Source organism: Dipteris shenzhenensis, chromosome 13 (genome assembly GCF_047967505.1).
Source record: "Dipteris shenzhenensis isolate YYH24624 ecotype China chromosome 13, Dip_SZ_1.0, whole genome shotgun sequence".
Classification (NCBI taxonomy): domain Eukaryota; kingdom Viridiplantae; phylum Streptophyta; class Polypodiopsida; order Gleicheniales; family Dipteridaceae; genus Dipteris; species Dipteris shenzhenensis.
The window spans coordinates 55,129,000-55,273,178 of NC_141608.1; the positions used below are offsets into that span (position 1 = coordinate 55,129,000).

Consider the following 144,179-nt stretch of genomic DNA (forward strand, 5'->3'; position numbering starts at 1 on the left):
AAGGACTTAGTCAAAGCACTGACTTTGTCCTAAAGGAACTTGGAGGAATCCAAGTGAAGGGGAATCGGACCCCAGTGGATTAAGTCCAAGGAACCAGATTATATTAAACGAGACTACCGGCCCAATGGATTGGCAGTAGCAATTCCAAAAACTCGGGAGAATACGGGAACCGGCCCAAGGGTTAGACTAGGTGATGGTGCTTAAAGAGTTGGCATGAGAATAACAAAATGCATGTAGCAACGTGTGTCAACCTCTCTGGTGTTCATGTATTAATAGGTGAAGAGCTCTGTGGAGTTCAGAACAAGGAGGCTTTTGACAAAATACATAGTGGTTGTGACATGGATGCTCATGGAGTAAATGCATCTAATGACATGTGTCGAGCTCGGTCGTGTTTAGAACTAAGAATTTTAACAAATTGTATGCCATTATTGCACAAGTGTGGCAATCATTACGCCCAAAAAAAATCCGACACGAGTGCACACCCGTCTTAAGTTCAAAATCTCACCCACCAACACGTAACGTTGTAGTCTCAAAAGTGCCCTCAAGATAGTTGTGTGATTGGCTTCGGTCACCTGAGAACCCAGTATTGACTTCGGTCAAGAGACATTGATCTTGGTCAAAGGGATTTGACCTTGTTCAATGGAATTGGAATGACCCACCAGTATATGTTTATGTTGTGTGCACGCATGTGGGCAATGGGGAGTTCCCTGGGATGTGAGCTGAGTTCTCTTGGAACATGCTGGTTTTTTTTAAAGCCAGCTTGTTTCTCTTTTCCCATTATCAGTGCCTATGGGATTGCTGATTTGTAGGATTGTATTGTGAAGCATCAATAGATGTCGGAGAAATGAACACATCTTGTTTTGAAAGTATACTTATTTTCAAAGGTGGAACTAGATCATCTTTCACATCTCCATTCTCAAACTGCTCTTGTTCACCTCTCTTGTTTGACCTCCGTGTATGTCACATTGATGTGAGAGCTTTGGCGTGGGCAAGGCAACATCATCATCTTCCTAAGCAATGTCACGGGCTGGAGGCTAGAGCAACTCCAGAATAGCCACAAGCAAACAATAGCCAGATTTTCATTGTCTACAAGCCAACTACACACAACCACTCTCCTTAACATAAAACTTCCAAATACCAAATATACTAGAAAAATGTTATTGATGGCTTGATGATTTGGAAAAGGAATGAGGAGTGCAATGGGGACGAAGATCAGTGGACAAATTTGCTCGAGGTATCTAAGATAATTATTGGTGTAAACAAAAGATTTGCATGTGCTACTACTACATTAAAGTATGTTTTATGAAATGTGGAGTCCCTCTTCTTTGTATGAACAAGCAATGGTTGAGCCATAGAAGAGGGTTAAATGTTCGACAATAGATGAATTTAGTCTCTTTCATAGAATGAAATTGTTACTTTTGGTTGAGGTCTAACCAACATAAAGGTGGCGTGGTCCATTACTAAGAGCTTCTCAATTCAGATAAGCACTGCAAATTGGAAGTAAGACCAAGCCTTTGGGAGATAGTAGACACAAGTGATGCTTGTCCAAGGATGCAACATAAATCATGCAATGATGATTTAATTGCGCCTTTTTCCATGCCTTACTTATTGAGCTTACATTGGCGTGTTGAGACTAAAATGAAATAATAAGTTTGGACTATGGTTTGATTAGCCTTCTCCCTTCAGTGCTAGCCTTCATTATGGCTGAGTCTGACCAGAACCTCCGTAGCTTTGTCAAAAACTCAGTATGTAGACTTTTGTATGAATGTATGCTCGTGTGTGTGTGTTAGAGCATATATTGATACAGAGTTCTACACCCACTACTGGGCGCTAATGACGTTAGTGGGGATGTCATGGTAACTAGTCCCTACTATGCATGATGGAGTTGATGGTTTATAATTGATTTGATGACTACCATGAAGTTATAAATTGCACTTCTTGTTTAAAATTTTTAATTTTCATGTGATGAGTTTGGGCATGTTCCTGAATTCATCTAGGGATATATTTTTGCCGTATTAGCGGACATTCAAATTTCCATTTGTGAAATTTTCGCCCAGGTTACGCATAAACTGTGTCTGCAAATTTTCAACAATATACTATATAGGGATACTAGTTGCATCTATCCCATCAACATATGCATTCTATTTTAGATTTTTATTTCTTCAACTACCCCTGTTGTTGTTTGCATTAGCATGCATTAGTGTAGACTTCTCTGTCCACCATTAGAGGCATAAACTGTGCTTTACAACTTGGTAATTGTCTACACCTTTCTCAATATTGTAGGAGCGTATGCACAATTTGATCTGTCCAGAAATTGTCTTTGTTTATGTTCTAACATGATAGATCAAGGAACCACCTATGCTACTCTCAAGCAAAATTTTCTTTTTTCTTTCTTTTTGGTGCAGCTACCCTTCTGTATTCGTTAATTCATATAGTAATGCTCCCTTCAGCAATTTCATGTAGTATTTACGGCTTTAGCTGATTTATAGGGGCGATACCCAAATCGCGTCTTTTGATCTCGAAAATGCTAATTCTTGGTTGCTCTCTAAAATTTGTGGCTTGCAATTACCTCTTGTCTCTTATGGAACTCATTTTGTCTCCTCTTTCAGTCTGAGATCCAACTTTACTATATAAGGCATACTTGCACAAACTGCTTGTCGACATGGACTATTCCGTTCTCGCTTACATTGGCTTAAATTCCCCAGCGTATTCAACAAACTGTTGTAGGCAGAAGTCAAGAAAAAAAAATGTGAACTTGATATGCCTATGGATCCGAAGCCTGTAGCTCTTTTCCAAAAAGTTCTCAATTTAGTTTTGTTCTTTTATGAATATCTCAATCTTGACATCATGGGTGCCACTCTATTAGTTTCTATGCAGCAAGAGTAACGTGATTATCAAACAGATGATTCCACATGCCAATTACAGACGACATCATCTTCAGCTGCATACACAATCGCATATGCTGACAATTATCCCAAACGTCACAAATTTGTGAACTTGCCTTATCTAATGGGAAAATCCGTTAAAACCAACAATGACGAGGTTATTTGCCCCAAGTCGAATCCATCTTTGCTCTGTACCAATTTCATATGTCGTCTGTGAGGATTATCAACGATTCTCTTTAGAGGGTGGAATTCAATAGCTCCGTAAACATTCCGTCTTCAGTCAACATATCTGGCCGGAAATCACATCGCAGACCCCATACACCACTGAATTTATTTCTTTTTGGCTAATCGGCAGATTGGAACAGCCGTACCCAAAACTATGTTGTGGAACTGCGGGCATATCAGGATCCTTTTCTCTCTTGCAAAATCGGGATCGTTTGCACTTTTGTGTTCTTACGCATCACAATAGTTCCTTCTCATAGGGAATACATGCATAAGGATCTTTCTTACTCTTCCCTGATCGACACAGGCAACCTGAAAAGAAGATCCCCAGAGCAAGCAAAAGAGAAAGAAATAACTCTAAATGCAAGCAAAGCTGCAACTGAACTGAGATCTTATCAAGGCCAATATTCAAGCAAATGGGTGGTTGAATGCCTCCACAAGGTGCAATGAAGAGTGCAAGGGAAAGGGGAGGAAAGCCAAGGATGGCTGAGGGAGAGGGGAACATAGAGAAGAAAGAAGAGGGAGAAGAGGAAAGGTATCGAGAAAGGGGTAGGAGATAGAGGTAGAGAGAGAACTGAAAAGGCGTAGAGGGAGAACTTTGTATCAATATATACTCTCAGACACACAAGCGCACAAGAGCATACATTCATACAAAGGTCTGCATATTGAATTTATGTCAAATCTCTGAAGGTTCTGGGCAGACTCGGCCACAATCGAACACTCCGACTCAGCTCAAACAAAGAAACATGGAACTCAGCAAAGTCAAAGAAGCCAGAAAAGCAGGAAAATGGGCTGCCTACCAGACTGTAGAAGCAATGATTAGGGATTTTATATCCAAGCCTAAAGACTCTCCATCTTAAACGGATCTAGAATGTAGATGGTGTTTTGCTATGTGATAAATAATCTCCAATTGAGTTGCCATGGGCACTCCTTGATTTTTTGGTTGTGCTTTTTGCCTCCTAGTCCCGCAACGGCTTTTGAAGTCATTAATCAGAGATTGTAAAGCTAAGCCTCACTGATATACAAAAGGCCACTCACTGATGAGCATAGATCATAGATTTCTTTTTTTAGTAAGCTGGAGAGGAGATGCAGTGGGCACCCCTATCACCTGAAAGTAGTTTAGTTTAGTGATGCTGTTTTTGTGCCATGGGCACCCCGAAGTGGATTGTAACTAGACTTTCTTATGTTTCTAGGTCTCATAGGTCATTTTGGCCTTTTGTAGATGTTACTAAATCATTTTCTCTCTCTCTCTCTCTCTCTCTCTCTCTCTCTCTCTCTATCTATATATATATATATATATATATATAAGAAAATTTACATGTGCAGAGAAAATTTACATGTGCAGGGTCAAACTCTGCAAAGACATGATACAAATGAATGTCCATTGGCTTGAAGGATGAATATTCAGCCCGTATCTTGTCCAGCATCCTGACCATCTCAATCTCACTAGCTCCACATCTTGGCCCGATACACCTCCTGCCCCTCTGGAACTCCAAGATGATACAAGACCACAACTGCTTGCAAGCTGTTCAATCGCTTCCCTGGCACTGTCACCGACTCCTAGAAATTTAAGAATACTTATCACCTATTGGAACCTCTCTCTCTCTCTCTCTCTCTCTCTCTCTCTCTCTCTCTCTCTCTCTCTCTCTCTATATATATATATATATATATATGCCAAAGAACACAAATACTTACATGTGGCGTAGAAAAAAATATAGAAAACTCTGTCTCACATGGGGGATGTCTTTCAGCATTTGATGGCAGATTTATTGAGATGACATACTCCAATCATTGAGAGAACTGTGACTCAGCTTGGAGGACTGGCAAAATGAAGCTGTCCCAAAGACCCCTTGTCATTAAATTCAGAACAGCAGCAAATAGAGTCACTCTTATGAGTATGAGAGGCAGTCTAAAAGGAACAAAAATATACCTAGATGATGATCTCACTTTAATGCAACAGGAGCATAAAAAGGAAGGCATGGCCGAAGTCATGGAGGCCAGAAATGCAGGGAAATGGGCTGTATACAGAAATGGGAAAATCATAATCCGAGTTAAGACAAGCAACAAGGGAGGCAAAGATCAGGAAGATCTAGCAGATGAGGGCAAAGCTCGAGAAGAGTCAGCAGATGGGGGTTTATGACGGTGTCAGCCTCCTGGTTTAGATGCACTGCGAGATTGAAAATGGCTGTCTGGAATTGCAATGGGACTTTACGGTCTGACACAGGAGGCTTCTCAGAGACTTCATACAGCAAAACTGTTCCCCTTTTCTCTTAGTTCTGTGCAGGCTCCTTCCCCTTTGTTTTGACGGGCCTCCCCCTTTTAGGCTGCCCCAGATAGCCTATTGCTGACTGGGTGCAGCAAGTACTGTTTACCAATGTATGCTATGCAAGAATTGCTATGAGCTTAGATGAGGAAATGACAGATGCCAAACAGTATGAATGCATTGGATACTTGGCAAATTGCTGAAGCATAATGCCTACACGAGGATCTTTAGAGGATGTATGGGGGAAACAAGCACTGGATAATGCAGTGAATACCTACTTGACAAGTGCACCACAAAGCAAAGAGTCGGAAGTCATTGCAAATCTTAACAGAATCATTATGGTTCTCATTGATAAGGTCGAAAGTCTAGAATCCACCAATATTATACGTATGGCTCAGAAGTCATCTGTAGATAAGGCCCTACAAGAAATGCGAAGACAAGGGACTAAAATGCGAAGGCCCTAAGTTCTCAACGCTCCAATCTTCCTGCTTCCAGGTTCAGCCTCCCGTGCTGCCCAGGCGACCTGTTCCAGGCCCAGTTGGTCCTGATTTCAGCTCCTTGCTCCTGGTCCTCGGTTGTCCTGGTTCTTGCCTCCTGCAGGCCAAGATCTACAGATCAAAGTTCATGGTTGGCATGCCCTGTAAGTGGCAATAGGTGCAGCTCGTTTTTTTTATAATCCAAACTAATTCGCATATACAGGGTCTTATGAGATCTGCCGTATGTAACGTCAGTTATGTGCATGTTGTGTGTGAAAAAACTACTCTGTGATCTATGCCTCCGAGAATTAAGAGTAATCATGCGTGACCTTTGGCTTTGACTTGCATAGGCAGGATTCACTCCTATGCTTATTCCGCACGTTTCCGGACCAGGATTCATGAAGCGATGTTCAATATGATCTAATTTTGGCATGCGTATGATGTTTATGGACGGTGGCCTGGATGATTCTCGTCGCTCGTCTGTTCTTTTTCAAGCACAATCCATGTTACGAAAACTTACCAGAAAAGTTAAAGGTATCGATAAGGGCCATAAACGGAGGCCACTGGTCTTCTTTCTTTTCTTCCTCGTGCTGCTGCTCCAAGCTCATCACGCACATGAAGTAGGAGGACCAGAGGCTCCCATGCTGAGTGGGTGGCCGGGTCTTGTAAGGAAGGAATGCGTTATCAGTGCCGGTCATCCTCAGTGATCTCAAGACAACCATCTCTCTCTCTCTCGCGCGCGCGCTTCCTACTCGCCTGCAAAAATGGCGTGAGTTAACATCCACCTCGTTTTTTTAGCCTTGGTCGTCGGATGGGTGTGAAGTCTGAACATTTGTGAAACATGCCTTACATTTAAGGTGTAGTGAAGTATTTTCTTTTTATGTGAGATTTAAGTCCCCATACATATTTAAGCTTTGGCCCATCTTTATTCACTTTCACTTGCTCTTTTCCTTCCCTTGAAATTTATATAATATTTATGGACGTTTGTTAAAAGCATGGCCATAGTGCTTTAGCCACCTTAGTGTTAAAGAAATGAAAATAACTTGTCATTCTAGATGCCACACATGGCATTATGCATGGCCATAGTGGTTTTAAGAAACAAAAATAATTTTTGTGATTTTTCAGGGCTCTCATCACTAATTTTTGCTAGACACCCGCACGTTGATATCATTGCCAAATTGTGTTGGATTCCGATTCTAGCTTGATTCGTGAAGGAAAAGAGGCAGTAATGGACATGAATTTTTGGGTGATGGACCATGCTCCTTTCTTCGATCCCATGTTTAGGAGCTCGACAACCTACTTGATACGAAGCTCAAAGTTGATGTATGTTGTATGCCTTCTAGATTGTTTGGCAGAAATGGGGGTTTCTTCAAGCCAGCCCCCATGTGGCAAGAATGTCATCAAATAGTCGAGATTCATCCTCTATGGTCTCCCTCTTGACATGTGTCTTATGCAACATACTCGTTCCTTCATTGTCAAGCTTGCACTTCCTGAAGTGGCTATTAAAATAGCCACTCTTCTCAAACTCTTCCATATATTTCTTTGCAAATACTACCCGTGCAAACACGATGGATTTGACTTGCTCAATAACACTAGGTTTAATTGCTTTGCATATGCCTTGGCAAAGGCAATCGTTACCTCCATGTTGGTAGAGCATTGTTTTTTGTAAACCTTATCGTGGAAAACCATGAAATCCTATACACTTCAAGGCGTACATTGCTTTTACATAGAGGGAATCCCTAGGTGTTTCAAAAATACCCCTTTCAAAGAGCTCAGTCTCCTTCAAGGTCTTAGGTAGGTTGTATTTTGGTCTAACTTATTGATAGGCACCATTGGAGTGTCATCCTCTAAGTTTGGTCCTTCCTTACTTAGCTCTTCATCGAGAATCTCTGTCATTGAATTAAGATGTCCATTCATCCAATCTAATAAGTCATGCCACGAAGTCGGGTTTCCCTTAAGCAATGAAGTAATCGGCATTTTGATTTCCATGGACAAGAATGCTACAAGTCCTGCAACATCTCTTGGTCCATCTGGCATTGTTATGCCATCAGATTGTCTTTTTATATCATCATGAAGGTTGTTTAGACCCTCATTTCTCAATCTTTCCATGATCGGATCTTCTTCAAATATACGATCTATCAACAAAGGACTTTCATTGGACAACATATCCTCATTCCTTTCTATAATAATGGAAGGTACTTTGATAGGTTGTCTTTGCATTGGGTACTTTTGATGTTGTGGCAATTTTATGTCAACTTGTGCCCTGCTTTCCACTTGCATGTCTTGACATTCTTGCACAAGAGCTTTGCCTTTCACTAGCTCCTCCTTTTCTTGGATGTGATTAGGATATTCGTGCACACATAAGAGCACATGTATATATGGTTGATGGCATTACAAAATTTAATTTCAACGTACAAGAATTGGAAAACACTTACTTGGAGCATCTTGTGCCAATCGTGGGACTTCAACCCGTATAGTTGCTCAATACCCCTTTTCTTAGTGGTTGTGAAGGCTCCCTTCAATGATCTCATGCATCCAAGCAAACACCCTATCTGCCTTTGTGGGCTCCATAAACTTTGCCTTTGAATTTGCATGCACCTTCAAGTCTTCCGAACATCAAAAAATTTCAAATCATTGCAAATTTATTCAAAATTTTGCATATTTAATCTAATCATGACAAGAATGTATAGCAAAAATTCCATTGATTCATATAACATGTACATATTTGGACACATTTGTCATGATATTTACATGAAACTGCATAAAATGTCAAGTTTCATTTTGTGAATGACGGATCCATGCGTATTTTCTTTGCAAGTCGAATATCTCTATTTAAAATAGTGACGCGCTTTGCATGGATTGCACACAATTGGGCGTCTTCAAAAAGGGATACCAATGCTTGCTCTGCACCTTCTTGCAAGCATGTGAGCGCTTGACTTGACATTCTTGCATCATCTTTGTAGGAATACAAAATTTCTTTTACTAGTCAGGTGAAAGGAGCCTTGAGAATCAGCAAATCCATGGACTTCTAGAACTTCCTGATTTCCAAAAGTGCTCTCCGCTTAGGCTTCATATGTTGCCTCCTTCTCTAGGGTGGATTGTCCCCTTCCCCACTCCCACTGTCACCGCTGCCACCTCCACATCGTTTGACACTCTTTCATGCATGTTGCTTCCACAGTCTAGCCTATTCTGTGGAGGCCCTCGTGCCTTCAAGAGGTAATCATTTTCCACCTGTGGTGGGCCTAGCACAGGGAAGATCGTGGGGATTGGCACCCCATGGCCTTGGAGATAGGCATGCTTCTTTCCTCACCTTGCGGCACTCTTCGGTATGCTTCTTTCTCTTCTTACTCTAACTCTCATGTGCATGAATACTCTCAGGTCTATTTTGTGAGGCCCCCTGTGCCTGTGCAAACTTAGCAGCCTACCTCCTTGCTACCATTGCTTGCTCTTCTATTTGTTGGGCTTGCCTTCATTGCTCTAGAAGGGTACGAATGGCTAGAGAGTGTGCGTAAGCAACCTCGATAATAGTGTTATGAATTGGTCGACCTGTTTGTTTAGTTCTTGCCATCCACGATTGTGACACTGATGTGTGAGGTGTTTGTCTTATATAGGTGTTAAAGGTTAAGTCCTTAGGTTTGAGGTTTAAAATGGCCCCTATATATAAGGCTTTTTACCTAAAGGTCTACCTTTTCATTAAAATCCAACAAATTAAAAAAGCACAAGTGTAAAAATAAAAACAAGTTCATATCATTCCCAAATGTAGAAACATTGCAATATCATCACAAGGATTTCTTGCAAAATTAAAATAAATTTATCTTCAAAAAATTGGTACATATTTATAATTGCAATTGCAAAAAAACAAGTGTCAACTAGGAGCTTGAGTCCATCTTTTTCCAGAGTGAACTGTTGTTGCTACCCATTGTTTAATTCTCTCTGAAGCACGTGAAGCTTTTTAGAAAATCCGCTTCTTGTTTTGATTTGCATCATTAATGGCTCGACCTAGTTGCTCTGCAAGGCTTTCTCCCTCTCAAGTGAGGAACCAATGATTACATGGTAAAACCATTCAAACATTTCATGCAGTGCATTGCTTCGAACCACACCACCACCGTGACATGTACTTCCAAAATATGCACATCTCGCGGTGTAATATGACTTTTCCATATCTTGTGCACTCCACACGTTCAAAGATCCATACTTTTCTGCAAACCATGGTGCGTGTGCAAAAAGAATATGTTGCATTGAAAAAAAGAAGACATGGGAGGTCAATACAACATTGCAACAAATAGTTTGAATTGAAGGTAAAGAGCTTGGTTTGCCTGACCATGTAATGTGTGATGTGAGTTACACCCCACTCCTCAACCATGGCTTGAGTGAACTCGACAAGAGCATCCTTAAGCAATTGCACGTCATCGTTGGTGATGGAATGTTGTCTCAATGACCCCAACCTATATTCTTTCGATTTCCTTCGTGATTGGATAAAAATCTTCATGCCTTTACACCACCCATGGATACTTTGGCGGGCAAATTTCCTGAAGCGCCTGATAGCTAAGCATCTTTTTGAAACTTCACGTTCCCTACATGCAAGCCAATACTAGACAAGAGTTCTTCTACCTTTGAAACACAAGATGCTTTCATATTCCAAACATACACCATGTGCAAAAAGAGCAATTTGTCCATCAAGTGCATCTCCACATGCCACACACAAAAGTGCACTCTTTCCAATGGGATGTTGAGAATTGCATCCCATTTCTCATCCAACTTGGCTTGATTTGGAGCAACAGGCTGATCACAACTCGTGACACCATTGGCCCATTCGTACATTCCATCAGCATCAAGCTTGTCAGCATGTCTCTTATTGTGCAAACATTGTGTCCACATGTAATAAATACATGGACGAGTTGCATTCGCACATGTCTCCACTCCAAACATGCACTTCAATGTTTTCAAATCCCTTGACATGTGCCACTCGATGTTGAAGGATCCAAATCCTTCAACATGAAGTAACTCTCAGTTTAATCGAGCATTTATAATATCAGGATCAGGGACCGCTCAAAAACCCACTTCAAGTTAGAGTGCGTCTCTTTGGGGACTTCAAATGCTACAAGCCACCATATGTGCTTTTTCGACTGAATGCTAAACTGCTCAACAATAGTGTTACCTTTTGTATGCTCTAAGGCCTTTATCTTCAACATGCATATACCAAGCTGGTGAGTATCAATTCAGCAGCTGTATATTTCTTCTCTCCTTCATTCTTCACTCTACTTGCATAATAAACCAGCCTCATATATCTAGAACTATTACCCTGCTGCATAAGTATGGCTCGAATGGCATCAGGCCATTGAAGGGTTCACATAAAAAAGCTTTGAAAAGTATGGAGCTTTCACACTTGACACTTGACTTAACAACTCCTTTACAACTGTAAACATGTCCTCACACTCATTAGTCCATTTTAAAGGATCATACTTAACTACTTGTTGAAGAGGAAACAACACTTGAGATAGCATACTGATAAACCGTGACAAATACTTCACCTTCTGAAGGAAAGTACGCAATTGGTTAGTATTTGTAGGAGAAGGCAACATCACTAATGCTTTAATCTTATCAGGATCATGGTCAATTCCATTTTCAGAAACAACATGCCCTGAAACCTTCATGCTATTCCTTGCCAAATGACTTTTCGCCTGCTTGAAGTACTTTTCGCGCTGTGGTTTCTGCTGCGAATTGTCCTCCTGCTATTCCCGAGTGAGCCTTGTCTAGGATGAGAATGAACTCATCTTCCCTGACGCATCTGCGCATCACTCCATCTTTTCCCTACTTATATAATTGTCTTGCAATTAGTTGATAAGGAGCAGCGTCCCTAATCAACCTTCTCGCTTTAGCCATATCTACAGGTGTATCTGTGGGTAACCCATTGGTTAGATAATGACATATTTGTTCCGCCCACTCTGGAACTAAATCCACTAGAAACAAAGGTGCATCTGGTAGATCGTTGTCCACACCAATTGGCTTTTCTCCGTTGGGAATTCGTGACATATGGTCGACAAGAACATGTGTTCTTCCCTTCCTAACTGCGACTGTGAAGTCAAACTCCATCAAAATCAACAGCCAACATGTAATCCTTCCCATCATGCAGGGTTTATTTACCAAGTACAGAAGTGCTTGGTGATCCACAAAAAATACAAATTTGTTTGCCAATAGGTAATGCCTGAATTTCTTCACCGCATATACCATCGACAAACCCTCTCTTTCTGTAGTAGTATAGTTTCTCTTTCGCCGGGTTGAGCTAACATACATCCTATTGCGAAGTTTGATGCGTCAATATGAATATGGAATATCACATCCCAGTTCGGTGATCGTAGGATTAGTGTTGATGCTAAAGCTCTTTTTAAGGCATCATATGCCTTCTGGCATTCATCTGTCCACGTAAAGTTAATTAACAATCGGTATAATGGTCAAGCTAGATCCGCGTACATATAGATGAATCTTTGGTAATACCCTGTGTGTCCGATGAATCGTTGAACACCTTTAAAGTTCGTTGGTGGGGGTAGTTTCAAGATCAACTTGATCTTATTGAAGTCTGTGGAGATTCCATTTCTGGACACCACATGACCTAGGATAACACCATGCTTTACCCAGAATTGACATTTCAGTGGCTTTAATGAAATCCTACATAATCTGCAACGATAAAAAACCATTCATAAATATTTTAAATGTTCTAGCCATCGCGAATAAATGCATAGGTCGTCTAGAAAGATCTCTAGCCAAATTCGCAAGTACTCTTTGAAGGCTGTACTCATAAGTCGTTGAAACATTGCTGGGGCGTTGGTTAAACAAACGGCATCTTTCGATACGTGAATACTCCCCATGTTGTGGCAAAGGCCGTCTTATGTTGGTCCTTGGGATCAATGGGCACTTGGTTGTATCCAAAGAATCCGTCCAAAAAACTATACGCTTCATGACCTGCCACCCTTTCGAGCACATGTTCTGTGAATGGCAAAGGGTAGTGATCCCTTATTGTGGCTGCATTGACCTTTTTGAGGTCAACACACACTCGTATTTTTCCATTCTTCTTCGTTACGATTACAATGGGGGATACCCATTCTGTATGCTCGATTTCATGTATGAATCCCGCATCTAGGAGTTTGTCAATCTCCTCTTTCACTATCGTTTTATACTTAGGATTCATGTCATAAAGGCGTTGTTGCACTGGCTTCGCATCATCACGTATGGGAATTGTGTGTTGCACCACTTCTGGTGGCACACCCTTCATATCCTCGTAAGACCAGGCAAAACAATCCTTATACTCCTTCAGTAAAGTGATCAAGTCACTTCCTTCCTCTTGTTGAGGTCCACTGACACAAAGACGGGTTTAGGCGTCTCTCTAGGCCCAGCTAGGTTGACTTCATTGACTTTTGCAAGCCCTTCATAGACTCCATTGTCATACGTGTCTGCTATATGCTTCGCTTTCCGACAAAATATGTCTCGGTCTTGAATAGTATAGGACTTGAAACGTCTCGGGACATCCTTGTGATCTTCTTCTTCCAGCGACTTAACCGAAGCTCGTTCTAATAAAGACGGTCGAGACTTCTTATTGTTCATGGGCATACTTTTATGTGTTGGTTTAGGCCATGTTTCACATTGTATCTTAGGTGAGGTTTCAATAGATTTCTTGGGTTTTCTAGCCTTCGGCGTTCTTTTCTCACCTCTATCTTCCTCCTCCTTTTGCTCTTTTGAAGACGAATCTTCTATCTTCAGGGACCCTACTGGAATCAGGATCTCTTCCATCCTTCTACCCCAATCTTCTGTAAACTCGTGATCAGCCGTGGTCGCCTGGACATATCTTAACCATTGAAGGTCAGATTCCACATGTGCTAACCCGTCGTCACCCATTTTAGTTGTGGTGTAGGAAGGAGTTGGTATTACCTTCCTTCGCTTAACATGCTGTAAGTTTGGCTTCACTGGTAGTGCACTCCTAAGCTTCTTCTCGTGTTTGACTAGGTTGATCATGCGGAGTGGGACTATCGTTCCCTCCGAGCCACTCTCATTCTTAACCATGTGAGTTCCTCGTTTCTCTGGTATATCTATGGTTGCAAGTAAATGCATCCAATTATGCGAGTACTCTGGCTCAGGTAGAGATGCATACCATGTTTCATCTGCATCACCTCCCGTTATCTTCTCATTCGCCGCTTCAAACTGATTGACAGTTGTGGTCCTAGCAGTTGTTTTTGATTTGGCAGCAAATAAGTTACCACCTAGTGGACGAGATTTCCACGTCGTTAAGTCCACTTTTGTCACTGAAGTATCCTTCCTGAGATAGAGCGTGTTGGATGACCAATCATGGATGACCAATCATGCACTACTCCTGCTGTTCTCAAGAACGGTCTTCCTAGGATAATGTCGTACGAGTCAATTGGGTTCTTAAAGTCCATGACTACAAACCACACGTGATAAGTGATACCAAAGGCTTTGACCTTTAAGTCCTTTACCACCCCCACCAGCCTTGTAGTGGTTCCCTCAGCCAACTTAACTACCAACGAGGTTTTCTCCATGAGCGAGCTTCCCCACTTTTCCCAACATTGTTTTGTCATTATGCTCACTCCGGCACTACCATCTAGGATGGCTTCCACCTTGCTTTGATGATAAGATATCAGAGTGACAGCATTAGAGTCGTCACTCTCAAAGTATTGGCCTAACTTATTGATAGGTACCATTGGCGTATCGTCTCCTAAGGTTGACTCCTCTTTCATCCAATTCTCCTCATGAGCTTCCGTCATTGAGTCGAGGTGTCCGTTCATCCAGTCCGACAAGTCATGCCATAATGTCGGGTTTCCTCTTAGCAATGAAGCGATAGGCATCTTGACTTCCATGGATAAGAATGCAGCAAGTCTTGTGACATCCCTAGGTCCACCTGGCACTGTAATGCCGTCAGACTATCTCTCTAGGTTATCATGAAGGTTGTGTAGACCTTCTCGTCTCAATCTTTTCATAGCCAGATCCTCGTCAAACATACGATCCATAAGCAGAGGTTCATCATTCGACATTCTGTCTTCATTCATTTCTGCTATGATGGAAGGTACTTTGATTGGTGCTCTACTAGTTGGGTATTTCTGAGTTGACGGGAATTTAATGTCCATTGGCGCTCTGGTTTCATCCTGTGTCACTTGACATTCTTCTACAAGAGCCTTGGCCTTCACCAAATTTTCCTTCTCATGAATTGGATAAGGGTATTCGTGAAATCCACTCGGTGTATTTGATCTGGGCTCTTTTGCTTCTTCTTCTCTTATACCTTTTTCTCCTTTACCTCTTTGGCTAGATCTGCCTTCTGAGCTTCCTGTGGTCTCTGAGGTTGCTACTGTGGCCGTGTCCTCGTCAGAACCACTCTGCACTATCACTTTATCCTTACCCTTACCCACTTTGATTGCTTGCTTTTTAGTTGGGTTGCTTTGAGGTTTTGGATTATGTGAAGTTCCATCTTGACCTTCTCTTTCTCTTTTATGCAATTCTCGCTTGATTGCCTTGGCTTGCATGTGAGTAATCGCGTTTAGGGACACTTGAGCAATGCGTCTGCGTTCAATCCCTAACAAGTTAAGACTTATTGTTCTTGGGTTTGAAGCATCAACAGGTGCTCGTCTCATTGAACAATCTATGTAGAAATGGTCTATACCACAGCCACTACACAACAGAACATTGGCAGCGACTGTAGTTGATCCACAAAATAAGATGTGCTTGGTGTCTCATGCGGTGGATTCACCGTTGGACAAGCTTGTGTGAATGTTGGTCCTACCGACACTAGGTTAAACCTAGGTGTCGGCCCTTGGTAAGCCATAGTCGTGATTGGTGGTCGTGCCATTGGAGGCCTATCTTGGAAATGCTGTACAGGTCTTAGTGGTTGAGGCATTTGTTGGGCATTTGCCTCCATCTGTTGTGTGTTCATATGTGATCTATAACTCCCCTGAGGATCAGATGGTCCCGCTTCCGAATCAAATCGAAATACTAGTCCACCGTCAACGTGTAGGTTCTAGGAATGTAGATCATGTTCGAAGGGTGATGTCATCACCCTCACCGTGTGTTTTGTAACATCAGGAAGTCATGAAGTCACTGTGTTTGTGTGAGCCAACAAATTAATGTCATCCGTATTCTCAAACAGTTGAACTCAGGGGTCAAACCTTCCAAAGAAATTGGTAATTCTTTCATAAATCCTATTGGAAGTTGACTGCGTAGGGGACTGAGTCCCTGTGTTCGGAGCAATGGAAAATTGAATTTCATTTTGATTGGACATGTTGTCCTCCATGCTCATCGTCTCGTCTGTACTTGTCTCGTATTCAAACAATGGTCCTAGTACAGATGACGTGCTGTTCAACGAAGATCCTTTTCTGGCAGTTAGACTTGAGCCCAAAATAGCCTCTAAGTCTACGTTTGAAGCACTATCTTCTGGAACGATTTCAGGTCCTAATGTGTGTCCGGACCTAAGGTGCATGTATATTTCTAAGGTTTGAGTTGGATTTGGGTTCAGCTGTCAATGTGTTCAGGTTGTCACAGTCAAATTCTGCAGATTTGGTGAAGGAAATTATTGCAGCGCCCTGACTTTTCTGGGTTTCTCACTCTCTTTGACTGGTCAGTGCACTTGTGCTCTGGAAATCTTAACTGATGATGGTTTGTTCACTATTGACTGATGCACTAAGATAATGCAGCGCTTTGCAATAACATTAATGCAGCGCCCTGATCAATTGGACTTCTGGCACACTTCTGAGTGATCACAACTATCTATTTTGACAAGGTGAAGTGACTAAAGGATCAATGCATACTCCGGAATTAATGCAGCGTGTTGCAATAATTAATGCAACGACTTGGAATTTTGACCTTGGTTGACCTTTGTTATGATTTTGACTGCAAACCCTTCATGCAAGCACTTCCAGTCCCTAAGGATAAGTCAGTTCACTTGGTCGCATTGCAATAATTATTGCAGCGCCGATGCAATAACATACTGACTGACAGGTTGGTGATTAATTAAATGTTCAAAGATTCGGGTTCACCGAATCAGGACTAATTTCAAAAAAGTCAACTTTAAGTTAATGCAGCACCGATACAATAAATGCTGACAGGCTGGTGCATTAAATTTTCTGACAGGTAGGTGCTGACAGCTGTCAGTGACTGTTGGGGCTTAATGCAGTGCCCTAGAACGCTAATGCAGCGTCCATGATTCCGACCTCAGTTTTGGCTGTTAGACCCATTTATTGGTGTTTTTTCCTATATGTGATTTGTGCACAGTGATGTGTAGGTGCTCTTTTAACTACTTGAAGCTAAAAAACACAAAAAACAACAACTTAAAAAACTCAAAATGAAGAAGATGGGTTTTTGACCTCACAAGCCTCTTCTTGGGTCATTTCTTGCCCAAAAGATGACTGTGATAAGTCCTTTTTCATGTAGAAGAACTACTTTTTCCAGATCTAAACTCAAAACAACAAAAAACAACAACTTGAAAACTCGTTTTTGCTTTTTTTAGCCCCATGGCCACTCTTCTTTCCCTACTCTCCTTTGCAACCAACTAACGGTTTAGAAAGGGTAAATGCAAGGAAAACAACAACAAGAACCTAAGCAAAGATGCCTACCTCCCCAGCAACGGCACCGAAGTTTGTTAAGTCCTCTTGAAGGAGACCAACGTGTCATGGGGATCTTGCAGATTGTCGCTTGAGAGTGCTCAACCTCCAAGCCACTTCCTTGTGAGAGCTGGTTCACTTAAAGTCGTCGTGGTATTGTCACAGGCACCGTCCTCGGATTCTAACTCACGCTACTACGCGATCCAAAGGAGGAGAGAGAATGAGAAGAGTAGAGGGGAGAATCCTGAGCATGGTGAATGGGAATCGATCGTATGTGTAGCAACAAATGAAAGCAAATGGAAGGAAGGAAGCAAGACACAACACAAGAGTGAAAGAAGCAATGCTCTCTATTCCACACCTTCAACAAGGAAGAATGAAGACCAAGGTCAACACCCTTGGCTTTTATACAATGACCTTTTGAAGGGAGGTTCGACCCTAAAATGGGGCCTAGCCCTCTAGTCCTTTCTCTCTTTGTTGGCCCATAGCCTATATTGAATGGAATACAAATGAATGGACTATGTTACTTGCATAACAATGCTCTTCTAGCACTCGTCAAATTCTTCACCAAGATCCCTCTACGCAGCTCCCTTCCGCTTCACTGTTGAACATCGATTCCCTTCAGCATATAGCAGACACGTATGACAATGGAGTCTATGAAGGGCTTGCAAAAGTCAATGAAGTCAACCTAGCTGGGCCTAGAGAGACGCCTAAACCCGTCTTTGTGTCAGTGGACCTCAACAAGAGGAAGGAAGTGACTTGATCACTTTACTGAAGGAGTATAAGGATTGTTTTGCCTGGTCTTACGAGGATATGAAGGGTGTGCCACCAGAAGTGGTGCAACACACAATTCCCATACGTGATGATGCGAAGCCAGTGCAACAACGCCTTTATGACATGAATCCTAAGTATAAAACGATAGTGAAAGAGGAGATTGACAAACTCCTAGATGCGGGATTCATACATGAAATCGAGCATACAGAATGGGTATCCCCCATTGTAATCGTAACGAAGAAGAATGGAAAAATACGAGTGTGTGTTGACCTCAAAAAGGTCAATGCAGCCACAATAAGGGATCACTACCCTTTGCCATTCACAGAACATGTGCTCGAAAGGGTGGCAGGTCATGAAGCGTATAGTTTTTTGGACGGATTCTTTGGATACAACCAAGTGTCCATTGATCCCAAGGACCAACATAAGACGGCCTTTGCCACAACATGGGGAGTATTCGCGTATCGAAAGATGCCGTTTGTTTAACCAACGCCCCAGCAATGTTTCAACGACTTATGAGTACAGCCTTCAAAGAGTACTTGCGAATTTGGCTAGAGATCTTTCTAGACGACCTATGCATTTATTCGCGATGGCTAGAACATTTAAAATATTTATGAATGGTTTTTTATCGTTGCAGATTATGTAGGATTTCATTAAAGCCACTGAAATGTCAATTCTGGGTAAAGCATGGTGTTATCCTAGGTCATGTGGTGTCCAGAAATGGAATCTCCACAGACTTCAATAAGATCAAGTTGATCTTGAAACTACCCCCACCAACGAACTTTAAAGGTGTTCAACGATTCATCGGACACACAGGGTATTACCAAAGATTCATCTATATGTACGCGGATCTAGCTTGACCATTATACCGATTGTTAATTAACTTTACGTGGACAGATGAATGCCAGAAGGCATATAATGCCTTAAAAAGAGCTTTAGCATCAACACTAATCCTACGATCACCGAACTGGGATGTGATATTCCATATTCATATTGACGCATCAAACTTCGCAATAGGATGTATGTTAGCTCAACCCGGCGAAAGAGAAACTATACTACTACAGAAAGAGAGGGTTTGTCGATGGTATATGCGGTGAAGAAATTCAGGCATTACCTATTGGCAAACAAATTTGTATTTTTTGTGGATCACCAAGCACTTCTGTACTTGGTAAATAAACCCTGCATGATGGGAAGGATTACATGTTGGCTGTTGATTTTGATGGAGTTTGACTTCACAGTCGCAGTCAGGAAGGGAAGAACACATGTTCTTGTCGACCATATGTCACGAATTCCCAACGGAGAAAAGCCAATTGGTGTGGACAACGATCTACCAGATGCACCTTTGTTTCTAGTGGATTTAGTTCCAGAGTGGGCGGAACAAATATGTCATTATCTAACCAATGGGTTACCCACAGATACACCTGTAGATATGGCTAAAGCGAGAAGGTTGATTAGGGACGCTGCTCCTTATCAACTAATTGCAAGACAATTATATAAGTAGGGAAAAGATGGAGTGATGCGCAGATGCGTCAGGGAAGATGAGTTCATTCTCATCCTAGACAAGGCTCACTCGGGAATAGCAGGAGGACAATTCGCAGCAGAAACCACAACGCGAAAAGTACTTCAAGCAGGCGAAAAGTCATTTGGCAAGGAATAGCATGAAGGTTTCAGGGCATGTTGTTTCTGAAAATGGAATTGACCATGATCCTGATAAGATTAAAGCATTAGTGATGTTGCCTTCTCCTACAAATACTAACCAATTGCGTACTTTCCTTCAGAAGGTGAAGTATTTGTCACGGTTTATCAGTATGCTATCTCAAGTGTTGTTTCCTCTTCAACAAGTAGTTAAGTATGATCCTTTAAAATGGACTAATGAGTGTGAGGACATGTTTACAGTTGTAAAGGAGTTGTTAAGTCAAGTGTCAAGTGTGAAAGCTCTAGACTTTTCAAAGCTTTTTTATGTGAACCCTTCAATGGCCTGATGCCATTCGAGCCATACTTATGCAGCAGGGTAATAGTTCTAGATATATGAGGCTGGTTTATTATGCAAGTAGAGTGAAGAATGAAGGAGATAAGAAATATACAGCTGCTGAATTGATACTCACCAGCTTGGTATATGCATGTTGAAGATAAAGGCCTTAGAGCATACAAAAGGTAACACTATTGTTGAGCAGTTTAGCATTCAGTCGAAAAAGCACATATGGTGGCTTGTAGCATTTGAAGTCCCCAAAGAGACGCACTCTAACTTGAAGTGGGTTTTTGAGCGGTCCCTGATCCTGATATTATAAATGCTCGATTAAACTGAGAGTTACTTCATGTTGAAGGATTTGGATCCTTCAACATCGAGTGGCACATGTCAAGGGATTTGAAAACATTGAAGTGCATGTTTGGAGTGGAGACATGTGCGAATGCAACTCGTCCATGTATTTATTACATGTGGACACAATGTTTGCACAATAAGAGACATGCTGACAAGCTTGATGCTGATGGAATGTACGAATGGGCCAATGGTGTCACGAGTTGTGATCAGCCTGTTGCTCCAAATCAAGCCAAGTTGGATGAGAAATGGGATGCAATTCTCAACATCCCATTGGAAAGAGTGCACTTTTGTGTGTGGCATGTGGAGATGCACTTGATGGACAAATTGCTCTTTTTGCACATGGTGTATGTTTGGAATATGAAAGCATCTTGTGTTTCAAAGGTAGAAGAACTCTTGTCTAGTATTGGCTTGCATGTAGGGAACGTGAAGTTTCAAAAAGATGCTTAGCTATCAGGCGCTTCAGGAAATTTGCCCGCCAAAGTATCCATGGGTGGTGTAAAGGCATGAAGATTTTTATCCAATCACGAAGGAAATCGAAAGAATATAGGTTGGGGTCATTGAGACAACATTCCATCACCAACGATGACGTGCAATTGCTTAAGGATGCTCTTGTCGAGTTCACTCAAGCCATGGTTGAGGAGTGGGGTGTAACTCACATCACACATTACATGGTCAGGCAAACCAAGCTCTTTACCTTCAATTCAAACTATTTGTTGCAATGTTGTATTGACCTCCCATGTCTTCTTTTTTTCAATGCAACATATTCTTTTTGCACACGCACCATGGTTTGCAGAAAAGTATGGATCTTTGAACGTGTGGAGTGCACAAGATATGGAAAAGTCATATTACACCGCGAGATGTGCATATTTTGGAAGTACATGTCACGGTGGTGGTGTGGTTCGAAGCAATGCACTGCATGAAATGTTTGAATGGTTTTACCATGTAATCATTGGTTCCTCACTTGAGAGGGAGAAAGCCTTGCAGAGCAACTAGGTCGAGCCATTAATGATGCAAATCAAAACAAGAAGCGGATTTTCTAAAAAGCTTCACGTGCTTCAGAGAGAATTAAACAATGGGTAGCAACAACAGTTCACTCTGGAAAAAGATGGACTCAAGCTCCTAGTTGACACTTGTTTTTTTGCAATTGCAATTATAAATATGTACCAATTTTTTGAAGATAAATTTATTTTAATTTTGCAAGAAATCCTTGTGATGATATTGCAATGTTTCTACATTTGGGAATGATATGAACTTGTTTTTATTTTTACACTTGTGCTTTTTTAATTTGTTGGATTTTAATGAAAAGGTAGACCTTTAGGTAAAAAGCCTTATATATAGGGGCCATTTTAAACCTCAAACCTAAGGACTTAACCTTTAACACCTATATAAGACAAACACCTCACACATCAGTGTCACAATCGTGGATGGCAAGAACTAAACAAACAGGTCGACCAATTCATAGCACTATTATCGAGGTTGCTTACGCACACTCTCTAGCCATTCGTACCCTTCTAGAGCAATGAAGGCAAGCCCAACAAATAGAAGAGCAAGCAATGGTAGCAAGGAGGTAGGCTGCTAAGTTTGCACAGGCACAGGGGGCCTCACAAAATAGACCTGAGAGTATTCATGCACATGAGAGTTAGAGTAAGAAGAGAAAGAAGCATACCGAAGAGTGCCGCAAGGTGAGGAAAGAAGCATGCCTATCTCCAAGGCCATGGGGTGCCAATCCCCACGATCTTCCTTGTGCTAGGCCCACCACAGGTGGAAAATGATTACCTCTTGAAGGCACGAGGGCCTCCACAGAATAGGCTAGACTGTGGAAGCAACATGCATGAAAGAGTGTCAAACGATGTGGAGGTGGCAGCGGTGACAGTGGGAGTGGGGAAGGGGACAATCCACCCTAGAGAAGGAGGCAACATATGAAGCCTAAGCGGAGAGCACTTTTGGAAATCAGGAAGTTCTAGAAGTCCATGGATTTGCTGATTCTCAAGGCTCCTTTCACCTGACTAGTAAAAGAAATTTTGTATTCCTACAAAGATGATGCAAGAATGTCAAGTCAAGCGCTCACATGCTTGCAAGAAGGTGCAGAGCAAGCATTGGTATCCCTTTTTGAAGACGCCCAATTGTGTGCAATCCATGCAAAGCGCGTCACTATTTTAAATAGAGATATTCGACTTGCAAAGAAAATACGCATGGATCCGTCATTCACAAAATGAAACTTGACATTTTATGCAGTTTCATGTAAATATCATGACAAATGTGTCCAAATATGTACATGTTATATGAATCAATGGAATTTTTGCTATACATTCTTGTCATGATTAGATTAAATATGCAAAATTTTGAATAAATTTGCAATGATTTGAAATTTTTTGATGTTCGGAAGACTTGAAGGTGCATGCAAATTCAAAGGCAAAGTTTATGGAGCCCACAAAGGCAGATAGGGTGTTTGCTTGGATGCATGAGATCATTGAAGGGAGCCTTCACAACCACTAAGAAAAGGGGTATTGAGCAACTATACGGGTTGAAGTCCCACGATTGGCACAAGATGCTCCAAGTAAGTGTTTTCCAATTCTTGTACGTTGAAATTAAATTTTGTAATGCCATCAACCATATATACATGTGCTCTTATGTGTGCACGAATATCCTAATCACATCCAAGAAAAGGAGGAGCTAGTGAAAGGCAAAGCTCTTGTGCAAGAATGTCAAGACATGCAAGTGGAAAGCAGGGCACAAGTTGACATAAAATTGCCACAACATCAAAAGTACCCAATGCAAAGACAACCTATCAAAGTACCTTCCATTATTATAGAAAGGAATGAGGATATGTTGTCCAATGAAAGTCCTTTGTTGATAGATCGTATATTTGAAGAAGATCCGATCATGGAAAGATTGAGAAATGAGGGTCTAAACAACCTTCATGATGATATAAAAAGACAATCTGATGGCATAACAATGCCAGATGGACCAAGAGATGTTGCAGGACTTGTAGCATTCTTGTCCATGGAAATCAAAATGCCGATTACTTCATTGCTTAAGGGAAACCCGACTTCGTGGCATGACTTATTAGATTGGATGAATGGACATCTTAATTCAATGACAGAGATTCTCGATGAAGAGCTAAGTAAGGAAGGACCAAACTTAGAGGATGACACTCCAATGGTGCCTATCAATAAGTTAGACCAAAATACAACCTACCTAAGACCTTGAAGGAGACTGAGCTCTTTGAAAGGGGTATTTTTGAAACACCTAGGGATTCCCTCTATGTAAAAGCAATGTACGCCTTGAAGTGTATAGGATTTCATGGTTTTCCACGATAAGGTTTACAAAAAACAATGCTCTACCAACATGGAGGTAACGATTGCCTTTGCCAAGGCATATGCAAAGCAATTAAACCTAGTGTTATTGAGCAAGTCAAATCCATCGTGTTTGCACGGGTAGTATTTGCAAAGAAATATATGGAAGAGTTTGAGAAGAGTGGCTATTTTAATAGCCACTTCAGGAAGTGCAAGCTTGACAATGAAGGAACGAGTATGTTGCATAAGACACATGTCAAGAGGGAGACCATAGAGGATGAATCTCGACTATTTGATGACATTCTTGCCACATGGGGGCTGGCTTGAAGAAACCCCCATTTCTGCCAAACAATCTAGAAGGCATACAACATACATCAACTTTGAGCTTCGTATCAAGTAGGTTGTCGAGCTCCTAAACATGGGATCGAAGAAAGGAGCATGGTCCATCACCCAAAAATTCATGTCCATTACTGCCTCTTTTCCTTCACGAATCAAGCTAGAATCGGAATCCAACACAATTTGGCAATGATATCAACGTGCGGGTGTCTAGCAAAAATTAGTGATGAGAGCCCTGAAAAATCACAAAAATTATTTTTGTTTCTTAAAACCACTATGGCCATGCATAATGCCATGTGTGGCATCTAGAATGACAAGTTATTTTCATTTCTTTAACACTAAGGTGGCTAAAGCACTATGGCCATGCTTTTAACAAACGTCCATAAATATTATATAAATTTCAAGGGAAGGAAAAGAGCAAGTGAAAGTGAATAAAGATGGGCCAAAGCTTAAATATGTATGGGGACTTAAATCTCACATAAAAAGAAAATACTTCACTACACCTTAAATGTAAGGCATGTTTCACAAATGTTCAGACTTCACACCCATCCGACGACCAAGGCTAAAAAAACGAGGTGGATGTTAACTCACGCCATTTTTGCAGGCGAGTAGGAAGCGCGCGCGCGAGAGAGAGAGAGATGGTTGTCTTGAGATCACTGAGGATGACCGGCACTGATAACGCATTCCTTCCTTACAAGACCCGGCCACCCACTCAGCATGGGAGCCTCTGGTCCTCCTACTTCATGTGCGTGATGAGCTTGGAGCAGCAGCACGAGGAAGAAAAGAAAGAAGACCAGTGGCCTCCGTTTATGGCCCTTATCGATACCTTTAACTTTTCTGGTAAGTTTTCGTAACATGGATTGTGCTTGAAAAAGAACAGACGAGCGACGAGAATCATCCAGGCCACCGTCCATAAACATCATACGCATGCCAAAATTAGATCATATTGAACATCGCTTCATGAATCCTGGTCCGGAAACGTGCGGAATAAGCATAGGAGTGAATCCTGCCTATGCAAGTCAAAGCCAAAGGTCACGCATGATTACTCTTAATTCTCGGAGGCATAGATCACAGAGTAGTTTTTTCACACACAACATGCACATAACTGACGTTACATACGGCAGATCTCATAAGACCCTGTATATGCGAATTAGTTTGGATTATAAAAAAAACGAGCTGCACCTATTGCCACTTACAGGGCATGCCAACCATGAACTTTGATCTGTAGATCTTGGCCTGCAGGAGGCAAGAACCAGGACAACCGAGGACCAGGAGCAAGGAGCTGAAATCAGGACCAACTGGGCCTGGAACAGGTCGCCTGGGCAGCACGGGAGGCTGAACCTGGAAGCAGGAAGATTGGAGCGTTGAGAACTTAGGGCCTTCGCATTTTAGTCCCTTGTCTTCGCATTTCTTGTAGGGCCTTATCTACAGATGACTTCTGAGCCATACGTATAATATTGGTGGATTCTAGACTTTCGACCTTATCAATGAGAACCATAATGATTCTGTTAAGATTTGCAATGACTTCCGCTCTTTGCTTTGTGGTGCATTTGTCAAGTAGGTATTCACTGCATTATCCAGTGCTTGTTTCCCCCATACATCCTCTAAAGATCCTCGTGTAGGCATTATGCTTCAGCAATTTGCCAAGTATCCAATGCATTCATACTGTTTGGCATCTGTCATTTCCTCATCTAAGCTCATAGCAATTCCTGCATAGCATACATTGGTAAACAGTACTTGCTGCACCCAGTCAGCAATAGGCTATCTGGGGCAGCCTAAAAGGGGGAGGCCCGTCAAAACAAAGGGGAAGGAGCCTGCACAGAACTAAGAGAAAAGGGGAACAGTTTTGCTGTATGAAGTCTCTGAGAAGCCTCCTGTGTCAGACCGTAAAGTCCCATTGCAATTCCAGACAGCCATTTTCAATCTCGCAGTGCATCTAAACCAGGAGGCTGACACCGTCATAAACCCCCATCTGCTGACTCTTCTCGAGCTTTGCCCTCATCTGCTAGATCTTCCTGATCTTTGCCTCCCTTGTTGCTTGTCTTAACTCGGATTATGATTTTCCCATTTCTGTATACAGCCCATTTCCCTGCATTTCTGGCCTCCATGACTTCGGCCATGCCTTCCTTTTTATGCTCCTGTTGCATTAAAGTGAGATCATCATCTAGGTATATTTTTGTTCCTTTTAGACTGCCTCTCATACTCATAAGAGTGACTCTATTTGCTGCTGTTCTGAATTTAATGACAAGGGGTCTTTGGGACAGCTTCATTTTGCCAGTCCTCCAAGCTGAGTCACAGTTCTCTCAATGATTGGAGTATGTCATCTCAATAAATCTGCCATCAAATGCTGTAAGACATCCCCCATGTGAGACAGAGTTTTCTATATTTTTTTCTACGCCACATGTAAGTATTTGTGTTCTTTGGCATATATATATAGAGAGAGAGAGAGAGAGAGAGAGAGAGAGAGAGAGAGAGAGAGAGAGAGAGAGGTTCCAATAGGTGATAAGTATTCTTAAATTTCTAGGAGTCGGTGACAGTGCCAGGGAAGCGATTGAAACAGCTTGCAAGCAGTTGTGGTCTTGTATCATCTTGGAGTTCCAGAGGGGCAGGAGGTGTATCGGGCCGAGATGTGGAGCTAGTGAGATTGAGATGGTCAGGATGCTGGACAAGATAAGGGCTGAATATTCATCCTTCAAGCCAATGGACATTCATTTGTATCATGTCTTTGCAGAGTTTGACCCTGCACATGTAAATTTTCTCTGCACATGTAAATTTTCTTTTATATATATATATATATAGAGAGAGAGAGAGAGAGAGAGAGAGAGAGAGAATGATTTAGTAACATCTACAAAAGGCCAAAATGACCTATGAGACCTAGAAACATAAGAAAGTCTAGTTACAATCCACTTCGGGGTGCCCATGGCACAAAAACAGCATCACTAAACTACTTTCAGGTGATAGGGGTGCCCACTGCATCTCCTCTCCAGCTTACTAAAAAAAAAAATCTATGATCTATGCTCATCAGTGAGTGGCCTTTTGTATATCAGTGAGGCTTAGCTTTACAATCTCTGATTAATGACTTCAAAAGCCGTTGCGGGACTAGGAGGCAAAAAGCACAACCAAAAAATCAAGGAGTGCCCATGGCAACTCAATTGGAGATTATTTATCACATAGCAAAACACCATCTACATTCTAGATCCTATTGTAGGGTGGCCTTCATTACATCAGTTTAAGATGGAGAGTCTTTAGGCTTGGATATAAAATCCCTAATCATTGCTTCTACAGTCTGGTAGGCAGCCCATTTTCCTGCTTTTCTGGCTTCTTTGACTTTGCTGAGTTCCATGTTTCTTTGTTTGAGCTGAGTCGGAGTGTTCGATTGTGGCCGAGTCTGCCCAGAACCTTCAGAGATTTGACATAAATTCAGTATGCAGACCTTTGTATGAATGTATGCTCTTGTGCGCTTGTGTGTCTGAGAGTATATATTGATACAAAGTTCTCCCTCTACGCCTTTTCAGTTCTCTCTCTACCTCTATCTCCTACCCCTTTCTCTATACCTTTCCTCTTCTCCCTCTTCTTTCTTCTCTATGTTCCCCTCTCCCTCAGCCATCCTTGGCTTTCCTCCCCTTTCCCTTGCACTCTTCATTGCACCTTGTGGAGGCATTCAACCACCCATTTGCTTGAATATTGGCCTTGATAAGATCTCAGTTCAGTTGCAGCTTTGCTTGCATTTAGAGTTATTTCTTTCTCTTTTGCTTGCTCTGGGGATCTTCTTTTCAGGTTGCCTGTGTCGATCAGGGAAGAGTAAGAAAGATCCTTATGCATGTATTCCCTATGAGAAGGAACTATTGTGATGCGTAAGAACACAAAAGTGCAAACGATCCCGATTCTGCAAGAGAGAAAAGGATCCTGATATGCCCGCAGTTGCACGACATAGTTTTGGGTACGGCAGTTCCAATCTGCCGATTAGCCAAAAAGAAATAAATTCAGTGGTGTATGGGGTCTGCGATGTGATTTCCGGCCAGATATGTTGACTGAAGACGGAATGTTTACGGAGCTATTGAATTCCACCCTCTAAAGAGAATCGTTGATAATCCTCACAGACGACATATGAAATTGGTACAGAGCAAAGATGGATTCGACTTGGGGCAAATAACCTCGTCATTGTTGGTTTTAACGGATTTTCCCATTAGATAAGGCAAGTTCACAAATTTGTGACGTTTGGGATAATTGTCAGCATATGCGATTGTGTACGCAGCTGAAGATGATGTCGTCTGTAATTGGCATGTGGAATCATCTGTTTGATAATCACGTTACTCTTGCTGCATAGAAACTAATAGAGTGGCACCCATGATGTCAAGATTGAGATATTCATAAAAGAACAAAACTAAATTGAGAACTTTTTGGAAAAGAGCTACAGGCTTCGGATCCATAGGCATATCAAGTTCACATTTTTTTTTCTTGACTTCTGCCTACAACAGTTTGTTGAATACGCTGGGGAATTTAAGCCAATGTAAGCGAGAACGGAATAGTCCATGTCGACAAGCAGTTTGTGCAAGTATGCCTTATATAGTAAAGTTGGATCTCAGACTGAAAGAGGAGACAAAATGAGTTCCATAAGAGACAAGAGTTAATTGCAAGCCACAAATTTTAGAGAGCAACCAAGAATTAGCATTTTCGAGATCAAAAGACGCGATTTGGGTATCGCCCCTATAAATCAGCTAAAGCCGTAAATACTACATGAAATTGCTGAAGGGAGCATTACTATATGAATTAACGAATACAGAAGGGTAGCTGCACCAAAAAGAAAGAAAAAAGAAAATTTTGCTTGAGAGTAGCATAGGTGGTTCCTTGATCTATCATGTTAGAACATAAACAAAGACAATTTCTGGACAGATCAAATTGTGCATACGTTCCTACAATATTGAGAAAGGTGTAGACAATTACCAAGTTGTAAAGCACAGTTTATGCCTCTAATGGTGGACAGAGAAGTCTGTTGAGACTGCCATCTCCAGGGTAGACTGGCCGACCAGCTCCCACGCAGCAGGGGGGCCAGAGGGGGTAGGCTGGCCGACCAGCCCTTGGCCGACCAGGTCCTGGCCGACCAGCCTCTGGCTGACCAGCTGGTCGGCCCAGTTGGCTGACCGACCAGGCTGGTCGGTCTAGGCTAACTGACCGACCCTCCTGGCCTTCCCTATATAAGGGCCCTCCCCCCTTCCTCATTTTAACCACTCCCTCCAGCAGCTCCTCAAGGCTCCAGTCTTCAAGCCTGCTCCTGGCAGTCCCTACCTGAGCCCCCCTCAGCTGCCCTGTTGGATGCCCACGCTCCCTCAGCAGATCCCTCCTCTTTCCGGGCTCCTGCCTCCTTGCTCCAGGCTTCTTCAGTCCCCTCGTTCCAAGGTTCCTGCCTCTTCGCCCCAGGCTCCTTCAGCCTCCTCATTTCTAGGCTCCTGCCTCCTCGGTTCAGGCTCCTCTAGCCTCCTCGCTCCCAGGCCCCTGCCTCCTCGCTTCAGGCTCCTCAAGCCTCCGTGCTCTCAGACTGCAGCCTCCTTGTGCCCTTTCCTCTGCTTCAGTTCAGCCCCTTCTGCAGCCTCCTTGTGCCCCCTTCCTCTGCTTCAGTGCAGCCCCTTCAGCAGCTCCTGTTTCTCATCCTGTTCAGGATACTTTGTATTTCAGTTGCTGCCCTGGTTTATGGGCTGAGTTACAGCAGATCTGTTTGTGGCACATCTTGTTGTCTCTAGTGTTCTCTGTGTGGTTCTGTAGCTTCAGTTTGTTTGCATCTTCCGCTGCCATTTTAATATGGTATCAGAGCACCAGAATACTCTCTGATCTTGGCGCTCCTGTATTGATGAAGTTGAAGAAGCTTGTCGGCAACTCTCTTTCCTGCTGACTACAGAGCTCTCTTCTTCCCCTATATTTTTTTTTTTGCTGCCTGTCGGCAGCCCCGTTCTAGATTTCGATCTGCTCACCAGCCCCGTTCTCTTCAGCCCTTGGTTGCTGTCCACTCCCTGGTTTCAGTCATGGCTGATGAAACAAAGGATTCTGCTCCGGATCTTCGCGTTCCCCCTATGTCCAGTTTCTTTCAAGAGTCTGACAAGCCTGTACGCATCCCCACTCTTCCTACATTTCCAGATGCTCGGCAGTTAGATGGGGCCAACTATTCCCTTTGGAAAATTCAGATGGCGTCTGTATTGGAATCTTATGATCTTGCCGAGTTTGTTGATCCCGGGATCCCTCGTCCGTCTCCTGAGGAGGATCCACATGCTTCTCTTATCTGGGACAAATTGAATGCTCGTGTACGCTCGTTCATCTTTCTCAATTGTCAACCTGGGGTTCTCAATCATATCAAGCACTTTACTTCTGCACGCTCTATTTGGGAATTCCTTGATGGCATGTACCTTCGCGTCACTCCCATGAAACGTATCTCCTTGGAAGTTCAGCTTCGCCACCTCGATCCGGCTACTTCCCCTTCCATACGGGACCACATCAATAAAATGCAGAGCATGCATCAGGACATCCTCCATGCAGGCAAGGCTATCTCCTCCGAAGATATGGCTATTACTCTCTTATCTCATGTTATTACTGACAGTCGATATGCAGCATTCTATTCTTCTCTTATTACCTCTGGCCGCCTCAGCACCATCACTTGGGAGGAACTTGTCCCCATGATGATGGATCAGGAGGAACAGTTCATTAAAACCTCTGATGGTTCTTCTGAGGCTCTTGTGGCCCACCGTCCCAAACCTCGATCCAAGAATGCCCCGTCCTCTGCCACTAACTCATTTTCTTCAGATCCCTCCAGTGACCGTCCTGCTCCCAAAGGTAACTGCAATCACTGTGGCACTCCTGGCCATTATTGGCGCAATTGTCCCTACCGCAAACACAAACGAGCTGACGCACCCATGGCCGCTGCGGCTGATGCTTCCCTTACCCCCACTCCTGCATTTGTTCACCTTGAGCTCTTGAATTCGGGACCCCTTCCTGCAGTAGAGTCATTGGCTCTCCATAGTTCCGATGCTCGTGAATGGATCGTTGATAGTGGGGCCTCTCGGCATATGACCCCCTCCTCCTCGCTGCTCCAGGATCTCACCCCTCATTCTGGTCGGGTCTGCATCGGCGACAAGCACTCTATTCCTGCTCATTCAGAGGGCTCTCTTGATATTATTCCTGATGGCAAAGGGGGTAAACACTCCTCTCGTGTTCTTTATGTTCCGTCTCTCGGCTTTCATCTCCTTTCGGTTCATCAGATTTGTCAAAACAATATGAAGGTTGAGTTTGAAGCGGCCTCTGTTACCATCCGCGATCGTGCTACTGGACAGCCGGTTTGGACCGGCCATTCTACTAATGGTATCTACAAGCTTGTCGCCCTTCCCTCCCTTACAGGCACCTCTCTTGGCGACCTTTGGCACTATCGGTTTGGTCATCTACACATTGATGCTCTCCATCGTGCTTTCCGTGATCAGCTTGTCATCGGCCTCCCTAACGTTGGCACTCGCCAAGGTCTCTGTCCCTCTTGTATATTGGGCAAACAACATCGCGAGCCGTTCGCCCATCATGCCTCTCGCCGTGCCACCGTTCCGCTTGGTCTTGTTCACCTCGACCTATGTGGCCCTATGCAGATTATGTCACTGGGGGGAGCCTCGTACTACATGCTCCTGGTTGATGACTTCAGTCGCTATTCTTGGATCTATTTTCTTTCCCACAAGGATCTGGCTTTCAGTCGTTTCCAGACCTGGCTGGCCCTGGTCGAAAAAGAATCCAACCACTCGCTCAAAATTCTTCGTGCTGATAAGGGTGGTGAGTTCACCTCTCTCGAGTTTGATCGGTTCTTGAGTAGTCATGGTGTCAAACGGGAATTTGCCAACACAGGTACCCCTTCTGATAATGGCGTGGTTGAACGTAAACATCGTACCGGCGGTGAAATGGCTCGGACCATGCTGACTCACAGTCAACTCCCTCAGTCCCTCTGGGCCGAGGCCATGATGACCGCGATCCATACTCTTAACCGCTCTCCGACATCAGCAGTTCCAGGCATGACCCCTTATCAGGCTTACTATGGATCTAAGCCCGATGTTTCCCATTTTCGGGTATTTGGCTGTGATGCTTATGTTCATATTCCTAAATCTGATCGTGGAAAGCTTGATCCTAAGTCCCACAAGCTCTTATTCGTAGGCTACAACTCCGTCTCCACTGGATATCGCCTATATGATTCTCGCCGCCGCATTATCTCCGTGAGCAGGGATGTCCTTTTCGACGAGCAGGTCCTTCCGCCATCCTCCGACTCTCCTCCTGTTCTTGGAGATCCGTCCGATGCCCCGAAGCCCTCGATCCCTCCACCTGCCTCGTCCCCCGTTACATCACCTCCTATTCTCTCTCCTCCGCCTCCTTCTCCGGCTCCACCCTCGTCTGCTCCTCCTTTGGAACCCCGCTCGGTACGTGTTCCGCGATGGCTCATTGATACTCTCCGCTCCTCCGGTCTTGAGGACCCCTACTCCGAACCACACCCTGATGATGGGCCTCGACGCTCTCATCGCCACCCCCCACCGTCCTCTTCTGATCCCCTCCATGTCAATTACGCCCTTATGTCTCGCATCCTCGCCACTCGCGAGCCCACTACCGTTCCTCAGGCTCTGGCCCAGCCTCATTGGAAACAGGCTATGGAAGCGGAAATTCATGCTCTTCTTCGGAACCATACCTGGGACCTTGTTCCTCGTCCCTCACACCGTTCCGTAATCGGTGTCCGGTGGATATTCAAAACAAAGTACGCCTCTGATGGTTCTGTCGACAAGTATAAAGCTCGGCTGGTGGCTAAAGGCTATGCCCAACGACCCGGCATCGACTATGGGGAGACCTTTGCACCTACCGCCCGGATGAGCACCATCCGAACGATCCTTGCTCTTGCAGCCCACCATCAGTGGCCCATTTTTCAAATGGACGTCAAATCTGCGTTTTTGAATGGTGATCTTCAAGAAGAGGTATATGTGGATCAGCCACCCGGCTTCATTAATTCTCGTTCTCCTTCCATGGTCTGTCGCCTTCGCAAAGCCCTCTACGGTCTCAAGCAAGCTCCTAGGGCCTGGAATCAGCGTATTGATACCTTCTTCTGCCGCCAAGGGCTTCATCGCTCTCTGGCTGATCCCAATCTTTATCTCTTTCATGAAGGACAGCTTCATACCTTCATCATTCTTTATGTGGATGATCTAATCCTGGGAGTCATACCAATCATGTCCTTGCCATTAAAGTTGCTCTTCAAACTGAATTTGAGATGACGGACATGGGCCTCCTCCATTTTTTCTTGGGTCTTGAGATTTGGCAGACCAAGAGGGGGTATTTTGTCTCTCAGCAGCGCTATGTTCACGAGCTCCTCGAAACTTTCCACATGGCTGACTGTCGGCCCATCACTTCTCCCATGGATCCCAACTCTAAACTCTCTGCTTCTGGGTCCACTGCTTATCCTGATGCCTCCCTCTATCGCCAGCTTGTTGGTTCTCTTATCTGGCTACTTAACACTCGACTGGATCTCGGCTTCTCTGTCGGCACCCTCAGTACCTTCATGCAAACCCCTTCGCTTTCTCATTGGCAGGCTGCTCGACGTCTCCTCCGCTATCTTCAGGGGACCTCTTCTTTCGGGCTCCTATATACTGCCGGTGGTTCCTCTCCTTCCCCGCTCACTCTCCAAGGTTGGAGTGACTCTGATTGGGCTGGTGACCCCGATTCTCGCCGCTCTACCACCGGCTATGTTTTCTCCTTTGGCTCTGCGGCTATCTCCTGGTCCAGTAAACGCCAACCCACGGTCGCCCTATCCTCCACCGAGGCTGAGTATCGTGCTATGTGTAGTGCCACCTGTGAGGCTGTGTGGCTTCGGCGCCTTCTTCTCGATTGTGGTTTTCAGCAACCCGCTCCCACCACACTTTTTTGTGACAATCAAAGCTGTATTGTCCTTGCTCGCAATCCGGTTTTCCATGCTCGGAAAAAACACATCGAAATTCAGTACCACTACACGCGAGAGAAGGTTCTTGACGGTACCATTTTGCTCCTCTTCAGCACCACTACCGACAACGTCGCCGACATTTTTACCAAACCTGTTTCCTCTCCCCTTCTCCAGTGTCATGCCAGCTCTCTGGGTCTTGTGCCACACCCTGGAGCTGAGAGGGGGTGTTGAGACTGCCATCTCCAGGGTAGACTGGCCGACCAGCTCCCACGCAGCAGGGGGGCCAGAGGGGGTAGGCTGGCCGACCAGCCCCTGGCCGACCAGGTCCTGGCCGACCAGCCTCTGGCCGACCAGGTCCTGGCCGACCAGCCTCTGGCCGACCAGCTGGTCGGCCCAGTTGGCTGACCGGCCAGGCTGGTCGGTCTAGGCTACCTGACCGACCCTCCTGGCCTTCCCTATATAAGGGCCCTCCCCCCTTCCTCATTTTAACCACTCCCTCCAGCAGCTCCTCAAGGCTCCAGTCTTCAAGCCTGCTCCTGGCAGTCCCTACCTGAGCCCCCCTCAGCTGCCCTGTTGGATGCCCACGCTCCCTCAGCAGATCCCTCCTCTTTCCGGGCTCCTGCCTCCTTGCTCCAGGCTTCTTCAGTCCCCTCGTTCCAAGGTTCCTGCCTCTTCGCCCCAGGCTCCTTCAGCCTCCTCATTTCTAGGCTCCTGCCTCCTCGGTTCAGGCTCCTCTAGCCTCCTCGCTCCCAGGCCCCTGCCTCCTCGCTTCAGGCTCCTCAAGCCTCCGTGCTCTCAGACTGCAGCCTCCTTGTGCCCTTTCCTCTGCTTCAGTTCAGCCCCTTCTGCAGCCTCCTTGTGCCCCCTTCCTCTCAGCAGCTCCTGTTTCTCATCCTGTTCAGGATACTTTCTATTTCAGTTGCTGCCCTGGTTTATGGGCTGAGTTACAGCAGATCTGTTTGTGGCACATCTTGTTGTCTCTAGTGTTCTCTGTGTGGTTCTGTAGCTTCAGTTTGTTTGCATCTTCCGCTGCCATTTTAATAAAGTCTACACTAATGCATGCTAATGCAAACAACAACAGGGGTAGTTGAAGAAATAAAAATCTAAAATAGAATGCATATGTTGATGGGATAGATGCAACTAGTATCCCTATTTAGTATATTGTTGAAAATTTGCAGACACAGTTTATGCGTAACTTGGGCGAAAATTTCACAAATGGAAATTTGAATGTCCGCTAATACGGCAAAAATATATCCCTAGATGAATTCAGGAACATGCCCAAACTCATCACATGAAAATTAAAAATTTTAAACAAGAAGTGCAATTTATAACTTCATGGTAGTCATCAAATCAATTATAAACCATCAACTCCATCATGCATAGTAGGGACTAGTTACCATGACATCCCCACTAACGTCATTAGCGCCCAGTAGTGGGTGTAGAACTCTGTATCAATATATGCTCTAACACACACACACGAGCATACATTCATACAAAAGTCTACATACTGAGTTTTTGACAAAGCTACGAAGGTTCTGGTCAGACTCAGCCATAATGAAGGCTAGCACTGAAGGGAGAAGGCTAATCAAACCATAGTCCAAACTTATTATTTCATTTTAGTCTCAACACGCCAATGTAAGCTCAATAAGTAAGGCATGGAAAAAGGCGCAATTAAATCATCATTGCATGATTTATGTTGCATCCTTGGACAAGCATCACTTGTGTCTACTATCTCCCAAAGGCTTGGTCTTACTTCCAATTTGCAGTGCTTATCTGAATTGAGAAGCTCTTAGTAATGGACCACGCCACCTTTATGTTGGTTAGACCTCAACCAAAAGTAACAATTTCATTCTATGAAAGAGACTAAATTCATCTATTGTCGAACATTTAACCCTCTTCTATGGCTCAACCATTGCTTGTTCATACAAAGAAGAGGGACTCCACATTTCATAAAACATACTTTAATGTAGTAGTAGCACATGCAAATCTTTTGTTTACACCAATAATTATCTTAGATACCTCGAGCAAATTTGTCCACTGATCGTCGTCCCCATTGCACTCCTCATTCCTTTTCCAAATCATCAAGCCATCAATAACATTTTTCTAGTATATTTGGTATTTGGAAGTTTTATGTTAAGGAGAGTGGTTGTGTGTAGTTGGCTTGTAGACAATGAAAATCTGGCTATTGTTTGCTTGTGGCTATTCTGGAGTTGCTCTAGCCTCCAGCCCGTGACATTGCTTAGGAAGATGATGATGTTGCCTTGCCCACGCCAAAGCTCTCACATCAATGTGACATACACGGAGGTCAAACAAGAGAGGTGAACAAGAGCAGTTTGAGAATGGAGATGTGAAAGATGATCTAGTTCCACCTTTGAAAATAAGTATACTTTCAAAACAAGATGTGTTCATTTCTCCGACATCTATTGATGCTTCACAATACAATCCTACAAATCAGCAATCCCATAGGCACTGATAATGGGAAAAGAGAAACAAGCTGGCTTTAAAAAAAACCAGCATGTTCCAAGAGAACTCAGCTCACATCCCAGGGAACTCCCCATTGCCCACATGCGTGCACACAACATAAACATATACTGGTGGGTCATTCCAATTCCATTGAACAAGGTCAAATCCCTTTGACCAAGATCAATGTCTCTTGACCGAAGTCAATACTGGGTTCTCAGGTGACCGAAGCCAATCACACAACTATCTTGAGGGCACTTTTGAGACTACAACGTTACGTGTTGGTGGGTGAGATTTTGAACTTAAGACGGGTGTGCACTCGTGTCGGATTTTTTTTGGGCGTAATGATTGCCACACTTGTGCAATAATGGCATACAATTTGTTAAAATTCTTAGTTCTAAACACGACCGAGCTCGACACATGTCATTAGATGCATTTACTCCATGAGCATCCATGTCACAACCACTATGTATTTTGTCAAAAGCCTCCTTGTTCTGAACTCCACAGAGCTCTTCACCTATTAATACATGAACACCAGAGAGGTTGACACACGTCGCTACATGCATTTTGTTATTCTCATGCCAACTCTTTAAGCACCATCACCTAGTCTAACCCTTGGGCCGGTTCCCGTATTCTCCCGAGTTTTTGGAATTGCTACTGCCAATCCACTGGGCCGGCAGATTCGTTTAATATAATCTGGTTCCTTGGACTTAATCCACTGGGGTCCGATTCCCCTTCACTTGGATTCCTCCAAGTTCCTTTAGGACAAAGTCAGTGCTTTGACTAAGTCCTTTCACAAAATCTTTGGTTGATTAAATAAATTCTTAATTAACAACTACCTGGGTCTCTAATCCTGAGTCAAGTCCCTGACTGGAATCTGCCCATCTTTGACCATTAAATAATGCATTGATTCAAATCAAACTTTGATCAACTTTATTAATCCAATGATTAATTATAAGTGGTGACATCCCCTCGGCTTCTAATCTGTTGTCCTCAACAAGCTTCCTTATAGATGTCCAAGATCTCTAGATGGTCAGACAACATGTCTGCATCCATCCACTTGGCATGTAATGCCGAATAGTTCTAAAATTTTACAAGGTATCTGTAAAATTTCCTGCCTTGGGGGCCCTTATGTACAGTATGGTACACAATTTGTTTTGGTTGGAGGATCTCCTCCAAATCTTCCACCACTGGTGGCTCTTCCAGAACTGGTTCCATTGGTTTTGGTCCTGGTACTTCTTGAGAAGACTCACATGAAAGGCATTGTGAATCCTCCAGCGATCTAGCAACTCCAATCGGAAGGATACTGGATTTATCTCATGTATGACTTTGAATGGCCCATAGTACCCGGGGAATAGTTTAGCATACGCCTTTTCTTTACCCTTCATCTTGCGGAGCCTTGTCTTCTCAAACCTTAGAAGTACCCACTCTCCAACTTTGAGGTCAAGCTGCCTTCTATGTTTATCTGCAGCTTCCTTTTGCTTTAACTGAGACCTCTCTATGGCTGTCCGTACCTGGCTGAAAGCTGTCTCGAGATCTCTGACATACTCATCAGCTGCAAAAATCTCATCCTTTGTCCGAAGGATTGGGGGTAAAATAACTTTTCCTTAGATGACCTCAAATGGAGCTTTTCTTGTGGAGCTAGGCATTGTATTATTATAGGCAAACTCCACCAATGGGAGATACTTTTCCCACTTAGTTTTTGCTCAGCCACGTAACATTTAAGCAAATCCAATATAGTGGAATTTGCTATCTCACTTTGACCATCTGTTTGAGGATGAAATGAAGAAGAAGAATTCAACTTCGTCCCCAAGTTGTCAAACAAAACTCTCTAGAATAGGCTGGTCAGACTTTGGTGATCCGTCTTAACAACAAAATCAGCTCCCAAAAGGTCACGTTTCCAATTGGTGAGACCATGGATCACAGCCAATAATTCTTTTTCATAGACCCCTAGATGTAATTCCGCATCACGGGGCCTTCTGCTGTCGTATGCTACCACATGCCCATCCTACTGGAGCACTGCTCCAATGCTGTCTCCGCATGCATCACATTCAACAACAAAGGCCTTGTATAGATCAGGAACCACTAAAATGGACATCCTGAGCTATAATTGGGGCCTCCTCTTGGGCAAATAGATGCTGCAACCGAGGATCTTTCCTGAAGGCCTCCATTTGTTGCATCATTTCCCTGATAGTTTATGTCTAAAGCACCAATCCAAGATTGGCCTTCGAGTGCCAGTTCCAAGAAGGGGGCTTTACACTCGGAGAGAGAGAGACCACTTCAAGAGGGAGGAAAGGGGGATTGGGAAATGGGGCAATGCTGCATGAGAGGACTCCAATGGGGAAGAAGGGAGGTGGGGATATGGGTGATGTATGCACAAGGGAGGAGAGACAAAGCGGGAGAGTATAACCACACTAATAGGTCCCCTGCATTAAGTTTATGGTGTGGTATAGATAGAGCATATGTCGCTTAAGTGTTGAATGGGACGTAGCAAGTTAGTTTAATTGAGGCATGGAATTAATTTCAAGCCTGTCATTATAGTGTTGTTTTCTTAGAGATCTCCAATGACTGCTCTAGGTTTGATATAGGTCGTGCAATTCAAAAACTTAGCGATGTTGTAAAGAGGCAACTTTACTTTTTTTTGATATTCATGCTTAGCTGTATCTGTTACGAATATTACATGTTCTTGTCAATGTCATATTCGATTGGCTTCTTTGAAGTAAGTAGAAAGTCTTCTATTTCCAACGATTCCAGCTATCATGCTTTCACATTGCAAAACTGATTGATCAGTCGTAAACTAAGCATTCTCTATTGTTGATTAATGCAATATATGGTGCATTGAATTTGTGAATCTCAAACATCCTATGTGTAATTTGGTTTCTCCAAGTAAAGATGATTGGTAGTAGTAAAGAGAAAGTTCTTTGTGCACTTTTTGTTTTATTAGCATTAATACTTAGTAAGTCGATCATAAACTTTAGTGAAAATTATTAAGAGTATGTGATTAAAAGTTGATTATTTTGCTTATCAGGCACAGATAATTCAAGTTGGCTGGTTCGACAAAGAGAAGGGGTTTTGGTACCTGCTAAGAGAACCCAAGTTCTTGTCTTTGTGTGTACCTTCTATCCCAACGCCTCAGGATGACACACACACACACACGCAGAGAAGTAGACGTATATTATTGTCCATAGGGGGCAACAGACCCATGGGACGAGAGAGAGAGAGAGAGAGAGAGAGAGAGAGAGAGAGAGAGAGAGATTACTAAAATTTTAGGAGACCGTGAAGGTCTATAAGATTAAAGGTGACTGATACAATGGACATGACGGTGGTGGTCTCAAAATGGACTATCGAGACCGTGTCTACCCAATATATATATATATATATATATATATGTATGTATGTATGATGGACGGTTGGTCTAGTCCTGATACTGATACTGATCTTGATGCAAAATACAAAATACAAAAAGTGTCTAGCAATCTCCAGATTGATCCGCAGATGATGTGGAAAAAAATGGTGCACCAGATTGATGGTACAAAAAAGGGGGGAGGGTAGGGCGCAAAGGCCAATCACAGTGGGGCCGTCGGGTGGGTCGAAAAGAATCTTGCGATGGCTGGTTGGTCTCTGACATCGTGCTGCCTGGTGGCGGTAGCACATCTGGGGCGATGGGGGGCCCTATGACGAATGTATGCAACGGTGACCCCAGTTGGGCGATCTGATATGAGAGAGAGAGAGAGAGAGAGAGAGAGAGAGAGAGAGAGAGAGAGAGAGAGTTTATCAAAGTCTACGGGAGACAAAAGGCCTATGAGACAATCTTGTACAATGCACTAGGTGGGTGTGGTCTCAAGATGGACCCACAATCCCGTAGCAAAAAAAAACAAGTAATATCACGAAGGATAGAACTATCCATGTACATCCATATGTCTATAAATCTATAAAAATATATCAATAGATAGCTAGATATCAATGATTCTCTGGTGTTGAACAGGGGTGCATAAAAGCCATGATGGAGGGCTGTCCTCTAGAAGTCTGTCGTCGCTAAAGTCGGCGGGAGATGACTCAGCGTCGAACTAGTGCCACAAAGACATTGGTCGGTCAGGTGTCGGAACTAGAGAAGAAAGCAGGTATATTAGTGCGCAGAAAAGTAAATCAGTCCGCTGTCTCATCTAGTGAGGCTTTGGCTCTCGATCCCGTGTATGACGTCGGGTCAGTTGGGGTGTTGGATTTGGTAGTCGGAAGAAGTTGGTGATGGGCCTCTAAGCAGGATCTGGCTGCCCCGACTGGTCACGCAATTGAGCACGCATGAGTGTGGCTCGATATTGAGTCATCTCATGTAGGAAGGCGGCGAGACCTCGCTGGTCTGGATAAAGTAGGAGCCAAGTAAGAGGTCCAAATCCGTCGCGGAAGAGGCTGTGGTATTGACCTCGGATGGCATAGTAGATGAGGCATATGGTAGTGAAATGCTCCTCGGACTCAATCTCCTGTAGATCACAAAAGGTACAAATGCGACTCTCTCGTGGAATGCCCTCTGCTCGTCTGCTCTCGATGCGTAGTCGATGTGAGGAGACCCTGAACTGACCAAGAGAAATCCAAAGTGCATGAGGGAAATGTAGTTGTATGTATCCTGGCGGAATGATGAATCCCTCTCGTGAGATCTGGAGACAAGGTGTGCGGTAAAACTCGAGCTTCACTGGAAGCTTAGGGGGGGCCAACCATGTCCTAAACCAATTGGAACCAATGCGGACACGTCCTGTCACCCTCTCATATAAAGCCACTACAGCCCTTATAACCTCCTGTCCATAACCCAAATCCTGGAGTTCTCTGATGAGTCGGGCGTGTGGTATTGTGTCAAATGCCTTGTGGAAGTCCACAAAACAGCAATAGACTCTCTGTCTCGTGTGTCTAGCCTCCTCAATGATGTATTAACGTCGTCAAAAGCCCTCGCGGGGCTATGCGACAAAGAGCGCGACAAGAGATCTCATACAAGCTACATGGGGCTGAAACTGAAAATTTTTTAAAAAAGGGGTAACAATAAGAGAGCAGTACCATAAGCATCTACTGTTTGCGTGGGTGCAGAGAGCAATATACAAGATATCATCAGGATGTATCGTGTCGATCGGGTGCCAAAGTAGCTTGATGAGTAGAGAGGATTTCCTATATCAATAGCTATCGAGTAGAGCTATGACGTGGGGGTGGACGAGGTCTATGTGTATGGCGGATTTTGAGAGACATATCAGCAGTGACACCATGGCTAGAGCGATGCTCTCCAAAAAGGGAGGGGATCAGGCGAGCTCGGATAGTGTAGGCAACAGGCTTGTGATGTCGTCTCCAATCGGCATGGAGCTCAGGGATCACCTCATCAGCTGAGTCAGAGTGACCCAGTACAACCTCAAGTGTGAAGAAGTCAGTAACATGTCGCTGTCTCCTATCTATCTAATCTGCTATGGTCTCTCGCTGCTGCTGTCTCGTTTGTCGTATGAGCATGTCTCTGTGTCTAGGAGATAAAGACCAACACAAACTTGGTCATAGAAATGGATCAGTCATGTGAGTGGACCAAAACCAGAGTCCTCTAGGAAGAGTCAATGGTATCGTCCACGTATCTCGTAGTAGATTGGGCAAAAAACATAAGAAGTGCTCCTTTGTCTCGATCATCCCTGTGGTGCATAGTCTACAGAGTCGTCTCTCTCTAGGGATCCCTGTTGCTCGCCCTACCTCAATCTCAAGCTGATGTGACGAGACCCGCATCTGTCCGATGGCAATCCTCAAGGCGTGTGATACCCGCCGGTCCTCAAGGTACTGTGGTCTAGTGATGAAGCCCTCCTCACATATCTTCGAGAATTGATCACGATAGAAGCGAGTTTTGGTAGGAAGCTCATGGGCTTCGATCTAAACTCTGGATGTATGTAGCTGGAGGAGATCTAACCGAATGATAAGGTTAATCTCATCTCGTGAGGGGAGTAGTGGGGGAGGGGCATCCAGAATGTACTGAAAAGGAGGCAGCCGATCAATATGTATACCATGTCTAGTAAGCCAAAGGGAGACACGTGCATACCACCCTGTGGTGTCGCCACTCTCTGCTAGCCGCATGGAGGAGACTAGTGCTGTCACCAACTTGTAATCAAATCGGACTGACAATGGTCATGCCTGAAACGATGCGACTACCGGCCCACAGGATTGACATTGGTCATGCCTGAAATGGGGAAGAACATGTAACTACCGTCCCACAGGATTGACATTGGTCATGCCTGAAACGCGGAAGAATATGGGAACCGGCCCAAGGGTTGTACTTCGGTCAACCAGGAATCCGGCTTTGACTTCGGTCTTAGGACATTGATCATGAGGATTCAGATCAATGAGGGTTGGATTGACCCAGCAGTATATGTTTTATGTTGTGTGTACACACATGTGGTCAGTGGGGATGCCCACACGTGACTAGGATTAGTCAAAGAAAAGAACTGTTTTATTTGCATGCAAATGAATGGCTAACATTCAACGAGTGCCATGATTGGTGCTAGCTTAAATGTGCAGGTACCAGGTAGGGTTGGATTACCCTCTTGTACATGGAAGTTGCTGGCGATATTTAGGTGCTAGCGATGGCACCTAGCTAGGGGCCGTGCACCCCTAGGATCGAGACTAGTTAGAGACGGCTTTAATTTTTAAAGCCTAGCTAGCCTTTGAGGATAGACTTTGACTAAAGTTGAGCAATAGAGAATTGCCATGTAATATCATTCTAATTGTAATGTCTATTGTGACTTATCCTCACATAGAGAACTCTACCTGTGCATTATGGATGATCTAACTCTCCCACAGGCTACTTTGTAACTGAACTGAGTTTTCAAGTGGAATAAAAACCTTCGGGGGGGTCCAGCCAGCGTGTTGCTCTGGGCCTCAGTCGGGTGTTGAGAGAGGGAGAGGAAAATCTACATTTCAACGGTACTTTCAATTCAGCAGACTGTTTCTCTAGCATGCAACTATGGATGCTTGTGCTCACAATGATGTTGCAGAGATTTCACAGGTGCAGGTATAATGGGGGCAATGATGGTGGTAGATTAGAAAGCAGGTAATACAGGGGAAAGCCCCGTCCCTCGTCTTACAGTGGTATCAGAGCAAGGTCTGCACCTTCTCTGAAAGGTGCATAGATCAAGTGTAAAATACCTGCACAAGAGATGCCTGCAAATGCTGTGGGAAAAGGGGTAAGCAATAGATGCTATCTGTGAAGCAGTAATTGCTGGGAACAAATTTCAGTAAGGCAGAAAGACTGTGAACAGTCAGCTGCACTTGAGAAAATACCCAGAGTCAAAAGGCATGAAGTACTAATTGCATAAGAGCTGCCCAGAAATCAATTGCATCAGCCTGTAAATACAGAGACTGTGGAAGATGCTTGGAAAGCAGTCGATGTGATTTCCTGTGAGGGGCAGATCAGTATGCCTGGAAGGGTTTGAGCTAAGATCAGTAAATGATTACTGTTGGAAGTGTTCTGACAGATGCTTGAGCAAGTCTGAATTCAGGTGAGGCAGACTGGGAGAGAACCTGCCGTGAGCTTGTGTCCTGAATTGATAACGTAAATTGGATCTGGGATAATTCGCGAGTTGATAAAATTGGATACCCCTAGAAGAAGACTGAATACCCACGCCGGATGGAACGAAGGGAATATTGAAAAGCTTGTCGCGATGCAATAATAAATTTATGCTCGCGATTTGTAGACAGTTGGAAGGAGTTTCTAAAGAAGTGCCCACAAAGTGAAAAACTCGTCGCGACTGTCAAACAGAGATAGTGGTATCCAAGAATTGATCATCGCGATGGAGACGACAAGCGGAAATTGCTTAAATGAATAGTGCGAGCTGAAAACTCAGGCAGAAATTTGATTTGGAGTAGAATCTATCGTTCGCGACACCGATTATGTGTTGAGAATTCAGAACCCTTAACCTTTCACAAAGGGGAAAAGTGACTGTCACGATACACAGACGATATTGAAACAGCTTTGCGCTGTTGTCTTGCTTATAAAAATGCTCTTGTGATTGATTAGTTTGCGCCGGAATTCCCAACGTGGAACAGGCTGACTACTTGACGACCGAGTTTCCCCCTGTTAGAAGTTATGAAATGAAGAACTCTACTAATAGATGCTCGCGTCAGGCATGAATATCCACCGGAACGATTTGTGAAGTGGCCCGTGTTAAACTGTGACAGTCGCGAAGAAAGAAATTTGATCACGGCTTTTGGGCAGAACAAGACTGATTCTAATTAATGATTCATTAGTAGAGAGTCGATCACACTCTTTCACTCTGTTGGAAGAAATCTAAATTGGCTGCGTGCTGGAATTCGGTCACGAAGGAACGTCAGCTTCTATTTTAGATTTGTACCATCTTCTCCACAGAAATAAAAATCAAAATCGTGGAACTGTCACGATCCAACCAAGTCCAAGACTGATAGAAAATTCTTGGAGGAGAAAAGATGAGGCGAAAAGCCCCTGGTGATCGAATTACCTATCTACGCAACTACCCGCCTAAGCTATACAGTATATTCTGATTACAAAAAAAAAAAGAAGCAGAGAAAAGCTCCTCTTTGAAAGGGTGATCATAACAATCACAATCAGAAATTACTGTTAAAAAGATACCTTTGGCCAACTTAGTCCTTACCTGAATGTACCTGCTGGTACTGTGTACAGCCTGCATAGAGACACAGGGAAGACAAATAATTGTGAAATCCATAAAAGAAAACCAGTAACTGCACTACTACTGTCAGGGGTATTATCCTTGTGTTACAGCCTGCATATGCCTGTACTCAGTGGATAAACAAAGAAAGTATAGTTTATCAAAAAGAGGGAAAAAGAAACAGTTTTGTGAAATCTACACAAAAAGGTATAGTCCTTCAAAAGTAGAGTCAGAAACTATAGTTACAGTAAAAAGGATGGCTGGGAACGACAAGGGTAAACAAATGCCTAGTTAGGGTGCTCCTGCTGCACCAGAGGTGGACCCACAGATGCCAATGGAGTTGGAACAAATAGTGAAAGAAATGATGCAACAAATGGAAACCTTCAGGAGGGATCCGAGGTTACAACACCTGTTTGTCCAAGGAGAGGCTTCAAGTACCGCCTATGATGTGCCTAGGCCACCTGTGCAAGTGGAAGCACAGCCTGAGTCCAGCAGAAAAAAGGAAAAGAGGGTCCCGTGCTCAGACCAAGAAGAGGAGGCAACAACAGGAACCATCCAGTACCTCTTCATCCTCTACATCCAGCTCATAGTCTTGTTCTTATGATACCTCTCCGGAGCCATCGAGAAGAGAGAAGACAGTTAAAAAGAAAAAGTGTGACAAGCCCAGAGAATTCAAGGAGGGTGGAAAATCCGTGAGATTCATCACCTTCAATGGCAGATATGGGCAAGCAGAGAAAGCTGTTCAATTTGTCAGACAGTTTGATGTAGCGTTTGGAAGTGAGAACTTCTTGGAATCATCGTTGAGAATGGTTAGCCTACATCTTACAGGGATAGCCAGTGCGTGGTGGGAAGCCCAGACGCAGGATGGTACTGCACCCAAGCACTGGAAGGGGTTTAAAAAGGCCTTCTGCAAGCAGTTCCTGCCCAAGGAATTCAAAAGCCATGTAATGAATGCTTGGGACAGTCTGCACATGGAAGCAGGGGAGTCCGTGGATGACTACAACCAGAGGTTTTGGGACTATTACCTGCAGGTCTTGCCATTTAGGAAAATATCCCACAAGACTCAGATGGAGAAGTACAAGGCCGGTCTGACCCCGAAAATTCAGACCCAAGTGAATACCCAACGAATAAAGGGTATTCAAAATCTGATGCATGTTGCTACAGTGGCTAGTCTAATGTACATGCAAGACCCCTCCACTTTGATGTCACGGCAAGCAGGTATGCCGACAAGAAGGAAGCCTAAATCCTACAGGCAAGAAAGAAGGGAATTTCCTGAACGGAGAGAATTCCCTAGAGGGGCAAAGAAAGGGTTTCAACCTCAGAAGCCGAGGGAAAACCGTCACAGCCCAGAGGATTAAAGTTTCAATCCAAATTCAGTCTTGAACAAATTGATATCTTCAGGAAAGAGGGCAAGTGTTTCTGGTGCGGGGAACTAGGACATGTGGCTGCCAGATGCCCAGACAGGCCTCCGACATCGAAGGGGAAAGAGGCAAAGAAGCCACAAAAGCCACCTAGGCCACGAGCTGCAGGGATCCCTGATGTTTTGGGATGCAGCAGGGATCCAGAGGAACGGGAGATGTGTCTGGCTTGGGGAAAGATTCGTGACCAGCCAGCACTGATGGGTGTTTCTTGTACAGTAGGTTGCAGAAAATCATTGCTAAAAGTAGAGGGGAAACTATCCCCGTTGTATCAGATAAATCTTTCAGCAAAGAAATAAAATCAGCAATTTCTGCGTACATGGTTTTTGTCAGGGACACAATCCTAGATATATCTGCTGATTTTAATGTACACAATGAAAGCAATTTTCAATTTTTAAATAAATTCAAAGATTGTTTTTCGGAGGCACTACCAGAACAGCTACCCCCGGAGAGGCCAGAGGATCACATGATAGATCTAGTGCCAGGGAGTGAGCCGCCTAATAGGCCACCATACAGGGTCAGTGCCACGCAGAGGAAGGAGATAATGAACCAGGTTCAGGACTTGCTGTCCGAAGGGTTAATACAGCCCAGCTCCTCACCTTTTTGCTCACCTGTACTGCTAGTACAGAAGAAAGATGGCTCGTTCAGGATGTGCGTGGATTATCGCGCCCTGAACAAGATGACCATCAAGAACAGGTTCCCCATTCCACGCATTGATGATGTCTTGGACAAATTGGGTGGAGCCACTATTTTTAGCAGGATAGATTTGAAAAGTGGTTATCATCAGATAAGGATAGAGCCACAGGATGTGTATAAGACAGCCTTCAGGACTACCTTTGGACTGTATGAATATCTAGTGATGCCATTTGGGTTGACAAATGCCCTTGCCACTTTCAATAGGATGATGGATCGAATATTCAGGCCGTATAGACATTTTACTGGTACCTTCTTTGATGACATCATTATCTTCTCTACATCACTGGAGGAACATAAACAACATCTGGCCTTGGTATTCGAAGAGCTGCGTAAAAATCAGCTCTTCATCAATGGAAAGAAGAGTGAATTCTTCTTGGACGAGTTTCATTATCTGGGACACATTATTTCTAGGGAGGGAGTCAGAATGGACCCTGCTAAAATACAGGCCATCAGAGATTGGACAGAGCTGCGTTCATTGCACGAGGTACGGAGCTTCTTGGACTTATGCTCCTACTATCGCAGATTCATACGGCATTTTGCAGCCTTAGCTGCTCCTCTTCATGATCTGACAAAGAAGAATGCCACTTTTGTTTGGGGAGACAGCCAGAAAGCTACTTTCAAGCAACTGAAAGAGAAGCCTATGATAGGACCAGTACTTGTGGTTCCTGATTTATATAAGCCCTTCGTGGTCGAGTGTGATGCATGTGGGGACAGCATTGGAGCAGTGCTCAAACAGGATGGGCATGTGGTTGCATATGAGAGCAGAAGGCTCTGTGATGCAGAGCTTCATTTGGTGGTCTATGAGAAAGAACTATTAGCTGTGATCCATGCTCTCACCAACTGGAAACATTATTTGTTGGTAGCTGATTTTATTGTGAAGACGGATCACCAGAGCTTACGTTACTTCTTGACGCAGACAAAGTTATCTGAGAAGCACTTCAAGTGGGCAAATTTGCTGTGCATGTTTCACTTCCAGATTGTCTATGTGCCAGGAGTACAGAATAGGTCAGCAGATGCTCTATCTAGGAGACCCCAAGTGCATAATGTCACTATTGCCTATCACCAGGATTTATAGGACATGTAGTCCCAGTATGCACAAGATCCAGACTTTGGAGTAGTTTATGAGCAAATGCTTGATGGGCAGTCTAGCAGTCAGTATTTAATGAAAGATGGGTATTTGATGAAGGACGATTGCCTACGCATAACTAGAGGCATGAGATAGAAAATAATGGATGAATGTCATGCACCACCGTATGTAGGACATAGGGGTATTGCCTCAACTACCCAAGCTCTGGAAAGATATTTTTATTGGCCAGGAATGCAGAAAGACTTACATTTGTTTGTCACAGAATGCCTTACTTGCCAGAAAGTCAAATATGACAGGCATCAAACACCTGGTCTTTTAATGCCTCTACCTGTGCCAAAAGCACCATGGGAGAGTATAGCAATGGAGTTCATATTTGAGTTGCCAAGGTCAAGAACTTGAAATGATGGGATATGGACTATCATTGACCGCTTCAGTAAGCAGGCTCATTTCATTCCAGTCAGGAAGACGATAAAGGTAGACCACATGGCAAAGGTGTTTATTGCTCAGATATTCAAGCACCATGGTATGCCTAAGTCCATTGTGAGTGACCGTGACCCCAGAATGACCAGTCTATTTTGGAGGGCCTGATGTCACCAACTTGTAATCAAATCATTGATTAATAAAGTTTGACCAAGTTTGACTTTAGTCAATGCATGAAATATATGGTCAAAGTGGGTTGATTCCAGTCAAGGATTTGACTTGGGAATCTGAGAGTCCAGTCGGTTGTTTAATTATGGATTTAATTAATCAACTGGAAGAGAAACATATGGACAGGGTCAAAGTACTGGCCTAGTCAAGCAGGACTTGGAGGATTCCGAGTCAAGGGGAATCGGAACCCCTGTGGATTAAGTCCAAAGAACCGGAAGAATGGGACTACCGGCCCAAGGGACTGACAATGGTCATGCCTGAAACGCGGAAGAACATGGGACTTCCAGCCCACAGGATTGACATTGGTCATGCCTGAAACGCGGGAGAACATGGGACCACCGGCCCACAGGATTGACATAGGTCATGCTTGAAACGCGGAAGAATATGGGAACCGGCCCAAGGGTTGTACTTCGGTCAACCAGGAATCCGGCGTTGACTTCGGTCAAAGGACATTGATCATGAGGATTCAGATCAATGAGGGTTGGATTGACCCAGCAGTATATGTTTTATGTTGTGTGTACACACATGTGGTCAGTGGGGACGCCCACACGTGACTAGGATTAGTCAAAGAAAAGAATTGTTTTATTTGCATGCAAATGAATGGCTAACATTGAACGGGTGCCATGATTGGTGCTAGCTTAAATGTGCAGGTACCAGGTAGGGTTGGATTACCCTCTTGTACATGGAAGCTGCCGGCGATATTTAGGTGCCAGGTGACGGTGCCTAGCTAGGGGCCGCGTACCCCTAGGGTCGAGACTAGTTAGAGACGGCTTTAATTTTAAAAGCCTAGCTAGCCTTTGAGGATAGACTTTGACTAAAGTTGAGCAATAGAGAATTGCCATGTAATATCATTCTAATTGTAATGTCTTTTGTGACTTATCCTCACATAGAGAACTGTAACTGAACTGAGTTTCCGAGTGGAATAAAAACCTTCGGGGGGGTCCAGCCAGCGCGTTGCTATGGGCCTCAGTCGAGTGTTGAGAGAGGGAGAGAAAAATCTACATTTCAACGGTACTTTCAATTCAGCAGACTGTTTCTCTAGCATGCAACTATGGATGCTTGTGCTCACAAGGATGTTGCAGAGATTTCACAGGTGCAGGTATAATGGGGGCAATGATGGTGGTAGATTAGAAAGCAGCAATACAGGGGAAAGCCCTGTCCCTCGTCTTACAAGTGCTATGTTCGGGAGCCGCCATGTAGGTAGGTTGTGGACTCTGTGAAGGAAGGTAACAGTCTGAAAGAGGGCATCTATCTATAGCGGTGCCATAGCAAACTCGGCCTGAATGTATTGGTGGGGAATTGACGGATTACTACAAATCATCCTAGAGCCCATGATGACCTGAAGCCGCTCGAATCTGGCCCATACTGCCACTGAAATATCACATGCCCAGAAAGGTGCTGCGTACATGGCAGTCGGTCTGACTAGGGTATCAAAAAGCCAGCCCTTCGTAGGTGGATCCTGGAAATGTGCCTGGAAACATCATCTTTCTAGTCGTGCTAGAGCTTCCTGTCCTCAAGTGAGGCGAGCTCTAGCTGCCTGAGTCATCCTGAAAATTCCTGTCCTCAAGTGAGCCGTGCTCTAGCTGCCTGAGTCATCCTGAAAAGTGGCCCTGTGAACACTGCTCCCAGGTATGTGTAGGATTGTACAATCTCAACTGGTTGGCCTCGGTATAGGAAGGGGCTGGTGGGCATTGATAATCTCAATAGTGCAGCAGGAGAAGTATTGAAGACCATAATCTTGGTCTTCTCAAGATTAACAGACAGATCCCGATCGAGGCAAAACTCCTCCAAGTGTCTCTGTAAGCCCTCTGCTGAAGATGATAGGAGAATAATGTCATCTGCATATAGTAGGATCTGTTTCATCACATTAGTCAAAAGTGATCCCTCGCCGCCAAGCCGGTCAATGAAAGAGGTAATCTCGTCGATGTAGAGGCCAAAGAGAGTCAGTGAGAGTGGGCAGCCATGCTTAACTCCAATAGTGCTCTCTATCTAGCCTGACAGGCCTCCTGGGGCACGGACTCTGCCTCAAACAGACTCATATAGGCACATGACTCCCCAAATAAGACTGTATGGTATATGCATCTCTTGCAGACGTCTGATCAAGCGAGAGCGTGGGACAGTGTCGAAAGCCTTCGTGAAATCCACAAAGCAAGCATAGACCTTTTGACGTTGCGACCTCGCCTCCTCAATGACGGCTCTGAGAGTGAAAATGTGTCGAGAGTGGAATGTTGTCTGTGAAAGCTAGCTTGTCCAATGGCCCGTGGACCGTGTGGCTCAGTGTAGGTGCTGAGCTGCCTTTCTGGAACCGATCCATATATCTTGGCCAAGGTATGACCAATTATTAGTGTGTGGGAGTTCTCTGGGGCCATTTAGTCACCAGCCTTGTATATGGGTATAATGGTGGAGGTACTCCAACTGGGTGGGAAGCCATGGCATACAACATGATTAAACATCTGTGCTAAAATCAGTGCTAGTATTGCATGTTCATGTGCAAAATGCTATGTACGCAGTCCTTCATGATCCTGTGCTCTCTGGTTATGAAGCTGGCCAAGTGCTTCACAAACATTCTGTGTAGTGAGTAATTGACAGGTGGTGGGGCGGGGAATGGATGACATATCAGGTGGAGTCTGATATGGTACATCGTATAGTGAACATGCATATGTATACCAAACCTCTGGATCTGTGATAGGGATAGGTAGCTTTCCCTCTGACAATAGGCTCCACCCAAAAGTGGGATCTCCTCCACGAAAAGAACGGATCACCTCTTCTACTGTGTGTGCTATGAAGGTTCGTCGCTTATAGCGGGTCATGCGTCGTAAATTCTGTTGTGCCTCCTATGTCAACATGTGGCCCAATGCTCATTGGCGTATCAAGTGAGACCTGAGTTCTCTGCATTCATCATCAAACCAGGGGTGCTGCGGCGTAGTCCCAGTAGGAGCGTGTGTAGAAGACTTGGTGGTGGGAAAGGAGCTAGTGGCAGCCTCGTGTATCACTGTGACAAGGGCATCTGATGCACGGCCAAGGTCTGTCTTTGTGCTGAGCATATCAATCTCTTGGGTGAGGTGGCTGTCATAGACATGGTCAAGTGCATGATCAAAGTGGACATGTGTACGGGGCTGCATGCGGAGGGCTGCCTGTGGGGTTGGTGTAGTAAAAGATAGATAGGAATGATCAGCTCCAATACGGGGAGGGGGCACATAAAAATCTTGAAGTCGTGACATAAATGAGAGGGGACCCATCAAGTAATCCACTGTACTACTCCCTCCACCATATGGAAAGCATGTAAGTCCACCAGATTGTGGCCAACGGGTGATCCCATTATAAATGATGTGATCATGTATAGCCTCCATTCCCAACAGGCGATGACCATATCCTGTGACATGTGCATGTGTATCATCTGATAGTCTCAGGGGACCAAGTTCAGCCATGTCAAGTTCAGGTACAATGACACTGTCATTGTCAAAGTCCAACAGTCCCACTTGTCTGTCACTGGTGCGGGCATTGAAATCCCCCAAGAGTAGGATATCACCCTGTGTGGAAAACTCCACGATATCGACATATAGTGTCTCGTATGGGCTATGGCCCTCTATAGTAACCTGACGTGCATATAACGATGTATCTGGTGGGAAATAGCATACCACAATTTAAAGCTGGCAGGTGTCTTGAAGGCTGATTTTGATCCACATATGATGGGCATATTTCTTGGTTCTAACAATGGAAACGTTAGGTCTGAGGTGTGTCCGGAAAAGGACAGCCACTCCTTCTGAGCCTCGAATACCAGTATCTCTTCCGGTTTCTTTTTTGTGGGCTGATTCCCATGTGTACCCATTTATGATGGGCAGTCGTATCTCTGGGCTCTCATGTGTCTCTGTGTAAAAGATCAAATCTGTCACCATTTATTGATATCCCAAGATTAATAAAGCATTGACCAAGGTTGACTTCGGTCAAAGGATGTTTTTAATGGTCAAAGTTATGTTGACTTTTAATTAATGATTTAATTAAAGTCAAAGAGTTCGGAGGATACGGAAAGACTTAGAGGATTCTAAGTATAAAAGGGGAGGATTCCCAAGAAGCACTCTTTAATGTGCTAGTGACCTGGTCAAAGTCAAAAATAACTTGGAGGATTCCAAGATGTGGGGCACTGGACCCAAGTGGTTTAAATTCCAGGAAATCCAGAGAATAAGGAATGCGACCTGGACCCAAGTGGTTTGATTCCAGAAATCCGGAGAGAAAATGTTAAAAAGGGGCACTGGACCCAAGTGGTTTAAATTCCAAGAAATCCAGAGAAAAATTAGTGGGACCCGGCCCAAGTGGTTTAATCCAAAAATTCGGAGAGTTTTAATGGGGAACCGGCCCAAGGGATTGATATTTAATCATCCAGAAACTCGGTGTGACTTTGGTCAAAGTGGGTTGACTTTGGATCAACCTAGTATTATATATTATTATGTGCACATATATGTGTGTAGGGACGCCCACTGTGACTAGGATTAGTCAAGTTTATTATTTTTAAAGATGCATGCAAGGCTAACAATTAATGTGTGCTTGTTATGGTGCCATTAGTATTGTTACAGGTACACCGGTGAACAAAAGGGATTTTAATGAGTGGGACCCACGCACGAGCTTGCTAAGGCTCATGTGACTGAGCGCGTGCAAGAGGATTCTAGAGTGTGTGAGTCAAGCTAGCTAGGTGGCTTGTACCTAGCCTTAGAGGCCTATGCTTAGGCATATGGCCAGTTACTATTTTTGGAGGTCTTTAGATAAGCCTCAACTTTTGTAAAGAAAGGAGTCTAGTTTTTGTGGATTGCTACAGATTGGTACAGCAGGAAGGGGGGATCCAGAGATGCAGTTGCCCTGGATCCTAGTCGGGGTGTGGTGTACCTTTCACATGTATGCTTGAGCAGGAAACAGAGGAAATGAAACAGTAAAGAAAAAAAAATGGTCGTGCTGCAGATTGTGATGATTCCTGTCTGTAATTGATGAAATGAAGCTGACTGTGTTGTTATAATATCCCTGTTAGTAAAAGTCTCATTGAAACCACCTGGATCAGACCATAGAGTGCCATTACAATTCCACACAGCAATTCTGAATTTGTTACATGCATTTATCCCCGTGTTCTGACACCGTCATAATTCAACATTCTCTTTCTCCTCAATTATTCACTCTTGTCAATTTTTTCTCGAATGATAACTCTACCATCTCGATAAATGGCCCATTTTCCAGCTTCTCTAGCTGCCATCACTTTCTTTAGGCCTTTCCGCTTATGTTCCTGTTGTAGTAGGGTGAGGTCATCATTGAGATAGATCTTTGTGCCCTTCAGTACAGCCCGCATTCTGAGGAGAGTAGATCTATCTGTGGCTGTCCGTAATTTCAGTACTAGTGGACGGTTGGGAAGCTCTACTTTGCCCACTCTCCATGCGGATTCACACGTGAGGTTGACGCCCATTTTAGTGAAAAGGGTTTCAGTATCTGACATTGGTGTGTCTTCCATTTCCAAACCTCGTACGAGGAAATTTAGTGCCTTACTATTCCGTCTTTTATCTTCTTCCAATGATTTATGGAATAATCAAATTTGCGCTTCACACCCTCGTGTGTATGAACTTTCTGTGTGTAGCAGTTGTAGAGTTGGTTTGTAGAAGGTTGCTATGTTGAAACCGGTGTTTGTGTTTGCACAGTGAAATTTGGGAATGTCAACTCTTGAAGTCGGTGCAGTGTGGAGTTCTTGCAGGCATAATATTGTTGCGCCAAGCATACTATTGCATTGAATAATGTCTTCTGGTGGCATGGAAAAGACCTTGTGTTAAGGCTTTGTATCGTTGTAGTGCTTGGGTAGGTTTTTGCCAAGTTGGGCTGGTCGAGCAGCCATTTGCGAGAGAGAGGGGAGGTAGATGGAAGGGGGAGCGGGAGCGAGCTCACAATAGCAGCTCATGTTAACATTATGAAGTATTGAAACTAGGTATGATAATCAAAATTTGCACTGGAAATCTCGTCACCTCTGAGGGAATAGTCAATGGTGCGGATGGAATTTTTAAAGGATCTAACATGATTGCAAAGCCTCCCTTCACCTGGATTGAGTTCAAAGACATTCAAGTGAGTGCTCAATCTCGAGCAGCAATTCGCCCTTATACAATGCCAGCATACCGAACACATGGACACCAATTTTCCAATTTGTGTGAGCTTTTAGTTTGTCCCTTCGATATGGTGGCTTCAAGCTGGGAGCCCGTGGTCCGATAGGATCCCCTCCTCTTCCAAAGCCTATCAAGTTACTTTGACAAAGCAACAGGTTATCATGTTGAGGAGAGGCGCCACAGACTCCGTAGGTACTTCGGTGTATGGGCGTGTCATTGGATACAGGGGATTCAGTGCCGATGACTTCGATTCTTGTTTCCACAAATCACCCTCCATTTTCCTGGCTTTGGCGGCCGAGCTTCGCCCCATTGTTAGGGATTGGGGGGCACACTTTGGGTGGGTCATGTAGGATACTTTCGCAGATGTAGTGGCTGCCGCAAGTGTCCGTTGAGTTCGCTGCTTGATCCCTCTAGTTTGCCTTCAGAGCTAGAGATAGTGAATGCTGCGAGGGCTATTTCTCAGAGTCTTCTCGTCATAGGACTTCTCGATCAGTGCTTGAGGTGCCATGGATTTGGGCGCTAGGCGCGATCATACCCTCGCTTCATTAGAACAGAGCCCCCTCTTCCTAGCCATTCGAAGTCGACAGCGCAGGGCGTAACCCGCCAAAAGAGTGCCCCACCAGATGGCGAGGGATGGATGAAGGTTGTAGGAAAAAAGTAAAAGAAGAACAAATAGAAAAGCAAGCCTTTAGAGGTTGATGAGGAGGTGGAGTGCAGTAGACATAGTAGGAGCTTCTCTCCCCGCTCCCCTTAGCCCCTTCCCAACCACCCCCACCCCCACCCCCTCCCAACCCAACCCCCCTGTAGAGGAGCCAGTGATTGCAACCCTACAAGATGTGCAAAGTACCCCCTCCACCCTACGAGTTGTCAGCACCCAAGCAGGAGAGGAGGTACCTGTCACCATTTATTGATATCCCAAGATTAATAAAGTGTTTTGACCAAGTTTGACTTTCGTCAAAGAATATTTTTAATGATCAAAGTTATATTGACTTTTAATTAATGATTTAATTAAAGTCAGAGAACTCGGAGGATTCCGAAAGACTTAAAGGATTCTAAGTATAAAAGGGGAGGATTTCCAAGAAGCACATTTAATGTGCTAGTGACCCGATCAAAGTTAAAAATGACTTGGAGGATCCCAAGAAGTGGGGCACTGGACCCAAGTGGTTTAAATTCCAGGAAATCCAGAAGAAAAAGGAATGGAACCCGGACCCAAGTGGTTTGATTCCAGAAATCCGGAGAGGAAAATAAAAAGGGGCACTGGACCCTAGTGGTTGAAATTTCAGGAAATCTAGAAGAATAAAGAATGGGGCCCAGCCCAAGTGGTTTAATTAAAAAATTCAGAAAAGTTAATGGGAACCGGCCCAAGGGATTGGTATTACATCATCCAGAAACTCGGTGTGACTTCGGTCAAAGGGATTGACCTCGGTCAAAGAGGTTTGACCTCGATCAAAGTGGGTTGACTTTGGGTCAACCAAGTAATTAATAATAATATGTGCACATATATGTGTGTGGGGACGCCCACTATGACTAGGATTAGTCAAGTTTATTATTTTTAATGATGCATGCAAGGCTAACGATTAATGTGCGCTCGTTGTGGTGCCATTAGAATTGTTACAGGTACCCGGATGTATTAAAAAGGATTTTAAAGAGCGGGACACACGCATCGGCTTGCCAAGGCTCATGTGATCGAGCGCGCACAAGTAGCTTCGAGTGTGTGTGCGGTAGCTAGCTAGGTGGCTTGTACCTAGCAGTTAGCGGCTAATGTGAAGGCACATGACCAGTTACTATTTTTAGAGGTTTGAGATAAGTCTCACCTCTTGTAATGATTCTAGACTAGTTCTTAGTTCTGGGATTTTGGAAGACAGGCTGCTTCTGCAGTTACTTGTAATAAAACTTTCTTGCAATAATACCAAACCCGCAAGGGGGGATCCAGGAAAGCAGTTGCCCTCGATCCTAGTGGGGGTGTGGACTAGCTTTCAAATGTATGTTGTGTATGAAGAAAAAGAGCAGAGAAAAGAAACAAAATTTTAGACGTGCTGCAGTTTTGTGAATCTCTATGTGTGTAATCTTGAAAAGGAATAGCCTGTTTATGTTATAGTATCTCAGGTGGTTCGTCCCTAGCCTACACCTTAGATCCGCGCATCCCCTAGTTAGGCCACTCTGCGCATCCCCTAGTTAGGCCGCTCCACTTCCTTTTCTTCCTCACTCGGTTCTCAAGAGTTGCCATTGGAGTTGTACCGCTCTGGCCCTTGGGACTATCTAGATGTGCTTGTTTGGGCATCAATATTTTCTTTCTCTGCAAGGGAGTAAATGGGAAGATCACTGCTCTTGCCCCATCAGATGGACCGAGTTACTCTTTCACGCTTCTCAATGATGGGACCAAGGAGTGGTCAGATGACCTTGCTTGGGAGGCCGTTTGTGCGTAGACTCATGAGCAAGTACAGGGATGGATTGGCACCATGGCTGGAGAGTTACTTAGGCAACAGTTTCAGGCAGGTGATGTTCGCTTGAGGTGGCACCGCAACGCCAAGTGGTTATGCCTTACAGTGATCGTTAGGCCTTCGCTTCATTGAATATATCTACAGTATTTTTGGCCTTGTACGGGAGCGAAGCTCAGGGGCTTCAATGGCATATCCTTGGGTGAGATCTCGAGTTGGCTTGAGAAGGCGTACACTCATGGCACGAAGGGGCTTACTCCACTGCTGAAGGTTTTAGGGAACGATTTGGATGAGTGAGACCCTCCCCTCTAAACCTTCACAAAAGCGTCTTCGTTTGTTTGCAGGGATTCCATCGACGATGTCGACATGGTACCTTGGTTCCTGGGTGCGCGCTTTGGGTCGGCATAGAGACAAAGGGTTCCAGGATTGGGATCCTCATTATCTACGCACCTACAGATCTTCGGCGGAGGACTTCCTTCTGGCAGACATTGGCAGATTCGGCCCCTGAGGTGGATTCATGGATTATTGGAGGTGACTTCAGCAATCTCTAGACATTGGAGGATCAGCAAGGCAGGGGTTCAGAGTTAGCTGGCATTGCGCACGTGGACTAGACTACGTGGGAGTCCTTCCTCTTTGCAGTAGGAGGGAGGGACAATTGGAGAGAGCCTTCTTTTAGCATATGGCCAGGGAGTGTAGATTTCTCTTGGGGCTTGCGGCGGGAAGGGGGTAGATTGTTGGAGCAGTTGGATCGTTACTAAGTCAACAAGTGGAGAGTTGGCAAAGGTGGATAGTCCGGGGTGGTGCCTGGGACGAGAGTGTCAGATCATAGTCGTGTGATCATGACTCTAGACGAGGCGGCTCATTCCATAGCCTCGGTTCTTGCAGGATCCTGGATTCTTTCTCTTTTGGAGTGGAGGTTCATAGCCATATAGTGGATCTGTGGGATAGGGAGTGGGATGTTTGTGGTGACTTGGCGGAGCAGGTGACACAGGCTTCAGCAGATTCGAGCAGCATTTGTCAGGAGGCAGGCCCAGCCAGAGTAATGGGCCAGGGGGAGGGGTCTCCGCAAAGACCTCCCTTCCATTCAACGTATGCAGCAGGCAGCTCGAGGTTCGGAGGAGCTCCGGCTTCAGGAGATCCGTGCACGTTCCATGCTGGAGGAGTCAATGCAACGACAATCAGATTTCTCCTTCCATGCTTCCACATCCTTTTGGGCGAGGAAAGGTGATAGGATGAGGTGTGAGTTCTTTCAGACACATGGTCAGAGAGCAGGTTTGGGGCAGTGTGTCAAGCAGCAGGCGCAGGCGTAGACCAAATGGTGCGGGTATAAACAGCAGGTCGCAGCAGGAGGCAACAGGTTGTGGATGAGGCAACAGGTCAGGGGTAAAAAACAGGAGGCAAGTATATCAGGGTGGAGGTGATCATCTATGGCACGTGGGCCAGGGCGGAAGTAAGCAGCTATGGCGCGAGGGTGCAGGACAGAAGTGAGCAGCAATGGAGGAAGAAGGAAGGAGGCAAGGAGGAAGAGAAAGAAAGAAGAAAGAAAGTTTAGATAATTGATACAGTGGGCATTACGGTGGCGGTCTCAAAACGAACCAGCCGAGCCGTGTCTACCAAAAAATATATAGAGGATGGTGTGTCTAGTCGTGACACAAAAAATGTCTATCTCTATCTCCAGATAATACAAAAATGTTACAAAATGGTGATACAAAAAAAGGAGAGCATGGCAGTCATCAGAGGCCAATCACAAAGTGGCCATTGGGTGGGAGGCTGAAAAAAATCCTGCAATGAATGATTGGCCTCTGACGTCTCGCTGCTTGATGGAGGTCGAGGTCAGTTGTTGGGGGCGGCAAGCGGCCCTGTGGCGGATGAGTGTGATTGTGACTCCGGTAGGGCATGCTGAGAGCATGGACGTGAGGTCGTGGACCCGGATGTGTGTGTGAGAGACATAGAGAGAGAGAGAGAGAGAGAGAGAGAGAGAGAGAGATTACTATTGTCCACAGGAGACTTGAAAATGTCTATGGGACAATAGAAAACCTGTTCATACATCAGTACAAGGAGGCCCTGAGGCAGCTCCTTGGGAGTATCAACAGATATCTTCACAAAAAGGAGAAAAAAGAAAATGATATGAGCATACCAACATCTTTGTTCACCCGCGTAGGCTAAAGACATAGAGAGTCAAAGTCAGCCAGTAGATGAGGAGCCGTACTCTTGGATCCTGTGTAGATATGTGATCACTTGGAAGCTTGCATCAAGCTGTATTGGAGGTGCTCCAAACATGGCTAGAACAAAACAATGCGGAAGTGATGGCTTGCTACAAATCCCGTGCAAGCATGAGAATCTTTCATTGCTCTACTCTTGCCCAATTTGCATTTGAAGGCCAGTGCGGGATATAAAATCCGGTAATATACATAGGGGGCCCATCCCTTTGCATTTTTAGCCATAAAAAGTGCTTATATACATCCACTTTGTGTAGCTCAATTGTGCTCTATGGATGCTCCTTATAATAGCAGGCAATTGCCCTCCATCCTCTTTTACCAGAATGCGGTTGCGCATCACATATCCGGGCCAGGGGGCTCTGGAGCAATGATGGCGAGACCTCCTGCGCTCTAGGGCTGAATAATGGTCTGCCAAGCCACTCAAGCTAAAACCACACAGGCAGCTCCATTTCAAGATTACAGACAGAAAATTAGACAAACTCCAGCACGATCATTTTTGTTCTTTTTCTTTCGTGTTGCTTTTCTCTACTTCGTGCTCAGCATGCATTTGAAAGTACAGGACACCCCGACTAGGATCCCCAGGGCAACTGCATCATTGGATCCCCTCTTGCGGGTTTGTATTAATTGCAAGAAAGATCAATTACAAAGAAATCCTGCTGTAGCAGCCTGTAGCAGTCCAAAAGCTAGACTAGATTCTTTACAAGAGGTGAGGCTTATCTCAAAACCTCCAAAAATAGTAACTGGCCACATGCTTACACCTTGTGCTTCACTGGAAGCTTAGGGGGGGCAACCATGTCCTAAACCAATTGGAACCAATGCGGACACGTTCTGTCACCCTGTCATATAAAGCCACGACAGCCCATATAACCTCCTATCCATAACCCAAATCCTGGAGTCATCTGATGAGTCGGGCGTGTGGTATTGTGTCAAATGCCTTGTGGAAGTTCACAAAACAGCAATAGACTCTCTGTCTCGTGTGTCTAGCCTCCTCAATGATGTATTAACGTCATCAAAAGCCCTCGCGGGGCTATGCGACAAAGAGCGCGACAAGAGATCTCATACAAGCCACATGGGGCTGAAACTGAAAATTTTTAAAAAAGGGGTAACAGTAAGAGAGCAGTACCATAAGCATCTACTGTTTGCGTGGGTGCAGAGAGCAATATACAAGATATCATCAGGATGTATCGTGTCGATCGGGTGCCAAAGTAGCTTGATGAGTAGAGAGGATTTCCTGTATCAATAGCTGTCGAGTAGAGCTACGACGTGGGGGTGGACAAGGTCTATGTGTATGGCGGATTTTGAGAGACATATGAGCAGTGACACCATGGCTAGAGCGATGCTCTCCAAAAAGGGAGGGGATCAGGCGAGCTCGGATAGTGTAGGCAGTAGGCTTGTGATGTCGTCTCCAATCGGCATGGAGCTCAGAGATCACCTCATCAGCTGAGTCAGAGTGACCCAGTACAATCTCAAGTGTGAAGAAGTCAGTAACATGTCGCCGTCTCCTATCTATCTAATCGGCTATGGTCTCTCGCTGCTGCTGTCTCGTTTGTCGTATGAGCATGTCTCTGTGTCTCCTCATCTCTAGGAGATAAAGACCAACACAAACTTGGTCATAGAAATGGATCAGTCATGTGAGTGGACCAAAACCAGAGCCCTCTAGGAAGAGTCAATGGTATCGTCCACGTATCTCGTAGTAGATTGGGCAAAAAACATAAGAAGTGCTCTTTTGTCTCGATCATCCCTGTGGTGCATAGTCTACAGAGTCGTCTCTCTCTAGGGATCCCTGTTGCTCGCCCTGCCTCAATCTCAAGCTGATGTGACGAGACCCGCATGTGTCCGATACCAATCCTCAAGGCGTGTGATACCCGCCGGTCCTCAAGGTACTGTGGTCTAGTGATGAAGCCCTCCTCACATATCTTCGAGAATTGATCAAGATAGAAGTGAGTTTTGGTAGGAAGCTCATGGGCTTCGATCTAAACTCTGGATGTATGTAGCTGGAGGAGATCTAACCGAATGATAAGGTTAATCTCATCTCGTGAGGGGAGTAGTGGGGGAGGGGCATCCAGAATGTACTGAAAAGGAGGCAGCCGATCAATATGTATACCATGTCTAGTAGGCCAAAGGGAGACACGTGCATACCACCCTATGGTGTCGCCACTCTCTGCTAGCGGCATGGAGGAGACTAGTGCTGTTACCAACTTGTAATCAAATCATTGATTAATAAAGTTTGACCAAGTTTGACTTTAGTCAATGCATGAAATGTATGGTCAAAGTGGGCTGATTCCAGTCAAGGATTTGACTTGGGAATTCGAGAGCCCAGTGGGTTGTTTAACTATGGATTTAATTAATCAACTGGAAGAGAAACATATGGACAGGGTCAAAGTAGTCAAGCAGGACTTGGAGGATTCGGAGTCAAGGGGAACCGGAACCCCTGTGGGTTAAGTCCAAAGAACCGAAAGAATGGGACTACCGGCCCAAGGGACTGACAATGGTCATGCCTGAAACGCGGAAGAACATGGGACTACCGGCCCACTGGTCATGCCTCAAACGCGGGAGAACATGGGACCACCGGCCCACAGGATTGACATCGGTCATGCTTGAAACGCGGAAGAATATGGGAACCGGCCCAAGGGTTGTACTTCGGTCAACCAGGAATCCGGCGTTGACTTCGGTCAAAGGACATTGATCATGAGGATTCAGATCAATGAGGGTTGGATTGACCCAGCAGTATATGTTTTATGTTGTGTGTACACACATGTGGTCAGTGGGGACGCCCACACGTGACTAGGATTAGTCAAAGAAAAGAATTGTTTTATTTGCATGCAAATGAATGGCTAACATTGAACGGGTGCCATGATTGGTGCTAGCTTAAATGTGCAGGTACCAGGTAGGGTTGGATTACCCTCTTGTACATGGAAGCTGTCGGCGATATTTAGGTGCCAGGCGACGGTGCCTAGCTAGGGGTCGCGTATTCCTAGGGTCGAGACTAGTTAGAGACGGCTTTAATTTTAAAAGCCTAGCTAGCCTTTGAGGATAGACTTTGACTAAAGTTGAGCAATAGAGAATTGCCATGTAATATCATTCTAATTGTAATGTCTTTTGTGACTTATCCTCACATAGAGAACTATACTTGTGCATTATGGATGATCCAACTCTCCCACATTCTACTTTGTAACTGAACTGAGTTTTCGAGTGGAATAAAAACCTTCGGGGGGGTCCAGCCAGGGCGTTGCTCTGGGCCTCAGTCGAGTGTTGAGAGAGGGAGAGAAAAATCTACATTTCAACGGTACTTTCAATTCAGCAGACTGTTTCTCTAGCATGCAACTATGGATGCTTGTGCTCACAACGATGTTGCAGAGATTTCACAGGTGCAGGTATAATGGGTGCAATGATGGTGGTAGATTAGAAAGCAGCAATACAGGGGAAAGCCCTGTCCCTTGTCTTACAAGTGCTATGTTCGGAGCCGCCATGTAGGTAGGTTGTGGACTTTGTGAAGGAAGGTAACAGTCTGAAAGAGGGCATCTATCTATAGCGGTGCCATGGCAAACTCGGCCTGAATGAATTGGTGGGGAACTGACGGATTACTACAAATCATCCTAGAGCCCATGATGACCTGAAGCCGCTCGAATCTGGCCCATACTGCCACTGAAATATCACATGCCCAGAAAGGTGCTGCGTACATGGCAGTCGGTCTGACTAGGGTATCAAAAAGCCAGCCCTTCGTAGGTGGATCCTGGAAATGTGCCTGGAAACATCATCTTTCTAGTCGTGCTAGAGCTTCCTGTCCTCAAGTGAGGCGAGCTCTAGCTGCCTGAGTCATCCTGAAGATTCCTGTCCTCAAGTGAGCCGAGCTCTAGCTGTGTGAGTCATCCTGAAAAGTGGCCCTGTGAACACTGCTCCCAGGTATGTGTAGGATTGTACAATCTCAACTGGTTGGCCTCGGTATAGGAAGGGGCTGGTGGGCTGTGATAATCTCAATAGTGCAGCAGGGGAAGTATTGAAGACCATAATCTTGGTCTTCTCAAGATTAACAGACAGATCCCGATCGAGGCAAAACTCCTCCTAGTGTCTCTGTAAGCCCTCTGCTGAAGATGATAGGAGAATAATGTCATCTGCATATAGTAGGATCTGTATCATCACATTAGTCAAAAGTGATCCCTCGCCGCCAAGCCGGTCAATGAAAGAGGTAATCTCGTCGATGTAGAGGCCAAAGAGAGTCGGTGAGAGTGGGCAGCCATGCTTAACTCCAATAGTGCTCTCTATCTAGCCTGACAGGCCTCCTGGGGCACGGACTCTGCCTCAAACAGACTCATATAGGCACATGACTCCCCAAATAATACTGTATGGTATATGCATCTCTTGCAGACGTCTGATCAAGCGAGAGCGTGGGACAGTGTCGAAAGCCTTCGTGAAATCCACAAAGCAAGCATAGACCTTTTGACGTCGCGTTCTCGCCTCCTCAATGACTGCTCTGAGAGTGAAAATGTGGTCGAGGGTGGAATGTTGTTTGTGAAAGCTAGCTTGTCCAATGGCCCGTAGACCGTGTGCCTCAGTGTAGGTGCTGAGCTGCCTCTCTAGAACTGATCCATATATCTTGGCCAAGGTATGACCAATTATTAGTGTGTGGGAGTTCTCTGGGGCCATTTAGTCACCAGCCTTGTATATGGGTATAATGGTGGAGGTATCTGTCACCATTTATTGATATCCCAAGGTTAATAAAGTGTTTTGACCAAGTTTGACTTTTGTCAAAGAATATTTTTAATGATCAAAGTTATATTGACTTTCAAGGGATTGACCTCGGTCAAAGATGTTTGACCTCGATCAAAGTGGGTTGACTTTGGGTCAACCAAGTAATTAATAATAATATGTGCACATATATGTGTGTGGGGACGTCCGCTATGACTGGGATTAGTCAAGTTTATTATTTTTAATGATGCATGCAAGGCTAACTATTAATGTGCGCTCGTTGTGGTGCCATTAGAATTGTTACAGGTACCCGGATGTATTAAAAAGGATTTTAAAGAGCGGGACACACGCATCGGCTTGCCAAGGCTCATGTGACCGAGCGCGCATAAGTAGCTTCGAGTGTGTGCGGCAGCTAGCTAGGTGGCTTGTACCTAGCAGCTAGCGGCTAATGTGAAGGCACATGACCAGTTACTATTTTTAGAGGTTTGAGATAAGTCTCACCTCTTGTAATGATTCTAGACTAGTTCTTAGTTCTGGGATTTTGGAAGACAGGCTGCTTCTGCAGTTACTTGTAATAAAACTTTCTTGCAATAATACCAAACCCGCAAGGGGGGATCCAGGAAAGGAGTTGCCCTCGATCCTAGTGGGGGTGTAGACTAGCTTTCAAATGTATGTTGTGTATGAAGAAAAAGAGCAGGGAAAAGAAACAAAATTTTAGACGTGCTGCAGTTTTGTGAATCTCTATGTGTGTAATCTTGAAAAGGAATAGCCTGTTTATGTTATAGTACCTCAGGTGGTTCGTCCCTAGCCTACACCTTAGATCCGCTTAGTTAGGCCGCTCCACTTCCTTTTCTTCCTCACTCGGTTCTCAAGAGTTGCCATTGGAGTTGTACCGCTTTGGCCCTTGGGACTATCTAGATGTGCTTGTTTGGGCATCAATATTTTCTTTCTCTGCAAGGGGATAAATGGGAAGATCACTGCTCTTGCCCCATCAGATGGACCGAGTTACTCTTTCACGCTTCTCAATGATGGGACCAAGGAGTGGTCAGATGACCTTGCTTGGGAGGCCGTTTGTGCGCAGACTCGGGAGCAAGTACAAGGATGGATTGGCACCGTGGCTGGAGAGTTACTTAGGCAACAGTTTCAGGCAGGTGATGTTCGCTTGAGGTGGCACTGCAACGCCAAGTGGTTTTGCCTTACGGTGATCGTTTGGCCTTCGCTTCATTGAATATATCTACAGTATTTTTGGCCTTGTACGGGAGCGAAGCAAAGGTGGATAGTCCGGGGTGGTGCCTGGGACGATAGTGTCAGATCATAGTCGTGTGATCATGACTCTAGACGAGGCGGCTCATTCCATAGCCTCGGTTCTTGCAGGATCTGGAATTCTTTCTCTTTTGGAGTGGAGGTTCATAGCCATATTGTGGATATGTGGGATAGGGAGTGGGATGTTTGTGGTGACTTGGCGGAGCAGGTGACACAGGCTTCAGCAGATTCGAGCATCATTTGTTAGGAGGCAGGCCCAGCCAGAGTAATGGGCCAGGGGGAGGGGTCTCCGCAAAGACCTCGCTTCCATTCAACGTATGCAGCAGGCAGCTCGAGGTTCTGAGGAGCTCCGGCTTCAGGAGATCCGTGCACGTTCCATGCTGGAGGAGTCAATGCAACGACAATCAGATTTCTCCTTCCATGCTTCCACATCCTTTTGGGCGAGGGAAGGTGATAGGATGAGGTGTGAGTTCTTTCAGACACATGGTCAGAGATCTTCAAGGGAGCAAATTCGCAGTTTCAAGGCCCAGGATGGTAGCCTTGGGATGGCCCTAAGGAGGTCATGGAGATTGCCACAGGGTATTATTGGACACTGTTTCTGTAGGAACAATGCATGCCAAGGATATTGTGTGCTAAGTCTCATAGACCATGTTTCCCTATTTGGGAGGGGGATTTGCATGTTCTGCTATGGTATCTATAGGAGCTGGACAACGTGGGCCAACCCGTAACCGGGCGTGGGCAGATGCTCATGAGAGCAAGTGACTGGGCGTGATGCTGATGCGTGACCTGGAGTTGATGCAGCAGGTTTGGGGCAGTGTGTCAAGCAGCAGGCGCAGGCGTAGACCAAATGGTGCGGGTATAAACAGCAGGTCGCAGCAGGAGGCAACAGGTTGTGGATGAGGCAACAGGTCAGGGGTAAAAAACAGGAGGCAAGTATATCAGGGTGGAGGTGATCATCTATGGCACGTGGGCCAGGGCGGAAGTAAGCAGCTATGGCGCGAGGGTGCAGGACAGAAGTGAGCGGCAATGGAGGAAGAAGGAAGGAGGCAAGGAGGAAGAGAAAGAAAGAAGAAAGAAAGTTTATTAAAATCTTTGGGAGACCGTGAAGGTCTACGAGACTAAAGATAATTGATACAGTGGGCATTACGGTGGCGGTCTCAAAACGAACCAGCCGAGCCGTGTCTACCAAAAAATATATAGAGGATGGTGTGTCTAGTCGTGACACAAAAAATGTCTATCTCTATCTCCAGATAGTACAAAAATGTTACAAAATGGTGATACAAAAAAAGGAGACCATGGCAGTCATCAGAGGCCAATCACAAAGTGGCCATTGGGTGGGAGGCTGAAAAAAATCCTGCAATGAATGATTGGCCTCTGACGTCTCGCTGCTTGATGGAGGTCGAGGTCAGTTGTTGGGGGTGGCAAGCGGCCCTGTGGCGAATGAGTGTATTTTTAGCCATAAAAAGTGCTTATATACATCCACTTTGTGTAGCTCAATTGTGCTCTATGGATGCTCCTTATAATAGCAGGCAATTGCCCTCCATCCTCTTTTACCAGAATGCGGTTGCGCATCACATATCCGGGCCTGGGGGCTCTGGAGCAATGATGGCGAGACCTCCTGCGCTCTAGGGCTGAATAATGGTCTGCCAAGCCACTCAAGCTAAAACCACACAGGCAGCTCCATTTCAAGATTACAGACAGAAAATTAGACAAACTCCAGCACGATCATTTTTTTTCTTTTTCTTTCGTGTTGCTTTTCTCTACTTCCTGCTCAGCATGCATTTGAAAGTACACGACACCCCGACTAGGATCCAGGGCAACTGCATCATTGGATCTCCTCTTGCGGGTTTGTATTAATTGCAAGAAAGATCAATTACAAAGAAATCCTGCTGTAGCAGCCTGTAGCAGTCCAAAAGCTAGACTAGATTCTTTACAAGAGGTGAGGCTTATCTCAAAACCTCCAAAAATAGTAACTGGCCACATGCTTAAACCTTGGCCTTTAACTGCTAGGTACAAGCCACCTAGCTAGCCACACACACCCACTCTAGAATTCTTTTGCACGCCCTCGGTCACATGGGCCTTGGCAAACTGGTGCATGGGTCTCGCTCTTTAAGAATCTCTTTTAATTCACCCGGGTACCTGTAACAATACTAATGGCACCATAACAAGCGCACCTTAATTGTTAGCCTTGCATGCATCTTTAAAAATAATAAGCTGTACTAATTCTAGTCACAGTGGGCGTCCCCACACACATATATGTGCACATAATAATATATATACTTGGTTGACTCAAAGTCAACCCACTTTGACCATGGTCAAACCTCTTTGACTGAGGTCAAAGACCTTTGACCGAGGTCAATCCTTTTGACCAAAGTCACACCGAGTTTTTGGATGATTTAATATCAATCCCTTGGGCCGGTTCCCCATTAAAACTTTCAGGATTTCTGGATTAAACCACTTGGGTCGGTTCCCATTCTTTGTTCTCTGGATTTCCTGGAATTTTAACCACTTGGGTTCAGTGCCCCTTTTTTATTTTTCTCTCCGGATCTCTGGAATCAAACCACTTGGGTCCGGGTTCGATTCCTTGTTCTCTGGATTTCGTGGAATTTAAACCACTTGGGTCCAGTGCCCTACTCTTGGAATCCTCCAAGTCATTTTTAACTTTGATCGGGTCACTTTGACTTTGACCGGGTCACTAGCACATTAAATAGTGCTTCTTGGGAATCCTCCCCTTTTTATACTTAGAATCCTCTAAGTCTTTCAGAATCCTTTGAACTCTTTGACTTTAATTAAATCATTAATTAAAAGTCAACATGACTTTGACCGTTAAAAAGATCCTATGACTGAAGCGGTCAAAACTTGGTCAATGCTTTATTAATCTTGGGATATCAATAAATGGTGACATCCCCTCGGCTTCTAATCAGTTTTCCTCAACTGAAAAGCCTCCTTATATACATCCAGTAGCTGCAGATGAGTAGACAAGATGTCCTCATCCATCCACTTGGCATTCATAGCATAATAATTTTTAAAATTTACAAGAAATCTAAATTTCTTTACGCCCTTGGGGCCCTTATGTACGGTATGGTACACAATCTGCTCAGGTTGGAGGATCTCCTCCAACTCTTCTACCTCTGGTGGGTCTTCCAGAACTAGATCCACTGGTTCTGGTCCTTGGTACTTCTTCAGAAGGCTAATGTGAAATGCATTATGTATTTGCCAATGCGCAGGCAGCTCCAACCTGAAGGCAACTTCATTGATCATCTCAGAAATCTTGAAAGGACCATAGTTTCTGAGTGACAACTTAACATACACTTTTTCCTTGCCTTTCTTCTTGCGGAGTCTAGCCTTTTCAAACTTTAGAAGTACCCAATCTCCCTGCTTGAGATCCATGTGTCTTCTATGTTTATCTGCAGCCTTCGTATGCTTCTCTAGAGACCTTTCAATGGCTGTCGGCACCTGAGTAAATGCTGTCTCAAGATCTCTAACATACTCATATGCTGCAAATATCTCATCTTTTGTCCTGAGGATAGGTGGCAGAATCACCTTCCCATAGATGATCTCAAAGGGTGCTTTTCTTGTGGACGAATGCACTATATTATTATATGCAAATTCCACTAGTGGAAGATACTTTTCCCACTCTGCTTTCCGCTCAGCCACATAGCATTTCAACATGTCCAATATTGTTGAGTTTGCTATCTCACTCTGACCGTCTGTCTGGGGATGGAATGCAGAGGAAAAATCCAGCTTTGTCCCCATGTCGTCAAACAACGCTCTCCAGAATAGGCTGGTCATTCTGGGGTCACGGTCATTTACAATGGACTTTGGCATCCCATGGTGCTTGAAGATCTATGCCAAAAAGACTTTTGCCATATGATCTACCTTGATTGTCTTCTTGACAGGCAGGTAATGGGCTTGCTTACTGAATCTGTCAATGATGGTCGAGATACCATCATTCCCATTTCTCGTGGTTGGCAATTCAAAAATAAAGTCCATTGCAACACTTTCCCACGGTGCCTGTGGGATTGGTAGAGGCATCAACAGGCCAGGAGTCTTGTGTCTGTCATACTTCACTTTCCGACAGATTAGGCATTCAGTTACATACTAAGTATGTCTTTCCGCATGGCTGGCCAAAAGAAGTACCTCTCTATTGCCTTAGTGGTGGCTGCAATTCCTCGGTGCCCAGCATAAGGTGGTGCATGGCACTCATCCAAAATCTTTTGCCTCATCTCTTGGGTCACACATAAACAGTCATCTTTCATCAAATATCCTTCTTTGACTGAATATTGACTTGAGGACAGTCCTTCCTGCATTTGCTGCCATATTTTCTTAAAATCAGAATTAGTGGCATACTGTTCTCTCATCTTTGCTAAGTCCTGATGATGCGCAATTGTAACATTGCTGATCTGTGGCCTCTTGGACAAAGCATCTGCCACTTTATTCTGAGTCCCTCGGGTGGGTATGATCTGAAAATGATACATAGACAGCATATTTGCCCACCTCATATGCTTCTCAGATATCTTGGTCTGAGTAAGGAAATATCTCTCATACCATCGCGCAGGAGCTCCTTCCCTTCCGCTGGCAGCTCGTTGCACCTGCTCGGGGATTACCCACCTGCGTAGCTGGTGTAGCCCCGCACCTCAACTCGCACCTCAGCAGCTCATCAGCCATCGCACAAAAGCAACGCCGCTCAGTTATACCATCGCACAGGAGCTGGCAGCTCGTTGCACCTGCTCAAGGATTACCCACCTGCGCAGCTGGTGTAGCTCGTAGCCCTGCACCTCAGCTCGCACCTCAGCAGCTCATCAGCCATCGCACAAAAGCAACGCCGCTCAGTTTGGTCAGCTCGCACCTCAACAGCCCGTCATACCATCGCACAGGAGCTGGCAACTCGTGCACCTGCTCGAGGATTACCCACCTGCACAGCATGACCATGCTATGTGAGCTGCCCATGTGACTCAGCTGTCCACGTGACTCACTTGCTACTGCATGCCCTGCCCCATGTGCGACCTGTCTGCTTGGGACCTTTGCCCCCTGAGATTGCCCCCTGCGTAACTCTCTCTCCCCCTCGCTGCCTCCAGTCCGCCACCTGCCTTCCACGCTGCCTGTCTCCAGCTCCTTGCCTCCAGCCGCCTACGCTTCCTCCTACCTCGCTACCTGCTGCTGCTGCTGCTTCTGGGTCTCCCGATTGTGACCTGCTGCTATCTATCGGACGGGAACTGCTGCCCCATGGTCTGAGGGCCCTGGTAAGCTGCAGCCTTGACTTGCCACTGGCCACTACAGCAATGATGAACAAGATTTACCTCTGCAGGAAACTGTGCACCTAAACAAATCCTACCATGGCCCACAAACCCAAACAGTCTCCTAAACCAATTGTGGGAGACATCGCAAAGCGCATCTCCAGGAGTGGATTAGCAATTGACAGCCAACCAGTCCTGAAAACATCGGGTGCAATGGGCACCAACGCAGTTCTTTCCCCCGCAGCCATCATCTCTACTCCGATCTCTACTCCGACCACTGCCTCCCCCACCAGTGTACCCAATACCCCCGTTACCACCGCCCTCAGCCTGCCTCCCACAGGAGAGGGTCACAGTCCCTCACTCCCCACCCAGCTCCCTTTTGTCTCTACCACTCTTATGTCCCGCCTTCCCCTCACTCAGCAGCCTTTCTCCACTCCCCTGCCATATACATCCAGCCTATCCCCCGCGCCCCCCCAAGCATATGCCATGTCCCAGTTCGCACCCCCCCGGGCCCCCTCCCGAGACAATTGATTACATCTTTATGGAGCTACATCGACTACGGGATCATACCGTAGCACAAGATCAGCTTATTCAGAGCATGCGCCAGGAGATCACTCACCTCCGTTAGGAGGTTGTCTCTCTCACTGCTACAGTTACAGCGACCCCGCGCACTATACCTGAGGTGGAGGAGCGGATCGCTACTATCCAAACTGCTATCGCGGAGACTACTAGATGGGTGGATGTTGCGAGACGGGCACCCAAAGCAGCCGTTTCAGCCACCATCGCCGAGCAGGAGTAGAGGGCCAGTAAGGCTCTCAACATCCGAGTACGAGGTATCCCCCGCGCAGATTTCCTCACCTCCTTAGCGGACGCGACTGCGTTCGTGACCTCTACCCTCGGCATCGCCGAGCATGGGATCGAGCATGCATGGCGCACGGGACGGGACCCCACACGCCCACAGCCACTCATCATTCGATTCAGAGATACTCAGGCTCGGCTTGCAGCACTCAGGCAGCGTGCTACACTACGAGACCACCCTACTATTTTCATGGATGAGGATCTCACACCTATGCAGGTGGAAGAGCGGCGCACCCTGCTTCAGCAGCGAGATGTAGCCCGTCAGGAGGGGAAGTGGGCTGTCGTCCGAGATGGCCGCCGAGCCCCACCAGGTACTCCAGACACGGTAGCAGGCTCCCCCCCCCCAAAATAGGGATACATGGTCTATGAGACTCAGACTTAGCACACAGTACCCTTGGCATGCATCATATGGAACTGTAATGGTACCCTATGGTCTGACCCTGGGAATTTCTCAGAGTCATACACTGGACGAGACATCGTTTTCTATACAGAGACACATCAGAGCCCCGAGCGCCCTCTCCCCTTGGTCAATGGCTACTCCTGGGAGTCAGTATTTCGTGACGAGACCAGAGATACTGGGGGGTTCCGTTGATCAGGCGGAGTTGCAGTACTCTTCCGTTCAGCACTCATGAGCTTGATATCCGTGGTCAGACGAGATGTTCATGCCCGTTACCTCTGGCTCCGCTTTCGACGTCCCTCCACATGCGACCTCTTTATTGCAATCTGTTACGTTCCCCCTGAGACGTCACATTTCGCACGGAGGCTACGCGAGGATACAGGGATATCCCCCTACTTAGACCTTTACTCAGACATTGTGGAGTTTTCCAGACGCGGAGAGGTCCTCCTTGTTGGGGATTTCAACGCAAAGACAGGTGCACATCAGACATCACTCCTGGATTTCCACTCAGATCCGGTCCTTTTACCTGAGATGGACACAGGGGACTCGGGCTTCCCCTGCTCCTCGGCAGACAGTCATGCTCCCGTTACTGCGTATGGGCAGGCTCTTCTGGACCTTGGACGTATACATGATTTGGTCATCTACAATGGGCTAGATCGGTGGCCTGCCTCCTCTGGTTTCACATGTTTCCCGCATGGCGGAGAAGCCAGCATCGTCGACTACATTTTGGGATCTCCTGCTTTAGCCACACAGATCACTGACTTCCGTACTGCACCCTTGCCTCCAGGAGCCGACCACACTTACCTTTTCTTTCACATCCTTGCGCCTCGAGCCCCTCCCAGCCACACTCCGCAGTACACTACCTATCATGATATACACTTTGATCATAACCTTTCACCTGATTACTCAGCCCACCTAGCCTCCCTCCTCAGACACATAGACAACGTACCCTCTCTAGATCATCGAGCTGCCCTCATCACCCACTCCCTCCATGATGCAGCACGCCACATATTCCCTTCCACTACTCAGTCCACCCGCCCTCCACCCGTTGGCTCCACCCCTTGCAATAGCTGGTATGATGACGAGTGTAAAGCATTACGCCGCACACTCCGACTCACGACCCAGCGAAACGCTAGGGCCGACCCACATCTCACCAGGACTTATCGCCGACTAGTCCGCCGCAAGAAGCTAGCCTTCCTTCGCCAGAATGAGGATATGCTACTGAACATTCTATTTAGTAGCAACTCCAAGGATTTCTGGAGGAAATTTCTAGAACGCCGATCTCCTTCCCCCCTCACAGACACTTCCCTCTGGTACTCCTACGCACGTACATTATATGATATCCTTGATCAGCCTCCTCCCGACCTCTCAGACACCCCCCGCCCCACCTCTTGCACCCTCTTCACAACCCAGGGAGTCACCCACGCAACGCTTAAGCTTCATAATGGCCGAGCTAAGGATCATGAGGGCCTATGCACAGAGTTTGTTGCCTATGGCATCAAAACTCTAGCCCCAATCCTGGCAACGCTGTTCAATGAAGCTGTCTGCCACGGGTTCCCCAGAGCCTGGACCCTGAACACTATCACCCCCATCCACAAAGCAGCAGATCCCATGGATCCAGGGAATTACAAGACCATCATGATTGGACATGTTATGTCCAAGATCTATGCATCAGTGTTAGATGGCGAGGTCAGTGCTCGCGCAGAGATACAGGGGCTCAGGGCATCTGGACAGGCCGGTTTTAGGACGGATCACTCGACTTACGATCACATTTTTACACTTCGAGGAATCATTGAGGAGGCCAGACACAGGAGACAGAGAGTATACTGCTGCTTTGTGGATTTTCGCAAGGCATTCGACACCGTTCCCCGTGCTCGACTCGTCAGACGCCTGCAGGAGTTAGGTTACGACTCAGAGGTTATCTAGGCAGTAGTAGCTCTCTATGAGCGGGTGATGGGCCAGGTCAGGATTGGCACCAGCTGGACCTTAGAGATCACGAGCACTATCGGAGTCAAACAAGGATGTCCTTTGTCACCGACTCTCTTTGGTCTCTACATCGACGAGCTCGAGACCACCATCAGGACACTCGGAGGTGCAGGTTGCTCTCTTGCGGAGGCTGTCATCTAGATTCTCCTATACGCAGACGATGTAGTACTACTATCCTCTTCTGCTACTGGTCTTCAGTGACATCTGGATGGACTTCAGGTCTTCTGTGATACCCATGACTTGAAGGTCAACCTTGGGAAAACCAAGGTGATGATCTTGAACACTTCCAGACCGGCTATGCACCGAGAGCAGTTCCTCTTCACCGGAGACCCTGTTGAGATAGTTGACTCTTATACATACTTGGGCGTTGTCTTCTCCGGCCCGATCCTCACGATGCGCCCGGCCATGCATGCCAGGATCAGTCGAGGCTATGCCGCTCTTGCCAGGCTGGAGCGACAGTGCTACCACTCCCACTTCTAGGACCCGCGGACCAAGTCTCTTCTTTTTGATTCTTTGGTCCGCCTAGCAGGCATGTACGGTAGTCCGTGTTGGGGAGCCGATCTTTCAGATACAGAGTGGGCTCGAGTCGAGCGGCTACAGATACTGATGTTTGCTCGGATGATCCGTAGCAAACCATCGGTACCCCACCAGATCATTCTAGCAGAGTTCGGCGCTTCACCCCTACAGCTCGATGCGGCCTTTCAGACTATCACCTACACAGAGTCAGGGATTTCAGCTCCTCCGACGGTCGCCTCCACCTACCTTGGCTAGCCCTATCCTCCTCTATGGCCTTATCCGCTGATGGGGACCAGCGATGCTGGTATAGTCGTCTTTCCAGTTGGTTCACCCGACTGGGCCTTGACTTGGATCGATTGCCTCCTTTTCAGTACAGCCTCGACGCTCCACCATCTCCCTTCTCCCCCACTGACCAGGAGGTCAACCGGATCATTCGAGCGGATCTGCTCCAGCTCCACACTTGGCGGAGATGGTTTCTTCACCCCGAGCTTCTTGTGAAGCTCGACTTTTATCGCCGACACTGCCTCCAGATTTCACAGGAGGGCTTCATCACACCTCCGGGTTACACACAGCTTCATCTACCGCATGCACTCCGGATCTCCCTCGGTCAGTTTAGGGTCTCGTCACACCGATTACGGATTGAGAGCGGACGCGCAGAGGGTATCCCACGAGAGGGCCGTATCTGCTCGCTTTGCGACCTATAGGAGATCTAGTCAGAGGAGCACTTTGCTTTCAGATGCCCCATCTACTATGCCATTCGAGGCCGGTACCACTGCCTCTTCCGCGACAGATTCGGCCCCCTCTCACACATGCTGCAGTTCCCGGACCAGCGATGCCTAGCCGCTTTCCCACATCGGATGACTCGCCACCGAGATGCCTCTCTCCGAGCACGGCGACACCCTTAGCACACACAGCGTGAGGACAGCCAGCGACCCATCAGTGATTTCTTCCAGTCACAGGATACCTCTTCTCGGTCTAGCCGACGACGCGGACGTGAGCGAGAGCCAGAGCCACGGCAGTTGCACCAGCGGACCGACTCACACATCCGGATCCATGACATCTCGTCTTTGCTCTCTGCCCGCCCCACCGGGGTTACCATTGCCCTTATACCCAGGGTCACCCGCCGCCCTCGACGACCGAGCTCGACTAGGCTGTGTGACGTTAGAGGCCAATCATCCATTGCAGGGTTTTTTCCGGCCTCCCATTTGACGGCCCCTCTGTGATTGGCCTCTGACGATCACCACGTGCACATATATATATTGTATCTCCCCCCCTTGGCTTATTTTGGGTTTTTTGTATCATCTCGAGGTAGACACATATTTTTTGTATCAGGACTTGACACACCGTCCTTCATAACCCCCTTTTTAGAAACGGTTGGCTGGCCCGTTTTGAGACCGCCACCGTTCTGCCCATTGTATCAGTTATCTTTAGTCTCATAGACCTTCACGGTCTCCCGAAGACTTTAATAAACTTTCTTTCTTTCTGGTTGGCTGGCCCGTTTTGAGACCGCCACCGTTCTGCCCATTGTATCAGTTATCTTTAGTCTCATAGACCTTCACGGTCTCCCGAAGACTTTAATAAACTTTCTTTCTTTCTGCTGCGTCCTGCTCTCCTGTGAGTGTGACCTTCAAGAGACCTGCTAGGAGAATTGGAGTATGACTCCCCACTAGCTGTAGAAGACAAGCTACGTGTTCTCCTGCAAGAGCGACGGGACCGTCTTCTGCCTTCATGGCGTGACGAGGAAGACCTGCGGGAATGCGTGTGATGACTGCATTCACGGTTTCATCTCCCTCTTTCTTCCACTGACCTGTCCCTTTCCAAGGGCAAAGCAGGTCCTTCGACAGGAGGATTGACTAAACTTTGGAACAGGGGATCTTGCCTAGCCTCTGCCAGTTCAGCAAGTAATTTCTTGTACCGTTCTTCTTTACTTCCCTTCTGTCCTACTGGCACGGGTTCTTGTGAAGCCATTGTGCATATATAGTGAAGTGCATCTGCTGCCTCTTTGTCCACTGCTCTTTTACCTGGATGGTTTCTCAGCAATCTGCAGGCATAAGAATCCTCAGATTCAGAAGTGTACAGGCATACCTTGACTTTGGATTTACTGTTGTCCTTGCATGTCAAATACCCTTGCACAGGCTGTCCCTACAGCTTCAGATCTTCTGACTGAACTGTCCTGGCATTACTTTTTTTTTTCTCACTCAGATGTTTATCCACAAAGCATATGCGCCTAGTATACCCAATAGCCAAGTGCTGAGTGACTGTCACTTTCTCAACAGAGCAAAAAAAAATTAAATGTCCTGTTGAAACTGCACCTTCAAGGTTGCATCATTTAATTCTTACAGGTCTTGCTGTACCGAAGGAGTGCAATAGTGCTTCTTCAACAATTCACTTTAGTTAATCACTTGCATGCAACTTCAATAGCACACAGTTGAATGCTAAAATCAATCAGTGCATTTGAACAGATTTCTTGCACAGTTCGACCGACAAGACATTCACACTTCTTCTTTGCATCGTTTTCTGTCAATAGACACGTTCTGTGTATATGTTATTGTCGTCAAGCTGTTCACACTGCTATAACTTATCCAATGACCAAGTGGTTGACACTATTGAATATTATAAGATGTACCATGCAGGCCTGTATCGGGTAGTTCCCCTGTTCACCCTTGATATACACGATCACCTCAGAAGCACAACGTCAGATTATCGCGATTTTAATTCCCTTTATCGCGATTGATATCTGGTCGCTTTTTCTTCCGTTATCTGAATCAACTTTTGTAATCACTTCGTAGGTTCTGATCACAAGTTTTTTTTTCCTACTTAGACACTCCTGTGCGTCGCGCTTTCTATTTCTTCACAGGGATTATCTGATATCTGAATTGCAACACGACTATCTTTGCATATGCCCCTTCGCGATAGTCTGTTCTTCTCGATTTGGGGAAGAATTCTGTTGCACGTGCCTTGAGCAATGGCACCTAGTCGACTTCGCTCGGTACAGACGTATAATCTATTTTCTTCCTTAGGAAGGTGTCGCATCTTCAGGGACTCGTCCCCAATTTCTATCGGGGCCTAAATTTTTCTAAGATTCCTCAATTCACAGTCGCGGCACATTTACATCCGTCACACAGAGAATTGTTCCCCACTTTTAATTCGGCAGTTTTTTGCACGCTCTATTTTTGAATGAGTCCAGAGCATCTCAAACTTCTCCAAAAGGAATTCTTAGAGAAGACGTCGTGGTGATATTCGCCTTAAAGAATTACTCACACACTGTCGCGATTGAGTGTTATGTCAGAATTTTTCGTTTCTGACTGTCGCGATGCTATTTCCTTCTGGGAATTGCTCCTTTTAATATGTCGCGATGCTTCTTTTTTTCCATGCATCTTCAAACCTCTTCGCTCTCAACTTTGTGTGTCAAGCATCTACCCCCTTCACTTGCACGTTGATTATTGCTGTTCTAGGCATCTTCCCCCACAATCACTTCATGATTTTTGACGAAGGCATCCTGCTGAACAACATTTCTGCTCCAATTTCTGTCGATTCCCAAAAAGGGGCTTTTTCTCAGAAATGCTTCTGCACGATAATTGTTCTCAGAGTACTTCCCAAAACCATTGTGATTCGAGAGAAGCACAGAACTGAGCTCTGATACCACTAAAACCACACAGGCAGCTCCATTTCAAGATTACAGACACAAAATTACACAAATTGCAGCACGACCTTTTTTTTTTTTTCTTTCGTGTTGCTTTTCTCTACTTCCTGCTCAGCATGCATTTGAAAGTACACGACACCCCGACTAGGATCTAGGGCAACTGCATCACTGGATCCCCCCTTGCGGGTTTGTATTAATTGCAAGAAAGATCAATTGCAAAGAAATCGTGCTGTAGCAGCCTGTAGCAGTCCAAAAGCTAGACTAGATTCTTTACAAGAGGTGAGGCTTATCTCAAAACCTCCAAAAATAGTAACTGGTCACATGCTTAAACCTTGGTCTCTAATTGCTAGGTACAAGCCACCCAGCTAGCCACACACACCGACTCTAGAATTCTTTTGCACGCCCTCGGTCACATGGGCCTAGGCAAACTGGTGCGTGGGTCCCGCTCTTTAAGAATCTCTTTTAATTCACCCGGGTACCTGTAACAATACTAATGGCACCATAACAAGCGCACATTAATTGTTAGCCTTGCATGCATTTTTAAAAATAATAAACTTGACTAATCCTAGTCACAGTGGGCGTCCCCACACACATATATGTGCACATAATAATATATATACTTGGTTGACTCAAAGTCAATCCACTTTGACCATGGTCAAACTTCTTTGACTGAGGTCAAAGACCTTTGACCGAGGTCAATCCTTTTGACCGAAGTCACATCGAGTTTTTGGATGATTTAATATCAATCCCTTGGGCTGGTTCCCCATTAAAACTTTCAGGATTTCTGGATTAAACCACTTGGGTCCAGTGCCCCTTTTTATTTTTCTCTCCGGATTTCTGGAATCAAACCACTTGGGTCCGGGTCCCATTCCTTGTTCTCTGGATTTTCTGGAATTTAAACCACTTGGGTCCAGTGTCCCACTCTTGGAATCCTCCAAGTCATTTTTAACTTTGACCGGGTCACTTTGACTTTGACCGGGTCACTAGCACATTAAATAGTGCTTCTTGGAAATCCTCCCCTTTTTATACTTAGAATCCTCTAAGTCTTTCGGAATCCTCCGAACTCTTTGACTTTAATTAAATCATTAATTAAAAGTCAACTTGACTTTGATCATTAAAAAGATCCTTTGACTGAAGTCAAACTTAGTCAAAACTTGGTCAATGCTTTATTAATCTTGGGATATCAATAAATGGTGACACAAGCCCTAGTATCAGTTGTGTCGTCTATACCCACCCAAAAAAAGTTGTGGATCAGCCTCCGCAACTGCACCACGCAAGCCCACAAAAAATACCAGTAGGAGGCCACGTACCAGGCCATAGCCAGAATGACCTAGTTCACCACTAGGGCACATCCTGTTAGAGAAAGGTTGGCACTACTCCAGAATGCACGCTTCCTACGGATGGAGTCAAGGATCGGAAGGAATTGCTAAGCTGGGGTAATGCCAAGGCCCGCCTAGAACCCTAACTACCGGAGAGTTCGCCCCCTGGGGATACACCTTAAGTCCCGCTGAGCTTGAGGCTAGGCCAGCACCCAGCTTACATCCTCGCCCAAGCATTTGTCTCCATAACAGTTATTGACCAGATTTGACTGCCACAACAAGTGGCCTCTTCGCTCAGGTAGAATCTCTTTTCACAAAGTCGTGTAGCCCCAGGGCCCTATGATACTTGAATAAAAGACATCACCTTGCTTCTCAATTCACTCTACAAGGTGCTGCAAGTAGGAGGGGTAGCACTGCTCCTCGCACTTTGCTACAAAGAGCTGCAATCAAAACATGGCTGCTCTAGGTACCATGATAGAAAAACATAAAACTTGAGGTGGTTCTGCTGCAGACCACTTGAAGAAATATGCGGAAGCTTATTGCCCAGATTGTGAGAGAAGCAAGAGATTCAAGTCATAGAGAGAACAATATACTGACAACCAGAAACATATTCCTTGAAGGAAGATCTATAGCAAAACAACAAATAATGTATCCACGAGTGTACACCGATTGCCTCCAAGGCTGACCCTATGTCTGTCGTAGATCTGTCCGCAAGGACTTAATGATCCTGCTTAGGTCTGCCCTGAGTGTCTGCAACAAAGAGTGCTGCTACTCATGAGTATGCGCCGAGTGCTCCACTAGGTCTGACCCTGTTTCTGTCCACCGAACCTTCCAACAAGTGGCAAGGACACACGTGAAATCGGCCTTCAACACATTTTGGAATGAGGCTGCTGCAGCAGCACTGTGAAGGAAACATGGCAGGAGTGGCAGCAGATGAACTCTGTCAGATGATGTGTTTAAAATGAGGATGGGCAGCAAAGGCCCCTCTTATAGGGCTTAAGGGAGTGGCCAATCAGCCCCTTGGTTGGCCAAGTACTGACCAGTCATGGTTGGTGAATAGGGCAGACCTGACCAGCCCTGGGGTTGACTTGGCTATCAACCAGTTTTGGCTGGTTTGCCAGCCTGCTTTGGCTGGCCTTTAGCTGGGGTTATAGGCCTACCTCCTATCCCCCTTTTTCTTCCTTTATGCAGGTCACTTAGGCATCTTTTCTGCCAGCTTATTTCCTGGCCCCTGTGGCCTTTTTTCCCCCATCCTCCTGGTCACGTGGAACGGTAAACTCAATCACGGTCTTACACCTGGTGAGCAGAGCCTCCACCTGATCCCTTGTACAAGTTTCGAGAGTTTCAATCTTGTTCTTTCAGCGGTTTTTCTGAAGTCATTAAAGAAGCAAAGCAACAGAGTATCTTTCTCTAGAGGACCTTCTGAAGTTGCACTATTAAGAGCTGCTTATTGCCTGTGAAGTATTTGGGCATAAAGCCTGTTTTAACCCAGGTGGAGATTTTCCTCCATTGAAGTTGTGTACTTTTTCTGTAAGGTTAATTTCTTTGCATATTAGCTGATTCTTTTGTTTAATTTTACACACTTTTTTTTTGGGTTGGAATCCATTTGCTATCATATTACAAGAGGCATTTGTCAGTAAAGGGAGATGTAGTTACAAAATCAGAAAATTTTCATTGTATGACAAGTAAGTAGGATACTCCAGAGGCTGGACCTTCAAAACAATCGAACAACAATTGGCATAAAGATGCCCCTGAAGAAAGGATATTTGGCAATGGGGGGATCACCAAAGACTCTATGTGGGTGCATGTACACAAATATACATGTATGCACTTAGAGATAGAGATGTATATAATAAGGTCTGCAGGGAGGGAGATGTATATAGATTCAACTCGACCTTCATGCCACTGAAAACGAAAATCGAACTCAATACGCGATGCTGAAGGTTTATATAGTATAATGATCTTTGAGGAAGAAAGAGCCATGCGTAATATTTTGGGATGAGCTCAGGAAGATGGTATCCTTAGTATCATTGACAAAATCATATTTTCTTGCTTCAGGGGTAAACAAAAGCGTGGTCGGACACAATCCAGGGATGGAAAGAGGATTAAACAAGCGAATGAGCAAGACCTTGCTGATGATGCTGTTGATGGCGGGTCACGATTATGAGTAATCTTCAGCATAGAGACCAATATTAACTGAAGAGTTCCCCCTCTTACATCTTGGGACTAATAAAATGTTAATTTAGGTTGTGCAAGCTAGCTCATAAGTAGTAAGTTGAGTAAAGTTTCTGTTTTACTGTATCAAAGTAACCCAAAAGTAGACATTTCGAGCCCATTTATGTTGCTTATTATAGGCACATCCACCTGATGCAAAGTGCTCGGTGTTCCATTCCACCTGAACCTGGTTCATTTCTGTATGTGTCAGCAGCTGCACAAGAAGGGGGAGTATGTTTTTTGCTTTGATAACAATCTGCTTGACGTTTGTACATCTGTTTTGGCAATAGAAGGTCCTGGAGAACTTTATACAGGTGCATGCAAAGGGTGATAGAAGAATGGTTTTTATTATGAAGTAAGTAAAGGTACACTGCATAATCTTTACTGTGTGTTGATCATGTGAATTTATTTGTACCATATTCTGCTCATTGTTATTGCACGGTTTCAAATGTTATGGGAATTACCAATCTTCAAGTCTATTCACAAAGAGAGGCTGACAATCATACGAGCGACAGCGATTATATCCTAACATGCATCACGAGATATGTGGCTCATGGAGAGTAAGATCTTATATATATATATATATAGATAGAGAGAGAGAGAGAGAGAGAGAGAGAGAGAGAGAGAGAGAGAGAGGATATGATATATTAAGAGTCTTTCAGGATCTATGGGACTGGTGACCGCTATCAACAAATAGTGATCTATAACTAGTACTTGTTGAGCCAGCTTGTGTGCTAGTTCAAGTACTCGGTTGTGGATTAGCTTGTTGCTCTAATAGATTTTTCAGGTTTCCTTTTTTTTCATCACAGCTTCCTTTGATGTGTGCATATGCTCAGCATCTTAGGATGCTGATTTTCCACCTCCTCTGTGGGGCAGAATCTGCATATTCTTTCTTCTCTTGGGACCCTAGGTCTTGCCCACCTTCCCTTCTCCACCTCTAGATCATGTGAGTTAGTTCTCATTTTACATGTTAGATGTCTCTTAAACATTGATATGTCTTCTCCAAGATATTTGTGTATTAGATTAATTTCTAATTTGTAAAACTGCATGCTTTTCCCTGGGTCTTGCAATAATTTTAGTAGCATCTTCCGTATCACTAACTCTTGATCCCACATGCATCCTCTAGTATATCCACAGCTGTTATGCCCCACAATTCCATCCCATCTGGGTGCCATAGTGGTTTGTGTAGCTTCCAATGCCTCGTGAGTTTTCCCAACTTTGTTGAGGTAAGCCATGTAACCCCCAATTCCCCTATGAGAAATCTTCTATGTAGAGTTTCTATTCTTTTCCAATAGGCCCTAGAGGGCCTAGGAGCCCATGCTTGGAAATCCATAAAGGGTCATTGTTTGTAAATGCTTAGTGTATAGTAATTTTCTCATTTCCCGTTCCATAGGTGTGGCTTCTTGCACTTATTTTGGAAGCTGTACAAAGCTTTCAAACCCCAAGATTCTTCTTTCTACACATGCATTCCACTTGTAGTTATCAGAAAATTCCAGCCCTAGATATTTGTACAAGTTGATTGTTCCAAAAGGCTCCCCTTCAAAAGTCACATCAATCTGTTTATTGTGAGTTCCAATTACCATGAATTTGTCTTGGCTATGTTGACCAGCAATGCTGAATGATTGTAGAAGACCCCCAGTGCATACAAATGTGCTTGCATTTTTTGCTGAGCTTTTGTGGAGAACATCATCTACGTAAGGCATAACATGCCACATGGACTCCCTTTCCTCTGTTTATCTTGATCTATAAAGAGGCCGAATATAGTTTGTGAGAGGGGGCAACCCTGTTTGACCCCTATGTCATGGCTTATTATAACCTTTCCTTTGGAACATGATTCATCTACTAGTGCTCTGCTAACAACTAGCACTTTCTTGTAGAGCTTGGATGTGGCTTCTGTGACTTCCAAAGGGTCGTGAACTCTTTCAAGTCTTGCCCATAATTTCTTACAAGGTAGTATCTCAAAGGCTTTCTTGAAGTCTACAAAGCAACAATAGATGTCCCCTTTCCTGTCCTCCATTGCTTCTCTTATGGCTACTTGAAGGTCTATTGTTGAATGCTTGAGACAGAAACGTGCCTGCCTTATTCCTTATTCCTTCTGCCTTTGCCCATCCACCGATTTATTATTCGAGTATGGTTCCATATAGGTTTGTCCATCATGTTACTTACCATGATGGTTCGGTAGTTTTTAGCCATCTTGCTGTCCCCTCCATTTTGGATTGATATGATCTTGCTAGTTCTCCTTTCCTTTCAAATGCTTATTCTTAAGCTTGGTAAGCATTTTCTTCATACCCCAATGTGGGAGGACAATAGGTACTCTCCATGACTTCTTAGGTGCTTGAGCTAGAACATATCCACCCCATTCTAGTATTTCAGCGACTATACCTCGTGTTTTTGGGGCCTTTCCATTTGATAGCTTTTCTTCTGTTATGACATTATGTGTTGACTTGGTAGAGAAGTCGTGAGTGACCCTCTTCTTCGTCCCTCTTGAAGAGGTCTTTGATATATTGGGTCATGTCCCTCTCATGTTGATTGTTGCCATATAATTTCTAAAAGAACTTTCGGGGGTTCCGTTTTAGCCTCTCGAAACTCTGAAGTTGCTTTCTCTTGTGAAAATTCTTGTTTTGGTCCTCACTATCTGTTTGTAGACCTTGGCTTTACCCTCCCTCTCATTTGCGTTTGCTGGTTTCCATTCTCTGTGTGTTCTTAGTCATACCAGTGGTCGTAGGGCATGCCTTTGGTCCTCCTCGTTGCAAAATATGCATGGGGTTTTCAATAGTATTTATGTGATACATTTATCCATTGCTTTGCATGTAGAGCGCATCTTACGTTGATAGAGACAAAATGAAATGGGGAAAACAAAAAACAGGAAAAGCTCTGGACCTTGGTAACTGAAAACATTGTACCACCTCTACTCACAAGATATCTTCCTCACCGCAAAATTCAAAATGGTAAATACATTCAGGAAGATCCTCCTCCTCAGGTAGTGTAATATCAGCCCACTCTTCATCTCTAACTCTCAATAACAAAGACCAGGTGTCACCATGGACTTCCGAGAATAAAAATTTAATATAGAAATCATCACTGAAGAAAATTTCTCTAACTTCATTGTCAAGCTCAAGTGATAAAATCATATCCAAACATAAGAGAATAAGAAAACCTTTTTTTTGTAGCCATTGATGTCGGAAATCTTTGAGGGATCAGCTTCAGTGTAGGTTAATAAGGCATGAGCACATGCTCCTGACCGGGGCAGGGTATCCAGACCATAACATAAATAACTGTGACGCTGACTCCCATGATCAAGACTGATAGAGAATCATAAAATAATAGCCTCATAAGTCACCTTCGTATTAGTACAAAAAAACCACAGCAACAAAAGACCAAAACAGAGATGGCTTGATAGAATCAACCACACCATGCACCAAGAAGCCTTGTCATGAGCAGACCCAATGAAACTCCAATGAGACACCCTCAACGTTGGACTTCCTCAATGTTTCCACCAAAATGCTCAATAATTTACTGACGATTCAGTAGCACAATTAAAGATAGCACGAGCTTTAGCAAACAACTTCCTCATTTCAGAAAACACCTTTCAGCTCCACGATGGTCCCTTCTCTTCATGATCGACAGAAAAGTTCAGTCACCTTCATCTTGTGTACACCAATGAGCATTTCCCTCAACTATCTTCATGCGTGGATAAAATCCTAGGAAATTGTTTTACTCCTCAAACAAGATCAACAATCATTGCTTGTCTTTAATCTACATGTGATCATCTTCGTTGATATGAAACATGGATGAAGTCTTCTCTGCGCAATCACATCATCACGTCTCTTTCCTCTCGATCGTTCTTGCAGGAGACTCTCTTCACACTCTACCCACTCCTCCTAGTTGCCTCCTCTGAACCCATCATTCTCCAAGAGTATTCCGTTTTTTTCAAGCACGGGTAGGCCAACAAAATAGCAGATGATCCTTTCATACTTCCCCACGCATAGGTGCGAGTGCTCAGAATTGACTATCTCCAAAGGAAAGGAAGAAAAAAAATCACGTCACTCGTCGTTCAGTTGTAATTCGTATGAGACGTCTTTGTCCACGAGATTCTCCACCTTGACATTCTTCATTGCTGTAGGCCCACACAAGCTTACTTTCATTATCTTAACATTGTACTTCTTCAACCGTAAACCATTTACCCTATTTTTGTGCATGGCTCCAACCAAATCTTCTAGTTGATATGAACCATGGGTAAACTTTTTCTTCACCCGAAATGACCCCTCCCATTTCGTCATAAATCTTGTCTTGAAAGTAAAATCCAGCTTGCTATCATACCGTAGAACTAAATCTCCTTCTCTGATTTCCTTATCTTTGAACTTTTGATTTGCTCTTCATTGATTCCTCTCTTGAGTTAATGCATAATGCTCTACAGCTTTTAACCTATCCAATTGCGCTTCCTGCATATCCAACAATCTATTTTCATAAGCAACATTTGACTTCTCAATTAACTTCATCAACATTTGAAGCGCTGGAATTTCCACCTCTAGTGGTAGTAATGCTTCTTTATCAAACACTAAATGAAATGGTGAGTACTGCATTCCTTCTTTCATTGCAACCCTATATGCCCATAAAGCCCAAGGCAAAGCCACATCCCAACTTTTCTCATGCGTTTTCATCATTTTGCCAATTACCTTTGTCACTTCCCAACTAAAATATTCATTCATAGCATTGCATTGTGGATAATACGGACTAGCATACATGTGTTTGATTTTTAGCTTATCACACAACATGTCCATCAATTCACTTCTAAAACCAAGTCCTTTATCAGAAACCAGCTCCAAGGGTACACCAAATCGGCAACAAATATCCTCATAGATAAATTTACATATTGACTTGGCATTGGTAACCCGTACTACTTTTACTCCGGCCCATCGAGACAAATAATCAACTACAATAAGTATATAACAATTCCCTCTAGCAATCATGGGCAAAGGCCTAATGGCATCAATTTCCCATTTATCAAAAATGTTATATGCAATTATAATGTTTCTAAGTTCTGGATGAAAAACCCTCTTCCCCATCTGATGACACTAAAAACAAGACTTACACCAATGACAGATGTCTCTCTACAAAGAAGGCATATCCTTTTGTCAAAATTTTTATTAACATTATTTTGAAGGCAAAATGTCTCCCACAAATACCTTCATGGTTGGCCTCTAGTATGTGCAAAATCTCCTCATGCCAAGGTATCCTCTTGAGAATTAAATCAGCCCCTTTCATAAACAAGACATCATCTATCAAACAATAAGGTTGGCATGATTTCACAAAGCTATATATTTTCTGCTTCAGAACTTCATTTGGAACTTTGTCAGTCATAAAAAAATACTCTTCTTTAACCAAGAAGTCTTTTCCTCTGTAAAGTGGCTCTGGCACTTTGATTGCATTCACATGTTTCTCTTCTAATCCTTGGGCAACATCATGAGTCTCCGCATTCTGACTCCTCATCACATGTTGCAATGTCCAAGCATCAAGTTGACCTAACAATCTTTTTATAATATTCATTCATTTCTTAAGATGTAAATGTTTTGTCTTCCAAACACCTAAGATTTGCTTGACAATTAATAAAGCATTACCTTTGATTACTAATCTCTTAATGCCCAAGCTAATACAGGTCCTTAGTCCTTCATACAAAGCTGAGTACTTTGCTTCATTGTTGCTGCCCACCCTTAGCTAAATACTTCTTTTCTGAATTTGCTTACCCCCAAGGTCATAGATAACAATGCCGCCTATTGCTTGATTTATACTCTTCCAGAAAGAACCATCAAAAAATAAAACATGAGAATCTTGCAGTATCTCTTCCTCCCTAGCTGTATGTTCTTCAATCTCCTTTACTAAAATCGGACCATCTTTATATGTAAGCAAATCAGCTAGTGATGCCCTGGTAGAGTCCTCAATAAAGAAGGTAAATGAATGCTCATGTAATTCAGTTACCCATTTAACCATGCATCTAGAAAGATTAGTATTATTCAATAACTGTGGAAGCAAAGTGCAACTAGTAAGCACTATAAAAGGCTGAGGCAAAAGTTAAGATGCTTACTCTCTCCAACTTATGACCTTTCACTACTTCACACTCATCCCACTTAATGACAAACACTAATTTTCCATTGCAATCTAAAGAGACAATAAACAGCCATCAATTCTATGTATAAATATGAAAATCAACAAGATTTCTTGTGAAAACACATTATCAAATACGTTGCACACCTCCTACTTTCATTCTATAGAAGTTGACGATGACATTTTGAACCTTTTGCACATCTAAGAAAACATTATTGTACTCTATGTATTGAAATATATTGGCATGTTTATTCTTATACTTTTTTTGTCATCCTATGCTCTTTGGAAGTGGAGCTCTGCATATCTCCATTGTATCCATTATATGAATAAGACCCCCCAACAAGTCTTGCACATCAGAATTTGAGCTTTTCCTTGATTCTTTAACATGATATAGTCTCAGTAACAATGGATTCTTTAAACCACGAGTACGAAGTGCATTTAGAAAGACACTATACATTGCCATGTATCCTTGCTTGTTAATCTCCAATGTGTCACAAGCTTGCACTACCTCGAAAGGATCGACTATGGACTTCAAATCGTGTTGAAATGTGCAATGTCCAATTGTTGGGATATTGTATTGGTACCCTAGAGGGGTATCATTGTGGGAATTATGGTAGCCACACAAGAGGATGTGGACTACATGAATGGATGTGGGACATTGGTCACACAAGTTGGATGTGGATCAGAGGATGCCACATAGTAGGCTTATGCCTTGAGACTCTCTATATAAGAGGTCTATTATTGTATTGTTCATAAAGCATTGGAATACATTGTTGAGTGTTGCTTATTTGGTGTATCTCTCTCATGGATTATTTAGTTTGGTTTGATCCTCCGTAGCATTGCACTAATCTTGCATTGCCCTAGGCTTAGTGGCGGTCTCATTCAGTTTCTTATCACACAGTTGATTAATCACCACTCTTCTTAGCTCTGAAATAGTACAACATACATTTGAAAGCTAGTCCACACCCCCACTAGGATCGAGGGCAACTGCTTTCCTGGATCCCCCCTTGCGGGTTTGGTATTATTGCAAGAAAGTTTTATTACAAGTAACTGCAGAAGCAGCCTGTCTTCCAAAATCCTCTCTCTCTCTCTCTCTCTCTCTCTCCCCCTCTCTCTCTCTCTCTCCACTTTGTCATCAAGGAGATGAGGCAATTGATATTGTGCTACAGGATCCAAGCTCGTGTCACATAAAAAATGACAAATACACTCCACATGATTGCTTATTTGATACATCAAAGTATTTAATAGGGGTTCAATTTGTAAGAAAACAATACAACATCTGTGCTCAACAGATAACAGGATCTCGTGCGCAAGAGAGAAAAGCAGATAGTATGTTTTTGAGTCACTTTATGTCTAAGCATCTTACCCTTTTGAGTGTAGTTTAAGCTATCACTGATTCTATGATCCTAGGGGTTTAGTGTTTGGATTTAAGATTTGTTTCTCTTTAATGTGAATTATTTACCCTTTTAAGTATAGTTTGAGCTATCACTCACTCTATGATCATAGGGGTTTAGTGTTTGGATTTAAGATTTGTTTCTCATTAACATGATTTACCCTTTTGAGTGTAGTTTGAGCTATTACTCATTCTATGCTCCTAAGTTTAGTAACTTTTGAGGGAGAGCCATCCTTAAGTGCTACTCTATTACCCTATAGGTAGTTTTACTGCTCTCGTAATTGTTTGGTTCTTGACTGGACCTGCTCAGGATCCTCATGAGGATCCTAAAATTAGTTTTTTGAGGGTTTCTAGCCAAACTAATCTGGGTGAAAATTCATTTGCTTGGAAGCGCCTTTTAGGATCCGCGAGATAATCCTAAGATGAACCTTGTGATGATTTTATGTGATGGTTCCGATTCAAAGTAGTATTCTATTGACTATGAGAATAAATTCAAGCACTGGTTGACCACCCTCATGACCCAGTCGAGGATCTTGGAGGGGACTTGTTTGATGAAATTTTGCAATTTTAGTATTAAGGCAATAATGAGGAGCACTTTTGGGTCACTTGGGTTTCTCTGGTATCAGTTTGCCTTGGATTCATGATCTTTGTGAGGATCCTAGAAATGATCCAAACCGATACTGAATTGGAATGGTCATTGGGTTTCTTGTTGTATGCGGGTGATGTTTTGACTCTCAGTGAAAGATCCTTGAAATTTGTTTTCAACCCAATTAGTTGGTTCCTTAATCACTTTCAGGTGTAAAGGAGCGAGGGCACAAACCTAAAATTCATCAAAATGGTGCTATAACATTATGTTAGGATCCGTGCAAGGACCTTGAGATGAGCTTTAGAAGTGATAAAAAAAGTCTCAACATTGTTAAGAGGTAGAAAAGATACAAAATGGGTAGTTTGGTGCAAGGTCATGATCCACATGAGCATCTTCACTTGGCCTGATGCTTAACTGAAAAGAGTACAAAGATAAAAAAATGCCTTAGGAAATCCACAATTGAAACTTGGTGACAATTCAGATATAATCAAAAGCTATCAGAATATCTTGAATTCCAGACTATTTTTGACTAATGTCAGAGAGGTAGGTGGATGCCAGGATGGAACAAGTTATAGGTCATTGTGTTAGCTTGTATGTGAACATAGGTGTAAGGTTGTACATGAACATAGGATCCACACCATGATCTTCAAGGTCTTTCCAAAGATCTTGGCAAGATCTTTGTGACTCTTTCTTTGACAGACTTTCAACTCGAGAATCGACTAAAATTCAAATTTTCTTACAAATTTTAGGTGGGTCTCATTGAGGTGTACACTTTTCCTTTTTACTGCATCTGGATCCGAGTTGAGGTGCCAAGATTTGTAAGGATTTATGCGAGCATTTGATGCGATTATTTTTAGCCGATGTCATCGTTATGGGCACCGAATCAGTTCCGATGTGGAGATATTTGGTACGATGTTGTCAGATGGGATGTGGGCTACATTTTTATTTTTACGGGATCTCGATCCGAGCCCATGTGGGACAATTATGATCCGATTTGGGATTGCACGGGGCATGCCATTGGGCCGCATTGGAGTGACAGAAGTTCGGTAGCATCCGCGGTTGACATATTGTTGTGGGTACTCGTGACAGATTGGGGTAACCTCGACCCGATGCGGTGGCCACAAGTGTACGCATTGAGGCACAATTTTTGAGTGTCGAGAGAGATTCAAAAGATAGCAAAAAGTGTGGTGTTTTGTGTGGATAAGGGAGATTAGGGATTATCTTGGGGAAAATCCATCCCCCAATCCCCTCCCACCACTCACCACTTGGCACAGGATGGGGGGAAGATGTCATTGGGGGAAGGGTCTTTGTTTCATTGGGGGGGGGCAATTTTTCGACTTGGGGGCATCATTGTAGAGGGGGTTTTTGAAGCTTTTCATCCTCTCCAGTTCCATCTGTTGCTTCAGAAGCTTTTCCTTCACCTCCTTATGTAACTTCAATAGCTTCATATTTAGATCCTTCATCTTCTCCAAGTTCCCTTCTCCTTTTACCTTAGAAACAAGCTTCATCTTCAGCCCCACGATGAGTTTCATCTTTTGCTACAAGAAGCTTCACCTTCTTTGTCTTCCCATTGCCAACTCTTCTTCACGCTTTTGCTCTACTAGCCCGGTGTTGCACCTTCATTTTCATCTTCATCTTCTTCTCCTAAACCTGCCTATCGGAAAAGACTGTGCCTTCCTCTGTTTTCAACAACAACCCGTCTGATGGCTGTTGCATTCGGCTTCTTTCATGCATACTTGAAGGATCCCCTGTCGTGGAGGCACAAAACAAGAAGTTTTCAGCATCCATGGTGAGCAAGGTTTCTTAGACATACAGCAATCCCTCTTCTATGTCTCGACGCCTTAACTCAGATACGACTATTGAATTGGTGATAGAGATTCCTGCTGCATTCCACGTAATCCCTGCTTAGATGATTGCGAACATTGGAACTCAAGTACTCACCCCATTACTGCGAGCAACTCCTTTCATGTGTCAACCTTCAACTATGCCGATTCTCTTGAGGAGTACCGTGTTGTGGTGATAGAACTTCGATTGATAATAGGTTGTAATAATTGTTTGGAGCTCGTCTTGGGAGCTCTTGGTATGCCAGTGTAGCCGATTATGTCATGAGCACTTCCATCACCAATTCTGACATCAATTTCATTGCAGTTTTGACATCAATTTCGTCGTAGTTTTGGCATTAATCTCATCACAGTTTTAGCCATGTCCTCGTGCATTCGTTTCTTGCTTATCTGCCATGCTTGTCGCTTAACAGCTCCATGAATCTATCCTCAACTCCGTCGGCAGTTCGTTTCGTCCGTCATCAACTCCATTGTCGTCCGTCACCTCATTCGTCAATACCATCACCTACGTTTCCGTCAATTGCGTATGCTCATAGCTCCGTCATTTTGTGAGCTAAACTATCGACCAACTACTCAACAGTCCTATCTACGACATCTCCAACATCTAACGCGCGTGATTCCATCGCGGCACCTCTTTCCGTCGCGCGTTCCGTCGATGGATGCAGTCCGTCGGTCCTTTCGGCAAAGGTTAGTCTTTTTTTTTGCAAACCTTTATCAAGACCTTTGTTAAGAGCCCACCAATCGGTAAACGACACGTGGTGGCCTGTGAGTTTGACATGTGGACCAACCGATGATCGACACGTGGCAAACAATGTGGCAACCTATGGTTGCGACACGTGGTAGACGAGGTGGTAGCTTCTCCTTTCGACATGTGGCACCTAGCTAGGCAGCTAGCTAGGTTGTGACATGGTAGCTAGCTAGGCCCGACGGGTGTGGCAGCTAGCTAGGCTATGAGGTGGTAGTCAACTCAGTCAACAATTGACTTTGATTTGGACCATTTGACCTTGATCGACTTGATTTGGCATCCGACTGGCAGTTGGCATCCGGTTCAGTTGATTAACCAAGTTAGCTTGGCATCTTTTGAGCATATTCTACGAAATATTCCTTGAAAAAATTGGTTGGAAATTTCTTGTGTTCAAGTGATTTCCTGTGGTTTGGATTGCCATGGTTTAAAATTTGAATTTTTTGCATTCTGCTCATTGGAAATTGCCCTTAAGAATGCCGAAATGAAAAATACAAAAAAGCAACTTATGTTATTTTTTCATGCCGGATGTGCTTGTAATGTCTGATTTTTATTCCAAAATTTAACTAGGGTACTTGCTTTGTTAAACTAGCCAAATTACGGAAAACGGAACCCTAGTTTGTTGGATAGGCTAACGACACCGGAATGGAATTATTCAAAAAGCAAGTTATGCTTATTTTCTGTGCCAAAACTCTTGGTAACATCAAAACTTCATTCGGATGTAACCGTAGAGTACTTGCTTTGTAAAGTGAACCTGTAAATGGTGATTTTCCACACGGTACCAGTGTTTTGGTTTATGAACTCCTAAGCGAATGCTATCCTAAGGACTCCAGACATGAAAACATAATAAAAACCCTTTGTGTATAATGGTAGAGCAATATACGGTATGCATTGGTCATCGATTTCAATGAGAAAAGTGTAATTTTCAGTGGTTGATGCTTGCTTGATATGTGGATGTGCATGACATTTAAGCATTAATGCATGCAAAGAATTCAATTAACATTTGGACATTGGGATTACTAGGGTATAGGGGTATACATTGGGGGCATACATTCATTGGCATGAAATAGCACCCACATGTATGTTGCACATGAAAAGGGAAAGGACACCATTGTATCTTGCCGAATGCGGCATTGAGACCTTTTGCACAAACCTAATAAACAGTGAAAATCAACAATTTGATAGAGTCAGCTTATAGTTTGAGCGTCGACCCATTCATTGGGATTGAAACTGAGTGGAGGCAAATGGCTATTGAGGTAACATGGGACTTCTAGAATGTATTCCAATGTCTTGCAGAAGATAGCACTTAGGCGACGAAAGCGATCAATGTTGCCACGCATTATTTGCTCATGATGCTGAAGTGATCGGATCATTGTTCCTTGGATATTCCATTCTACACCAGAGTATGGTTCGATCATTGGCCAATGAATGGTGTGACCTCTATCCAGTGTATGTTGGCTTCCCATTTTTTACATCGTGGAACTGGATAGAACTTGGGATGGGTTCTAAGACAAGGAGATGTTGTGACGCCAAAAATTGATATTTTTAATTTGGCATTGGTATTGTTTTCTTCTATGTTTGATAAGAGTTTGAGTATCAAGTGATAGCCTAGATGATGTGTGGTATGTTGACTCAGGTGCATCAAACCACATGACAGGTCATGCAGAATGGATGTAGGATGTAAATTGGTAGGTTAGGTCAATTGATCCTAGTCATCATCCACATATATATTTTTTGGCGCAGTTGCCGAGGAGATAGTGAAGGTTAATGCCACATGTCTCTTGAGAGAGTAGTAAAGTCTTTTGGAAAAGTTTTTAATGTCCCAAATCTTTGTCGTGCCCTTGATCTTTGATTCTTAGCCTTTATATCCCTGAATCCACTTTTGCATTCCATTGCTCTTGAGAATAAAAGTGAGCTCATGATATTCTCCTTTAATGACACACTCATTTTATTTTGAATCCCTTTTCCTTGGGCAAGCTCCTCCATAATATGCTCATCATACTTGTTATGCAATTGTAGTGGCATACCATGATCTACCTCCCACGACTTGATGCCTCCAGATCCGAAATGCGAAGATCCAATGGTCTCCATCTAGATGCGTCGTGTCTCCACATGTTGCCTGCTCTTCATACCACCCTCTACTCCTTTATTTACCTCCTTCCACTTGTGTTTATGGGCAGTGGTAGGTTTCTCCATGGGATAGCCACCCGCCTCCTGATTTCCCAATCATCATACACGAGTTTCTTAAGGTGAGATCTTTTATTACTTAAGATCTCCCTTATTCGCGTCCTTTCCCATACATTTGAGAATGTCGCATGTGGGGGATTGGGGTACGGACTATGTACAACCTCTATCACCTCTCCAACTAATCGACTATTTTGATATTTAAATTTAATAAAACAATTTATGTGCAAATTTCACACTACCCCATGCATGAACTCCATTACCTCTTTCCCCCTTGCATCCATCAATATCTTGCCCCTATCCGTCACATCATAGTATATTTCTGCCTCCACCTCCTCCTCATCCTCACTATCTCTTCTAACTCTTCTCCTAGCGCGTGTCCTACCACTTCTCCCACCATAGCATCCACTGCATCCTCCACTCCCACTCTCTTTACTATGGCATCTACTCTGCTCTGTATTGTGGGTGGAGTCACGACTGGGGGATTGTACACATGACTGTGGACGTGACACAATTCATGACGATGGCTATGAGGGAGTACATGATGGTGGTTGTGAGTTCTGATGTGATGATGCTTGGGAGGGGGTGCATGAGTGTGTTTGGTAAGGGGTATGTCTCCTCAATGCACGTGGGAGAGGAGAAGCATGCCGTCTTGTTGGACTCGCAGGCACAGATGGCAGTGGAGTGACATTGGCACTCGAGAAGGGGGGTGGACCATACTAGGGAATCTAGGAGGGCGATGGGCATACATGTACTCTGTCAGCTCTACTAGGCCCAGTTGGTGCCCAAAATGAGCTAGCATCCCCACGAACCAAATGCCGTACACAAATGGATTGGATGAAGGACCTAGATTCATGAAGAATTCACACAAAAAAAAACATAGCATATAAATTTGATTCCACTCTCACATGTAAAAAAAAAAGCATAGCATGGAATCCCTCCTCCTCAATCTCACATATCAACACTACTTCTATTGAATTTTGTTTGTCAGATAGGTGTATGCTAGCACATTAGTCTCATTGATTCATTTACTTTTACTTACTCCCTTACCTTTTCCCCTTACCTTCTATTTCCCTCTTCCTTACCTCCTCTTACTTCTTTCCTTCTCTTCCTTATCTCCTCCTCTTACTTCTTACCTTCTCTTTCCCTTACTCCCTTACCTTCTCTTCCCCTCTTACTTCCTAACCTTCTCTTCCCCTCTTAATTCTTACCTTCTCTTCCCCTTACTCCCTTACCTTCTCTTGCCCTCTTCTTCCTACCTTCTCTTCCCCTCTTACTTCCTATCTTCTCTTCCCTTTGTTTCTCCCCTTAGCTTCCCCTTAACTTCTCTTCTTTATCTTCCCTTACCTTCCCCTTTCTTTCCTTACCTCCTCTACCTTTCTCCTTTTATAACAAATCTAATTTGTGACTAACAAAGAACAAAAACGAAATCGAAATCAAAACATATATAGGCAAGCAGCAAAAAACGAAGATAGAAACAAATGCATAGTTGCCTGTATGCATCTGTCAAGGAACTCGTCAAGAAACGAGTGTATGCATCTATCAAAAAACGTGTATATCTGCAAGAGACTGTGCAGACAGACTACACACAGAAATACACATGTTGCTACATGCGACCTACCGAAAACATTTTTTAAAAACCGCTGATCTCTGACAAATGTCCCTAAAACATCACACCAAACTTACATTTTCATATGCAAAAGTACACAAACAATTACTCAAAGTGTAGAGAAGGAAAGATGACAAAGGATAGAGACAATTGCATGAGAAAAAAAAGACATTTGCATAAAGAAAAGGAAGGAAAGAGACAAGATAAAGGACAAACTGACTCACCTCTAGAAAAGTGAGTCTTCTTTTTGGCTTTTGTGCTGAGGTTTCCTCCCTTGTGATCCTCCTTGCACTTGCCTTTCTTTGTCTGTTGGATGAGGGAAGATTTGGCGGTGATGAAGAAGAGGAAAGAAGTGAAAATGAAAGGTATTTGGGGTACCCTCTTCACTATGGACTCTACAAGGGCTTCCTTCCATGAGTTCCTCTCTCGGACCCCACTCAGCCATAGGGAGGATGAACTCTTTGTAATCTTTGACAAGACCTTAGATGTTCTCAGCACATACATGGGAGCTAGGGAGGACTTTGAGGAACTCATCTTGTACATTGCATACCAGCTTGATGAGTCCACAAAAAGATGGGTTCCCACATTGATTACCTTATGCTCATTCATGATTATGACTCTAGGTTTGATGAGCAGTTGCAACATTTCTGTGTGCAACTTCTTGAAGATGGGTTCAGGAATGTGGACCCAGATGTCCTCATTGATTTAGGCATTGTTGGAAACATAGGCACAAAGTTCCTTTCTTGGGAGATGACATTCATTTTCTTGCTCCATGAGGGACACTTGGATGAGGACAATTCATCCTCAAAATCTCCTTCCACTACCTCTACTACACTACATGTTCCTACAAAGGGCTCTAACTTCTATGAGGAGTTGCTTGTTGATTTGCAAAGAGAGGAGGAGGATGCATCCTAAGCGCTACAGCTACTCCTGCATGTTTCAGAGGACCGGCTAGTGTCACCAATGAGGCTTCCACATTGGGAACCCCCCCTGAGGTCCCTTCAATGGACATATGGTCCCTCTCTCCCCTCATTGTTGAAGGGCAACAATACCTCTTCCTCCATGACATTGAGACTCTTTTTAACTTATGGGAGGATGAGGCACTTAGGGTGCTATGTGGGTTTGATGTGGACACTAGCGTGGAAGAGCCTGCATTAGGGGAGAAGTGAGGTCTCAAAAGGGCCTCCAATTAGTGTTCCTAATTTCATGGGATTAGGGAGGATTTGAGGTGTACCAATGAGAGTGCTCCTTTTAGTGGGGCAATGCCATGTTGAGGTGGAAGGTGCAGGCAGCCTCTATTGGCTAGACCTCTTACACATGGGACCCTCTCCTTCTCCCCATTGGTCGTGTCTCTTACACAATGGCCCACTAGAACCCAACCCACTCCCCTCTAACCCATGTTTAACCCTCCTCCCATGTGTACCTTCCTTTGTTGATACCCACTTAGCATTCAAGAGGTTGCAGGTGCTAGCCTTTCCCTCCCTCCACATTTTGAACTTGTGGACCCCTTTCCACATCTCCCCTCCCTCCTGCTGCAGTTCTGCCTCCATTCTTGCACCTCTGTCCCTCTCCTGGGCATCCTTCTTCCTGCTCTTCCCACTGCAACTGCTTTTACTCCTCCCCTCATCCACGCCCTTCTTGCATGCCCCTCTCTTGCTGCTATTGCTGCTTCTGCTCCTCATCATCACTCCTCAACCATCTCTTTGCTAGACTTGTTTCTCCACAGGATCACCCCTCTGTTGCTGTTGCTCTTCCTTCTAACGTACAGTTGCCCTGCAATCATGGTGAGGGGAAACTCCACTAGGCCATCCAACATGGTGGCCTCATTTGTGCTCCACAACACCAAAGATGCAGGCGATGACTGGCTCCCTTGCACATACAGCTTGAACGACTGGATAATCATGAAAGGATTTGCCAAAGGTCCACATAGGCTTCCAAAGAACAAGAGAGGTGACATCTTACATGAGTGGAAGGGACGCATCTTGAAATTCAAGTTGGGGAAGAAGAGATGGCTTGCAAAGATGCAACATGTGTACATGGCAAAGGACATGTTATTGCCCCCATCAACAAATCAAAGACAGATACCTTTGCATTGTAAGTATGTTTTTATTAGTTTGATCTTTTGTCTCTTCCATATTCACATTGGATGGCTTGTTTTCCCATGACAGATATATTCCCTTTAGACTACGAAGAATGGGAACCACTTGAGTCATTCATTGGAAAGTTTGATGCGGTTCATGAAGATATAGGCAAGCTCTTGCATGATGGAGAGTCCTCCTCATCTTTGCAACAGAGAAATATGTACTGGTACAATGCATGTTACATTACTCCCAAAAGAAAAGCATCGTTTGGCCATCTTGAATCCATTGCAGCACCACAATTGGACGAGATTCACTGTGGCATGGAGGATGCCAAGACATTGACATCTTTCAAGGAAAAGATCAGAAAAGATATGGCCATGGCAATGAAGTTCACATTTGGATCCAAATGGTCCAAGTTATCTTGGTTTATGCCTTTGCACATTTTCGCTCAATGTTTTAAAACTGTTCGAATGCATAGAAGTGCTACTATGTGGACTTGTAAGAATGTTGATGAAAATGTGCTTGAGGGTTTGCTTGGTAAGAATTGAGATTTACGGACAGGTCAATAGAATGGTGATCTGTTTCGGTGTTATGCATGCAAAGGCAGTGTTGTGGCAAGATACCACATCGCACAGCAAGTATTCTATTTGGCATTCCAATATAGGCGTTGGAAAAAGATAGGGGACTCTTGGTTACCCCTTGATTCTAATGCAAAAGACACCAATGTGACTTTATCTATTGAACTTCATCGTGAAGATTTGAAGTATGTGAATGTCACCTCACAATGGACACTCAAGGACGTGGGGGAACACCTTCTGGTCATGCAAGGCCTTTTGGAGTCTTTTGTCTTTTTGTTGGATGGTAGAAGGGTGCCTAAGCGCCAAGAGAAGTGCTTGCGTAGTGAGAAATTTATCCCTCCTACAAAATTGCAGATCACAAGTCATTTTGTGGGGAGATAATGTATCAATATTCAATTGAACAATGGATTTACTCTCTTGAAAGTCAATTCAAATTGTCTCTTTCCACTTTGTTCTTTGCATTGGTTATGAGAATTAATTTTTATAATAGTTTTTTTAAATTATTTTTTAAGAAACGGCATACATATAAGCGAGCCTTCATACTATTGATCCTCACTTTACCTTTTCACCTTACACAGCCTCCACTCATCTTCATCCAACCACTCACTTTCTTAACACATTCTATTGCCCTCTTGACTATGGACTCTGTAAGGCCTGCCTTCAATGAGTTCCTCTCCCGAACCCCACTCAGCCATAGGGAGGATGAGCTCTTCGAGGTCTTTGACAAGACCTTGGATGTGCTCAGCACATACATGGGGGCTAGGGAGGACTTTGAGGAGCTCATCGTCTACATGCAGACTCATTTCAAGGATTTTGCATACCAGCTTGATGAGTCTACAAAGAGATGGGTTCCCATTGACTACCTTTTGTTCATCCATGATTATGACTCCTGGTTTGAGAAGCGGTTGCAACGTTTCTGTGTGCAACTCCTTGAAGATGGGTTTAGGGTTGTGGACCCTGATGTCCTCATAGATCTAGGAATTGTAGGAAACACAGGCACAAAGTTCATTTCTTGGGAAATGACTTTCATTTCCCTGCTCTAGGAGGGACACACGGATGAGGAAGGTTCATCCTCAAAACCTCCCACTTCCGCTACTACCTTACATGTCCTTGCAGAGGACTATGCCTTCTTTGAGGAGCTGCTAGTTGATATGCAAAGAGAGGAGGAGGAAGCATCCCAAGTGCTACAGCTACTACTGCACGCTTCGGAGGGGCAAGCTCGTTCCACCAATGAGGCTTCCACATCAGGAACCCCCCCTGATGTCCCTTCGATGGACATATGGAGCCTTCCTCCCCTCATAGTGGAATGTCAACAATACCTCTTCCTCCACGACATTGAAACACTTTTCAACTTACGTGAGGATGAGGTACTGGGCGTGTTATGTGGGTTTGATGTGGACACCAGCGTGGAGGAGCCTGGTATCTTGGGTTATTCAGAGCAATCCCTTGAAGAATACCTTGCTACAATGCTGGCGATCATGAAATCCGTAGACACAGCTATCTACCATGCCTTGCGAGATGCTATCCCCACACCCCCTCCTCAATCAACCGAACCCCATGCCTTGTTCCAAGGTTCCATCAACATCAAGAATGCAAAGAACTGAGATAGGAAACTGCTTATATATTGCATGGAAAGAACGTCAAGATTACAATGCCTCCAAGGCAACATAGGATGAAAATGACAAATAAGAGGCCTCCAGGGCATCATTGGGAAATACTGATCCTAATCCTAATGCCTAAGGGCAAGGTCAGAGCGAATGCGATTCGCTAGGCGGAGGTCCCTGTCCATCAAAGTCACTCGCTTGGCATGGATGGCACACAAGTTTGCATCCTCAAAAATACTTGTGGCCATCTGCTCTGCAGCTTCTTGTATCGTCCCGAGTGCAGCTGCACTCCACCACACTTCCCGTTTCAGTGACTGGGAGATCTCCCACACTACATGCTGGAATGCAGCACGGGGGATAACATTCTCCACAGTCATCTGAAACTTCCTGATTTCTTGAAGGGCCTTCACACCAGGCTTCCTTCGTCTCTTGACCTTTGGAGGAGGGGGTGGCTTTGGTGTGTTGGTCCATGGCCTCTTGTCATTCTTGAACTTTTTCCTGCGCTCTTCTCTTCCCTGCACCTCAGCCGTCTCCTGAGCTTGCATTGCCATCTTCTTCTCGTACTCCTCCCTGCGGGTATTAGGAGTGGTCTTTGTCCTACGCTTCAACAGAAAAAGTACAGCTAGTTCTGAAGGAGAGGCAGCAAGAGATGCTGCAACCTGAGCAGCAGCCTAAAAGGTGAGTACTTCCACCGTTTGCTGGACAGTAGGAAGAACAGGTGCAAGAATTGACTTCCTTGCTATCTGCTTCATTGGCACGGTGGAGCCAAGGTCCTGAATGTCTCCCAGGCCTTCGAATAAAGTCCGTTCCTCATTTTTGGGCTGAGGCAGAGGCTGTGGGTCAGGGAGAGGGGAGTCAGGATTGGGCAGCGGGTGAGGGGATTGAGGAGGAGAATGGGCGATAGTGTGGGAGTCAGGACTAGGCAAAGGGGGAGGGAGTGGATGAGGAGAATGTGGTGGGGTGGTGGTGTGCTGATCTATGGAGTCCATAGTAGAGGAGGATGCAGAGGTGGAAGAGTTGGCGGTCGAGTATGAGGAAGGAGGCTGGGGAGCTATTGGTCTACCAATGAATCTAATTCTAGCCATAATAAGAAGCATGGGGCTCAAGTCCCTTTTAAAGACCCTTTAACCCCTCTTTTAAGGACCCCATGCAAAAACCCTAATTTGGATGGATGTTTTGGCCCCTCCCCACCCCCTCTTCCCGTCGCCAGCCCTTCCCATGACTATGCTTGCCACCCCGCCCCCCCGTTGCGAGTGCATACACAATTTTTTTTTTTGCACATTCTTGTTTGAACTATTTAGAACATGAACCATTGCATCACAAAGCCATGTACAAACACTTAGTTCAATGCAAGAGCATGTAAGAAAATCCATTTTACTCATGAGAGCACCAAATACAATTCATCCTCAAGCACATCGAGGGATCCATTTCAAGCCTTGCCTAGACCTACTTTGCAACCACCGTGAAACTCCAATAGTGCCAGTAGATGCCTTCCAAGCACATTGTCTTTTGTTCTTGGACACCTCCTGAACTGCTCGAACAAGTTCGGATTCCCTTGCTTTTCTAATGTTCAAAGTCCTTCCTATTATAGTTCTGTAGAACCAATCAAACATCTCGTGCAATGCATTGCTATGAGTGAATCCACCTCCATGCCTCGTATTCCTAAAGTACGCAGCCCTGGCATGATAATGTGACTTCTCCATACCTTGTGTGTTCCAAATAGATAAAGGCCCCCATCTTTTCAAGGACCATGGACCATGTGCGAAAACAATGTGCTGCAAACATGAAAACATATTAAAACCAGAATTCACACATAACATCAACAAAATATGTCAATAAAAAGATGATTACCATGTAATGTGTTATATGTGTCTCTCCCCATGCTTTTACCATTAGCTGTGTAAATTCTATCACTGCCATCCTGAACTTTTCATAATACATTTCATCCGATTGACTCTGGCGAAGTAGTTTCACAAAAGCATTGAGTTTGGGCCACACTTTTGCTCTCAAGGTCATTGTTGAAGGGTGTGAAGCATTATTGGTGGTGCACTCACACAGAGCTTTCCAACACTCCCAACTTGAGGGACTATGAGGCAATGTATGCTTTTCTTTTCCAAGATTATGGTTGGACAAGAATCGCCTTGCCTTTGCTCCACCCATGGATACTTTGGCAGGAAGATTTTGTGTTTTTCTTGACATTTTCTTGTCCTCCTTAAGTCTCACATGTCCACCATGGAATCCCATATCAGAAACTAACTTCTCGGCCTGGGAAATACAATGTGCTGACAATTTTGCGGGGATCAAAGTCCAAGCATAAACAAGATGCAAGTATAACAACTTGTCAAGTATGCGTAGTTCTACATGTAGGGTACATATATGTACTCTCTCTAGCAGGATGGGCAAGATTGGATACCACTTTGAATCTTATCAGGGGCTAGACATTGGTCACAAGAGAGAATGCCATTCTCCCATTGCAAGCCTCCCTTTTGGGCCTTCTGGGAAGACATGCAATAAAGGCATGTGAGTTTGGCAGAGGCTCCTATGTCACAACCAAACAAGCACTTCAATGTCTTCAAGTCACCGGCAAGATGCCACTCGACTTGAAATGTGCCATGGCCATCCACCACCAATGTTTGCCCTTCCTCTTGCCTTTTAATAATCTCTGCTATGCCAGCTCTTTGAAAAAACCACTTCAATGTCTCATGGCACTCTTTTGGAGTTTCAAAAGCTGCGAGCCACCATATGTCTCTCTCCGATTGCACTGAGAATTCTTGTACTACTTCCTCATCCCCTTGAGCAAACTGCAAGGCTTTGTTCATGAGGTAAATGCTCACCCGCTCAAGCTTGTGTTCTTTAACCAATTGAGCTTCATCCATTTTGATAACGAACACCAACTTGCCAAGACAATCTATGCAAATGAGAGAACTAATGAGGGCAACGGAAAATGCTAATGCCTTGATGAAGATCTAGGAAGGAGGATAAGCTCCCAGCAATAGGAAGGAGGAGGGAAAAGTGGTAGAATGCAGGTAGAGTGGGAGGAGGAGGAGCAGGCACAGGAATAGAGAAGGGAGGTAGGAGGAGTACGCATGGAGGTGGAGGAGAAGAAGGAGAAGGAATTTATGAGGAGGGGAGGGACTGGGGAGGAGGAGGAGTGGGTGTCCAAGAGGAGGACGACAAGGGGGTGGGCATCCAATAAGAGGAGGAGGAGGAGGAGGAGGAGCAATAGCAGAAAGGGTGAAAGTGGGGGAGGAGAAGCATGTGGATGGAGGGAGGGGAGAAGGAGGGAGATTCAAATTTCAAATTTTGAAATAGTGGCCCCCTCCTTTGATGGGCTGAAAAGTGAAAGGTGGTGGGCACCCATGTGGACTGAATTGTGGGCTTGGGTTAGGGGGTTAGGCCCCTTTTGGAGCCCACCATGGGCTTTGCATTAGCCCACTAATCCATTTCCTTACAAGGCCCTTTTGAGACCTCACTTCTCCCCTAATGGTATGTTGGGTTGTTCAGAGCAATCCCTAGAGAAATACCTCACTACCACATTGGCAACCATGAAATCAGTAGACACAACTATCTATGATGTGTTGCTGGATGCAATCCCCACCCCCCCTCCTCCATCAACTAAACCCCATGACAGATTCCAAGGTTCCATCAACATCGCCTAAGAGCAACCTATGGATTGCGACCAAGCTAATATGGTGAGTAAATTTGAATCATTCTTGTAGAAACTTCTAGCTTCCACCATTTGTATTGGTTTGCTAATTGTATGTTGTTACATTGTTGTAGGAAGTGGTGGAAGTGGATGAGTTCTCCACTTGGAGAGGCCAAACACGAACTATGTTTGGTCATGATGTAGCACTAGCACACTATCTTGGCCAAGCACTTGTCCTGATAGTTGTATTTCATAGCAAGTTTTCTCCTAGAGGGCAATCAGAGCTATTGAAATGCAAGGCCCTTTCATGGGTGGGTTATAGCGCATTCCAGTATTAATTGGAATGCATACAAGGTCATTTTGGTGCACCGTGCAGCTGCTCTCAATGATTTTGGTGCAATATACATGGGATGGCATTGACAACTACTGCAAAAGTGCTCGGTAAAGATGGAAGTTTTGAAGCACTTACTAGTAATATCTAAGGCAATAGTAGCTAGCATCATGAAACACAAGCAAGACAAAATCTAGTGTATCTCTTGTGTTATGGATACTCTTTTGTATTAGATACTTTTGTGTAATGGATACACTCTTGTAATGTATATTCTTGTGTAGTGGATACTCTTTTGTATTGGGTACTTTGTTTCAATGGATACACTTTTGTGCTATAAATCCCGTATAATTTTTGTATCTCTACCCATGAATATTACTTATCTCTACATGTAGTTGGTTGTAAAATGCACTTGCATATTCATTTTTCAATCTTGCATTGGTCACCTATCTTGAAATTTTGCAAGTGTACGAGTAGGATAACTACGTGTATACATGCATTTTCACGTAGCATAGCTGCATTCATACACACGATTTCACACAGTGTAGCTATGCTGGTACATGCAATTTCACACAGTCTAAACGCATCCATACACGCAATACAGAGACTTTTTGTACTTTAATTAAAAAATTGATCATGATTTTATGTTTATTGATTTGTACACAAGATGTCACCAACCTCTTCAAGCAGTTCTGGTGAATATGAGACAATGCGTCACCATAATCGTGATGTGTGGTTTGCACAAAGGATCAAGTATATGTGTAATCGATGTCAAGGATGCATTGTGTGAGCCCGTCGAATTACCTTGAATCACATCCTCATGTATGGAGAATGGAATCAAATAGGTTTAGAGGTGAGTAGATGTAAATTGATAGTATCCAAATGACTCATGGTGTCCAAATTAATGGAGTTGTAATATATATACTCTAATTGGAGTAGGATGCAGTACCACACAATAACATGGTGCCTTACGCTCGACATGAGCATCGAAGCATCGACAAGATGATGCTAGAGCTTTGGGATCTATTGTCAGAGATGAGTGGGAAAGGGAAGACAATAGCCCTACACCCATGAAGTTGTGGAAGAGGAAGCGTTCGATGATATGATGCAAAATCTTTTTAGGGATGATCCCAAAGGTATGGACAAGGATGATATGGAACAAGAGCATCTTTACAAGGCTTCGTCGACACCGGTATTTGAAGGGTGCACATTCTCTATTTTACATGCTTCACTTGAACTACTAAATCTATAGACAATTTATAGATGGAGCAATGCAAGTCTTGATGCATTATTGAACCAAGCATTCTAATTTGAATTAGTGGTTAAGGGTTTCACAATTAATAAATCTCAATATGTTTTAATTGTTAATTGATGATATGGAATGCAGGCTCTTATCAAACATGCTTCCAAAGGGAATAGACTACCCACCTCAAGAGACATAGCGAGGCGCTATGCGGCATCTCTTGGAGGATTGGATTATGATCACATACATGCATGAGTCAATGATTGCATTCTCTTTTGTGGGATGCATAAGGAGGCTCAACATTGTCCCACTTGTGGCAAAGCAAGGTATAGAACAAATGTGAAGAGTTTTGATGTACCTCGTAAAGTCTTGCGACACTTTCCTATAATTCCTCGCATAAAACACATGTTCAAGTGCAAATCCATAGCTGAGCTCATGTCATGGCATTCATGATATCGATCGAATGATGGCATGTGGAGGATTCCCTTAGACACTCTTGCTTGGAAGCATATTGAAAATGAGTGGCCCAGCTTTAAAACAGAGCCCAGAAACTTGAGACTTGGCCTAGGTATGGATGGAGTGAATCCATTTGGTTTCAAAAGTACCGCATATAGTGTGTGGCCAGTTGTATTGGTGAATTACAACCTTCCACCATCAATGGTGATCAAGAAGGGACATCTTATGTTATCCCTTCTAATTTCAGAGAAACATAAACTAAAGCATATGGACGTTTACCTCGAATTGCTGATTGATGAGTTGGAGGAACTATGGAGAGGTGTTACAGTGGTGGACATTAGTAGGCCTCCCTCCTCTCGACACTTTGACTTGAAAGCAGTGTTGATGTGGACAATGCATGACTTTTGAGGATACAACGATTGTTCTGGTAAGAATTCAAATCAGCTCTCTACTCTAATACTATTGGTTATATTAATTATAACTATCGGATTTATTATTCTAACTTTTATTTATATTTTAATAGGTTTGAAAACATTGGGTAAACATGCATGTCCTGTTTGTGGCCTTTCATTAGTACATGAGTATGCCGACGGTTTATGTAAGACTGTATTTGATAATTGAAGGGAGCCTTCACAACCACTAAGAAAAGAAGTGTTGAGCAACTATACGGGTTGAAGTCCCACGATTGGCACAAGATGCTCCAAGAAAGTGTTTTCCAATTCTTGTACATTGAAATTAAACTTTGTAATGCCATCAACCATATATACATGTGCTCTTATGTGTGCAATTCATACTACCTACTAGCATCGACCATTGTGCAAACAAGAGTTTGAAAAAATGTATTTATAAGATGGGCGATCTTGTGAGGTATGTAAAACCCATGTCAAATCGCCCTTTATTATACCTTGCACTTTGATTTGATAGTTTTTCAAAATGAATGTGCATGAGGTATAACATACTATTCATTTGTTTTCCAGATATGTTAGCTCCAAGGCAATTGATCCAGCCATGTTGGATGATGCACGCATTATGGCAGTGGAGGTGATTTGTTTGGTAGAGAAAACTTTTCCGCGAACCATTTTCACAAGCTAGCTACATCTCATTGTGCATTTGGTGGACAAAATTGCTTTATGCGGCACTGTGCATGCACGTTGGATGTTCTTTCTAGAGCACTTCATGAAGACCTTAGAAGACTTTGTGAGACAAAGTGCAAGGCCTGAAGGAAGCATGGCCGAGGGTTGGTTGATACAAGAATCTCTTGTATATATTTTAGAATTCCTTGGTCAAGTGGACAACTCTTTACTACGACTATGGAGCAATGAACAGGACTTGAGGATGACCTCTATTATGCCTCAAGGAAAAGGACAGAGTAAAGTAATTAACAAAGTATTGATTGATGATCTTAATTTCACTTGCATCCTTAATAGTGATGTGACGAGCAGATTGGCTACTAGATATGAGGATGCAAAGACAAGAAAGCAAGCAAAAAGAGCTCTCTTTTGGAGGCAACATGGCTCTCGTAAGGTGTACCCTAAGAATCTAGCAATACTTTCGAATGATATCCATGTTGATTGGTTGCATGAAGAAATGGAGAGAGCAGAGAGAGATGAGGGCTACATATCACAGCAGAAGAATCGGAGTATGCACAAGGATTAAGGTACATGGAACTACCATTTTACATTAGTTGTAAGTGATTTGCTTTTAATGTTTATTCACATTGCTTACACAAATATTGCTTCTATTTTGGTATAGTGTACTATGTTCAATGCTATATGGTGTGAAGGAAAGCATTTTCGAACACAAAGAATTGATGGTAAGTGGAATACACAAGATTGCGTTTTCATTACTAGCTTTGAGGGAGCCAATGGAAAAGTGGATGATTATTGTGGCACAATCCAAGACATATTTAAACTTGACTTTCGTCACTTCTTTGTGTATGTTTTGGATGTAAACTGGCAAATGAATGTGGTGGAAAAAGGACCTAACGCAACGATAAAATGCCATGAAAATGGCTATGTCACTATTGACTCTACAAAGTTTTGGTAAACAAAGAAAGATAGGCTCATATTGCCACAACAATGTGAGCAGGTATGCAATATTTTTTATTCAATGCGTTTTATGTACATATGTATCTAAGTTGATGTACCCCTTGACTTTTGATATGCTAATTAATTGCAATATGTATATTTGAGTAGGTTATTTATCAGCCAATGATGCATGATACTAAATGGTGGTACATCATCCCTATTGCACCACGTTCCAAAGTGATGTACAATACATTCACTGATATGGAGCACATGGAGGATGTAGCAGGCCGCAATGAAGATAATGTCGAACATGCCAATGAAGATGTTGTGATCGATGATCAAGAAATAAGAGATCTTCATGATAATGAGGATGAGCGTGCCATTTTTCATGATCATAAGGATGACCCTACCATTGATGATGATGGTGATGTTAATGAGGATGATTGGGGCATCGGTACCATTATCAATGGATAGAATATCGATAGTGGAATAAATTTAATCATAGACTTACAAATTGATTAAATGGATATTGATGTTGATCGTTTGGCAAGGATGGATCTCATTGAAGATGAGATCGAATCCTAACCAATCCATCATTGTATCATTCTAAATTGATGACAATTCTCTTGTATATGTTGTCTTTTAATTATCATTTCATGATTTGTTTTTGAATATAAATTGTTGTAAATGTATTTAGTGCGATTGTGTAATGATATATACTATAATGCACTATGAGATGTTTTTTTTAATAAAAGGTATGGGATTTTTTTTAAAGAAATGATTTTCTCTGCTATTGCATGTAATAACACATGTATATTTACATCTATAACACAGGGTTTATGCATATATACACGCTTTGATATACGCATTTTTAAAAGTAGATATACATGCAAAATTAGATGCACATATACACATGCTTGATACTATCATATACATGTGCAACCATACACGCACCCGTAACTTATCGCGTGTATGCAACGCATGTATGGTAGCATTGTCTTATAGTGTACAACCATAATAACCTCATGGAATAAACCATAAACACATATGCTACCAACATAGGCACTAATTTGTTGACATAGGCATCATAAAAAGAATCATAAAACAATCATGAAACCACTGCATCCATGGCTAATTGATCCAAGGCATAGAGCATAACTAGCACTATCAGCATAGCCAAGAACCCCACAATGACCACTTCAACATCACCCTCATATGTCAAGGTAATGCATATCACATAGATCCACCAATAAGGATCGAAGTGGCAACACTCCACTACTACATGTCCACTACATGTGCCACCTTGTGAAATCACCATGAAGGTACATGACAAATACAACAGCTTTTGCCACCCAAATTGGTCCTCCTTGATCATCATTCTCCGATTCTAGACCTGGTGCCAAAACTACAATAGAAAGTCCCTCTTCGATTTCAACAGCTAGACCCACTGCAGTTGTCCATGGCATGATGTCTGAAAAAAAGTATATGCGTAATATTTCACACTTGAAAGTATTTGGTTGCATAGCTTATGTTCATGTTTCTATTGAGAGGAGAACTAAGCTAGATCCAAAGGCAGAAAAATGCATCTTCATCAGGTATTCTCTGCAGCAAAAAGGGTACTGTTGTTATAACCCTTCCACTAGTAGGATACAAGTAAGCAAAGATGTAGTTTTTGATGAAATGAGTTATTGGTATGAAATGGACCAATAATAGAAGATGCAGATGCAAGAAATGATAGTGCTATTATAAGTGTAGAGCAACAATCACAAAGTCTGAGTGGAACTAGTGAGTCCTCAAAAAATGGATCAAAAACATGGATAGGGAGACTACGATCTAGTGGCTCTTCACATGGCAGTCCAGCTAGTGGTATACACGTATCAACTAAAGGGAAGGAGAAGTTGGACCCTACAACTGTCTTTGATGTCTCATGTGGTCACTCTCATATCTCAATATGCACCTAGCCGCATCCAAATGTGGCTTCCTTAGCACCTCCATAAACTGACACACAAACCCCATAGTGCTAGCTTAAATATGGTTTGGTGTTAGTCATGTATATCAAACTACCAACTATGCATCTGTACATAGTGACATCTTCAAGAAACTTCTCTTTTTCTACACCGAGCTTCACATTCTACTCCAATGGAACAGAAATGGGCTTATAACCTGTCATGCCATATTTGAATACACATTTTCATAGATTTTCAGCCCTCTGGCCACTCTTTCACTCCTACTCTCCTTTGCAACCAACTAACGGTTTTCGTAGGGTAGTAGCAAGGAAAACAACGGCAAAGAATCAAGCAAGGCTGCTTACCTCCCCAGCAACGGCGCCAAATTTGTTAAGCCTTCGATGGAGACTAACATGTCGTGGGGATCTTTAGCCAAGCCGCTTTGGAGAGCTTGTCCTCCAAACAACTTCCTGTGGGAGCTCATTTGTATGCAGTTGTGCGATGTTGTCACGGACACCATCCTTGGATTCAATCCGAGTAGCTAGACGATCGTAAGGGGGAAGGGAATGAGAAGAGAAGAGAAGAGAGAAGAATGAGCGTGGTGAAGGGGGAATTGATCGTAGTCGTAGCAACAAGAAAAGAGTAAAAGAAAATTGAAGCAATGGACATCAACACAAGGATGAAGGGAACTTGCTCTCTATTCCATACTCAAGCATAGGAAAGAATGATGACCAAGTCAACCATCTTGGCTTTTATACATGGACCTTTTGAAGGGAAGTTTAACCCTAATTTCCTACCTTAGCTTTTCTAGCCCTTATCTGACACTCTTGGCCCACAATCTATAATAGATAGCTCCATGACAGGTTCAGAGGGTGCAAAATCATTCGATTCCTGTATACATCGGTACCATGAACGGAAATTAAGGACTATGGGATGAAGAGGTAATTGGTATATCTTCGTTTGATCCTCGAGGCATAGATCGCCTTGAAAAAATGACATAGCAAAAATTGGATGGATGTAATATGTATGCTTTTCGAGGAGGGTGGTGAATTGAAGAGGGGAGAGAGGCTGAGTGAGGTCTATAGCCCATAAAAAGAGGAGAAGGGCACGAAGACCCTAGTGAAGGCACCCTCCCACCCACATCAAGAGGAGAACAGCAAGTCGATGACCTACTACCTTAAAATCAATACACAGATAACAAAGACGTGCATCAAGGTGGAATCTCGACCAACAAAGGAGAAACATAGGGCATACAAGAGACCCTGAAAAACACAGGTCTGCTCCCACCCAGGAGAGAAGATGTTGGGGATAAAATTTCCCACAAACAGCGGACATCAAGTTCTACAACATCAGGCCCGAAATGTAGGGCGAATTTGTGATGACAAGCAAAGAAATGGATGAAAAGCCAACCGCATCAAAATAAATGTTTTGTGGTTGCATACTGCATGCCACAAAAAAAGGAGGCGGCATCCTTGATCTTTATAATCAGAATGCATTCTACAATCGTGCTCATAGATTTACAATGCAAACACTATTCAAACCCCATACGAGGGTGAAAAAGAAATCCCTTCTTTTGTGCACGACTATACAAACATCCTTTCATCCGGGAGAGAAAGACAAAGCAGTCATTGAAGAAGCAATAGCGAATGCCAAATAGAAGGCAGATAATTGTTGTGATCCCGGTGATGAACATGCCAATGCTAATAATGAAGCTATCCCTACCCACAAAGGAGACAATGCAGTTTCTCTAAATCCCGTTCTCGATGCCAATGTCGAGGCCCATGCTGATGCTAATCAACCCTCACAAAGGAAACAATGAATGGGACAAAGATGATGAGCTTGAACAAGATGATAATCGTTCAACAACTCTTGCAAATAGCTATGATTTTTGCCTTGCATCCATCGATGACATCAAGCAATGTGAAAAAGTAGTAGATGGCACTGTTCCAAAGATGGGTAATTTAGAAGCAAAAAGAGGGGCGGAAGATCCTACAAGCAAACTAGATTACCATGGTATAGTCTACAGTTATGATTATCATGATGAAAATGGTTCTTTAACTATGCCTGTGATACTACATATGGAGGAGAGAGTTGGTAATACGCTTCCAATTCAGGCAATCCAACCACTTGCAAACGATACATGTTGTTGCCATGAAATAGACCGATTTAGAAATGATCAAGAACATGAACAAAATCTGGCTGCACCCAAGATCAAGGGAAATGCTGAAGATAGAGATCAAAATTCACAGCCTTATGAAGATCAACAAGAACATGATAAAACAAACGATGCAGCTAAAGACACAGATGTCACAATTGGTACAACCTTTCACTTGCTTTTACACATCTTGAGGGGGAATGTCCTAATACAAGCTTGTGGAAAGTATTTGCAAGTTCAAGTTCATGAGATGATAAACAATCTACTACACAAGGCTTAGTTCAAAATGAAATCAGAGTTACAAGTGTTCTTCCTCATGCAGTCTATCCTAGATTCTAGATAAACATTCTTTGTATCGCATATTTGTATATACATCATAGCATATAGAATAACTTTGCAAAGCATCACAAAAGGGGATGCATCTCTTATTTTTCTTTGCAAAAGAACAGTCAAGCATCCTCACTCTATTACTCATTAGACTTTTCGTCTTAAGGGGGAGTGTAGAAATGTAAGACTCAAAGTCATATTTACATATGCACTTAGCATGTGATGTGAAGAGGTGCAACTCCTCTAACCATTACGAGCTATCATCTATGTATTCAACTATTCTGATCAATACATATAACCAATTATGCGTGACTCTAAATTCCAACATCCTTTTCTTGACCATTGCTTGGTTCTTCATCTTCAGGCTCTTTGCCTTTGTTGAGCAGTTTTGCTCTGTCTGGCTTGGTGTTGCACGGCTCTAAGGATTGATTTTGTTGTTGCAGATCTTGGCCGAGATTAGGAATTTGGGGCTCAAAGGATTGCATTTGGTGCATATCTTGGCCGAAATTAGGAGTTTGGGGCTCAGAGGATGCTACTGCAGGCTTCACATCTTGGCCGAAAAATTTGCCACACTTAGAGGAGGGCCATTGTGTCATCTTATTAGGCTGGTTGCATATCATTGTCGCTTTTGAGAATTTGGTAGAGGGGTAGGCATCTAAATAGTGAGCCCACACAGGCACACCAAGAAGGGTGGCTTGATACCATGTTGGAATCAAGAATACACACAGAGAGAGTTCACGCGGAAGCCATAATCGGAATACACTTATTGAATGAAGTAGTTACAACTATGTAGTACAACTTGTGACTATTACGAATGGCTATAGCTCTTCGTATTTGATTGTTTGTTTGTCTCTTTAGACTTTAGTGTCTTATTTCCAATAAGGGATGCAATGGAACTAAATGCTACTTTCAGTCAAAATGAGTCTATTGTCCTCAGTGGTTCATCATAATCTTTCCAAGTGTAGTCTCTTGGAGCAAAGGATACGGTTATAACTACATGATTCAAGGTTCTAGTTTGTATTCTTTGGACTCTTTGGAAAATGAGTTATGTAAGAAAGCACAACAAAAATTGTAAGCTCAAACAATACGCATCTCTTCTAGAAGGTTATCAAACATTGTGGATTCTACAGGGCATCAATTTACAAGAGGAATCATGAGAAATTCTCTCGATCAGTAGTCCTTTGAATCTGCAAATAACTCCTCCATCTCCTAGGTCAATCAGACGTACTTCTCCTTTCCATAGGCTTTGCAAATATTAGCAAAACAAGAACATTGCAACTTATATTTCTTCCCCATCTATCTCTACATGGGTTCTAGGGCAATGTGGCATGTCTCTTGAGTCTCATGTTGGATATTGTGCATAAAATTTGGAAACGCCTCAGCCAACAACATGACATCCATAAGGGTATTTGGAAGTTTTAAGGGATCCTATCAATGTTAAAGGGTTGTCCCACTCAATTTAAAGCCCTTTGTGCATGGATAAAGATGCACCACCAGCCTATAGATGGAAATCACAGTAACGCTTCTTTGTGCATTAGTTAGAGGGACGGACTTAAAAATGGAAACATAACATTTCTGGAAAAGATTAGAAAGTTGTTCAGTCAATGGCTTCGAATTCCCAATGTGAAATTTCCACCCTCTGTGTTTCCTCCCCCACCTTCAGAAAGATCAATCAATAGTTCCTACCGTGTGCCCATTTGAGCATGTAAATCCAACAATGTGCTTGGGGTACACGTGAAATAATAATCGGAGGCTAATCTAAACTCAAGATGACGAACCAGCCCAGCAAGAACGACGTAAGTGATGATGGTACTCTGTCGCATTGAGTTCTATCTATAATTTAAATTTTTAGAACTATTCATAGTGTCTTTTAACACATGCAGTTTTTCCAACGGTGCAGGAGGTCTGTGGTGCTCTTGGATGCATATAAGAGACTGCCATTAAAGCGATTCTGAGAAACATAGGCCAATTTTGGGTTGTTGTATCTATGTATTCTTCTCACTTGGTGTGACTCATGGTTGCTTACCACTAGTCTTGTTAGGTAGAATTTTTGGTGATGTAGAATTGTTGTTGTTTGCCCTTGTGAGGCAGAACTCTATTCTTCAAGATTGCAATCATAAATTTTGACTTTGCAAAATATCTGAGAATATGTCCACTATTGTTAGAGAAGCTTGAGAAGACAACTTCCAAGAATGGAAGTTCAAGATGAGAGACTTCCTTATGGGAAAGGGAGTATGGCCATTCATCAATGGTGATGAGAAACAACGTCCAATTTTGGGTGCTACTCCTACTGCTACATATTTGATGAATGATGAGAAACAACCAATTTTGGGTGCTGCTCCTATTGCTGCATATTTGAAGAAATTTAAATAGTGGCATGAAAAGTCCAGGATGGTCATGTAGTGGTTGTCTTTGAATGTTTCAAACTCCATGATTGTTTATATATAGGATGCAGAGATGCTGAAGGAGGCATGGGATGCATAAATGAACATGTATAGCACCAATACCATTGTGTAAAAGATGCAGCTCAAATAGGAGTTGCATAATGTGTAGAGGAATAAGCTGACATAAATGAGTATTCCATGAAGGTTAAAGGCCTTGCAGATTCTCTTGGCTCAATTGGAGCACCTATTGATGATGAGGACTTAGTGTCTGTGACCTTGAATGGTCTTGGGAAAGAAAATGCACAATCTTGGACATCCATTGGAGTCTGCGAGACGTTTCTTGATTTTTAGAAACTTGTTGCTCTCTTGTTGAGTGAAGAGCAAAGGAATGGAGGTTCAGCCATAGGAAGTTTTGAAGAGTCTGCATTCTACTCAAATCAGAATAAAGGTAGAGGTAGAGGAAGAGGCCGTTTTGGTGGCCATTCACGAAATCAAAACCAATAGCAATAATAGAAGAGCCAGTTCTTTGGAGGAGGACGTGGTAAGTCTAGAGGCCGGGGGAGCCAAAGAGGATGTAGTTCATGGCAAAGGAGTTAACAAGTAGATAGCAATATAGAGTGCTATTATTGTGGGAAGCTTGGACATAAAGAGAAAACCTGTTATAAAAAGCAAAATGATATCAGAAATGAAAAGTTGCATCAAAGCAACTATGCATCATCCAGTAGGCATGGTGATGATAGAAATGAGTGCCTTTTTGTTATGCAGCACATGGTGAACATGACAAAAAATGTTGTAGATTGCAAAAATGTATGGTTTGTTGACTTAGGTGCTTCTAACCACATGTAGAGTCATGGTGATTAGTTTAGTGATGAAAAGAGTTCACATGCATACATACATAAATCTCGGAAACCTTTCATAACATGATTACTAAGCAAGTGCACATTGTATCCATCCAAAGAAATACGAGCTCTCAATTGCATATCAAAGTAGTCATCCATTCATGTCAAAAATTTCAGCATAACCACGGCATAGAGATCCATAGTAAGCATGCTTTCACGTCCTTTTCGTGACAATTACCAAAGCAAATGAGTATTCCGTTAAAAAAACAAAACATGATTCAACCTCCCATACATGACAAACCCGGGGCACAGATCCAAGACTAAAAGAGGCTGAAAGTTACACTTAAAACTGTGCACCAGATGGGGTGCATTACCATGCCAACAAGAGCCTGAAAACCACCACAAGAAGGCCATATTTCCATGCCTAGAGGCTAAAGTGCCTTCACACACAAGCTTAGGACATGAACCTTAGAAGAGGCATTAAGCAAAGCTGTAAAAATAAAAGAAATGCAAGCTTTTCTATGAATGTTCATGAACGGAGACTACGTAATGGAGAAGAAGATCGATTCATGGATTTGTAATGGTTTTACCCGCTGTCCCTTGTTTCTTGGAGCGAGCAACACATGGAGGGGGTGAAAGATAAGATCTAAACCCTCGGTTTGAGAGAGGCAACAATCAAGACATAACTTGCCAACGTGTGAAATGAGGTAGTACATGAGATGAGATAGCATATCCATCAATAGCCACAATGTAGCGACCCATTTATGATGTTCATAAGGCGACATCGCCATTTTTAAAGTCATGACTCATGGATAGCATATGGGCCTATTGCTACAACTGTTCTCCGCGACTCATGATAACACAAGAAATGCAACATGGTAACACGGTAGTTGAGTTCAGCTCAGAGAGCAGTGATAAGCACACGCGTAATTATGGAGGAGAATCAATACTTCAACGTACATTCCCAAAGTTATGGATTAACGGAGCTCTTTCGCAAAATTAATCGATTCTAAAGTGTGGTGATCAAGTGGAGTGTCGACTCTTCTTGAGTCTAATTTTCCGTTCCAAGTTTGTTCATGACCTCCATCAATCTCACATCTCTCAGAATTTTCTTGCCCTTGTCCTCTTCTGGTCATCACTTTGCCAATACACCACGACTTGAACACTCGTCCACGCAAGCAAAACTGCAAGGAAAGCCACGAACGCTCCCCTTCTCTTGATACAATAGCTATGGTGTGGCATGCATAAGCATACTCACAATAGTAGCGAAATGCTTTCCGCCGTCGACATCGTCAATGTGTTTTCCACTTAAAATATGCATTGATCCCATTAGACGAGATCGTCTTTCCCGCAGGCTTGCACAAGCTGTGCCACACTGGTTTGATGTGTCCACGCGATGGTCAAAAAGGTGTAGGTAGGTAAGTGTGTCTACGGGCTTCCATCTCTTTTGTGTGGTAAGTACGAGTAGTAGATTATGTGAACTTGTAATAGCGGCCTCCTCATCCTCCTGCGGCCAGCGCGCATGCCAGTCACTTCTCTCCTCCACCAAGGCTCTGATCTTCGTCGCTGCTGGTGCACTCCTCTCTTCAACCACCATCTCTACGTCTCTCCTAACATTTTGCAGCAGGAAGGCATTGCATCGCCCTGCATCTTTGTTTTTGGCCGTTTGAACACCGCTCTGATCCATCTTTGTTTGTATTATATCAATCCGAACAGCTTGAATTGTTAAAAGTTGAGTATGGCAACTTGTCTTGTATTTCTTATCTTGACCTTCGTTTTTCCTTACAGACCATGGCTCGAGCTCTTGAAAATTTAAAGGACCTCATGCAAGCCGAAGGTTTCACATACGTTGGCCTTTGAATCGGACAACAGCACGCTCAATTCGAGCTTGATGTTTGCGGTTTGCCAGTTGGGTCTAAGTGCACTGTCACGGATCATGGCTCGCACCACTGGAAGAAGTACTACAGTGGGGATGCACTTCCTCACTTTATGAAGCGAAATATTCGATCGTGCCAGGAGCGTTGCACTCACCCCTCGCCCCCGCCGCCAGCCCCAGCTCCTACTCCCGCAGGCGAGGGTGGGCGTACGTAATTAGAATTAGTTTGGAACCCATGGGCTGCACTTGAGGATTTTGTAACTTTTATCTCCCTGGAGTTTAGAAATATGGCTGGAACTTGATTTGTTTGAGTGCAATAACAACGTCATTTTAACTTTTAAAAGTTCCGGAGTCGGGTTGCTCAAGAGGTGACACTCACACAACAACCTTTATGTTGCAACTTCGCTCAATGGCAAAAAATGGGCATACACAATCAAAAATGGCCACTTCTTCGAGTGCCTGCTTATATAATTGTCTTGCAATTAGTTGATAAGGAGCAGCGTCCCTAATCAACCTTCTCGCTTTAGCCATATCTACAGGTGTATCTGTGGGTAACCCATTGGTTAGATAATGACATATTTGTTCCGCCCACTCTGGAACTAAATCCACTAGAAAAAAAGGTGCATCTGGTAGATCGTTGTCCACACCAATTGGCTTTTCTCCGTTGGGAATTCGTGACATATGGTCGACAAGAACATGTGTTCTTCCCTTCCTGACTGCGACTGTGAAGTCAAACTCCATCAAAATCAACAGCCAACATGTAATCCTTCCCATCATGCAGGGTTTATTTACCAAGTACAGAAGTGCTTGGTGATCCACAAAAAATACAAATTTGTTTGCCAATAGGTAATGCCTGAATTTCTTCACCGCATATACCATCGACAAACCCTCTCTTTCTGTAGTAGTATAGTTTCTCTTTCACCGGGTTGAGCTAACATACATCCTATTGCGAAGTTTGATGCGTCAATATGAATATGGAATATCACATCCCAGTTCGGTGATCGTAGGATTAGTGTTGATGCTAAAGCTCTTTTTAAGGCATCATATGCCTTCTGGCATTCATCTGTCCACGTAAAGTTAATTAACAATCGGTATAATGGTCAAGCTAGATCCGCGTACATATAGATGAATCTTCGGTAATACCCTGTGTGTCCGATGAATCGTTGAACACCTTTAAAGTTCGTTGGTGGGGGTAGTTTCAAGATCAACTTGATCTTATTGAAGTCTGTGGAGATTCCATTTCTGGACACCACATGACCTAGGATAACACCATGCTTTACCCAGAATTGACATTTCAGTGGCTTTAATGAAATCCTATATAATCTGCAACGATAAAAAACCATTCATAAATATTTTAAATGTTCTAGCCATCGCGAATAAATGCATAGGTCGTCTAGAAAGATCTCTAGCCAAATTCGCAAGTACTCTTTGAAGGCTGTACTCATAAGTCGTTGAAACATTGCTGGGGCGTTAGTTAAACAAACGGCATCTTTCGATACGCGAATGCTCCCCATGTTGTGGCAAAGGCCGTCTTATGTTGGTCCTTGGGTTCAATGGACACTTGGTTGTATCCAAAGAATCCGTCCAAAAGACTATACGCTTCATGACCTGCCACCCTTTCGAGCACATGTTCTGTGAATGGCAAAGGGTAGCGATCCCTTATTGTGGCTGCATTGACCTTTTTGAGGTCAACACACACTCGTATTTTTCCATTCTTCTTCGTTACGATTACAATGGGGGATACCCATTCTGTATGCTCGATTTCATGTATGAATCCCGCATCTAGGAGTTTGTCAATCTCCTCTTTCACTATCGTTTTATACTTAGGATTCATGTCATAAAGGCGTTGTTGCACTGGCTTCGCATCATCACGTATGGGAATTGTGTGTTGCACCACTTCTGGTGGCACACCCTTCATATCCTCGTAAGACCAGGCAAAACAATCCTTATACTCCTTCAGTAAAGTGATCAAGTCACTTCCTTCCTCTTGTTGAGGTCCACTGACACAAAGACGGGTTTAGGCGTCTCTCTAGGCCCAGCTAGGTTGACTTCATTGACTTTTGCAAGCCCTTCATAGACTCCATTGTCATACGTGTCTGCTATATGCTTCGCTTTCTGACAAAATATGTCTCGGTCTTGAATAGTATAGGACTTGAAACGTCCCGGGACATCCTTGTGATCTTCTTCTTCCAGTGACTTAACCGAAGCTCGTTCTAATAAAGACGGTCGAGACTTCTTATTGTTCATGGGCATACTTTTATGTGTTGGTTTAGGCCATGTTTCACATTGTGTCTTAGGTGAGGTTTCAATAGATTTCTTGGGTTTTCTAGCCTTCGGCGTTCTTTTCTCACCTCTATCTTCCTCCTCCTTTTGCTCTTTTGAAGACGAATCTTCTATCTTCAGGGACCCTACTGGAATCAGGATCTCTTCCATCCTTCTACCCCAATCTTCTGTAAACTCGTGATCAGCCGTGGTCGCCTGGACATATCTTAACCATTGAAGGTCAGATTCCACATGTGCTACCCCGTCGTCACCCATTTTAGTTGTGGTGTAGGAAGGAGTTGGTATTACCTTCCTTCGCTTAACATGCTGTAAGTTTGGCTTCACTGGTAGTGCACTCCTAAGCTTCTTCTCGTGTTTGACTAGGTTGATCATGCGGAGTGGGACTATCGTTCCCTCCGAGCCACTCTCATTCTTAACCATGTGAGTTCCTCGTTTCTCTGGTATATCTATGGTTGCAAGTAAATGCATCCAATTATGCGAGTACTCTGGCTCAGGTAGAGATGCATACCATGTTTCATCTGCATCACCTCCCGTTATCTTCTCATTCGCCGCTTTAAACTGATTGACAGTTGTGGTCCTAGCGGTTGTTTTTGATTTGGCAGCAAATAAGTTACCACCTAGTGGACGAGATTTCCACGTCGTTAAGTCCACTTTTGTCACTGAAGTATCCTTCTTGAGATAGAGCGTGTTGGATGACCAATCATGCACTACTCCTGCTGTTCTCAAGAACGGTCTTCCTAGGATAATGTCGTACGAGTCAATTGGGTTCTTAAAGTCCATGACTACAAACCACACGTGATAAGTGATACCAAAGGCTTTGACCTTTAAGTCCTTTACCACCCCCACCAGCCTTGTAGTGGTTCCCTCAGCCAACTTAACTACCAACGAGGTTTTCTCCATGAGCGAGCTTCCCCACTTTTCCCAACATTGTTTTGTCATTATGCTCACTCCGGCACTACCATCTAGGATGGCTTCCACCTTGCTTTGATGATAAGATATCAGAGTGACAGCATTAGAGTCGTCACTCTCAAAGTATTGGCCTAACTTATTGATAGGTACCATTGGCGTATCGTCTCCTAAGGTTGACTCCTCTTTCATCCAATTCTCCTCATGAGCTTCCGTCATTGAGTCGAGGTGTCCGTTCATCCAGTCCGACAAGTCATGCCATAATGTCGGGTTTCCTCTTAGCAATGAAGCGATAGGCATCTTGACTTCCATGGATAAGAATGCAGCAAGTCCTGTGACATCCCTAGGTCCACCTGGCACTGTAATGCCGTAAAGTTAATTAACAATCGGTATAATGGTCAAGCTAGATCCGCGTACATATAGATGAATCTTCGGTAATACCCTGTGTGTCCGATGAACACCTTTAAAGTTCGTTGGTGGGGGTAGTTTCAAGATCAACTTGATCTTATTGAAGTCTGTGGAGATTCCATTTCTGGACACCACATGACCTAGGATAACACCATGCTTTACCCAGAATTGACATTTCAGTGGCTTTAATGAAATCCTATATAATCTGCAACGATAAAAAACCATTCATAAATATTTTAAATGTTCTAGCCATCGCGAATAAATGCATAGGTCGTCTAGAAAGATCTCTAGCCAAATTCGCAAGTACTCTTTGAAGGCTGTACTCATAAGTCGTTGAAACATTGCTGGGGCGTTGGTTAAACAAACGGCATCTTTCGATACGCGAATACTCCCCATGTTGTGGCAAAGGCCGTCTTATGTTGGTCCTTGGGATCAATGGACACTTGGTTGTATCCAAAGAATCCGTCCAAAAAACTATACGCTTCATGACCTGCCACCCTTTCGAGCACATGTTCTGTGAATGGCAAAGGGTAGCGATCCCTTATTGTGGCTGCATTGACCTTTTTGAGGTCAACACACACTCGTATTTTTCCATTCTTGCTCGATTTCATGTATGAATCCCGCATCTAGGAGTTTGTCAATCTCCTCTTTCACTATCGTTTTATACTTAGGATTCATGTCATAAAGGCGTTGTTGCACTGGCTTCGCATCATCACGTATGGGAATTGTGTGTTGCACCACTTCTGGTGGCACACCCTTCATATCCTCGTAAGACCAGGCAAAACAATCCTTATACTCCTTCAGTAAAGTGATCAAGTCACTTCCTTCCTCTTGTTGAGGTCCACTGACACAAAGACGGGTTTAGGCGTCTCTCTAGGCCCAGCTAGGTTGACTTCATTGACTTTTGCAAGCCCTTCATAGACTCCATTGTCATACGTGTCTACAGTGGCTAGTCTAATGTACATGCAAGACCCCTCCACTTTGATGTCACGGCAAGCAGGTATGCCGACAAGAAGGAAGCCTAAATCCTACAGGCAAGAAAGAAGGGAATTTCCTGAACGGAGAGAATTCCCTAGAGGGGCAAAGAAAGGGTTTCAACCTCAGAAGCCGAGGGAAAACCGTCACAGCCCAGAGGATTAAAGTTTCAATCCAAATTCAGTCTTGAACAAATTGATATCTTCAGGAAAGAGGGCAAGTGTTTCCGGTGCGGGGAACTAGGACATGTGGCTGCTAGATGCCCAGACAGGCCTCCGACATCGAAGGGGAAAGAGGCAAAGAAGCCACAACATCCACCTAGGCCACGAGCTGCAGGGATCCCTGATGTTTTGGGATGCAGCCAGGATCCAGAGGAACGGGAGATGTGTCTGGCTTGGGGAAAGATTCGTGACCAGCCAGCACTGATGGGTGTTTCTTGTACAGTAGGTTGCAGAAAATCATTGCTAAAAGTAGAGGGGAAACTATCCCCGTTGTATCAGATAAATCTTTCAGCAAAGAAATAAAATCAGCAATTTCTGCGTACATGGTTTTTGTCAGGGACACAATCCTAGATATGTCTGCTGATTTTAATGTACACAATGAAAGCAATTTTCAATTTTTAAATAAATTCAAAGATTGTTTTCGGAGGCACTACCAGAACAGCTACCCCCAGAGAGGCCAAAGGATCACATGATAGATCTAGTGCCAGGGAGTGAGCCGCCTAATAGGCCACCATACAAGGTCAGTGCCACGCAGAGGAAGGAGATAATGAACTAGGTTCAGGACTTGCTGTCCAAAGGGTTAATACAGCCCAGCTCCTCACCTTTTTGCTCACCTGTACTGTTAGTACAGAAGAAAGATGGTTCGTTCAGGATGTGCGTGGATTATCGCGCCCTGAACAAGATGACCATCAAGAACAGGTTCCCCATTCCACGCATTGATGATGTCTTGGACAAATTGGGTGGAGCCACTATTTTTAGCAGGATAGATTGGAAAAGTGGTTATCATCAGATAAGGATAGAGCCACAGGATGTGTATAAGACAGCCTTCAGGACTACCTTTGGGACTGTATGAATATCTAGTGATGCCATTTGGGTTGACAAATGCCCTTGCCACTTTCAATAGGATGATGGATCGAATATTTAGGCCGTATAGACATTTTACTGGTACCTTCTTTGATGACATCATTATCTTCTCTACGTCACTGGAGGAACATAAACAACATCTAGCCTTGGTATTCGAAGAGCTGCGTAAAAATCAGCTCTTCATCAATGGAAAGAAGAGTGAATTCTTCTTGGACGAGTTTCATTATCTGGGACACATTATTTCTAGGGAGGGAGTTAGAATGGACCCTGCTAAAATACAGGCCATCAGAGATTGGCCAGAGCTGCGTTCATTGCACGAGGTACGGAGCTTCTTGGGCTTATGCTCCTACTATCGCAGATTCATACGGCATTTCGCAGCCTTAGCCGCTCCTCTTCATGATCTGACAAAGAAGAATGCCACTTTTGTTTGGGGAGACAGCCAGAAAGCTACTTTCAAGTAACTGAAAGAGAAGCTTATGACAGGACCAGTACTTGTGGTTCCTGATTTATCTAAGCCCTTCGTGGTCGAGTGTGATGCATGTGGGGACAGCATTGGAGCATTGCTCCAACAGGATGGGCATGTGGTTGCATATGAGAGCAGAAGGCTCCGTGATGCAGAGCTTCATTTGGTGGTCTATGAGAAAGAACTATTAGCTGTGATCCACGCTCTCACCAACTGGAAACATTATTTGTTGGTAGCTGATTTTATTGTGAAGACGGATCACCAGAGCTTACGTTACTTCTTGACGCAGACAAAGTTATCTGAGAAGCACTTCAAGTGGGCAAATTTGCTGTCCATGTTTCACTTCCAGATTGTCTATGTGCCAGGAGTACAGAATAGGTCAGCAGATGCTCTATCTAGGAGACCCCAAGTGCATAATGTCACTATTGCCTATCACCAGGATTTATAGGACATGTAGTCCCAGTATGCACAAGATCCAGACTTTGGAGTAGTTTATGAGCAAATGCTTGATGGGCAGTCTAGCAGTCAGTATTTAATGAAAGATGGGTATTTGATGAAGGACGATTGCCTACGCATAACTAGAGGCATGAGATAGAAAATAATGGATGAATGTCATGCACCACCGTATGCAGGACATAGGGGTATTGCCTCAACTACCCAAGCTCTAGAAAGATATTTTTATTGGCCAGGAATGCAGAAAGACTTACATTTGTTTGTCACAGAATGCCTTACTTGCCAGAAAGTCAAATATGACAGGCATCAAACACCTGGTCTTTTAATGCCTCTACCCGTGCCAAAAGCACCATGGGAGAGTATAGCAATGGAGTTCATATTTGAGTTGCCAAGGTCAAGAACTTGAAATGATGGGATATGGACTATCATTGACCGCTTCAGTAAGCAGGCTCATTTCATTCCAGTCAGGAAGACGATAAAGGTAGACCACATGGCAAAGGTGTTTATTGCTCAGATATTCAAGCACCATGGTATGCCTAAGTCCATTGTGAGTGACCGTGACCCCAGAATGACCAGTCTATTTTGGAGGGCCTGATGTCAACAACTTGTAATCAAATCATTGATTAATAAAGTTTGACCAAGTTTGACTTTTAGTCAATGCATGAAATATATGGTCAAAGTGGGTTGATTCCAGTCAAGGATTTGACTTGGGAATCTGAGAGTCCAGTCGGTTGTTTAATTATGGATTTAATTAATCAACTGGAAGAGAAACATATGGACAGGGTCAAAGTACTGGCCTAGTCAAGCAGGACTTGGAGGATTCCGAGTCAAGGGGAACCGGAACCCCTGTGGACTAAGTCCAAAGAACCGGAAGAATGGGACTACTGGCCCAAGGGACTGACAATGGTCATGCCTGAAACGCGGAAGAACATGGGACTACCAGCCCACGGGATTGACATTGGTCATGCCTGAAACGCGGGAGAACATGGGACCACCGGCCCACAAGATTGACATCGGTCATGCTTGAAATGCGGAAGAATATGGGAACCGGCCCAAGGGTTGTACTTCGGTCAACCAGGAATCCGGCGTTGACTTCGGTCAAAGGACATTGATCATGAGGATTCAGATCAATGAGGGTTGGATTGACCCAGCAGTATATGTTCTATGTTGTGTGTACACACATGTGGTCACTGGGGACGCCCACACGTGACTAGGATTAGTCAAAGAAAAGAATTGTTTTATTTGCATGCAAATGAATGGCTGGCTAACATTGAACGGGTGCCATGATTGGTGCTAGCTTAAATGTGCAGGTACCAGGTAGGGTTGGATTACCCTCTTGTACATGGAAGCTGCCGGCGATATTTAGGTGCCAGGTGACGGTGCCTAGCTAGGGGCTGCGTACCCCTAGGGTCAAGACTAGTTAGAGACGGCTTTAATTTTAAAAGCCTAGCTAGCCTTTGAGGATAGACTTTGACTAAAGTTGAGCAATAGAGAATTGCCATGTAATATCATTCTAATTGTAATGTCTTTTGTGACTTATCCTCACATAGAGAACTCTACTTGTGCATTATGGATGATCCAACTCTCCCACATGCTACTTTGTAACTGAACTGAGTTTTCGAGTGGAATAAAAACCTTCGAGGGGGTCCAGCCAGCGCGTTGCTCTGGGCCTCAGTCGGGTGTTGAGAGAGGGAGAGAAAAATCTACATTTCAACGGTACTTTCAATTCAGCAGACTGTTTCTCTAGCATGCAACTATGGATGCTTGTGCTCACAAGGATGTTGCAGAGATTTCACAGGTGCAGGTATAATGGGGGCAATGATGGTGGTAGATTAGAAAGCAGCAATACAGGGGAAAGCCCTGTCCCTCGTCTTACAAGTGCTATGTTCGGGAGCCGCCATGTAGGTAGGTTGTGGACTCTGTGAAGGAAGGTAACAGTCTGAAAGAGGGCATCTATCTATAGCGGTGCCATAGCAAACTCGGCCTGAATGTATTGGTGGGGAACTGACGGATTACTACAAATCATCCTAGAGCCCATGATGACCTGAAGCCGCTCGAATCTGGCTCATACTGCCACTGAAATATCACATGCCTAGAAAGGTGCTGCGTACATGGCAGTCGGTCTGACTAGGGTATCAAAAAGCCAGCCCTTCGTAGGTGGATCCTGGAAATGTGCCTGGAAACATAATCTTTCTAGTCGTGCTAGAGCTTCCTGTCCTCAAGTGAGGCGAGCTCTAGCTGCCTGAGTCATCCTGAAGATTCCTGTCCTCAAGTGAGTTGAGCTTTAGCTGCCTGAGTCATCCTGAAAAGTGGCCCTGTGAACACTACTCCCAGGTATGTGTAGGATTGTACAATCTCAACTGGTTGGCCTCGGTATAGGAAGGGGCTGGTGGGCATTGATAATCTCAATAGTGCAGCAGGAGAAGTATTGAAGACCATAATCTTGGTCTTCTCAAGATTAACAGACAGATCCCGATCGAGGCAAAACTTCTCCAAGTGTCTCTGTAAGCCCTCTGCTGAAGATGATAGGAGAATAATGTCATCTGCATATAGTAGGATCTGTATCATCACATTAGTCAAAAGTGATCCCTCGCCGCCAAGCCGGTCAATGAAAGAGGTAATCTCGTCGATGTAGAGGCCAAAGAGAGTCAGTGAGAGTGGGCAGCCATGCTTAACTCCAATAGTGCTCTCTATCTAGCCTGACAGGCCTCCTGGGGCATGGACTCTGCCTCAAACAGACTCATATAGGCACATGACTCCCCAAATAAGACTGTATGGTATATGCATCTCTTGCAGACGTCTGATCAAGCGAGAGCGTGGGACATTGTCGAAAGCCTTCGTGAAATCCACAAAGCAAGCATAGAACTTTTGACGTCGCGACCTCACCTCCTCAATGACTGCTCTGAGAGTGAAAATGTGGTTGAGGGTGGAATGTTGTCTGTGAAAGCTAGCTTGTCCAATGGCCCGTGGACCGTGTGCCTCAGTGTAGGTGCTGAGCTGCCTCTCTGGAACCGATCCATATATCTTGGCCAAGGTATGACCAATTATTAGTGTGTGGGAGTTCTCTGGGGCAATTTAGTCACCAGCCTTGTATATGGGTATAATGGTGGAGGTACTCCAACTGGGTGGGAAGCCATGGCATACAACATGATTAAATATCTGTGCTAAAATCAGTGCTAGTATTGCATGTTCATGTGCAAAATGCTATGTACGCAGTCCTTCATGATCCTGTGCTCTCTGGTTATGAAGCTGGCCAAGTGCTTCACAAACATTTTGTGTAGTGAGTAACTGACAGGTGGTGGGGCAGGGAATGGATGACATATCAGGTGGAGTCTGATATGGTACATCGTATAGTGAACATGCATATGTATACCAAACCTCTGGATCTGTGATAGGGATAGGTAGCTTTCCCTCTGACAATAGGCTCCACCCAAAAGTGGGATCTCCTCCACGAAAAGAACGGATCACCTCTTCTACTCTGTGTGCTATGAAGGTTCGTCGCTTATAGCGGGTCATGCGTCGTAAAGTCTGTTGTGCCTCCTATGTCAACATGTGGCCCAATGCTCATTGGCGTATCAAGTGAGACCTGAGTTCTCTGCATTCATCATCAAACCAGGGGTGCTGCGGCGTAGTCCCAGTAGGAGCGTGTGTAGAAGACTTGGTGGTGGGAAAGGAGCTAGTGGCAGCCTCGTGTATCACTGGGGCATCTGATGCACGGCCAAGGTCTGTCTTTGTGCTGAGCATATCAATCTCTTGGGTGAGGTGGCTGTCATAGACATGGTCAAGTGCATGATCAAAGTGGACATGTGTACGGGGCTGCATGCGGAGGGCTGCCTGTGGGGTTGGTGTAGTAAAAGATAGATAGGAATGATCAGCTCCAATACGGGGAGGGGGCACATAAAAATCTTGAAGTCGTGACATAAATGAGAGGGGACCCATCAAGTAATCCACTGTACTACTCCCTCCACCATGTGGAAAGCATGTAAGTCCACCAGATTGTGGCCAACGGGTGATCCCATTATAAATGATGTGATCATGTATAGCCTCCATTCCCAACAGGCGATGACCATATCCTGTGACATGTGCATGTGTATCATCTGATAGTCTCAGGGGACCAAGTTCAGCCATGTCAAGTTCAGGTACAATGACACTGTCATTGTCAAAGTCCAACAGTCCCACTTGTCTATCACTGGTGCGGGCATTGAAATCCCCCAAGAGTAGAATATCACCCTGTCTGGAAAACTCCACGATATCGACATATAGTGTCTCGTATGGGCTATGGCCCTCTATAGTAACTTGACGTGCATATAACGATGTATCTGGTGGGAAATAGCATACCACAATTTAAAGCTGGCAGGTGTCTTGAAGGCTGATTTTGATCCACATATGATGGGCATATTTCTTGGTTCTAACAATGGAAACGTTAGGTCTGAGGTGTGTCCGGAAAAGGACAGCCACTCCCCCTGAGCCTCGAATACCAGTATCTCTTCCGGTTTCTTTTTTGTGGGTTGATTCCCATGTGTACCCATTTATGATGGGCAGTCGTGTCTCTGGGCTCTCATGTGTCTCTGTGTAAAAGATCAAATCTGTCACCATTTATTGATATCCCAAGATTAATAAAGCATTGACCAAGGTTGACTTCGGTCAAAGGATGTTTTTAATGGTCAAAGTTATGTTGACTTTTAATTAATGATTTAATTAAAGTCAAAGAGTTCGGAGGATACGGAAAGACTTAGAGGATTCTAAGTATAAAAGGGGAGGATTCCCAAGAAGCACTCTTTAATGTGCTAGTGACCTGGTCAAAGTCAAAAATAACTTGGAGGATTCCAAGATGTGGGGCACTGGACCCAAGTGGTTTAAATTCCAGGAAATCCAGAGAATAAGGAATGCGACCCGGACCCAAGTGGTTTGATTCCAAAAATCCGGAGAGAAAATGTTAAAAAGGGGCACTGGACCCAAGTGGTTTAAATTCCAAGAAATCCAGAGAAAAATTAGTGGGACCCGGCCCAAGTGGTTTAATCCAAAAATTCAGAGAGTTTTAATGGGGAACCGGCCCAAGGGATTGATATTTAATCATCTAGAAACTCGGTGTGACTTTGGTCAAAGTGGGTTGACTTTGGATCAACCTAGTATTATATATTATTATGTGCACATATATGTGTGTAGGGACGCCCACTGTGACTAGGATTAGTCAAGTTTATTATTTTTAAAGATGCATGCAAGGCTAACAATTAATGTGTGCTTGTTATGGTGCCATTAGTATTGTTACAGGTACACGGGTGAACAAAAGGGATTTTAATGAGTGGGACCCACGCACGAGCTTGCTAAGGCTCACGTGACTGAGCGCGTGCAAGAGGATTCTAGAGTGTGTGAGTCAAGCTAGCTAGGTGGCTTGTACCTAGCCTTAGAGGCCTATGCTTAGGCATATGGCCAGTTACTATTTTTGGAGGTCTTTAGATAAGCCTCAACTTTTGTAAAGAAAGGAGTCTAGTTTTTGTGGATTGCTACAGATTGGTACAGCAGGAAGGGGGGATCCAGAGATGCAGTTGCCCTGGATCCTAGTCGGGGTGTGGTGTACCTTTCACATGTATGCTTGAGCAGGAAACAGAGGAAATGAAACAGTAAAGAAAAAAAAATGGTCGTGTTGCAGATTGTGATGATTCCTGTCTGTAATTGATGAAATGAAGCTGACTGTGTTGTTATAATATCCCTGTTAGTAAAAGTCTCATTGAAACCACCTGGATCAGACCATAGAGTGCCATTACAATTCCACACAGCAATTCTGAATTTGTTACATGCATTTATCCCCGTGTTCTGACACCGTCATAATTCAACATTCTCTTTCTCCTCAATTATTCACTCTTGTCAATTTTTTCTCGAATGATAACTCTACCATCTCGATAAATGGCCCATTTTCCAGCTTCTCTAGCTGCCATCACTTTCTTTAGGCCTTTCCGCTTATGTTCCTGTTGTAGTAGGGTGAGGTCATCATTGAGATAGATCTTTGTGCCCTTCAGTACAGCCCGCATGCTGAGGAGAGTAGATCTATCTGTGGCTGTCCGTAATTTCAGTACTAGTGGACGGTTGGGAAGCTCTACTTTGCCCACTCTCCATGCGGATTCACACGTGAGGTTGACGCCCATTTTAGTGAAAAGGGTTTCAGTATCTGACATTGGTGTGTCTTCCATTTCCAAACCTCGTACGAGGAAATTTAGTGCCTTACTATTCTGTCTTTTATCTTCTTCCAATGATTTATGGAATAATCAAATTTGCGCTTCACACCCTCGTGTGTATGAACTTTCTGTGTGTAGCAGTTGTAGAGTTGGTTTGTAGAAGGTTGCTATGTTGAAACCGGTGTTTGTGTTTGCACAGTGAAATCTGGGAATGTCAACTCTTGAAGTCGGTGCAGTGTGGAGTTCTTGCAGGCATAATATTGTTGCGCCAAGCATACTATTGCATTGAATAATGTCTTCTGGTGGCATGGAAAAGACCTTGTGTTAAGGCTTTGTATCGTTGTAGTGCTTGGGTAGGTTTTTGCCAAGTTGGGCTGGTCGAGCAGCCATTTGCGAGAGAGAGGGGAGGTAGATGGAAGGGGGAGCGGGAGCGAGCTCACAATAGCAGCTCATGTTAACATTATGAAGTATTGAAACTAGGTATGATAATCAAAATTTGCACTGGAAATCTCGTCACCTCTAAGGGAATAGTCAATGGTGCGGATGGAATTTTTAAAGGATCTAACATGATTGCAAAGCCTCCCTTCACCTGGATTGAGTTCAAAGACATTCAAGTGAGTGCTCAATCTCGAGCAGCAATTCGCCCTTATACAATGCCAGCATACTGAACACATGGACACCAATTTCCCCATTTGTGTGAGCTTTTAGTTTGTCCCTTCGATATGGTGGCTTCAAGCTGGGAGCCCGTGGCCGATAGGATCCCCTCCTCTTCCAAAGCCTATCAAGTTACTTTGACAAAGCAACAGGTTATCATAGGTACTTCGGTGTATGGGCGTGTCATTGGATACAGGGGATTCAGTGCCGATGACTTCGATTCTTGTTTCCACAAATCACCCTCCATTTTCCTGGCTTGGCGGCCGAGCTTCGCCCCATTGTTAGGGATTGGGGGGCACACTTTGGGTGGGTCATGTAGGATACTTTCGCAGATGTAGTGGCTGCCGCAAGTGTCCGTTGAGTTCGCTGCTTGATCCCTCTAGTTTGCCTTCGGAGCTAGAGATAGTGAATGCTGCGAGGGCTATTTCTCAGAGTCTTCTCGTCATAGGACTTCTCGATCAGTGCTTGAGGTGCCATGGATTTGGGCGCTAGGCGCGATCATACCCTCGCTTCATTAGAACAGAGCCCCCTCTTCCTAGCCATTCGAAGTCGACAGCACAGGGCGTAACCCGCCAAAAGAGTGCCCCGTGCCCCACTGGATGGCGAGGGATGGATGAAGGTTGTAGGAAAAAAGTAAAAGAAGAACAAATAGAAAAGCAAGCCTTTAGAGGTTGATGAGGAGGTGGAGTGCAGTAGACGTAGTAGGAGCTTCTCTCCCCGCTCCCCTTACCCCCCTCCCCAACCACCCCCACCCCCACCCCCTCCCAACCCAACCCCCCTGTAGAGGAGTCAGTGATTGCAACCCTACAAGATGTGCAAAGTACCCCCTCCACCCTACGAGTTGTCAGCACCCAAGCAGGAGAGGAGGTACCTGTCACCATTTATTGATATCCCAAGATTAATAAAGTGTTTTGACCAAGTTTGACTTTCGTCAAAGAATATTTTTAATGATCAAAGTTATATTGACTTTTAATTAATGATTTAATTAAAGTCAGAGAACTCAGAGGATTCCGAAAGACTTAGAGGATTCTAAGTATAAAAGGGGAGGATTTCCAAGAAGCACATTTAATGTGCTAGTGACCCGATCAAAGTTAAAAATGACTTGGAGGATCCCAAGAAGTGGGGCACTGGACCCAAGTGGTTTAAATTCTAGGAAATCCAGAAGAAAAAGGAATGGAACCCGGACCCAAGTCGTTTGATTCCAGAAATCCGGAGAGGAAAATAAAAAGGGGCACTGGACCCTAGTGGTTGAAATTTCAGGAAATCTAGAAGAATAAAGAATGGGGCCCAGCCCAAGTGGTTTAATCCAAAAATTCGGAAAAGTTAATGGGAACCGGCCCAAGGGATTGGTATTACATCATCCAGAAACTCGGTGTGACTTCGGTCAAAGGGATTGACCTCGGTCAAAGAGGTTTGACCTCGATCAAAGTGGGTTGACTTTGGGTCAACCAAGTAATTAATAATAATATGTGCACATATATGTGTGTGGGGACGCCCACTATGACTAAGATTAGTCAAGTTTATTATTTTTAATGATGCATGCAAGGCTAACGATTAATGTGCGCTCGTTGTGGTGCCATTAGAATTGTTACAGGTACCCGGATGTATTAAAAAGGATTTTAAAGAGTGGGACACACGCATCGGCTTGCCAAGGCTCATGTGATCGAGCGTGCACAAGTAGCTTCGAGTGTGTGTGCGGTAGCTAGCTAGGTGGCTTGTACCTAGCAGTTAGCGGCTAATGTGAAGGCACATGACCAGTTACTATTTTTAGAGGTTTGAGATAAGTCTCACCTCTTGTAATGATTCTAGACTAGTTCTTAGATCTGGGATTTTGGAAGACAGGCTGCTTCTGCAGTTACTTGTAATAAAACTTTCTTGCAATAATACCAAACCCGCAAGGGGGGATCCAGGAAAGCAGTTGCCCTCGATCCTAGTGGGGGTGTGGACTAGCTTTCAAATGTATGTTGTGTATGAAGAAAAAGAGCAGAGAAAAGAAACAAAATTTTAGACGTGCTGCAGTTTTGTGAATCTCTATGTGTGTAATCTTGAAAAGGAATAGCCTGTTTATGTTATAGTATCTCAGGTGATTCGTCCCTAGCCTACACCTTAGATCCGCGCATCCCCTAGTTAGGCCACTCCGTGCATCCCCTAGTTAGGCCGCTCCACTTCCTTTTCTTCCTCACTCGGTTCTCAAGAGTTGCCATTGGAGTTGTACCGCTCTGGCCCTTGGGACTATCTAGATGTGCTTGTTTGGGCATCAATATTTTCTTTCTCTGCAAGGGGGTAAATGGGAAGATCACTGCTCTTGCCCCATCAGATGGACCGAGTTACTCTTTCACGCTTCTCAATGATGGGACCAAGGAGTGGTCAGATGACCTTGCTTGGGAGGCCGTTTGTGCGCAGACTCAGGAGCAAGTACAGGGATGGATTGGCACCATGGCTGGAGAGTTACTTAGGCAACAGTTTCAGGCTGGTGATGTTCGCTTGAGGTGGCACCGCAACGCCAAGTGGTTTTGCCTTACAGTGATCGTTAGGCCTTCGCTTCATTGAATATATCTACAGTATTTTTGGCCTTGTACGGGAGCGAAGCTCAAGGGCTTCAATGGCATATCCTTGGGTGAGATCTCGAGTTGGCTTGAGAAGGCGTACACTCATGGCACAAAGGGGCTTACTCCACTGCTGAAGGTTTTAGGGAACGATTTGGATGAGTCAGACCCTCCCCTCTAAACCTTCACAAAAGCGTCTTCGTTTGTTTGCAGGGATTCCATCGACGATGTCGACATGGTACCTTGGTTCCTGGGTGCGCGCTTTGGGTTGGCATAGAGACAAAGGGTTCCAGGATTGGGATCCTCATTATCTACGCACCTACAGATCTTCGGCGGAGGACTTCCTTCTGGCAGACATTGGCAGATTCGGCCCCTGAGGTGGATTCATGGATTATTGGAGGTGACTTCAGCAATCTCTAGACATTGGAGGATCACAAGGCAGGGGTTCAGAGTTAGCTGGCATTGCGCACGTGGAGTAGACTACGTGGGAGTCCTTCCTCTTTGCAGTAGGAGGGAGGGACAATTGGAGAGAGCCTTCTTTTAGCATATGGCCAGGGAGTGTAGATTTCTCTTGGGGCTTGCGGCGGGAAGGGGGTAGATTGTTGGAGCAGTTGGATCGTTACTAAGTCAACAAGTGGAGAGTTGGCAAAGGTGGATAGTCCGGGGTGGTGCCTGGGACGAGAGTGTCAGATCATAGTCGTGTGATCATGACTCTAGACGAGGCGGCTCATTCCATAGCCTCGGTTCTTGCAGGATCCTAGATTCTTTCTCTTTTGGAGTGGAGGTTCATAGCCATATAGTGGATCTGTGGGATAGGGAGTGGGATGTTTGTGGTGACTTGGCGGAGCAGGTGACACAGGCTTCAGCAGATTCGAGCAGCATTTGTCAGGAGGCAGGCCCAGCCAGAGTAATGGGCCAGGGGGAGGGGTCTCCGCAAAGACCTCCCTTCCATTCAACGTATGCAGCAGGCAGCTCGAGGTTCGGAGGAGCTCCGGCTTCAGGAGATCCGTGCACATTCCAGGCTGGAGGAGTCAATGCAACGACAATCAGATTTCTCCTTCCATGCTTCCACATCCTTTTGGGCGAGGAAAGGTGATAGGATGAGGTGTGAGTTCTTTCAGACACATGGTCAGAGATCTTCAGGGGAGCAAATTCGCAGTTTCAAGGCCCAGGATGGTAGCCTTGGGATGGCCCTGAGGAGGCCATGGAGATTGCCACAGGGTACCATTGGACACTGTTTCTGTAGGAACAGTGCATGCCAAGGATATTGTGTGCTAAGTCTCATAGACCATGTTTCCCTATTTGGGAGGGGGATTTGCATGTTCTCCTATGGTATCTATAGGAGCTGGACAACGTGGGCCAACCCGTAACCGTCCATCTCGGACCACGGCCCACTTTCCCTCCTGACGGGCTGTATCCCTCTGTTGTAGGAGAGCACACCGCTCCTCCACTTGTAAGGTGTGAGGTCCTCATCCATAAAGACAGTGGGGTGGTCTCGTAAAGAGGAACACTGTCTGAGAGTTGCAAGTCAAGCCAGAGTATCCCGAAATCTAATAATCACGGGCTGTGGGTGCATGAGGTCTCGTCTCGTGCGCCATGCATGCTCAATCCCATGCTCTACAATCCCCAGTGTGGAGGTCACAAAAGCGGTCGCATCTACCAAGGGTATGGATGAATTTGTCTGAGGGATCCCCCGTACTCAGATATTGAGAGCCTTATTGGCTCTCTGCTGTTGCTCGGCAATAGTAGCTGACACGGCCGCCTTTGGTGCACGTTTCGCAATGTCCACCCATCTTGTGGTCTCCTCAATAGCTGTCTGAATGGTGGTGATTTGATCCTCTACCTCAGGTGTGGTACGTGGAGTGGCTGTGACTGTAACCGTAACTGTGAGAGCGACAACCTCCTGTCGTAGGTGTAGAATCTCTGACCCATACTCTGAATAGTGCGAGCATGCTCCACCTCTCTATCCCGTAAGTGATGAATCTCCGTCAAGATGTAGTTGATGGTATCCTTTGAAATCGTGGGGGGTGAGAATTGTGACATGGTGTAAGTCTGGAGTGACTGATGGAATATAGGTTTAATGCTAGCTGTATAGGATGAAGGGGTGGGGAAGGGCTTCTGTGTAAGGGGTAGGGGTGACATATAACTCATTTGCAGTGGGGAGGGTTGCAAATGGAGTGTTGGATTGAAGGCGTCTCCTATAGAAACTGGCACATTGAGAGTGGAGGTGATAGCTGAAGTGGTGGCTGCGGTGGTACCCATGATGGTAAGCTTGGAAATTGGTTTGCTATCGACTTCAAGGCCGTTGCTGCGAGACGTCCTTTTCAAAAGATCTCCATGTCCTTAATCTCTCAAGTCTAGTCTAGTCCGACGCATAAATGTCACATCCCAAAAGGGGCCAACATACACAGTAGTAGGCTTTACCAGAGTGTCAAAAAGCCATTCTTTTGTCAGACGGTACTGAACATGTGCTTGGTGACCGTGTCTCTCAAGTTGTGCCAGGGCCCCTTGCCCCCCAGTGAGCCTTGCTCTAGTTGCATGTATCATCCTGAAGACCGAGCCTGAAAAACCAGCTCCTAAGTAAGTGTGTGACTACACAACCTCCACTGGTTCTCCACGGTAGGTAAAACTATGACGATGTAGCACTACTTGTGAAGTGTTGAAGATCATGACCATTGGTTTTCCCAAGGTTAACTGTCAAGTCTCTCTCCCTACAGAACATCTCAAGAACCTCAAAGGTTTACACCCGTCTTGGTGAAAAGGATTTGTGCATCTATGAATGGAGTATCTTCAGGTCCCATGCCTCGTACCAATATATTCAAGGCTTTATTGGCCCTTCTTTTTTCCTCCTCCAAGGTCCGAGATGACTTCCTTTTTGGGGGTCGGAGCCCCCTTTTTGACTACTGCTGTCCACTTGAGTATCTCTTGCTCTCTCTCAGTATGCTTCTCTTGCAGGGCAGCCTGCATGGCTATCATCTCTTTTTTTTCGAGGGATGCATTCTCATCTTTCAATACACTGAGGGCTTCATTGTTTTCTCCTATTGCGGGCTCCTTAATCTTCTGCAATTCTGATCCCAATTCATTGACCTTATTTTGTAGTGTGGATCTCTCATCCATGCATTCAGCATGCTCTTTTTCCCAGGCCTCTCTTCTGCTCTTTTCTTTTTCCCATTCCTCCTGCATTTTAGTCCCTTGTCTTCACATTTCTTGTAGGGCCTTATCTACAGATGACTTCTGAGCCATACGTATAATATTGGTGGATTCTAGACTTTCGACCTTATCAATGAGAACCATAATGATTCTGTTAAGATTTGCAATGACTTCCGACTCTTTGCTTTGTGGTACACTTGTCAAGTAGGTATTCACTGCATTATCCAGTGCTTGTTTCCCCCATACATCCTCTAAAGATCCTCGTGTAGGCATTATGCTTCAGCAATTTGCCAAGTATCCAATGCATTCATACTGTTTGGCATCTGTCATTTCCTCATCTAAGCTCATAGCAATTCCTGCATAGCATACATTGGTAAACAGTACTTGCTGCACCCAGTCAGCAATAGGCTATCTGGGGCAGCCTAAAAGGGGGAGGCCCGTCAAAACAAAGGGGAAGGAGCCTGCACAGAACCAAGAGAAAAGGGGAACAGTTTTGCTGTATGAAGTCTCTGAGAAGCCTCCTGTGTCAGACCGTAAAGTCCCATTGCAATTCCAGACAGCCATTTTCAATCTCGCAGTGCATCTAAACCAGGAGGCTGACACCGTCATAAACCCCCATCTGCTGACTCTTCTCGAGCTTTGCCCTCATCTGCTAGATCTTCCTGATCTTTGCCTCCCTTGTTGCTTGTCTTAACTCGGATTATGATTTTCCCATTTCTGTATACAGCCCATTTCTGGCCTCCATGACTTCGGCCATGCCTTCCTTTTTATGCTCCTGTTGCATTAAAGTGAGATCATCATCTAGGTATATTTTTGTTCCTTTTAGACTGCCTCTCATACTCATAAGAGTGACTCTATTTGCTGCTGTTCTGAGTTTAATGACAAGGGGTCTTTGGGACAGCTTCATTTTGCCAGTCCTCCAAGCTGAGTCACAGTTCTCTCAATGATTGGAGTATGTCATCTCAATAAATCTGCCATCAAATGCTGTAAGACATCCCCCATGTGAGACAGAGTTTTCTATATTTTTTTCTACGCCACATGTAAGTATTTGTGTTCTTTGGCATATATATATATATATATAGAGAGAGAGAGAGAGAGAGAGAGAGAGAGAGAGAGAGGTTCCAATAGGTGATAAGTATTCTTAAATTTCTAGGAGTCGGTGACAGTGCCAGGGAAGCGATTGAAACAACTTGCAAGCAGTTGTGGTCTTGTATCATCTTGGAGTTCCAGAGGGGCAGGAGGTGTATCGGGCCGAGATGTGGAGCTAGTGAGATTGAGATGGTCAGGATGCTGGACAAGATACGGGCTGAATATTCATCCTTCAAGCCAATGGACATTCATTTGTATCATGTCTTTGCAGAGTTTGACCCTGCACATGTAAATTTTCTTATATATATATATAGATATATACAGAGAGAGAGAGAGAGAGAGGAAATGATTTAGTAACATCTACAAAAGGCCAAAATGACCTATGAGACCAAGAAACATAAGAAAGTCTAGTTACAATCCACTTCAGGGTGCCCATGGCACAAAAACAGCATCACTAAACTAAACTACTTTCAGGTGATAGGGGTGCCCATTGCATCTCCTCTCCAGCTTACTAAAAAAAAAAATCTATGATCTATGCTCATCAGTAAGTGGCCTTTCGTATATCAGTGAGGCTGAGCTTTACAATCTCTGATTAATGACTTCAAAAGCCGTTGTGGGACTAGGAGGCAAAAAGCACAACCAAAAAATCAAGGAGTGCCCATGGCAACTCAATTGGAGATTATTTATCACATAGCAAAACACCATCTACATTCTAGATCCTATTGTAGGGTGGCCTTCATTACATCAGTTTAAGATGGAGAGTCTTTAGGCTTGGATATAAAATCCCTAATCATTGCTTCTACAGTCTGGTAGGCAGCCCATTTTCCTGCTTTTCTGGCTTCTTTGACTTTGCTGAGTTCCATGTTTCTTTGTTTGAGCTGAGTCGGAGTGTTCGATTGTGGCCGAGTCTGCCCAGAACCTTCAGAGATTTGACATAAATTCAGTATGCAGACCTTTGTATGAATGTATGCTCTTGTGTGCTTGTGTGTCTGAGAGTATATATTGATACAAAGTTCTCCCTCTACGCCTTTTCAGTTCTCTCTCTACCTCTATCTCCTACCCCTTTCTCTATACCTTTCCTCTTCTCCCTCTTCTTTCTTCTCTATGTTCCCCTCTCCCTCACCCATCCTTGGCTTTCCTCCCCTTTCCCTTGCACTCTTCATTGCACCTTGTGGAGGCATTCGACCACCCATTTGCTTGAATATTGGCCTTGATAAGATCTCAGTTCAGTTACAGCTTTGCTTGCATTTAGAGTTATTTCTTTCTCTTTTGCTTGCTCTGGGGATCTTCTTTTCAGGTGGCCTGTGTCGATCACAGAAAAGTAAGAAAGATCCTTATGCATGTATTCCCTATGAGAAGGAACTATTGTGATGCGTAAGAACACAAAAGTGCTGGGAGAGCTCATCTATTTGATATAAAAGAGCCTTGAAGAGGGTACAATGAAATTGGTATTCAGCTCTTTTAATTGAAGAGGGTACAATATACTTTTGTACAATAGTACGTAACTAGTCTGTACCATCGTAGGGATATCAGCCGTACTTAGCTTATACTTGCTCAAGGTACACATAGCCAGCAGCAACTTGTTTTACAACCATGTGATCCCTCGTGGCTAGCCTTCAGCTCCCATGCGTAATTGCTCTCCCCAAGAGCTCTCCAAGCTCAGCCCATCCCTTGTACGCCCGTCAGCCAACCCTCTCCCTTCCAAGCTCTCCTTGCCATTTTGGTTTGCATGGGCATGCTACGTGGCAGCCCTGTTAGAATTATTATTATAATTCAGCAGTGACCAATGTAATGTAATAAGTAGGTCAGGGGCACTTTTCGCTCTTCTAGAGGTTTTTCCCCCTAACCACAGTTAGTTCACTAACTACGGTTAGTGAAGGATAAGGTTTTGTCACTTAGACAAAACCCATCCCACTACTTGTATTAGTCACTTCTTCTATTGCAAGTACTACGTTCAACTCTCTTGCTCTCACACTCTCTCGTTTCTAACATTTGGTATCAGAGCAGCAAGACCCTGCTCCTAGCTTGCTTGCCCACAAGCTTCCTGCCCAGCTACCCTGCTCCCTGCTCTTCCTGCTCGTCGTCCGTACAGCTTGTAGTCAGCAGCTCGACTTGCGTACTGCAGGCGTCACTTCGTCCATACTGCTCCCGTACCAGCCTACGCTGACATTCTGTACAAGTACATGCTGCCATTCCATCTGTACACTTTCCGTACAATATCCATACGAGGTACGGACTGACAGTCCGTACTTCACCGTACAACTGCGCCGCACGTGTGGCAACTGCAAGTCGTCCGTACCATCCGTACTTCTGTCAGCGCCGTACCGTCCGTATTGTCTGCGATGTACAGATCTATACCATACAGCTTGTGCGTCCATACAGTCCTGCATTCCGTACGCTGCCACCATTCCGTACATCTGCGTCAGCTTGTCCGTACTCCGTACAGTTGGTCATCCGTACAAGGTGGCCGTACTCAGTCCATATCTTGTACGGAATCCGTACTGACAGTTCCGTACAAGTTGAAAGCGTCCGTACACTCCTATTGTAAGGCCTTCTATGCAAGTTTTATTCTTGCAGGTACTCTAGCAGTTGGTTTTTTGGTAGGCATTGTTTGCAGATAGCTATTGTTTGGCTTAGATCTTGCAGAGAATTTGGGGCATTCCGTATTTGTGGACAGATATTGCATTTGGGTTGCAGGTTGTCCAAGAAATTGGGGCTTTTGCAATTACACTGCAATTTTGCAATGAAATTTGGGGCTTTTGCAGGCAGACTGCAATTTGTGCAACATTTGGGGCTTTCAGACCATTTGCCCTCTTTTGTATGCAATTTCCCACAAGAAATTGGGTCTTTTGCATTTGGGTTGCAATTTTGCAGATAAAAGGGCATTTTGGAAGTCTGCAAACAGTTTTGGACTTAGTACGAGTCAAATTGCAGACTTTTGCCACCTTTTGCAGATTCTATTTGCAGATTTTTGGGCATTGAGCAGAGCATTGTGGTGCATTTTGAGCCTTTGACAGGATGTGATAGTATTTGTCATTGTGGGCATATTTTTCTTTGCAGATTTTACTTGTGCATCTTACATCCCAAGAAGGGATTTTACTTGTTCAGTTTGCTGTATTTCTGAGTTTATCTGGCAAAAATGGCACAAAACAACTCAAATGAGGTGTTCGGGGTTCTCACACAGGAGGATAAGTTGCACCAACTACTCCTTGTGGAGTTTCATGGTTCAGAATATCTTAGTTGGCAGAAATCTTTGGGATTATGTCAATGGAGATGAAGAAAGACCAGATACAACGCCTATACCTATCACTCCTACAGCTGGAGGCAGGGGTAGAGGTACAAATACAGCACAGGTGATTGGAGCAGCCGCTCCAGGAGCTCCCATAGCAGAGTAGAAAAGATGGGACTCTAGAGATGCACAAGCTCTTTCAGTAATTTCTCTTTCTGTCAAGAGGTTCATTATACCTCATATTCGGTCATGCAAGACATCTATGGCAGCTTGGGTAATACTGGAGAGTATGTTTGCAGCAAGAAACAATGCCAGAGTTTCCTTTCTGAAGCGAGAACTTTCCCATACACATATGGAGGAGGGAGATTCCATGAATTCTCACCTCACAAAGCTTCAGGATCTCAGGGAACAACTGCTGAACATTGATGAAGTCATTCCGGATTCAGAGATGATCACCACTTTGAACTCTCTTCCTGAGTCCTATCTTGGTTTCCACACCTCGCTGAATTTGTCATTGAGGGGGGGCAGCAATCCTCTCTCCTTTCACGAGTTGGTAGGACTTCTGTTCCAGGAGGAACAAACACGCAAAAATATGGCAACCCGGGCTGGCGAGCATGCTCTACTCTCTAAGTTCAAGCCCAAGGGTAAAGGGCAGCATAAGCCACATGCCCATCAGCCCACACATCAGCATAAAGCTGATTCGGGACAGCCTTCTTATAAGGCACAGGGTGATACAAACAAGCAGAAAAAGAAGGGCATCTGTCATTATTACAAGAAGCCAGGTCATTATATTGGAGAGTGCAAGAAGCGCATAGCCAAAGAAAAGAAAAGGGATTCCGGTATGGCTGTATCAGATATATCAGGTCCACATTGCCATGATGGAGGAGATGTTGCAGCCAACTTGGTTGAAGAGCACTACGCCTTTTTGACTTGCACTTCAGATTTTTTAGTGGGTAGTTTAGATACTACAGCCACTAATGATGATGACCCATATGCTTTTTTGACTTGCAGTTACGATCCTTCAAAGGATGAATGCTCTTTCAGTGTTGATGAGACACTACATACTTGGTATTTTGATAGTGGTGCTTCAAAGCACATCACTTCCAAGAAAAATCTGTTTGTAACTCTGCATTCTTCACCCACCAAGAAGAAGGTCACTTGTGCAAATAATTCTTCTTATTCAGTGTGTGGAGTGGGAGATATTATTCTTACATCCACTGATGGCACAGATTTCAGAATTTCAGATGTACTCTATGTGCCAGGTATAAAGAAGAATTTGCTTTCAGTGTCCTCACTCAATAGAGGAGGATTTCAGGTTGTTTTTGATGATGACAAGTGTGCAGTCAGAGACAAAGAAAATGAATATGCTTTGAGATTGTATGGCACTTTGTATCGGGGTCTTTTTTAGCTTGATTTATATGAAAAAAGATCCCATCTTGCATTATCAGTTAGCACTCCCACTGCTGCGATGCACAATGCGGAGTTATGGCATGCCAAGTATGGGCACATGAGCTATGGTAGCTTAATGACACTTTAGAGGCATGATATGGTTGATGCATTACCTCCTTTGGAGTCGCCTCCTCCTCATGCATGTGAAGGTTGCATTCTTGGCAAAATGCATAGGCTTCCCTTCAAGAAGGATGGTGCAGTGAAAGCTACAAGAAAATTGCAGCTTATTCACAGTGATGTCTGTAGTCCCATGAGGACACCTGCTTTTGGGGGTTATCTCTATTTTGTTACATTCATAGATGACTTTACCAACTATACTTGGGTCTATGGTCTCAAGGCAAAATCAGAAGTGTTTATGCATTTCAATTACTTTGTGGCTATGGTTGAAAATGAGACAGGACTCAAGGTGCAGACACTTCGCACAGATCGAGGGGGGGAATACATGTCTCATGAATTTGAGACTTTTTTGAAAGAAAAAGGCATTATGCATCAGCTTACAGTGAGGCTTACACCTCAACAGAATGGCAAAGCTGAACGGAAGAATCGCACCGCCATGGAAATGGATAGATGCATGCTCACAAGTAAGAAGTTGCCTCACAGGTTTTGGCTGGAAGGCCTCATGTGTGCAAACTATATTTTAAATCGGGCTCCTACAAAGGCTTTGAAGACAATCACTTCCTATGAGGCATGACATGGGAGAAAGCCTTCAATGGACCACTTCAGAGTTTTTGGTTGTGTTGCATATGCCCACGTGCCTGTGGAGTTCAGACACAAGTTGTCAGATAAGGCACTAAAATGCATTTTTGTGGGATATAGTTCACAAAGCAAAGGGTATCGTCTCTACAATCTTGCTACACGCACGATTTTGTCAGTAGAGATGTCATATTCTCTGAAAATTCTGCACATACAAATGCTGAATTTCAGATTCCGGCCTCTTCAGATGATGTGTTTGAGGGGATGCTTCCTATAGCATTTGGTTCCCCCGCTGAAAATCAGAATTTACAGCAACCTCCGCCAGCTCCACAAGTACAGATTCAGCCCCCAGCTGAATTGGTACAACCTCAAGGTGTGGATGAAGTTGTCAGGCAAGAAATTCAAGAGATACACGCAGCCAAAACAGTCCTGCATTGGTTGCTTCAGACTCTCAAGGAGAGTAGGCTTGAAGCTCCATTGCCTGGTAGAAATCGTAGTGCAGTAAGGCACATGGAGGGAGCTCATTCAGTTGAATCAGCTTATGCAGGTACTCTTTTTGATGAGGAGGAGCCTGAGACATTTGAATCAGCAAAAGATAATGTGCATTGGATGAATGCCATGCACGATGAGTTGCCGTCCATTCATAAAAATCAGACTTGTGATGTTGTGGATTTGCCACCAGGTAAGAATGCCATAGGTACACGGTGGGTTTTCAAAGTCAAAAGAA

General features: G+C 44.3%; 1 protein-coding gene, 1 long non-coding RNA gene and 2 pseudogenes across 2 annotated transcripts in view; 3 read left to right on the forward strand and 1 right to left on the reverse strand.

Moving 5' to 3' along the window:
* LOC147895608 (uncharacterized) overlaps window positions 1-4,588 on the reverse strand; it is a 21,649-nt gene extending 17,061 nt beyond the window's left edge. Inside the window, exon 1 of the long non-coding RNA XR_015541986.1 lies at window positions 4,445-4,588. This is a non-coding gene — a long non-coding RNA (uncharacterized LOC147895608). The remainder of the gene's footprint in view (window positions 1-4,444) is intronic.
* Window positions 4,589-24,825: 20,237 nt separating this feature from the next.
* Window positions 24,826-82,135, forward strand: LOC147895609 (uncharacterized). Its single transcript, XM_087383483.1, has 4 exons — window positions 24,826-25,003; window positions 26,688-26,911; window positions 39,580-39,659; window positions 81,794-82,135. The coding sequence occupies exons 1-4, from the start codon at window positions 24,826-24,828 to the stop codon at window positions 81,900-81,902; spliced, it is 591 nt and encodes a 196-aa protein (XP_087239609.1). The 3' UTR covers window positions 81,903-82,135.
* Window positions 82,136-105,310: 23,175 nt separating this feature from the next.
* On the forward strand, window positions 105,311-106,963 carry LOC147895610 (uncharacterized; annotated as a pseudogene).
* A 966-nt stretch (window positions 106,964-107,929) lies between these two features.
* Window positions 107,930-108,954, forward strand: LOC147895611 (uncharacterized; annotated as a pseudogene).
* The last annotated feature ends 35,225 nt before the right edge of the window (window positions 108,955-144,179 follow it).

Excerpts from the sequence above, each read along its gene's own strand:
- LOC147895609 (XM_087383483.1), top strand. The coding sequence starts at position 24,826 with ATGACCGGCACTGATAACGCATTCCTTCCTTACAAGACCCGGCCACCC. Across the intron at positions 25,004-26,687 it reads CGATACCTTTAACTTTTCTG|GAGTCGGTGACAGTGCCAGG; the intron begins GTAAGTTTTCGT and ends TTAAATTTCTAG. Across the intron at positions 39,660-81,793 it reads GAACCCAAGTTCTTGTCTTT|GGGTAAACAAAAGCGTGGTC; the intron begins GTGTGTACCTTC and ends TTCTTGCTTCAG.